The following is a 144,179-nucleotide window of genomic DNA, read 5'->3' on the forward strand; positions in this document are numbered from 1 at the left end:
GTCCTACGACTAGGAAATTTCTCAATATGATAAGGTGGTTAGACATACTCATGTTGTGATACCCTTGATTCATATATTTCCCTAGCACCACTCAACATTATTGACTATTATTGACAAAGATGGAGAAAATATTCTGACATAACATTGCCATAACATTATATGGGAAGAGAAAGATGCAACACAGGCTTGTCATTTTTCTAGGAAAGCCTAGTTTTGAGTGTCAGATGTTGTTCTGCATTGGAGATTATAGGAAACTTCCCTTGTCTGTCTAGATCAGTATCGTATCATGTGCAGTGACAAGCAGGAACTCTCATGGTTTCAGAGTCTTTCCCAGCCTTGTCTGCAGATGTCAGGAACTAGGCCTATTAGCTTTTGTATGCAAAGTAGCTGCTCCTATCACTAACCTGGAACACTGAATAAGTTTGTTTTGAGAATGCTAAAACTTTCTATTCTATGCAGCCATAGTTCTGTATTATTTTGTTATGAAGATTTGCCTGATGTGCAATCAATTTTGTGCATTGAGTTGACCTTTCACCTCTCAAAGCAAACACCAAGGCTTTACTTGTCCTTCCTGAAACTAAGTTGACAATTTGCCCTTTAGCATATATGATCTCCAACTACTAGCCTCATTAATGGTAGATGCAGATATTCTGCTTTTTAGAAGTTATAATTAGAATGAGTGAAACAGAGACTTAAATAGCATGCCATTCAATGCAAATGTTTCAAAGGAAAAGAGCTAAACTCCTGCTGAGATATGTGAATGCATTAACCATCAGAAGATGCTTTATTTACTGCCTCCTCTAACTCTAATGACAAGAGATCAGTGGTGTAATTGAATTATCGTTGGCATGGAGCACATTTGGTCAACACAAAATGAGGTGAAAAAGAAAAGCGTTAGAAAAAATAGCAGCCTACTTCTCACGTCTGCTGAACATAATCAATAAGAGTCAAATTTAGCCAGACAGGTGAAAGCACAAATTAATTTTTATTCAGTGCCTGCTTTTCAGATTTACACTTTTTCCAATTATTTCACCATATGATATTGGAAGGATTATTTGTAGCCACGACAAAAAAAAAAAACCCCAGTGTGAGTGTATAGAAAGAGCCTTTACTCCACAGTAAAGGCTAACTGAATCTAAAAAAACAAAAGCGGGCCAAAGATTCATAATTTTTAAAAAGAAAAGGTACTTTGATAATATAATTTTATATGACAAAAAGACTGATAATTGTGCATATTTTCCTTTTATTTAAATGACACACACCTGTGAATGTCAACTGTAACAAAGCTGTTATTTATTGTGACATTAATTTTGGCTTGAAGGTGTTATTGGCCCCACCATTAAGCCAGTGGCAGTTGTCACTTAATGCAAATGATATGGTGGAGATCAAAGAAAGAGCTAACAAAGGACCTCTTCACATGGCCTTTTCAGACTGTCATTTTGCCATCAGTTGCTGGCAAAAGGAAGGTGCAAAGGGTAGCTCGTGGTGCCCCCTGTGTCCTCTCTCCTGCCCCCATCATACTGTGGGGACGAGACAGAGTGCATTGGCACCCTGTCCCCATCAAATGGGAGAAAGGTTGGTAACATGTGGCAACACACATTGCCCTGCCACCCTTTCCCCCATCATATGAGGAAAAGGGGAAGAAATTACAAGTTGCTCCACAGGAGCTACCCAAAGCAAGCTTTCCTCCCTGTAGTGATGGAGGGCATGCTTTTCAGTGCTTCTCCTCCATGTTGGGAGGAATATGCGCAGTACCTGCCATGTGTCATATGATGCCATATGATAAGCCCCATCCAAGCCATAACACAAAGCAGCAAAATCTGGCTAAAATGTCCATTGTGAAGAGGTCCTCTATTAACCTTGCAAACCACCATCCTCTCTTGCAACACTCTAAGGTCACTTTGCAAATCTGATATACAAATAAATATAATTCCAGGATGCATTTCAACAGCATCTCCACAGAAAAGAATAATGTGCAATATTTAGATTTTAATTCAGATATTCCAGAGAAAATAAACACCAGTTTAGGGAAGCACTTCTGAATTCATGTTAACATTTCACCTGGTCAGTTGACATCTAGACTTTAAATTATCACTCATAATTTCATAAAAAATAAGCATAAAGAAATTCACAAATGAGCACTCAATATAAAGCAACACAAACCCCTAGACGCCAATATTTTTGTGATGAATATTATTGGAATGCTTACATCCCATTGAACAGGATCATTACTGCAGAATGATCCTTGAAAAACCTGACTATATTTAAAAAATAAGAAACCTTATTGTGAGACTATATGGTGTTCCCATATAGTTGAAATCTCAACTCCTCTTTTTGCAATACAGAACTTCTCAAACTTTCCCTCCTCATTCACACATGCATATATTTTTGGATTGATTTGTTAATGAAGGTCTTTGATTTTTCTATCCTTCCTAGCAACCATAACAGGCAATTCTTATATGTAGAGAGAGATAGAATGACAAAAGCAGTGCTCAGAGAATGAATCCCACAAATAGTAATAATAATAGTAATGGTAACTTGCCCGCTTCTCCTTCCTCCTTCCCCAGCCACAATAATTTGTTGTTAGGCAATTAGGTGGTCACTTCAGGCAGAAAGGTAATTCCTTTGATGTGATTTCATTTTTCATGTCAGTGATGGGGAGTGGTACTTGTGAGATTATCAGTCTCATGTGCCAAAATAACCTTTGGCTAAGTTTCACCATAATGAATTTTGATGAATGATTGCTGCTGTTTTGAGTAATCTCATCTGACTGGTCTAAAAGTAGGCATTCCATATGTATTTGTATAGATGATCTAGTTATATACATCAATTAATTGGTCTACAGGAGTTGCGAAGGTAATACAAATTATTCCTATCTGTCAAGTGTTTGTGTCACCAGCTTTAGACCTTAGTTTTGTGAGTTTTTCATGAACATAATGCTCCAAATTACTGATTATAAGGAGACAATTATTGGTTCAAAAACATACTCAGTCTTCTTGAATTGTCATGACTAGTGCTGACAACAAGGATATGGGTGAAGGATTTCTTCTCCCAGCATTCAAGCTGGGCTCAAATACAGAGCAGCAGCATATGCAATCAAGACGCTTCCACACAGCCATATAACCCAGGGCCCTTCCACACAGCCCTATATCCCAGAATATCAAGGCAGAAAACCCCACATTATCTGAGTGTGGGCTTAGATAATCCAGTTCCAAGCAGATATTGTGGGATTTTCTGCCTTGATATTCTGAGATATAGGGCTGTGTGGAAGGGCCCCCAGAACATGAAGGCAGAAAATCCCACAATATCTGCTTTGAACTGGGTTATCTGAGTCCACACTGCCAGATATTTCAGTTCAAAGTAGAAAATATGGGAATTTTTTCAGTTGTGTGGAAAGGTTCTCAGATAGCAAATAGCCCATCAGTTCAGAACAGGAGCAATAGCAACCCCAAATGGACAATGAAAGACATGTCATTCCATTGGGCAAAAACAAAATCAGGGCATTGAGATAGAAAACCAGTAAGTATTCCAGACCTGCTACAATTAAGAATAGATAGTATTCAAGTGCATAGATCAAATCATTTGGCCAACAAGTGGAATCACCTGAGAGATTTGCATAAATAGCTGAAGCTTGGAATAGCTAGATTCTGGTAGCAACGTTGATGTTGGGAGCTGTAGCCTGAAGTTCAGTGTGTTGATTCTTGGTTCTTGAGAAATGGACTGTATCTTGGATTTTGATTCATGGATTGTGGTCTTTACTTAGAAACTGTGTAGGTGAAATATCCTGGCTTCAGAATATTGGAATGGACATTCGGTTGACCCTCTTGCTTCTTTGCATGGCTGACTGATGAATGTGTTGGCCTAGGACTGCCTCTGTAATACATTCCTGTACTTGGCTGCTTTACAAAAGACACTTTGGGCAGGACTTTGACATGAATAAACTACAAGGTACAGATCATACACTGCAAGGTACAGAATGATTGTGGTGTGGCTTTTGTTGACCAATTAAAATGTAAAAAGTATTTTTTTGTAAAAAAATTACTGAAATTCCACATGTTTACTCACATGGAAATAAATTGATGTTTTAAATGTTTGAATGGAAGAGTAAGTCAGAGATTTTGTGCTTCAAACTCCATCCAATCCATTCAAAGAATTCCAATAAAAACATATTTTATTTATTTCTAAGTATATTTCAACTTGGTCCAGCCCCAAAACACAAATGTACATATTATTATGTCGCGTTTCTATACCTACCCTGATACCATTTCTCATCCAAAGTTTCTACATCACCCCACTCTCAGAAATGTAGTATATAGTCTTTAAGGGTTCTTGGGGGGGCTGCAACTTCAGAGGCATTTTGACTCATATCTTGAGCAAATTCAAGATGTGGCTGCTTAAAAAAACAATTTACAGGAATACTTTTTATATGTGTGTCTGACTTCTGTCGGCTTCTGAGAATGACTGTTGCTTTTATACCATGTTTGCAAACTTGCTTTAGGCAACTGTTGCTGGAAACACAGTGATAGCCCAGAAGGATCCTATATTGCAACCACTATAGTTATCTATTTTAATATAGACCAAGACATCTTGCTGAAATGAAGTAGCTGTTATGACAAATAAGAGAAAGCATAATATTTTAGTTAACACTGCATTTTCAACTGTGTCTAACGTTTTAAATTACACTGCTGGGCCCTCTAATTCAACACATGCTTTATCTGCAGAAAACATGAAACTCATTGTCTGGCATCTCCAGATGTCAAGTATAAAAGATGTACATCTTAGACAATGAAAAGCTGCAGTTCACCAGATTAGATATGACAAAGTGAGATATAACAATGGTCTTTTCCAGTAAATGGCAGATACATACATAACAAAAATCAGTTGGTAGTGATTGTGGTTAAATATATGTGTACTCTCACAAAGTAAGAACATCAGCTGGCAAACAACACTTTTCAGTAAATTTTCTGCAAATAGAAAGCATTGCCTGGATAAGCCCTCAGGAAATCAATCCCCAAGTGACTGTGCAATCCCCAGTGTCCCGTTTCAGCATTCTTTTTGTCATGAATTGTGTTGACAGCTGGTAGTTCTAACTTTAAAACAATTGATCTCAGTGACGCATATTTAGCAAGATGCACCTTGTTATAGAGGTGCCCTTACACCCAAAAGGAAGTGATGGATAACTGCATAAGCCCCAGAGGCCTGCCAGATGGTTTATTTGTCTATATTCTTCCTTTACAGCAGTTGGTTCTATGAAACATGCAAACCCAGATGAATATGTTTTGATTGAAAATAAAATCTGAGCTTAATTAAAAAGATAAGGGTGGGAGATTTGGGCTTGATCTAACTGTAAATGCAAGACTTCATACATATATTAAGAAAAGGTGGTAAATTATCTAAAATTATCTAAAACTATGGACGTGTTTATATTACACATTAAAAATGTACCAAACTATTATGTGATATCATATCTGTCATGGCTAAGTTCTGTGAAATTCTCGGATTTGTAACTTGATGAGACAGTTTGAATTCTCTGCTTGCAAATTTCAGTTCTTTGGTTCAGGGAGAGATGCATTAGTGCTTGCTAGCAGAAAATTCTAAATACCTTACTAGACTGCCAACATGAGGATGGAGCCATGACCCTTAAAGTGATATCAAACTGCTATAGCCATGATACATCCAAAGTATCTCTATATTAGATCTGGAATTGCTCCAAATAAGCAATCAATTCCTGCATCTTCCTGGGGATAACAGTGGTGAAGAGATATAAACAGGAGACAAGAGCAAGAGATGCTGCAAGTCAATGAAGCGGCCAACCAAACCAAGAACCTCAGCAAGAATGGAGAAAGGTGCTTGTTGTAGGGGAATTCTTTATTTACAAGGATTGTGATAAATGAGAAAACTGAGTTGAGATTAGTAAAATAAAGACAAATGCAAAATTCTATGCTCAGGCCACAAAAACCAAATACACCAGTATAAGTTAGTTGGTGCAGTATAATATGTGAAAAAGGCCATGGGGTTGTTCTTGAGTATAAATTGAACATGAGCCAGCATTGTGATGCTGCAATAAAAAGTTGAATGCTATTTCTGCCTGCATTAATTGAAACAAAGCTTCCAAGTCAAAGGAAATAACCCTTATATGCTGCACTGGTCAGACCATCTCTGAAGTACTGTGTTTAGTTCTAGGCATATCATTTTTAAAGAGGGATATAGAAAAGTTGGAGTGAGTTTAGGGAAGGGTTGATAAGAGGTCTGGAAAGTGCTTGCTCTCTCTCTCTCTTTGTATGTATGTATGTATATACACACATTTATATACAGTGATACCTTGAATTAAGAATTTAATTCATTTTTGTCCATGTTCTTAAGTCAAAACACTCTTAGCTCAAAGCAATTTTTCTTATTGCAATGCATTGAAATGCTGTTAATCCATTCCAGCCCCCCAAAAAACCACCACAATTTTAATGTGTTTTTAAATAACAAAAGTATACTTTAACAAATAATGTATTAAATGTTCAGAGATAGGTAGTGCTTGGTTCCACCCCGCCACCATGGCAAGGAATCACATTTGAGGCAACAAAATATGTATTGGCCAGTGTAACAGTAAAGGCCAAACAGAATCATTTTCTTCATATTGTAATTACAGCTTCCTCCCCCCCCCCCCCCCCCCCCCTTTGAAGTGAAACATACAGTACTCTCTGTTTAGGCTGAGGTTCTGCTGCACCAGGGTGGACTACAATCTCTGGGATGGAATCTCCAGATTGGACTCCTCCCTGAACGTGCAGGGGAAGCAATCGCATGGAACTGGATTTTCTGCATTGTAGGAAGATCTAGAGCTGCTCTGGCTAGGAATCCAGTCTAGGTTTTGTTTTTTCTCCGCCTTGCTGTTAGAACTGGTTTAGGGAGCAAAGAGGCCTCTTTTGCACTGTTCATAGGTCAAAACAGTGTTCAGATGTCAAAACATCACTTGAGGATTTGTAAGTTAAAACATACTTATGTTGGGACAGTCTTATGTAGAGATTCTACTGTATGAGGAAAGTTTGAAGAAATTCAGCAGTGTTCTTCTTGGTGAAAAGAAGATTGAGGAGTGACAGAGTCACACTCTAAATATCTCAAAGACTGTCACAGAGAAGAGTGAACAGACAAATTCTGTGCTGCCCCAGATGGCAGAATCAGGTCTAATGGTTTTAAGTTACTGAACCTCTTGACAGTGAAAACAGTTTGGCAATGGAACAATTGCCTAGAAAGGTTATTAAAACTTCATGGGGGCTGTAGATTGTGATCCAGGGGCTGCCAAATACTGCTGATGCCTCACCAAACTACAGATCTCAGCATTGTATAGCATCACAGGATTTCAAGCCATTTCCCATTATTTGTCAGAGCCAATGGTCTGGGAAATTCGCTGATTTTATATCTGCATTTTTATTTTAGCACCAACAAATGAGATCTCAGACAGTTTGCTCTGATGCAGTCGCAGCAGTTCAAAAATGTCTTGCCTGTTGTTAATATGCTTTTGATATAACTTAGCTGAAATAGCCATTCAGAAATTACATAATGAATTTTATCCACTGCAAATTATACAATGACTTTGCTGACTAGCAATTTGCTGGCACACTGGCCTCAATCTATTTTGGGTTTAAGACTAGATGATCTTTTTTATGTATGAACCTCACAAAGCCATATGTGGGCTTTCCCCATTACTTTCGTTAAATATGCCTGTATTTCATTTCTGTGCTTTCCATCATTTACAGTTTTTCTCTGTATCAGATAGCTACTCTCTGCTTCTAGGTTCAGCTGTTATTCTGATATTAAAACCTTGTCCACTTAGTACTGCCCCCATTGACACTGGGATAAGCTTCTTTTATAACTGTTTCTACAGGTTCCAGCTTTTTCTCTATTACTGAATAGGAGACCATTCCGCTTGATTCTATCTCAAAATTATTTTTAATTGAATTCCAATCACTAAAACATATTTTATAATCCCAAGGATTCTATTACTCTGTTCCACCTATGTCTGTGTCAGGAAAAAATGGACAAGGTTATATGGACACCATTTAAAACTATGCAGCAGGATCCCAAGGAAATCTGAACCTGAAGCCATCTAAATATTTGCAGCAGTTATTGACCCCAGTGGTTGAAAGTGCTGTTAACTTGATTTTGTCTCAGGTGTTGATCTGACAGGTACTAAAATGGTGAGTTAATTTGGAGGATATAAACACTGGCAAGTAGTTTGAACCATGGGAAAGGTGTAGGCTTGTACCTTCCAGTCTTCAAAGAGTTTCTTCAGGCAAAGAATACTCAGAAGTGGTTTTGCTAGTTTCTTCTTCTGGCATTCTGGTCTCCCATTCAGCTACAATCCAGAGCTGAACCTACTTAGTTGACAAGATCAGATGTGTTCTCATGCTTTCAGGATATTTAGGTATTCTATGCTAAAATATAGTTTAGCCCTGGTGATGAAAAAGTCCTCTCTAGCATTTTTAAAGAAGTGTTGATACCATGCAACTATCTTGCCTAAGAAACTGCAACCAATGGTAACCTTCACACAATGTAAGCTTCAAATGTGGGATAGAGGTATCTTGCCATTTCTAAAGTGTGGGCTTTCCTAATGATTTCTAACCCAGTTGGCAAGTGACTTATTCTTCAATTCCCTACATAGAGACATGTAAAAATGCTCAATTTAAAATGCGATGAGAATTCCCCCTCACTTGTTTGTAAACATAATGATGGCATCACTATGGCAGAAGGAGCTGATATGGGCAGTATTGATTCCTTTCTTCCACCATTACTATTTTGTGATTGAGGAGGTATCACAAACATTCAAAGATATTCAAAACATTCAGGAGAAAAACATAGCAAAGCATGCAAATTCTATGCTTATCTCTGAGCTCCCTCTTTCAACATTCCCTCTTCATCCTGTGGTATTTCCCTTCTCATAAAAGTCCTTTTGAACTCTTACCTACTATTATCTCAATTGCCTCTCTGACACTCCTGCTATGTTGTCAGGGTTTTGTTTTGCCTATCAAAAGGCTAGCAGAGAGAGAGATCTCCCCCCCACCCCCATTCTCAATTCTGCAATGTAAAAATAATCCCATTATATATGTTGTTATGAGTTTTACAGGATGTAAGTTGAACTCCTGAGACTACCAAGACTTACTTAAAAAAAAAAAGAAAACAGGGAGGGACAGTGGAACAGGAAACAAGTCTTTACCATGTGATGGTAAATCAAACAGATAAATCCTAAAAAACCAGAGGAGAAGGGTATGATGAGAACTCGCCCGCTTAATTTCCAAATGGGGCTTTGTGAAGTTTAAGGGAAAACCAACTATGCCAAACACTTTACATATTTCATGTGATGAAGTCATATGAAAACAGCATCTACAATACATTAGATGACTTCTAGGCATGTAAATCCAGCTTCACATATTTATTGACTATTGTCTTTCATTAGAAACACTTTTCATATACATAATTGTCCCTAGAAAAGCATTGTTTTTCTTTTCATGACCCCAATATTTTTAATGGAATTATCACTGCTCACAATAGTAGTGGTATTTGTGTATGCATTCCACCCTAAACCTAAGAAAGAGACATAGGGTTAGAATAGTTGAACACATTTTAATTGTGACTGGCCATGTCTCTTTCTCTAAACAAAACTGTGACAGTCAAAGTTTAGGTCTTGGTGGAAGAGGAATTACACCTTTTCCCCTGCACCAGTGTCCTATTGAATATCTTACCCCAATTTTTCCCCATTTTAAGAGCAGCCAAAGGCATTCAAAAATCAAAAGAAACAAATCCTTTAACACCATTTAGCAAGGGTATCTAAAGTGTTGCCCATGTTGCATGAAAGTTACCTTGCATGCTCTCCAGTCCCATGGTACAAGGGTAGCATGTGTGAAGAAAGATCTGAAGTGCTGCTAAGAGAACACAAATACTTCCTGTGCCTGTACTGTTACACCTGAGAGAGAATTTGTTTTCTGGCTAATCCTGTAATGTATGTATTTTAAAGATAAGGTTGTTTTGAAGTAGGTACTGCAGTAACATGACAAAGCTGACTAGCATTTTCACACCTGCAACAAATTGCTCAAGCGAAGACGGACTATCCTTAGGAAACAAGGAATGGAAATATACTAACATTTATTCCTTAAGAAGTATACTGTATTTACAAAGGATCAGGCCAGATTAAGTAATCCTCTACAGAGTACACATTTACCATTAGATATGTGAATTTATAGTGGGTTTAACTCATAAATAAGCTTCCACTGCTGAAAAATTGGACTAACTTTAAAAACAGCATTTAATAACAGTGCACCTTTTAGTCTTATAGTGGTAAAAATATAATGAGGCCTCAAGATACATCTATGGAATCCTGGGCCAAGAAAAGCTAAATACCTTGTAAAATTGTAAAACTCCCAGGATTACACAGCATTGAGCCATGGCAGTTGAAGATCCATCTATACCATCATATAATGCAATTTGAAATTGCATGATATACTCAGTATAGATTCATATAATGTAGTTCAACTGCATTGAAGTGAATTATGTGATTCTACACTGACAAAGCTGCATTGAATGGCAGTAAATAATAATAATAATAATAATAATAATAATAATAATAATAATCTTTATTTTACCCCGCCACCATCTCCCAAGGGGACTCGGGGCAGCTAACATGAGGCCAAGCCCAACAATTACAATCAATCAAAATAAAATACAAACAAGCAAATAATAACATCAAAGTAAAATGCCAACAATAAAAATATACAATAAAACAAATGCAAAATCAAATGGTAGAAGAATTAAAAAGACAGTGGGCAGGCCAAATGAAAAGGGTAAAATTTATAAAACCCTGGGAGAGATGGATAAATGGAGTAATGTGTCTGAGGGGAGACTCAGAAGGGGTGAACAATGGGGTTAAACCTTCACTAAGGGACAAGAGAAAGTGCATCAAGAGGGACTGAAGTGATGTCAAATTGCATTAGTTCAGCAGTGTAGATGAACTCTTAGTGCATTATGCTATGGAAATAAACTGTCTTTCCTTTTTTTAAAAAAAAAGAAGAAATATTGTGCTGAAAGTTCAACAAGGCTTTTCTCTAAATTTAGCAATCACATGACATTTCTTATGCTATGGTTATTTCCTATTACAGGCTCTCCTATAATGGAGCAGAGGAATGAGGATCCTGCTCTTTACCCATCACCAGATATTGTCAATAGTTGCAGCTGCCACATCCACTCGCAGTTCAAAATTGGCATGAAGGAGGAAATGGAAATTGGGGTGTTTGTAGTGGCAAGAGCAATTTGACAATTGTTTATTAAGCTTCCTTGGGATGCTTCTGCTACTAGTTCTCTCCCCCACTGTAGCACCAAGAAAGGGAAATGGCCAAGAAACCCAATATAAACTATGACTTGGCCTGGATTTTTTTTTTAAAAAAAAAAAGAGGGTGCCCTTCTTAATAGAGTAACTGAATCTTACTAATTTTGTGATGCATTACTTATAATATAAATTAATGAAATGGAAAAAACTTCATGGTATACTTTTATCTTTGTAAAACTAATTTCAAACCAGCACAATTGTACAGAGAGTAAGAGGTGTATTTTTGTGAGATGTTTACCCTTCTCGGCCTGAGAGCTCTGGTGCCACAACAAACTGCAAATCCCAGAATCCCATAGGCCAAAGTCATGGCAGTTAAAGTGGTGTCAAACTGTTATAATTCTGCGGTATGGATTGTTTCAGAGAAAGAAGGGAGAAAAGAGTAACAATCAATGTTTCCAACAACCTACAAACCAGTATGCCTTCAATTGTGTTTTCTGGTTTTTAAAATTTTGCGAATTCATTGTTGTTTCTAATCTAGTTTCTCTCCGATGTTCTGGCAGAATCGTTTTCATGCCAGAGTTGGGGAAAAGCAGATTAACACTACTTTATGTGAAAGTATATAATGTGATTACTAAGGAAGGAAGGCAGTTGTGATAAGGAAATAATTTCTTGTGGATTTGTGGTCTATAGGTACAATATATCACATCTCAGATTTTTTTAACAAACAGCAGCTGCTGAGATTTTTTTTTTAATGTATCAAAATAATTCTAATAATATAACCACCATCTCTACTTAAGTAGGCATATGGTGTGTGTATATTTAATTTGTAGTATAAGTGGATACAGAGACGAAATACAATAGCTTCAGTAAAGGACTTAATCAGGAAGGGTGACTGTTGTTCTTCATTTCAGTATTTATAACTTTAGTTCTCAATTTTGTTTTAATCAATCAGAATATATATCAGTTTTAGATTATTTGCTGACAAAATATTTTTAAATAGTCAAAATACATGGTCTTTTGAGTGTCAAAAAATCCTGATGAAAAGAATCCTGGACTGAGAAGAATATTCACCATTTGAAACTTTTTTTGCACAAAATGCTAGATTGTTATTGTTTGTTTTGCTTTCTGATGACTAGTTTAAGAGATGTGGGGAAATAAGTATCAAAGAAGAGCCAGATACAAGATGATAAATACTGAGGTGACCTTGTAGCTAGGTTGCTGATTTTCATATTTTATAGACTTAACCAACATTTGTTCTTTGGGGAAAGAAATAATAGCTGTAATTAAGGATGTAACAGGGCATGATCTCATTTACAAGCCAGTGATTATCTTATTGGCTTACTTCAAAATTTCTGCAATGTAGGAAACTAGAGAATGAGTGATTAAAATGATAATTATAGAATAAATTGAAAGCTTGCTAGTGGAAAACAGAAAGTTGTCTGCTGAAGATTGGTTGTTGCAAACTTGGAAAAGGTTGCATACAGTAAAATGCATGGATTCATAAAATTTGAGGGGATGGAAGGAAGCAAGAAATTTATTTCTTCCATTTTGGAATTAAAAATAGAGTGAAAATAGTTTAAAATATTTAAGTGATACTACCTCTTAATATCTAATGAAGAAAAGAATATTCCTCCAAATTATGTTGGGGACTTAAGTGAGAACACATCTATACTACCATTTAATGCAGTTTCAAACGGTATTGAAAAAAGTGTTTTCATTATTCAAATAATAACATAGGAAATTCCTGAACCAATTTGAGACCCAGAGGGTGATTACCATATCTGAGTTCACACTGCCATATATTCCAGTTCAAAGGCATTGAATTTTTGCTGGATTTGTAAGCCGCCTTGAGTCCCCTCTCAGGTCAAAAAAGGCAGGGTAGAATTGAAGTAAATAAATAATAAATAAATATACAAACCACAGAGCATGGTGCATATTAAAGGCTTTCTTTCACATACTTTTGTGGGAGCTTGTTATTTGGCTGTTGCATTAACTGGTCAGTATAGATAAGGCCTAAGTGGACTGAATCAAAGAGTTAGAGCTTACAAGGGCCATGAGTACTAGGTCCAATGTGCATCTGTCCACAAATTGAGGACACGAATTGAGGAATGCTAATGAATATTAAGACATTTTACTGTTGTCCCGTTATGAAGCTTTACAATTATTTGGCAGAGTTCTTAGCAAATCTACTACATAATATATGTAAAGTTACATAATACACATTATGTCCATAAAAATAAAAACTTCCTTAAAATTAAGAATATAATTTATTATGTGCTCATTTCAATGTTGTGCCAAACATTTCTATTACATTTATGCAGCCAGTTGCATTCACTTTGATTTGGGGGAGAAAAATAGTAGGAGGACTGAAGCCTGACATTTGAAATTTGTTGAAATTTGTAATTGTGAGGTCTTTTCATTTACCTAAAGCCCCTTCCACACAGCTGAATAAAATCACACATTTTCTGCTTTGAACTATATGGAATATATGGACTCAGATAACCCAGTTCAAAACAGATATTGTGGGATTTTCTGCCTTGATATTCTGGGTTATATAGCTATGTGAAAGGGCCCTTATTCGTATGAGACTCAGGGCCCTTCCACACAGCCATATAACCCAGAATATCAAGGCAGAAAATTCAACAATATCTGCTTTAAACAGGAATATCTGAGCTCACACTGCCATATATTCCAGTTCAAAGCAGAAAATGTGTGGAAGGGCCCTCACTCCTCTTGAACTGCAGTTAAAACCTGGAAAAAAAAAGCATATTGATATAAATTATGGGTCTTTTCAAATGAGGAATCAATGACAGCCGTGAAAGCTGCAGAGATATGTAACTGAAGGATGGAAAACATACAACACCAGGAGCTACCTCATAACCATAGAGTAGACCCAAAAACACCACTAAAGGAAATGTCAAGCCAAATGCTACATGGCAGGAAAAGAAACTCAATTCCAAGTAAGCCCACACCATGAACAATAAAAATAAAAACTCATAGAACTCATAAAACTAAGAAACACTGGAAAGGAAAATACCATAGCATGCAGTTTCTCGCAGCATGCCTGCTTAATACAAACAAATTGTTGCAAACAATTAGCAAGAACAAAGAGCTACAGTAAAGTCAATAAGGAGTACCATGTTAATCTTGCCTGCAAGTTCCAAACAATTATATTGTACAAAAATGGTTCACCGAGAGGTCCGGCACATTCATTGATCAACATGGAAGGCCAGATGTCAGGGACTCCTGGGTGTTGTTCTTAGATGCTGTTGTAATTTGTTTTCAAATTACTTCTCTGAGACCTGGTTTATTCATCTGTGAAATTTGCTCAGTATGGATATTTACTGCAGAGGTGTGCAAAGATGTTTGATATTATGAAGCACTCAGCCTTCCTGTACATTAAAGCTACAAATGGTTCCTATTAAGCCAAATCTCAAAATCCTGATTCAATCATGGGGCTACAACATATTGTAGTTTGAATCATTTCTCTACCACATGCTCTTAATATATGGAAAAGTAAAATGTTTTTCAATCAGACACACGAAAATGTATCTTGAGGAGTATTTGGAAAAGCGTCATTCAAACTGGTTCATAAATATCTCAGTAAACCTACCAAATTGATCCATATCACTGGTTCATACTCTTTCGACTATCGAGAGAGTGGATTGACTCAGGCCTCTTTTTTCATGAGTAATGATTCACTTCTGTATCATACTGTATAGGGCCCTTCCAGAAAGCCATATAACTCAGATTATCAAGGCAGAAAATCCCACAGTATCTGCTTTGAACTGGGCTATCTGAGTCCACACTGCCATATATTCCAGTTCAAATCAGAAAATGTGGGATTTTATTCAGCTGTGTGGAAAGGGCCACAGTTACAAGGAGATAATAGCTCTTGATAATAGCTCCAGGATTTCCTATGTAATCATCTGCACAGTGTAATTCTTTTCTTCTGTACTGGCTTGAAACTGCAATATGTGGTCAATGTACATAGGGCCCTTGGTCCAGACTATCTTTAAGATCATATCTCTCCATAAGACTCTGCCAGAACTCTAAGATCAACAAAGAAAGACTTTCTCTCAGGCTGCTTCTACACAGGGATTTAATCCAGATCACAATGTGGATTAAAGAGATCTATTTCTGCTCCTGAGAGTCTCCACAGGCACCCCAGGAACTGTGAAGAAGCTCCCATGGCATCCACAAAGCTCCTCTTATGTCTAATCAATCCAACATACAGATTTTTTTTCTTACCTTGTTGGGAGAAGTATGCTGAACAGAAGCAGTCCATTGGATGAGAATCAGTGAGATTATCACTGAGAATCAGGGAATCATGGCAGGGGAAGAATAAAAACAGCAAAGCAATTCCTTCTTATGGTAAAGGTATTTGTTTATTTTCCAAAGAGTGTCATATCCAGTTCATGCATCAGGATATTCCAGTGATGGTCCTGTTTCCAGAAGCGCAGCACACTTTTCTCCTGAATTCCTACTCTGCAGCAACCATACACTGGTCAGGTATAGCCCATTTTATCACCGATTTTGGACTTTCCTGTAAGTTTTGCTAATGCACTGTATTGAGCTAAATATTGGGTATGCATTTTCTGGAACACCCCCACCCTTTTTTATTCCACCTTTTTCCTGGATTTTCGGGCCTCTTGATGAGGCCTCAATCCCACTACCACCACAAGCTTCTTTATTAAGAACTGTAGAGAGAACGGCATTCTTAGTGTATACACCTACCCTCAGAAACTCCCTTCCATAGGAGGCTAGGCTGTCCCCTTCTTGTTTTCCTTTTGCTGGCAGGCAAAGACCTTTTTATGTAAGCAGGCCTTTAATGTGTAAGCTAGAAAGCTTCTTATTGGAATTTTTTTTATCTTTTCAAACTTTAGTATGTTTTAAAATGATTTTATACTGTTTTTGCAGTTATTTTAATTGTTTTTAGATTTTATTGTGATTTTTTTTAACTGAATCTCTGGGAACCGCCTTGGATTCCACTCTGGAGGAGAGGCAATATATAGATGAAACAAATTACAAAAAAAAAAAAAAACCAAACAGATTTACCTCTTTAATGATACTATAATTATAAATGTAAGGATCCAGTCAAGTGTTCTGAGTCCTGAACTGTCCTTATTAATCAGATTTTCTGTTGATTTAAGGCAGTGGTTCTCAACCTTCCTAATGTCATGACCCCTTAATAGAGTTCCTCATGTTGTGGTGACCCCCAACCATAAAATTATTTTTATATTTTCATTCACTGGACCAAATTTGGCACAAATACCTGATACGTCCAAATTTAAGTTTTGGTAGGATGTGGGGTGGGGATTTATTTTGTCATTTGGGAGTTTTAGTTGCTGGAATTTATAGTTCATCTACAATCAAAGAGCATTCTGAACCAGATAGAATTGGGCCAAACATCCCACACAGAACCCCCATGACCAACAGAAAATACTGTATTTTCTGGTGGTCTTTGGTGACCCCTCTGACCCCTCATAATCTCTCCCCCCCCCCCCGGGACCCCAACCCACAGGTTGAGAAATGCCGATTTAAGGGATATCTACCACAATGAGTTGATTTTAGGGCAGCAATAGATGCCTGATGCTCTGACTGGAAAAGGAAATTGCCCAATCTAGATTGCAAAGACTCAGACAGACACTGGCACCTTCAGCATCATTTACTGTTGTTTTCCTAAAGAGTAAAAAAAAAACCCATCCTTATCCAGACTAGAAATCTGTCAGAATCACGATTCCAGAGTTGTCTTGAACAGCATCAACCCCCAACCCCCCCCCCCCACACACACACATTCATATTTTTCCCAAGAATCCTGAAGCTCTTTCAGCTTGTGCCAGATTCACCTAAGTTAAAACACTGATAAGAACTTACTAATTAAATCACTTAAAATATTCAATTTAGTTACAAATGTTCTAACAACTTGATTTATTTAATTTAATTGAATAACATATGTTGAAATTTCAGCAACAAGTTAATTGCAGAATTAAGTTATTAAGTTATTTGTTAATTAAATGAGAGATTGTATTAAAGACCCAATGGATTTTACATTTTTTTTGTTGGATCTTTACGAAGGCCTAATTCTCTTGAGTTTCTGAAACTGTTCCCTGCTATTTATTAGCTCCCCAGAAAGTACTGTGTTTATATCATAAGGTTCAAACTACTTACAGAAGAGTAGTTCTGGTGGGATAATTGTGCTGAGTGCTTTTATGGTTGTTAACTTCAGTGATTAATTTTCCAAAATCATATCCTACTTCTAAACATAGCAAAGGAGCCACATTATTGAAAGTAAATATTTCTTTTATCTGTAAAATCAGAAAGACTAAAGAAAGTTGTAGATACATTTTTAAGTTCATGTAAAGTAAATAGGGAGAAAATGTTGTGAAGAAGGGATTATCAAGATACAAAAATTACATGGGGTTTTACCTTCTTGTTTTGTATGTAAAGAATCGAAGGAGATCTACCATAGCTGTAAAACAAATTCGAGTGCAAGTTGGTGTTTAATTGTCAAATTTCTTCTGGTAATTCCAGAATATTCAGTGTTTGTTTAAAGTGTTTGCATTAAATTAAAATATATATCTGCTCAATGTCTTCTTCATTTATCAGCAAAATGCACCAATGCTATTCTTCTGACTCAGGTTTAGATGTTGAAGGTTTATTGAGATTGTGTAGGAAAAGGTAATTTGCATGCTAAAAAAAGAAATGTTTAAGATGTTAATTATCTGTTGTAATAATAATAAACGGCAATGGCATAATTGGATAAAATCTCTCCTGGGTGATTTTCTTAAGGAAAAAAATGAACTAGCTTTTTCCCCCGAAAAGTATATCTGATGTCCAGTTGTCCCTGAACATGTGCCATCTTCCCTAAATTGACATCAAGTTTTCTTTCTTTAAAAGTAATTTAACCATGCATGTCTATACATGCCTAATGGTCAGTAATTACAATGGACCCTAGTACAGCTTGCTTCTGGGTAAGTGGCTTTATAATGGATTGCAGCCTGAAAGGGAAAGCGACTCTGAAATGAGACCTTTATTCACACCCAATTATCTCTCTCACACACATTAATTTCTCCCTCCCTGTTCCTAAAGCGATCAAACATACAAAAAAACCTGTTCATTTAAAGAGGAAAGGAAGCAAGCATTTACTCCTGTACTTAATGCGAGCTTCACCTATTCCAACATTGATCACTGAGTGTCACTTTAACCCTATAATAACAATGGCAATTTAGCATGGCTGAGTATAGCATATGTGAGCCAATACAACAGTGAAGAGATCAATGATTCACTCTACAATTTTAAATCTTTAAAGCTACAAATGTGATGTTAATCACAGTTTTAACTTCCCTCATTAGCTAAATGCAAATGAAAACTAGCAGCAAGCTGATTTCTGGAAAAACAGTTGGGAAGAATAGTGCCTGAAGGAAGAATAACAACTGTAAATTGCCCGACATCTTTGTAGAACATCTCTGATTTGTAATAAAACCTGGCAAATCCAGGGGTAGCCAATGGCATAAACTGAAAGAAGGTCGCACAGGTATGTCATATAAAACTTATCCAAGTGGGCAGTGTGGCAACTGTACTTTTTACCATTATTCTTTCTCACTTGTTTTGTCTCCCCCCACCCCCAGGCCTGTAGCGAGGGGGGGGGGATAGGGGTTCAACCCCCCCCCGAAATTTTTCAGGTTAAAAAAAATAAACCTGGTTTATTCATGAATTTTAACTGGTTAACTAAATCCCCATGCTAAGTCTATGAGACGCAAAAAATTAAGAGTCCCTCCAGAACTGCAAGCACTATTTCAAGCAAATATTGACCATTTATTCACACTGTCATTACTTGCAGCAATAGCCAATGTAGCGAAGCAACCAAGTTGGGAGGGGGGTTGAATGCTCTCATTAAGGAGGCCAGATTTGGTGGAGGTGGTTGACAGAGGCAGAGCTGCAGGCTATTGAAGGCTGCTCTGCCCCCTGTTGTGCTCTTTGCTTCAGCATGAGCTAAGAGGCAGGTTTCAACTCCCCCCACCCCCCTAAATTTTCAAACCTCCCTGATTTTTTTTCTGGCTACGGCCCTGCCCACCACTGTCCCACATCTCATTTTAACTGCTCCTTGACATATCCCACAGTAGGAATTCTCATTCATTCATTCTCAGGCTCTTTAATTTCAAGCACAGCAAGGTTCATCAGAAAATTGTGGGCCCTTCTACACAGGCACTAAAATACAACTTGAAACCAGTTTGAGGTCAGGGTATCTGCTACAAGCATTTAACCAGAAATAGTGTGGCTTTTTAAAAAAAAACTCACCAGAAATTCCAGATCAATCCATACAATCTGCTGAAGCTGATGAGTATCTCATGCAGAGCAGGAATCTGGAAGCAGCATGCAGAGTGCTTATGTGGACAGGGATAACACTGAAGCATTTGAAGAAAGAACTCAGCTCACAGCTACACATAAGGTAAACAAACACCTCCTCCCAGACAGAAAACCACAATGTTTCCATAGGAATGCTCTCTTTCCCTTCCTAGGCTGCTGCTTTTCAGCACATCTCACTGAAGGAGGCAGGAAAAAATAAATATTCCTTGGATCAGATCAATCCACACCCAGCAGACCTTTGTGGTCACTGTCCTAGCTTCCAGTTGGTTTGTTGGTTGCCTGTGTGGGAACACTTTGCAGAGAACTGGTTCTCGTTAATCCACATCCTGATCCGGATTACAGAAAGATAATTTAAATAGATTGGTTCTTCAATGTATAACTCAAAATCGGATTTTTGACTCAAACACCACTCCCTTCTTTGACAGGGATATACATCTTGCTTACTTGGTTCTCATGGGTAAGAACAAATAATGTCATCCTTTTTATCATTGCTGTGAGAAAGTCCTTAAAACCCCACTTGTCCAAGGACTGTTCACAGACGAGGTCCTTTTCATTGCCGTGTGTGTGTGAGTCTTTTTGGGGGAGAGAAAATGGCCTGGGGGGGGGGGGGGGCACAAAATTTTGGAACATAGAATAATCTCATATGTGTTTTTCACTGCAGATGTATCCTAGTTTTCATATATTCTTATCCTAATATTCTCCTTGTCGGGGGGGTTTCACACTCAAGGAACCCATTTTTCATCTGTCATTTTAATATTTTCAAGTATTTCTGTCATCCATGTTCTTAAAGAACCTTCTTACTCATTAGAGGCCCAGTGTCTGGCACTTAGTGATTAAATATGATTCTTCAAACTACAGACAGATTTTAATTACTTTTAATTAAAATAACCCAGAGATGCTTATTCCCATTAGTATGCATGCCGGGTTTTTGTGTCTATGTTTCACATTCTTGGAACTGTGACACAGATACATACACAAAAAGACACACACATCAACGTACTTCTTTGTTTTTATAGATGACCTAAACAATAATAAATTGCTTCCAGAAACATGTATGTCATTATGGCTTAACCCTAGCCTGTGTGTTTCCTCGTGAGATTGTACTTCTATTTGAGGATTTTTCTGATGCTAATAGTTACTCATGTATAATCAAATTTCAATGTTAATTGTTATACTCAAGTGTTTCCTCTATGTTTTTGTCATTGTTAAAGTCAGAGGAAATCTTGCAGATGTTCCTAGAAAACATTGAATTTTTTTGCGGACTATTTTTGAAATATCACCAACTGGTGAAAACAGAATAAAAGAAATTTGTATTTGATCCAGTGTGAATACTGCTGAAATTGAAACAGCCAGGTTCCATTCATAGTGAAATATATGTGATCAGCTTCTGTCTACATCTATACCCTGAAACGCTTGCTGACACAAGTTAAAGGGAACTCTATTGCAGAAACAGTGTAGTTTCTGCTGAGCGACACAAATGGCTATGTAACTTACAAAGTAGCCCTTTTTGCAAAAAAGATCAGAAAGACAGAGTTAGATAAAATTGCTATCAACTGCCGAGGAGACTCTAAGAGTTAACTGGATCCTCTTCCAAAATATACTTTAATTATTATTAATTTGCATTGTTTTTGCTGTGGGAGCAGATTATGGTTTCTGTTTAGCATCTTTGGTGCCTGTTACTCCAAGGGTACTATTGTGTGCATGTGGTGTTTTTTGTCATGGCCTTGGACCCATACAATAAACTATTTTGATTGATTAAAAATGCATCCATATTCTAAAATGAAGCGCTAATCTTGTCAGTCACACTATACAAATCCCAATGCCTAGTCAGAGCACCTAAATTGAATATTCTGTCAAATGAAACACAAAGATTATATATAAGAAGCTAAACTATTTTGATACCTTTTGACAACTGTACTTTTCCCTCCATAATATATTTTATTAATTGAGAAATGATTAGAAAAATAAAATCATAATTGGCCAGTGCGACTCTACCTCCCTGCCTTCCATGTCTTGCTGCTGGGAGGTAGACTTGCAGTGGCCTATTGTGGTGGCCGAAGCTGAATAAAGTTAACCCTCTAAGTCTCATCAAACTAATAGAGGGCAATACAAGGAACAGAATTAGTATAGTTCCCCTTTCTTGCCATTATGTGATGCTAATCTTGGTGAGATGGTCTGGATACTCAAACTTTATTCTTTTACTCCACCCTCTTCTGTATTGAAACTCTCAGTATGTCTCCTTCTCTGCCATCCATTTTATTAAAGCTGTAGCTGATAATATTCAGAACAAATAAAAAACCATATGCTTTTTTAAAGGATGTATTAAAATGAGAACATACTTTTAAGGACATATTAAAATGCATTCTAATATTTGCCTTCTGTGATGCCAAGGAGTCAATTCAATTTTTCCAAGCCTATCTCCCAATTATTATTTTTCATATATGAGTTTGTGTCTAAAAATTGCACTGTACACCTAATTCAACATATGCTTGTCCATCTGCTTGATTGATGTTATATGCAAGTGATCATCTTTACCTAATCATTTATGTAGGCAACAACAATACTCATGACCTGAGGGCTTTTCATCACCAGTCATCTTTCCCTTAACTTCTAGTTTGAATAATCCCCTTTAAACCTCATTAATTTTCTGTTCCAGCTGTCTGGATGCACTTCACTTAAGGTGTGAGCCTAATCTTTCAGTGTATGTTATTGCTTCCTTACTATACTGTCCAGTCCCTTTGACACCACAGACAGTCAACCAGATTTTCATTTTATTTTGATCTAACTGAATAAAGCTCTATTTGGGAGCTTGCTAAATCCTTTTATTTATTAATTTGTTTGCAGGTTTATGTGATAAAGTGAACAGCTTGTTTATTTATTTTATTTACTTTATTTTTATCCCACCTTTTCTTTTTTATGTTTTTAAGTAGTTTTTTTAGTTTTAGTTTTAGATGTTGAACATTTTAAATAATTTAAATACTAAAAATCTTGACTTTTTCAATGCAAGAGTACCCATAGCATGTTAACTATCTCTGTGAATCTCTGCACATTTTTCATGTCCTGAGCAAAAAGAGAGTATAAAGGTAAAGAACATAAAGGTAAAAGAATATATATGTAACCTGACAGTTTTGTTGTTGTTGTTGTTGTTGTTGTTGTTGTTACCCCACTTTATCTCCCCCGAAGGGCACTCAAAGTGGCTTGACATAAATACATTAGCACAGCATTTAAAATATACAAATATTAAAACAGAATTAAATATAAAAAGTATTAAAATATTATTTATTTACTTTATTTATATACCGCTTTTCTCAGCCCTCAGGCGACTCAAAGTGGTGAACAACATCGATACAAAACATCACAAGACAAGTATAGGGCAATTAAAAACAATTGTAACATAAATCATTAAACATCAGTATAACAATAATTAGCGCCTCAACGGTAAAATCAGAATCCAGTCTCATCATCTATTATATTTATTTATTTACTTTATTTATTTACTTACTTACTTACTTTATTTGTTCACAGTTATAAAAGTAAATCTCCCTCTAAGTAATTAGTTCTTACTTAAAATAAGTTAAACATAGCACAATCAAGCAAGCACTTCCAATTCTTGATTTTAGATTTTTTAATCTTTATTTTAGCTCTTGCGTTCTGTTTCCTGGCAAAGCATTAATGCTTTTCCAGGAATCAGAATCCAACAGTGGGTTGTTGTAGGGTTTTCATGCTGTATGGCAATGTTTTAGAAGCATTCTCTCAACCTCACAACCTATGAGGATTCCTACCACAGATGCAGGCGAAACATCAGGAGAGAATGCTTCTAGAACATGGCCATACAGTCGAAAAAAACCTACAACAACCCAGTGATTCTGGCCATGAAAGCCTTCAACAATACATAGAATCCAACAGTGCCTACCTTGGTATAGGACTTTGTTCTTCATTTCAATTACCATATTTGTTAAACTTACTCTACGTGTAAAACATGACATGTAACCTTTGATGTTTTCTTTAGGGATACCATTAGACAAATATGGATAATTCTATTATTAATGGAAAACACAAACTGATCTATCATTCCCTAGAAATGCTAAAACAAAGAATGCCATATCTGATTTTTCTCATAATGTCTCAGACATTACTTCTTAACATTCATCTCAATTTTAGAACCTTAATTTCTATTTTCTCTGAGAAGTACAGAAATACACATTTAATGGAAAAGAAAGTCACACCAGATAATTCCAAAAGATTCATCACGTCTTTCTTCAAGAGAAATTGAACAATATGTTGAAATTTTAAATTATATAATAGTCAAACTTCCAAATTTAAACATAAAAGCCATGTTGAAATAGTTTTCCTTCTAGAAACTTTTTGAAGAGTTCCCAGTCCTTCCCAAACTCCAAAGTGTCTTTTGAGAATGTCCATCTCAGCCACCTCTGCCACTTTCACAATCCATTCCTCCACTTCTGGTGTTTTCCCCAATTTCCAAGTCTGTGCATAAATGATTCTCACAGCAGTTGTAATCATGTTGAAGAGTTTGTCATGTGTCTTCAAAAGTGCTCTGTCTGTTTTTGCTAGTAGGAATGCCTCTGGTTTCATAAGTACTTTATATTTTTAATAGTTTTATGGATCTCAATCCAAACTTTTTTTGCCTTCTTGCAGGACATGTGGAAAAATGATCCTGTTGCTTGTTTGCAATTCCAACATGTATTTTTCAATTGTGGCTGCATTTTGGCAATTTTGACAGGTGTCATATAGGATTGATAAAACATTTTGTAGAAATTTTCCAGAAGTGAATAGTTTCTGAATATTTTGTTTTTACTCTCCAGAGGCACTCTCACTCATATTATTGGCCCATTTTATCATACTTTCCTTGACATATTCATCTTCTGTGTGCAATTTTAGCAGGAGATTGTAGAACGTAGATATTTGTTTATTTCTTAATTGCAAAAGCTTGTCAAGATCAATCTTTTCTTCTTCCAATCTGGTCTGTACATCCTTTAGGCATTGATGAAGTATTTGTGTATAATCAGACCAGTTCAGGTTGTAGACATGTTTGTTTAATTTCATTACAGGTTTTTTCATAGTTATTTTTATGTAGATCCTTGTTTTTCATTGTTATGTTTACTCCTAAATATTTTGCCTGTAGGGTTATTTTGGTTTCTTCCTAATTTTGTTGCTAATATTTTTGTTTTGTGTAGATTGCTCAAAAGTCCCATTAACCAGGTTTATTATTTTTAAAAATTCCTTCAGTGAATCTTCTGGCATGGAGAGCCAGAGTTGACAGAGGGAGCTCATCTATGCTCTCCCCAGATTTGAACCTGCGACCTGTCAGTCTTCAGTCCTGCCAGCACAGGAGTTTAACCCACTGTGCCACCAGGGGCTCCAGATCTTTTGGCATTAAGATTATGTCATCCACAAATAACTTTATTTTATATTTTTGCCTTTTACTTTTATTCCTGTTAGGTCTTCATTTTGGCATGATTTCATTGCTAAGATTTCTATTGCAAGTATAAGTAAGAGGGGTGAAAGGAGACGTCCCTGTCTCATACCTCTCTGTATTGGAATAGTTTCAGTCATATCTCAATTCATTTTAATTTTAGCTCTTTGTTCTGTGTATATGGCTTGTATTTCATTAATATTTTTTGCCATATCTTAACTTCTTTAGTACTTCTATAATGAAATTCCAGTTTAGTCTTTCAAGGCCTTTTCAGCATTTAATAGTAAAAATGCCCCCTTTTCAACTTTTGCATTTTGGATGTGTTTAATTATATTTAGTATCCTTGTATTATCTTTAATTTTCCTTCCAGGTAGAAAGCCTGCTTGATCAGATTTGATCCAATTGCTTAGTGTTGTTTTTAGTTTAATTGTCTATATTTATGTGAATATTTTATAATCTATATTTATTAATGAAATAGGTTGGTAATTTGGAACCAATTTTTCATCTTGATTTTCTTTGGGGACCAGGGTAATGCTGGCCATTTCCGTGTCTCTGGTATTTGATTTGTTTCCAGTACAGAATTCATTATTTTTCATAGTATCAGTGTTATTTCCTCTTGTACTATGATGCCGTGTAGCCATCTGGGCCTGAGGATTTATCTGTCTTTACGTTCTGAATTGTATCATTAATTTCCTGTATCGTTATTCATCCATTCAGACATTCCTGGTCTTCTTCAGAGAGGGTTGGTAGCTTTTGAGTTTTTATGTATTCTACTACTGCTTCTGTTGGGCCTTCTTCCTGTTTATACAGATCCTAGTTTTAAAAAAAGATAAAGTTAAGTACTTTTAGAGCAGATTTAAGCAGACACAATATAGTTCTTGGGAAACTGAACCATGACTCTTGTACTATGGATACAAGCATGTTGTATTACTCGAAGAACAAGTGAAAGAGGAATAATTACAAGACAGCCTTTGTTCTGGAGAGAAATTTGCTCACCCTTTCCTCAGTATAACTGTGTCATCAAATCTAGTTGTCCTTCTTGGTCATCCACAGTTCAAGATGGCCCATAATGTTCTGTGCTACTATTCCTTTATTTCAGATTTTATATGCAGTTTCTCTTCATAAAATAAATTTAAAATGTGTTTCTAAAAATCTATAAAATACATGAAAATGATCAAATATGATCAAATATGATCAAGATAAATATGATGAAATGCATACAAATTAAACAATTAACACTCATAAAAATATAAATGTCCAAGTAACCCATGTAAATTTTTGAAGAAAAAAAGCCAACAAAGATGTCTAGAGATGCAATTATAGAGTCCGGGTTGCCACAGTTGTAGGAATGGGTAAGATCGTACCTTTGTATCCTCATGTGGCCCTTTAAATTGGCCTTCCTTTCAAATTGAAATCAAGGCAGATTATTTTTCACTAAGGGAATCAAAAGTCATTTTACTTGACAGTTGGTGTGTTTTATCACTGCATTTGATGTAAGTCACTTAAACCCTTTGAAGTCTGATAATGAATAAAAAGCATAATTATTAATAGTCAGCTTTGTTACTATGCCTGTATCTGATATGCATAAGAAACAGACTGACAAAGGGAGACCATATATTTCCATTAACACAAAATCAAAATCTGGGCAATTTCCCTGGGGCGAAGTTGCCCCTACTGTATGCAAGGCAAATAGCCCACAGAAAAAAGCTTCCTTTTCTGTATTCAGTGAAGGAAAACCAAGTCAGTCATAACCATGACTGACAGTTGGCCATCTGTATTTTTCATTAGTAATTCTATCCTTTGCTTACTCACTGCTGCATGTAATCAAGCAAATCCTTTTCAAGCTTGAAAAGTATTCTAGCAGCATCTATCATAGTCAAAAATAGTGTCTGTGTCTGTGCTTTCTACAATTTAAATGTGACAATCAAAATGCAGGTAAATTAATAGTGCAGGTTTGTTCATTCCTTGAGGATGATTAATTTATGACAGTCCAAAAAGGTATTCAAGGCTAGCATGTTGTTTGTGCCAAATGAGTTTCAGCTTTTCTGAAACATCAGTAACGAATTCTGATACAGAGTCTGATTTCTACAATACTTAAACAAGCCTTTTTCAACAATGTACTCTCCAGGTGTGGATGGCTACAATCCTCATCAGCCACTTCTATTGGCCATGTTGTAAGAAGTCAATAGGTGTTGTACAGGTTATCACATTGAGAAATACTGATCTAAACAAAGTTGACATGTAAAGAGAGAACTGTATGTAATCAGGTCTCCATAGCCACAAATTCTGCATCCATTAATCAACACAGTTCGGAAATATATTTAAAAATTCAAAAATCAAACATCATTATGTCATGTGCTGATATAAAGGCATACTCTGTGGTAGTTTCTCTCTATTTCATAGATCCCAAGGCTCTTTCTGGCAGTTTGTGTAGGGGGCATCATATTACTATACTATTGTATATAATGTGACATAGGCATCCATGGATTTTGGTATCCATTGGGGTGAAGGAGTCCTGGAACCAAAACAGTGGATACCAAGGGTCTTCTGTACTAGGCAGGTGGTTAACAATATTTTTGTATATTAGAGAACAACATACAAAGGTAGCTAAATGACATATATGGGGATGAATTCAATTTTAGTGAAAATTGAAGTAGAACCAATAAAATTCATCTAATATGGAGAATTAACACCCATTATCAATGAGTTTACAATAGGAAGTAAAGTTAGATATAGCTCCCAGAATCAAAGTTGATATGCCCCTGTACCAAATGAAAGAAAATGGCGAGAAAGTACATGAGAAGATAATAAGGGTTGCTGACCTGAAATTCAATCCTGATAATGTCAAAACACATAGGAAATTGCTGGATCCAGTTAATAACTATGTATTTTGATGTTTACCACTTAACTATCTTCTCTACTCCACTATTTTTATGTCTTATCCTTTTCTCTGTACGCAGTCTATACCATCTATTATAAGTGAAGGCATCTTACAGCCTATGAGAGGCATGTGGCCCTTGGGAATCCTATAAAAACCCTGGATATAGGCATGTAGCCGGGGGGGGGGGCTTGGAGGCTTCAGCCCCTCCCCCCGAAATTCTCATGGTGGTCTGCGAGTAGGCCTTACTGGTACATTATTTAAACTGTTATGTTTATTCATATCATGATCTGAGCACCATGCTCAATATATCCCATATGCATGGGGGTATTGGGGTAATGATACAAAAGGTTTGCTAGGCTAGACCCTCTTTCACTCAGACTCAGCCCCCCCCCCCCCCGAACCAAACTCAGCCCCCCCCCCCCCCCAAAACAAAATCCTGGCTACGGGCCTGCCTGTATAGCATTCTCCTCCAAATAATAATTCAGCTGAAAAATAAATTTGGGAACCCTGTTTTATTGTATAATGATCTTACATCTCTTCCCTATGCCCAAAGAGTGAAAATGCTTCTGAAATTAATTAGAAATCTATGGAAGTGATTGGAACTTTACTTATGATTCTAAGGAATGTTGGAACTCAACCACATCCTGGAAAAGTGTATAGTCCTCAACAAGGAGATAGGCAGCTGAGTTAGCTGGCAGAGAAAGTCATTCCCCCATTGCCTTCTTTGCCTGTCTCTCTATTTTCCCCCTTTTTGAAATTACCCCAATAAGAGGGTGGTGGTGGAGAAACCCAACAAGACATTGGTGGAGATTAAATCAGCTCTCCATAGCCACATGCAGTCAATCCTGCAAATAGACAGGGGACCTGATTGCTGCTTCTTTCTCCTCTGATAGCCTCAGCAAGCCAAAGATGCAGTCCTTTATTTTAATCCATGTTTTACTTACAACACTCTACAAAAATTGCCATTCTGCATCATGCTAATCTTTCAGTTCCTCTTGTTTTCATTCAGGCCAGGATGCTGTGAAGTAACAAGTGCATACTTAGCAGTAGGAAATGAACAAAAACCTAACGCCACTAATTATATTAAAGCTAGGTGTTGCCTAGCTAAAATAAACCCTTTCTCCTTAGCACCAGGAATTTTAATGCAGAAACAGGAGGCTGAATAATCTGTAACCATGTTTCAGCTTGCCTAGCCCAAAGCATTTATTAATGGTCATAAAATTATTCAGCCCCTTTTAAAAACCTTGCCAGAGAATTACTGCAGTGACCTCTTTCTGCAGTAAATTACACAGGTTGGCTTTTTGTGCTTGGTGAAGAAATATTTCCTTTATTCTGGTAATAAATTAACTGCTACTCTATTTCATGGCATGACCCTTTGCGCTCCTGTTTATATGTGATGGTACAAAGGAGGAGGTGAGCATTTTTCATATTCCCTTTCATAAATTTGGATATCATTGCAGTGCACAAAAAGGAGCTTCTAAAATAAGGAATGAACAAAGAGTATTGGGAATTTGAGTTCCTTTAGGAGGCAAATGAACATGTAACTGGCTTGTTCTCATGTATCCTCAGAATCTAGTTTATAGCAGTTACTGATAAGTTCCTTTACAACTTGTTATCAATCTAAGGTCCCAAAAGTAGTAAATAACCATAAAAGTCCAATTTTAAAGGGGGGAAATTGGTCATTTTTTAACCATATCTCAAAAGTAATAAATATATTATTCAGTTTATTTTTATAAATCATGGCTGGTATTCTGTATTGCAGTTGTGAATTTGTAACCCAGTGTGTACTTACACTGTAGTATGAATGTAGTTTGACATCATTTAATTGCCATGGTTTAACACTATGAAATCCTGAGTGTTGTAGTTACTCTGACATTGTAAAACTACAGCTGTCTTGATTCCACATCACTGAGCAATTAAATAATATTAAACTGCACTACTTTTACAGTGTAGATGCATCCCTAGAGTTACAGAACTCTAACTGTTGCATATTCGCTAACAGTACACAGTTACAATAATGACACTATTGCAAAGGTCTCCCAACATACCATACCAGGCAAGAGATTGAAGTTTTCTGAATTGTCCATTGGTGTACAGGAGATAAAATTTCCACCCTGTCCAGCAAGCAAAGCTGTAACCAGGAATTGTGAGAGAGGTCCTGATTCTTGTATCCAATTCTTGCAGTCTTGTTCACTGGTGGGAGTGCGATAGAAACATCACTTGGTGCTCCTTAATCACTATATCAATAGATCTCCATCTCTTAGGGCCCTTCTAAACAGGCCCTAAAAAGCAAAGAGACCAGGGATAAAGGGGGATGGCTAAAAGAAGTTTGCTGAAAATGCATGCTGGATCTCATTAATGGCTGAAAAACATGGACACAGAGGTGGCTAAATGGAAGCACAATTGAAAAAGAATTCCTATAAGAACTCTATGCAACCATTCCATTGGTTTTTTTTTTTTTTTGGTTTTTTGTTTGTCAGAAGTGACTCAAGAAACTGCAAGTCGCTTCTCGTGTAAGAGAATTGGCCATCTACAAGGACGTTGCTCATGAGACGCTGGGATATTTAATGTTTTACCATCCTTGTGGGAGGCTTCTCTCATGTCCACACATGGGAAGCTGGAGCTAACAGAGGGAGCTCAACCCATTCTCCCAGGATTCAAACCGCTGACCTGTCAGTAGTCCTGACAGCACAAGGGTTTAACCCATTGTGCCACCAAGGGCTTCCTTTGTTCTGATATTTATGTATTAAACAGAGTTTGAATTTACACAGTGGGCACCATCATGGTAATCAAGTGACCCCAAAGGTAAGCAGAGTTCAAGAAGGAAAAAAGCAAAGGCAGTAGGAGGGTGAGGAGAGATAATGACACAAAATCTGCATGTGTGCACATTCAGATATCCACATCAGTGCTTATGAGGTTCAGTAAATCTTGAAGAGTCAATTAAAATATTTTAAAAGTAAACCACTGTTAGTTGTCCTCTGTCCATCATGTGGATTTCTATATTCCGCTAGAGACAAAGGTGTCAGGACATCGGGGGAGCATTTATTGGAACTGATAGCTCCATGTTTGGACTCCCTGTCGGGTCCCATGATTTTTTGCCCCACTTCTTCTATCCGGATTATGATGCTATCTAGAGGCCGCTCCTGAAAATATAGGTTGGAAGGGGAAAAAAAAAAAACATTGCTTATCTATCCATTTATAACTATGTCTGTGATATATAATCTGCTTTTTTGATTATGAAAAACAAACTTTAAATTTTTGACACTAATCTGAATTCAATCCCACCTCATGCCAGGCCTCACAGGCTCAGCATGAAGTTGCTTAAATGCTTATTGCTCTTGTATAAAATTGACAACCCCAAAAAGGAGAGCAGGTAATCACATCATGCCACTTAGCAAAAAAAACAAAAAAAAAAACTGAATGGAGTGCCGGCACTATGAGTCATAAAACTTCATGTGGCACAGTTCTAGATCCTCTAACATTTTACAGATTGAAAGTGAGGCATATATGGTCAAAAACATCCCAGCATAGTCAAGATGGAAAAACTATTCATGAGGGGAAACACATAAGCTAAGGGAGGGTGTAGCAGCTTGCTTTTGTTTATATACTGGGAAAAGAAAAAAATAATTTTAGCCATGGTCAAAAGATTTTCTTCATTATTATCAACACTCGTGACTACAAGCTCTTCAGGCAGAGGAGGTCGGACAAATTGGATAGACAGTGTGGATACTGAGTTTGAGGAAACAATTATGTCAATTTACCAAGATGGAGCAATACATTCAATTACGATGGTGCATGCTCATTCAAAATGTTTTCTCTACCAGTTTAATTTTATAGTCAGCTTTCCATGTTTGCTAGGATTAGAGGCACAGGATCCCATGACAGGGGAAACCCACAAATATGGAAATACTAGTTTTGTACTTGAGTGAACCCTGTTTTGGAATTTCTTGGTCTGCCAGCACAAGTTTATGATCAACTTCCACTGGTGGATAAATATAGAATCATATTGGATAGCCTAGAGATTTCGAGAGAGGTGCTCTCTCTAGAAACCCCAAGGTCCCTCAGCATGATTGGAATATGCTTCTGGAACATGGCCATACAGCCCAGAAAATTCACAGCAACCCAGTGATTCCAACTGTGAAAGCCTTTGACAACACAGTGATTGGAATAAGTTGATCACAGAGTCACACTGGAAAGGAATGAGAGCTTCCCATACAGAACATTTATAATCAAGTCCATGAATAATCAAATCACAAAAGTCAAAAATGTAAATGTGGATGGACAACTGTCTATCCTTGTTCAAGATTCTGAAAACATGCTTGTAGAATGCATGTGTATTTGTTTGGCAAAGAAAAGAGAGGGAGGAGAAATCCAGAGATTGGGATATTCTTAATGGTTAAGTACACCTAACAGTGCCAAAATATAATGCACATATGACTAACCATAAGCCTGAATGTTTTCAGTTATATACAAACCATTGTTTTTACACACAGGAGATTCTCCATTATTTCAACCATGCATGGAAAGCAAGAGATATGAGAAATACAATCACAAGCTGAACCAACTGGGGGAAGATCTCTGTTTTTTAATTATACTTCTTATTTACTAGATATAGATTTAACTGTAATGGGCTGCTGAGGGATATATAGATAAATGTAAACTTTAAATTATTTTGAAGTATTTCTTATCTATGTGTGTATATTTACTTTCTTACCTTTTGTTTATGATTAACTTTTGTCTCACATATATCTCACAAACCATATGGTTTCATTTCCTTAGAAAGGATTTATCAACTTGGGAGGACAGCCAAATAATATGAACTGTAGAGTCTCCCTCATTTTCTCCTTACTCATTGGATTGACAAAGACTGCACATTTCCCAGAAGGACTGAAAAAAGAGACATCCATAGCAAGCAGCCAGCTAAGCGAAACCTGTCAACTTTTTTTTTAGAAGAAAATCAGCTGTCTCCAGCTGCTATTGTAGCAGTTGCCGCCCTCGATACCAAAGCAGGTACAAAATTACTTGCAAATATGTCTTGTTAGAGCATATTAAAATGAACAATAACACACATACAAGACGTGACTTATTATTAGTTAAGGCAAGTGCAATAAATCTTTATATACAAACTCAAATGACTTAGGCAATCTAACACGTTGTGTACTCATTGTAAATGAAATTGCTATGAGATGGTATCCAAAGTCATGGTTGATACAGTAGCATTTTTAAAAATGAGACATCACTAAAGAGCTTATTTATGCACACAAATGTTTGCTTCTTCCAAAGATTGTTATCTGAAGGATATTATGTTGCTTTTGTTCATATGGTCACTTGCTGTAGTTAGAGGAGAGAAGAACCAGTTGGTCTTCACAACCACCATTGCCATCTTTTAGGAATTGTTTACCTCACCTTTTTCAAATTTCCAATTCACAAGTAGTAAATAAATCAGACTGGAGAAACCCAAGAGTTATAGATTCAGGAAGGTTGAGGCATTTTGTTCTGAATCCAGATCAAAAGAAAGAAGCTAAATACATTAAATGTTCCAAAATTGTCTAGTGTTTCATAGAATCATATAAACGTAGAGTTGGTAGAGACTTCTTGTGCCATCCAGTCCAACCCCCTGCCAAGAAGCAGGAAAATCGCATTTAAAGCACCCCGACAAATGACCATCCAGCCTCTGCTTAAAAGAAGGGACCTCCACCATACTATGGGGCAGGGAGTTCCACTGCTGAACAGTTCTCACAGTCAGAAAGTTCTTCCTAATGTTCAGGTGGAATCTCCTTTCCTGTAGTTTGAAGCCATAATTCTGCATCCTTGTCTCCAGGTCAGCAGAAAACAAAGCTTGCGCCTTCCTCCCTATGACTTCCCCTCGCATATTTATACATGGCCATCATGTCTCCTCTCAGTCTTATCTTCTGAATGCTAAACATACCCAGTTCTTTAAGCCACTCCTCAAAGGGCTTGTTCTCCAGACCCTTGATCATTTTAGTCACCCTCCTCTGGACACATTTCAGCTTGTCATCATCTCTTTTCAATTGTGGTGCCCAGAATTGGATTCCAGGTGTTGTCTGACCAAGGCAAATAGAGGGTTTGTTTAGAGAAGAACAGATCTTAAGAAACTATTGAGTGACTGTTGGACCCTTCTACAGGAATCCTTTTACTTTTGATGTGGAGTTCATTGTTCAAACTGTATAGTACAAAGTTCTAATATGTAAATGTTGGAAGCAAAGGGGAACCATTTTTGTAAAGTGATTAGTGACTCTAGAGAGCATGCCTGCCCTTTCTCTCATCTCAGTTTCTTTATTTGAGCTGTATACTCCAGCTTTTTAGCTTCCTTTCTGCCTGTAGAAGTTACTTTCTATCACCTTCTTTTCCAAAGAAAGTTAATTAGACCTCTATCTTCCTTTGTCAGGAGAATCCATGAAGCTGCAGCCTCATAACAGATTGCACCTGCCTTCAGAGCCTGTTGTATAGAAATATGGGCAGACTTCTTTGCCTATCTCCTTTGCTATCCCAAGGTGGATTTTCTGCAACAACAAATGTAAGCTTCTTCTTTTTTTAGCTTACAAGATCATCCTGAGTAATTTCTCCTGTTTCTACCACAAGCTGTACCAGCTCCATTGCACTCTGCTAGTTAGATACCACATATTCTTGGAATAAAAATGTAGTTTAACAAACATTCTGAAATGGGCATATCAGCACAAATCTTGGGATTTGATAGTGAAGTCGACAATTTATAACTGATGCCAATAGCTACATTGTGAACATAATGTGTAATAATATGAAATAACAACGTGAATTAATGTAATATGAATGTAAAATGTTTCCACGGTAAAATATACTTACATTGAACTTGTTTTTCTGCCACTAAATCTTCAATAGGAATGGGAAAAGATATTTTAAAATACTCAGGAAATGCTTGAGAAACTTTTTTGATATTGAGAAATTGTTACAATAAAATTCATTTTGTGCAAATCTTCACAGTTCTGCACAAAATTCACACATATTTGTGCAAAAGAGTTTTTTTCTATGTGGAAAAACCACCAAATTAATTTAAATAATTTAATGCAATATAAGAACACAACTATGAAAGGTATTTATTTTGTAAAATTACATGACACCTGGGAACAAAACAAAACCATAAACAAAACCATTCCAAGAAGTACATAGATTAAAAGGTATGACTGAACATGGCACTGAAATGGAACCAATGTTGTTGCCAACCTTTGAATATGCAGTGTTTTTTTTAAAAGAAAAGACTTACATTTCAAAATAGGAATAGTGTGACATATGAAGAATGACCGTCTTCTAATTAGCACATCAGTCCTTGATGTGTGAATTAGATATTCTCATATCAAAAAGATCAAACCACACAGTCATTTCTGCAAGGAATTTCCCAGGTAAGCTTGCATAGGATTTCAAGTTATACTAATCAGACATTTCACTTGCTGATACTATTCCATTATATGATTGGGGTGATTTTGTGGTGAGGATTTCTAAGGTGTCCTGGAGCTATGAAAGACAGTATGTACAATTTAAAATCAACCAATTAAAGCCAAAATCACCTTTTCAGATTCTGTTTTGAAACCAACTGCTGCTGGCACATTTACACAACTTCCTCACTGGGTGTTCCAGAATCAGCTGTGCCCTAGTTGGTTAGAATATAAAATTACAGATTTTGTTTATATTAATAAATAGTTATAGATATATTGTGTTAGAAGTAAGCATCATATTTACTGTCACTTTATACCCAGCATGTAGAACCTGATGCCCTTGAGCAGTTTATTCTCAGTTTTATTCAGTATAATTGGAAATATAAATGAAGACATAATAACTTGCATAGCCTTCTCCATAACCTAATAATTGGAATGAAGTCATCCTATCCTTATTGTCAGAGACATGTAAAACAAGAAAATTACAATGTAAAAAATATAAAGAGAACTTTGGATACCATTGCCATAACAGGAGATATTCCTGTCCACATAAATACTGTAGAGCCCCAAGGACTAAAATGAAGACTAAAAGTAAATAGAGAACGAATTACATAGATTTAAATGTAAGAAATGTTTGTCCTTATCATTGTACTCTACAAAAAATAAGGATTTCCAAGCAAATGTTGAAAATATTTTATCATTTATATTGCAAGTCATCATATAATCTTAGAAAAATAGTAAAAAAAAATGTAGTATTAAAGATGCTCCCTGCAAGACTGTGGCTTGCTTATACAAATAATATTAGGAAAATATTTATCTTCAGTGAATTCACAATGAACAGCCAGACTAGCTGTTAGCGTCAACCCTGTTTCCCATCACATATAGCCTTCCAGACAACTGTTAATCATGGACATGTCTTCAAAAGTTACCTTCCCTGAGCCACAAGCTGTAATATAAGATTATTAAAGAAACTTCACTTGATCCTAGCTTCTGGTCTTTTGGGGAAAGGAAGAAGCAGTGGATCAAAGAAAGATGTTAAAGTCTTAATAGAGTCTGGCAGAAAGATCTATACCAAAGCGCAGAGGAGCTCTACCAGGTGCTTTGCTGTTGATACTGCATCCAATTATTCCAATAATCTATTGCGGATGAATTCCATTAAAATAATGGATTGCTGTGCTCTGCAAAATTAAATTAGCTTCCCAAATCATAGCTAGTCTCCGAAGGGGTGTATTATAATAAGAAAAAAGTATGCCTTGATTTTAGTGCATTGAGATAGGTAACAGTACCATGAATGCCACACACAGTCTTTCAGGCACATATCTACACTGCTGAAATTATTATGATCCCTAAAACTATGTGCACAACTCTTGCATGTAAATGAAATCATACAGTTGCTTGACAGTGCCATACTTTTAGGTTTAGACACAATTAATGATCTAAAAACATATCATTCCACAGTGGTACATCCACACTTCTATTCCATTTTAAAGAATTTCAATTATGTTCTGTTTTGAAAAGAATTAATCCAAATTCCCAACTTTCTCCATGTTCAAAAAGTATGCACATTTTCTTTGTATTCAAAAAGAGTTCTTAAAATTTGTTTTATAATGGAATATGAGAGAATTCAATAGAAATAGATTTGTCCACCTAAACCAAGATTTGTTAGTGTTTTAACTTTCAAAAGATCTGAGTTGGAATCCATCTGTATTAAGTCATGGCAGCATTCAAATAGAGCTGACAGCTTTTTGATTTGATTTTTAGAGGTCATTATCTTTCACACCTATGTACCAGGCTTTTCCGAAAAGAAACAATCCAAAGCTGGCAGTTGCATCCTTCTATTGTTACTGCTGCTAACTTTGACATCTTTTCACTGAGGTCAAAGTGCCCATTGCCTTTTGCATCTTGTTTCCATTCTTCTGCTTTCTTTTTTTCCACAGGTGATGTAACTTCTTCAGAAAAGCCAATATGATTCCAACACAAATTTCTACATGTACAAATGAAAGAAGAACCACACAGTTTGTTAGAAGTCTCTTTAAAACCTTCTTGTACTAGTTCTTATTGTAGCCTTTGAGTTATTAATCAATTTGCCTACCTAGCAATATGAGCAACTATAACACAACTTTGAATACCATTTTCTTCAACAAAATTTTCCCATTCTTACACATGGTTTTCTAGGAATTTTGCTAAAAGATATATAGAACATTCACACATAAATATTATAATGCCACTACTGGGATACCCTAAAGTTTTAAGGTAGTCTAATTTAATTAATCATGCTATTCTACACACAATTATTTAAGATGAAGTATTATTAAATGCCATATGGCTACTTCTAAGTGGACACATCTAGGGTTGCACTTTTAATCGTAGGGGAAAAAACACAAGAGAGCTGGTGCAATATCAATATCCATGATAAGCAGTTTTAATAAGTCCAGGAAGTTTAAGTCCAACTCTTCGGCTCATTAAAGAACTGTAGTTTTCATAGTCAAAGAAAAATCTAAAGATTCAGCATCCTTTTTACTCCTTAATTTTGAATGGCTATTTTCCCCATGCATTGGCAATCATCAAGGACAAAGTCTCAACAAATTCCAGTATCTTCAAACCCACAAACTTCCACAGAAAGGGCTCAAAAATATGCTTCCATTTCCTATTAATAGAACATTAAACAGTTGATCTTTGGTGGGATGCCTCATACTTTTTACATGAGCTTCAGACAGTCTACAGTAGAACAATGAAAGATGAAACAGAATATTGAGTCTATTACAGAAGCATTGCATTAAACCCATAAATGTTTCACCTGCCTTCTATATGAGAATATAGCCACTTAGTTTCCATTAGAGCCACTCAAAAGTCAGGCACACAACATGGTTCTATTCTTTCTTATATCGTCAAAATATCATGCATTTTCTAATATGAGTGCTCGGAGACCTATTTGCAGGCTTGCATCTTTTTTATTAAGGTCACATACATAAAATATGCATCTCAAATACTTACAGGTTGTGAAAAGACTAGCCTGTCTAGAGCTTAATTAGTTTTAGCCTTATTTCATAGAGAATCTGTATATTACTCACTGTGCACTACAGCTAAAGCAAATGAACCCAATGACACTTTTCTAGGGCTCAGAGGAGCTCACTTCACATTGTTATCTGCCCTGAAAGTCAAAATTATATCATTTTCTTTTTTAGTCAGGAAACAAAAAAAAAAAGAAAACAAGGGAAGAAAAGAAACAAACCTTGATGAACAACAAGCATCTTGTGGGTTTGATTGCTCTGTACCAAAGAGGTTTTGTGGAAGAAATAGGTCTTGTGTTTTCTATTCTTAGGGCATTTCTAGACAGAGCTAAACCCCACACAGAAATTGGTAAAATAATTCCCACCCCCAACTCAAACCCTGGCCTTTCCCCAGGGTGGGGGTGACTACATGCCATTGTGAGTCAAATTGGGATGGCATGAAGCCACCCAGAAGTCCCCAATTTCACCCCTAAAACTTACCCAAGAGGGGTTTGCAGCCACAGATCCTGTCTGTAGTGTCTTCTGGTCTGGAGGAAATGGTAACTCACAAGGGAAATCCCCCCCCCCCCCCCCCCCGCTGCCTCATGAGTTGCATTTCCTCCAGTCAGGAGGACACTACAGAAAGGCTCTGTAGCCACCAGTCCCTTTTGGATAAGTTTTATGGGCAAAATTGGGGACTGGGGTAGGGAGAGCCTCTCACACCTTTGGGCTCCAGAAGCCCAAAATTGTGAGGTGGCTGTAGAGACTGATCCCCAGTATCATGGAACACATTACCGGAAGTCAATCCCCATGGGCCCAATACCTCATCAGACCCAGATCTTTCATTAAGGTCCAGATCTGATGAAGTATTTAATTAATGTGGAATAAATGGGGAAACCCCGGTTTACTCCACATTAATTTACTTTTACCAAAGGTGTTGTTTGGAACCCTCCGGTAAAACTGAGACAGGTCTCAAATTAAAGGCGTCTGGAAGGCCCCTCAGGTTTCTCCATTTTGTTTAACTTTACTGTTTTGAGACACAGAACAACAAAGATCATATGACAGGGTTTTAATTCTTATGTGAGCATGAGCAGCTGCCTTATCTTCAGACCATTGGCCCATCTATATCATTGTCAATGCAGACATTCTAGCTTGTATTTGCTCTACCTCTAACTTCTCATAAATCATTCTAATTACTAAAACTTTCTTCATTCTTGTTCCTTATGTTGTGTGATAAAGTAAAAGCTTTCAACCAATTAAAGAAGACTCTTAATCAATTAACTGTCTGGTTTTTAAGTAGTTTTAAACCATTTTAAAAGGTTAATTGCTTACATTAATCAATTAAGTTCAAACAAATGTACCCATCACAATGCTTTAGAGAATATGCTTTCTTCTGAGATTCTGTAGAAAAATTAAGAGAAAAGGTCAGTTTTTTACCAGTGTGACATACTGTAACATTCAAAATTTCCTGATAGCATAAGCTACAAATGGCATTAGAAAAAGAGTCCTGTTTACATTTCTATTCCTTTAAAAGTTTGCACTTGACATAATAATATCACTTCACAGTTTGAGATGAAATAATATTTGAAAATATTTGAAAAATTGAAAAACTGACACACAAAATGCATTTTCTGTGTAGGAACCACCCTTTCTCACAGAAATATTAAACGTCCTGCAGAAATTTAATATACAAAAACCTTACCATAGAGCCAAATTCTCAATGGTATCAAAGAAAGGAAGTCCATCCCCCCACCCACACACACACTATTTCTGAAGAGCTCATTTCTCTGATGCCTTACTTGCTGGATGGCTGCTGTGCCTTTCAGTCCTGGTATCACTGCCTATCTTAGTGGGCCTATAGCAACAGGATTACTAACTTGACTTCTAATTAATGATAAATATGGCTTGCCCAAGGTTCTTTTTATTATTTTTATGAAGGGAAACAGAACTGACATACTTGTTAGCTGACATAACAGTGGTGATTATAACATTTCTGTTCCAGTGAAATGTGAGGAAGAAATTTAACTTAAAGCTTTTGTTTATTAATTGAAACTTTTAAATATTTTTGGTCAAGTCAGTTTTAATTCATACATTGCTATAATACTTTTATAAAATCTATCTAGAAATGTTGCTGATTCTGGAAATAAAGCTCTTGTATCAAATTCTGAAAAATAAAGGTATCAGATTTCATGCTTTTCCTACAACAAAGATAACCTCAAACCACACTGATGACCCCTTGACCAAGATGACAAAAAGTTATCTTTTAATGACACCAGTGCATCCTGATCATAGACCATCTACTGGATTCTGGTTTTGATAGAAATAGTGGTCATCCATAGTTGTAACTTCTGTCCAAAGTATTTCTGTGAACAAACCAATAGACCCATCAGGATAGTTTCTTGAACATAACACTGAAGTTCAGTGACCTGGAGATCATGCAATGTTACCAAATATTTTCTTGTAAAATACACAAACATTGTCATAATTGACTCCACAAAGTATTTCAGAGTTAATTTGCCAAGGACCTGGGCACACATTAAATAGGCAATTAAGAGTACATTTAGCATAAAAATGCAATTAAGAACATGTTTGGCATAAATATGCAATTAAGAGCATAATTGGGGACACTGGACAATTGTAACATAAATGGCACTTCTTTTTCTGCACTGCAAAAATACAAGAGTCCCATGTGTGTATTCAATATTATAAGTAAAGCTAAAGTTACTTTATAAAACACAAAATTATTGTAGAATGTCATACTAGAGACCTGTTTCTCTAATGAAGGACCTGCTTAATTTGGAGCAGAAATCTATAGGGATTTATTACTATTTTTTCTTACCTTAGTTCACAAGGAGGATAATCCTACTTCACACTGATTAAATAGAAGCAAAGAAAGTTTTTTTTAGGCTTACTGCCTTATCTGGTCTTGGTGAGACATTTACAAAGCAAGGAGATCTGTTGTGAACAACATTCTCCAGCAATAACAAGTTGAAATCTGAGAGATTCCCATTGTGGTCCCATTCTTGGGGACATGCAAAATAAACAAAATTATGCACCTTCCATCATCCACATTTTATTTGAAATAGACTTGAGGTGTCTGATGAGTGTCAGTGGACCTATTCTTAAGGTCCTTAAAGTATAGAGTTGTAGATCTCAGAATCATGCCTGGTTCCCCAGTTTTATAGATCATCTACAGAAGGGAAAGATGGATGAGAATTCTCAATTTCTGATGGAGTAATCCCTGGGTAAGATAAAAGGACTGTGTACACTTCCATGACTCACCTAGTAAAGGAGCAATTTGCTACAATTTTCAAATATTTGTTTCTGCAACTTGTAAAAGCTCTCCTGGAGTCTACCTATTTACTAAGCTAGCTTTTTATTTCCTTCACAGTTGCACTCTACTCAACTCTGCATCTACCTTCTGGCTGGAAGCAAGTAGACTAGACTAAATGTACCTTACATCTGTTGTTTCTAAGGACCTCATCACATGGGGCAGCATGCTGCTTCACCTCCTTACCATGGTTGGTATGAGATGCCATCCCATGGCATTTCCCTGCTATCCCTGCTATCCCTGCTATCCCTCCTGTGATTCGTCTATGAGGAGTCAGCTAGTCACCAAACTCCTCACAGCTCCATGTCTCTACACTGCCAACATGGAGTCCAAAAGAGCCCCACCAGAAGTAGCCCTGCATCATTAATGGGCTCTGGAGGACTCCATGCCAGCAACACACAGGGAAGATCTGTGTGCTATCCATGTGATGAGGTCATAAGTAGATCAGAAGAATCATTCCTCTTATTTCATCTTGGGAACAGGCACTTTTGTTAAGATTTCTGTCTTAATTTTGAAATGGAAAGTTTGTTCTGTATATGTGTATGTGTTTGTGTATGGTGGGGGAAGAGCACAAGGTTTTGAATAACAAACAATGAGCAGCTATGGTTGATACTAATGTATAACAGTTAATGACAACACCAGGGACCATCTGTAGATATCAGGTTTTGGCCTAAAAGTTTCAAGTCCTGAAATGATTCTGAATTGGCAACCCTAATACAGACTTAGGTTCAGAGCCTACCCATTCCAAAACTAGTCTTAGGTTCAAGAGCTCCTCAGCAGCAGGAATTGTGTTGTGATAAAGGGGTAAAGTGAGGGGAGGAATTAGAAAATAGGATATTTAAAAAGCAGCTGAAGTGAAGTGACAGAAGACGGTGTCTATCAAATCAGGGTAGTTTGGAGGGTATTTTCCACATCACAGCTTGCACACCATCTCAAGTAAGTCTCTAAAAGTGTGTTCTGGAAATTTGGAGCTTGGATTGAATTTGTGTTTTATGTCTATAAGGATTTTTGTTCTAGAGCGAGTTAACAAAATCCTTGAATAATTTAATATAAATAAGTTCTAGTCCTATAAAGACAAATAAGTGGCCTTGTATGTTTCTTCCTCCTGCAAATTGCATTGTATTGAGCCACATTTGTCATCCAGTCCCATGCCAAACAGTGCTCCATTAGCCTAAACTAATCAGTGGAAGGCAGATGGCAAGTTGACAAGAAGAGAGACAGTGAGCAGACAGCTTTCCCTCAAAACACAGGGCACATACTGTGTTTCAAGCTACAAGCTACCTCGACATTTAATTCTAAAAGTAACACAGTAAAAACAAGAAAACAAAATAAAGTTTAAAAAACAGATGTCTGTACAAAATCAATTTAGCATTTTAAAACCTGAAATCCTAGTGCCCAGAAGGCAAATTTCTTTGGCTTTTGTAAAAAGAGTTCAGTTTTGTTGCTATGGTGAATATTGATGGCATTAAAAATGCATAGTGAATAGTCTAAGGCCATTGGACTTTCCTCCAGAGAGAAATATACAATAATAGTTTAATAAGCAACATGAATACACAACTCTAGCTGCTATAATTAGCAAGCAATAATGCCAACATTTCCCCCAGTAGGATTATGTGCAATCACTGGGTCTAGAGATACACATAGCTGAGTCACCAATGAAAGCAAGATGAAGTGTCAGAAAGTGAAAGCTTTATAATACAAGGGCATGATGTAAACCTCCATAGGTTTGAGTTCCTTCTTTGCGGCATAGTAAAAAAAAAACCCTAAGTATTCAGGCTAGCCACATACTTAAAATATTGCCCATAGAAGAAATATTTCTCTATCACCACTTTATAGCTTTGGAACTGTCTTTACCCTGCCAGATGTTAATTCGTTTCTTATCTGAGTGAAGTCAGAAGCTTGTTTATCATGACCCATATCCCCCACCTCATCTGTTCCTGAGTTGCCTATCTCTTTGCAAATAACAAGAATGAGCAGCTGCCCCTGTGTTCCTCCAATATATTGTGCCTCTGATGCTTGAGGTGCTGATACTTATTTGCCTCCATCCTGAACAAGATTGTTTTGTGCTGCCTCTTAAGGTATAGGAAGGTAATACCAGTACTCTATGGTCATTTGCCTTGGCTCATTTGTTCTGATTGGTCCAATAGGCAGGGCTCACAGGGAAACCCCATGTGAGCAGCATGCAGCAGCCTCTCCATTTGCCACTTGGTGCTGAATAGGGGAGGAGAAGCCATGACCGGCTGCCATGTGGCTCGTTCTGGATGGAAAAAATGTAGCAGCTGAACCCTTACCATTATGGCCACTTGAATAAGTCAAACAAGCTGGATTGGCCGAAGGAAACTGACCATACCAAATCTGTACACAAGGGTACTAGATAACTAGAGATTTTTTTTTCTAAATCCATTTCAATTGGACTGATTGATTTTGGTATTTATGTTTCAGCCCAATACCTTGCATGACTATATTTTAAAATATCTATGGTGTTTAGCACATAACTTCTATAGAATCATAGAATCATAGAATCAAAGAGTTGGAAGAGACCTCATGGGCCATCCAGTCCAACCCCCTGCCAAGAAGCAGGAATATTGCATTCAAATCACCCCTGACAAATGGCCATCCAGCCTCTGCTTAAAAGCTTCCAAAAAAGGAGCCTCCACCACACACCGGGGCAGAGAGTTCCACTGCTGAACAGCTCTCACAGTCAGGAAGTTCTTCCTAATGTTCAGATGGAATCTCCTCTCTTGTAGTTTGAAGCCATTGTTCCGCGTCCTAGTCTCCAAGGAAGCAGAAAACAAGCTTACTCCCTCCTCCCTGTGGCTTCCTCTCACATATTTATACATGGCTATCATATCTCCTCTCAGCCTTCTCTTCTTCAGGCTAAACATGCCCAGCTCCCCAAGCCGCTCCTCATAGGGCTTGTTCTCCAGACCCTTGATCATTTTAGTCGCCCTCCTCTGGACACATTTCAGCTTGTCAATATCTCTCTTGAATTGTGGTGCCCAGAATTGGACACAATATTCCAGATGTGGTCTATACTTTCCTAACTCAATTATTAGTGGTTATCAATTATTTATTTTATTGTTATCGTTTGACATTATGGAGTATGCCATTTGGGTTTTCTGCTTCAGGCATCAAAATAAGTTACTTTTTCTTTGCCTGCAATAGTCTGCCACATTGTGTGTGTGTGTGTGTGTAATGTACATTCCAAAATCAACATGTATACATACACAATAGCAGAGGAAACAAGGTACAATACAAGGACATGTTCAACTCTGCCTTTAGGCAATAGTCATAATGTCTGATTTATGCACTTCTGTTCCCTACTCATTTTCTGTTGTATGTAGCAAAAGAGACAAGACTGCTTTGCCTTTCATCAAACTAAGAAAAATGTCCTAAGCAGTAACATCCTATTTTCTCCATTCTCAGACATTCTCATTTAACAGAAGTACATAGTATCTCACATAAGCACTAAGAGAGGAGGGTCAAATGCTGTTGGCAAAGACACCAAATTAGCAAAAAAGCACCAAAAAACAAAACACCTTCTCAGGAAATACTCTCCAGAGCAATAGGGAAAATAATTTAGACCCCTCTTTCTATGACTCAGTATGTAAAAAGGAACTATCTTGTATCCCTTAGCTGTTTAAAATTCATTTTTGGCCACTTTAAGGAAGATAAGGTATCATTAAAAAGAGTTTGCTGTAATGAATGAGCATTTCATAATCATTCACGCATGAGAAAGTCTTCAAGCTTATATAAATTACTTCAGGAGTGGGAGCAAAATGTAGACATACAGATGATGTAGGACTGCAGGTCACATTAGCTTGCCTAGTCATCATATATAATGTGGTCTTCTAGATGGTTTTGAACTAGCAACTGCAATTTAAAAACATCTGGAAAACCACACTTAGCCTGTTCAGTGTAAATTGCTTTTATACTTCTAGAAAGTTTAACCCATTTTTACTTTGGGTAAGATCAAAAATCAATTGGATTTATTTCCTGCTAAATGTATAGGTTTGCAGATATAGATGGTTTAAGACACAATCCTATACTCACTTACTTGAGGGTAGGTGATCTGAGCTGGACTTGTCTAAAATGCCATTCTCCGAAAGACCCTATTTGGTAGCCAAAACTGACACACATCACCACATCATAGTGAAATCATATAGCAGAGTGTATTTTTACAGCAGAAATGTATTTTGGGTCCTTTAGCTAGTGAGGTCCAACATCCCCTTAAAGTGAGTGATAGAACTGGACTGAATGGGAAATAATTATACCATACTACCTAAGGATTGACGCCCAATTTCCCTTTTCCTAACTAATATTGCCCTTGAGATAGAGGCATTCTACCCAGGGCAAATCCAAAGAAAAATGGGCTCCTAAGTTTTGCAGTGTAGAAGGCAAACAATGGAAATTGAAGAGTGCAGTCATGACATATCACCTACAGGCAGCCCCCAAGTTACAAACAAGATATGTTCTATAGGTTTGTTCTTAAGTTGAATGTAAGCCAGAACAGCTACATTTTTAAATGTAATTACAGCCAATTACATTGGCTGTAATAGATGTGTGTGTGTTTTGGATAGCATAGGGAAGAAGTAAATCCCATGTGGTTTTTGTTTGGCTGTCTATGTTCCTGTTCAGAAGATTTCACCTCATTTTCTGTCCCTGTGATAATTGGATTTTGAAAAAAAAAAAGACTTATTGTAGAATCAAGGATCGGTGAGAAAACTTTAATTCAGATCCATTTTCCCCATGAAAACTCTTTGAGGAACGAATTTCCCTTCCAAGGGGTAGATTTATCTCATTTCCCATTGTCTCATCCCCATATGTAACTATGAGTAATTTGTAAGTCGGATGTTTGTAAGTGGACTGCCTGCATTAAGCTTTAAGAACTTGTTAAATTGGAGGTTTAAAGGAACATTAGGTGTCCATTCCCAATCTACTTTCATTCCTGAACAACCAGACTAAAGTGAAACTACAACCAGCTTATCTAGCAAGCCCTACTAAAAGAAACCTAATAATAATAAACTTTATTATCTTCATTAACAGCTGTAACATTTGGTCTTAATGGTATCAGGGATTCTAAAACCCATCTGCCTGGTGAATGAGGTGTTGCTTATTACAGTACATTCAAGTGAACATACTATCCTAAATTCAGTTGTTCGTCCCAACTAGAGTTGATCCAATTCTTGAATGATAGGTCAAATCAATTACTTCTCCAGGTCCTAATAAACTTCACATGAGCATGGGCTTTCTTCATTAACTGAAATAATCCATTGCATACAATCAGTAAAAGAAGGCAAAATCTTTTGTAGGAAAGCAAGCCTCCAGAATGTCTTTCTAATCAATAGGGTTCATTTCAAGTCTTTACAAGTAACCTTCAGCATTTTTTCTTATAAGAGAAGGATGATGAATCCCACTAAATCATGTTCTGAGGGGGACAGTCCTACTATTAGGCCAAGTAAGATGGGCTTCTGCAAGTAGTAGAAACTAAGGGGTAGGAGAAGTGGAACAACATTTTATAATGTTCTTTTCAATCATCAAAATTCATATTTATTTTCTCTTTGGGGGAAAACCAAATAGTATCTAAGAACTGCTAATATATACTGTTGAAGGAGTTGTATCTTTCCTAAATGAACATTTATTCATTTTATTCCCTATCAACACAAGTGCTTCACTAGATGGCAGCAATGAGTAGAAGCCTAATCAGTAAAACTGAAGAAAGGTAAAACAGGACATATGATATTTTACTATTTAGAAAACTTACATTTTGGATGACAGCTCCAAGAATCCATGAATCATGAACCCACTCTCAGTTGGGTGTTTCAGATACTGAAGGAGAGTTAAGAATCCTTACTAGGGAGACTAAAATCTTTCTGTTTCATCTTCTATAGCACTTGTATTCTTGCAAACACAAGTTCCTCTGTTCCATTTACATAACAGTTTAATAAATAATAATAAACAATACAATTAATATAACTCACAAGTAGACAATAACACACAAGAATTTAAAAACCTATGGCTGGGTTTATGAATGTATTCTAAAATCCCCCAAGAGTTGTTTAGACAATTTCATGTACACAAAGGTTCATTTACTAGATCTCACAATCTAGGCATCCCATAATCATGTTACTACTTTCACACGCTAATTTGGGGAGGGGGGTTGAAATTGAGGTCTGGGACATGGACTTTCAATAGTCTACACCAGGGATTCTTACCAGGTGCTCATAGATACTTTGTGGTCCATGGAAATATTTCAGGTGGTGTGTGAGCTTGAAAAGAAAAAAAATCAATGTATTATCTTTACTTTCTCTGATCTCTAACTGAAATCCAGCATTTCATTCGCCAATGAATGTCTGCAATAAATGATGATGATGATGATGATGATAACAACTTGTGCCGCAAATACCATCTACCTGTGACAAAGAACTGGTGGGATCACAAGCTGGAAAAAGTTACAGAGAATGAACATGTCAAGCTACTCTGGGACTTCTGAATTCAGAGAGACAGAGTTTTGAGCACAATACTCCTGACCTCATGATCATGTTAAAAAACAAAGTATGGATAGTTGATGTTGCAATCACAGGTGACAGCAGGATTGAAGAGAAACAACTGGAAAAGCTGACACGATATGAGGATTTAAAGATCGAACTGCAAAGACTCTGACACAAGCCAGTCAAGGTGGTCCCAGTGGTGATCAGCACAATGGGTGCAGTGCCTAAAGACCTTGGCCTGCACTTAAACACAATCAGCACTGACAAAATTACCATCTGCCGGCTGCAAAAGGCCACCTCCGATGTGTGATCCAATACAACAGCCAGCAGAGTGTCTGCTGTGGACTCATCTTGTTGTGTTTCAAATAACAACAACAACAACAACAACAACAACAATTTTATTTTATACCCTGCCTTTATCTCCTCAAAGGGACTTGAGGTGGTCAATATTGTAATATTCATTTCATATCACATTACAGTTGTTGAATATTGCAAAATATCACTTATGCTCATCCAAACTTTAAAATTATCATAGTTTAGACCCAACACTAGATCACACATTATCATAGACCTGTTGTGTACAAACTGTTGCGTGGCATGCCATTGTTGAGTCTCATAAAACTATCTGCCACTACATTCTGAAAAGGACTCTATATCTTCAGCTGGCTGGAAAAGTGGCCTGTGGAGTAAAAAAGTTAAGAACTCCTTGTCTACATAGATATCTGCTACACGCAATGGCAAGCTTCCCAGAACTCATTTGGCACATGAATGTCCATATAGGTTCCTATAATTGGATTTAAGCACAGTTATGGATCACAAGGAGGAGGATCTCACCTTATCAGAGTTGATATTCATGGGAAATTGATAAGCAGATGCATTAACAAATCAGTACACAGATTTGCACTCAACATGCTGAGGTGCTGTGTGAAACATGCTGACACCTTGAATCCAGATTTCATTGAACAACCACATCCCTACTCCCAGTTCAGTCCTATACACCGACAGGATAATGCATAAATGGGGCTGAAGGTGCATGAGTGCAATTTACACGTGATGTATTTCACTACAGTGAAGAAGACTAATTTGGTGACCTGTGTACCTGATATCCAGATCTGCTAAGAACTTATAAGCAAAACGATGACCCCTTTTTTCCTTCTATGGTTCTCCTCTTTTCATCTAGGACCTTTCACACCTTACAGCTATGAGTCCACTTTAATTGCCAAAATTACTTCATATTGTGTTCTGGGAATTGCAATATAGAGAGACGCAGTTAGAATATTCAGCAAAGAAGTTCTTAGTGCCTCACCAAAGTACAAACCTTGGGATTCCACAGGATGCAATCATGGCAGCTAAATTATAAAACTAATTGCTGGAATATATTCATGCTAGATAATCACAGTAATTTCATAGCTATGTAGTGAATCCAGGACCTCAATTTCCATTTACTGCTCAGCAGCCATTGCAATTATTTATTATTTAGTTAGTTATTTATTTGTGATATTTATATACCACCCTTCTCAACCCTGAAGGGGACTCAGTATAAAACATTAAAATTGAATTAGAGATGAAACTGATTATCTAGATCAGTGGTTCTCAACCTGGGGTCCCCAGATGTTTTTGGACTTCAACTCCCACAAATCCTAACAGCTGGTAAACTGGCTGGGATTCCTGGGAGTTGTAGGCTAAAGCACCTGGGAACCACTGATCTAGATCCATTTCAGTCTAGTTTCAGGCCTGGCTATAGAACACATGGAGCCCCCAGTGGCGCAGTGGGTTAAAGCACTGAGCTGCTGAGCTTGTTGATCGAAAGGTCACAGGTTCGATTCCAGGGAGCAGCGTGAGCTTCCGCTGTCAGCCTTAGCTTCTGCCAACCTAGCAGTTCGAAAACTGGCAAAATGTGAGTAGATCAATAGGCACCGCTCCAGTGGGAAGGTAAAGGCGCTCCACGCAGTCATGCCGGCCACATGATCTTGGAGGTGTCTACGGACAACGCCGGCTCTCCGGCTTAGAAATGGAGATGAGCACCACACCCCAGAGTCAGACATGACTGGACTTAATGTCAGGGGACTACCTTTACCTTTTATAGAACACAGACAGCTTTGGTCACCTTGGTGAATGACCTATTCCCACTTGCCTCACACAAGTATGACAAACAAAAACAGGATCCTTGTCACAATATCCATGCACAGTAGAGACTGGAGATGTAGATGGAGGCATTACATGTGCAACAGGAAAACAGTCTATTGCAGCAGCTGCTAAGTGGAGGCTGGGGGATATTCTACCCCTATGTAGCCCCTAAATGGAGGAATGCATAAGAATAATGAATGCAAAGCGGTCACAGGTGTTTAAGGGCCCCTAGCTGTCTCCTGAAGAGCCCATCAAGCAGATGAATTTTAAGCGGGGTACCGTAATCTGTAATGTATAATACACTACTACTCTGTAAATTACAGAATCTGTTCTTGCTTTACTGCTTTGAAGAAACAGAATTTTTGCATAAGAACCAACCTAAACAAGAGAAATGACCCTTATAATATACTTCTTTAATTTTGTAATAAAATGCATTAGAAGTTAAATGTAAAACCAAGCTGGCAGTGGAAGTTAGTTAAGCAAAAAATGTATGAAAATAACCCTTTTTATTCAAGAAACGCTGTTCCTTAGTTCAACTGGAATATAATTATACTGTTGCAAGTTTCTCATCCATAGCATTTTTCAAAACATGTTAACAGCAGGAATTTTTATTTAGTTTAAGAATGAAAAAGGACTGTGTCCTTTAAAGGTGGCAGAAAATAAGTAGTTCTGCAGCCTTCCTGTGGTTTGAATGCAATATTTCCTCAGGTTTCTAATACTTAACTTTTTTCGGTTAGGAGAGGGATATAGGGTGAGACTATTCTAGTACACATTTCAAATTCATGGGTGTTAAAAAAAAAGATCAGCTGCTCTTAAAATAAAAGAAAAATGTGTCTTTTCTACTTCATATCTCAGCACGAGTTTATTGGAAAAACTCTAATGTATTTAACTGTAAATGTTGTGCTTCCGAAAGAAGGCTCTTTCATTTCTGGGTCTGCAAAACTTAAAAAGATGTTTCCAATTCATTGACTTAGTGGATGGCGCAGTACACTGTTTTGTATAAAATGATCTCGAAGACTAACATAAGGCTTCCCTGGCAGTTTCTGGCTTGTAATGTTCTCAGATTTTGGCAGTGTGTCATGGCGCATCACTGATGAATATCTATCTTGCCTTGGAAGGTTGCTTACTGGAGCATCCTCACCTCAAAATAGACTTTTATCACACTGGGGTGTTAGATATGATTCAATCAAATTTTTAATGGAGGGATGCTACAGCAAAGGAAGTGTGTGGATTGTAAACTTGATTAAGCCCTCATGTCTCCTATACTTTGAGCATGAGAGAAGGTCATGGAGATTTTTCTGTGCAATAATTAAACTTCCATAAAGGACAATAAGGCTGTAGGTTGCTATGTGTTGCATGCTATCTCAAAGGGAAATCATATTGGTTTCTTTTGAACTTAGTTATGTATTTATTTACTGTATTTGTATACCGCCTTTCTCAGCCAATCAATAACTCAAGGTGGTTCCCAACAAAACAATATACATAATATCATAAAACAAGTTAAAACATTAAAACAGTATAAAACAACAACAATAATAACAACAACATTAGCGTCTCCTTATTATAAGCATTGTCCAGTTCCATCGTCAGGTCATTCAGTTTCCTATGTCATTTACTCTGCATTTGTGAAAGCTTGCTCAAACAACCATGTTTTAATTTGCCTCTGAAATGTTAGTAGGGAGGGAGCCAATCTGATCACCCTAGGGAGGGTGTTCTATAGCCGAGGGGCCACCACTGAGAAGGCCCTGTCTCTCATCCCCACCAGACGTACTTGTGTCGAAGGTGGGACCAAGAGCAGGGCCTCCCCGGGTGATCTCAGGGTCCTTGATGGTTTGTAAGAGGAGATATGTTTCGACAGGTAGGTTGGGCCAGACCCATTTAGGGCTTTAAAGGCCAAAGCCAGCACTTTGAATTGGGCCCGGTAGCTAACCGGCAGCCATTGGAGCTGGCACAAAAGGGGGTTGTATGCTCCTTGAGGGGCGCTCCTGTTAGCAACCTGGCTGCCATTCGTTGGACTAGTTGAAGCTTCCGGACCATCTTCAGAGGCAACCCCACATAGAATATGTTGCAGTTGTCTATACGGGATGTAACTTACTTTATAAGAAAATATTGTGCAGTGTTGCAGTTCTATATTTCAAATTCAAGGTTTTGTGTGCAATCAAGGTGGTGTAAGGGTGTTTAGGGAATAAATGTCAAACCACTCCTACTGTCAAGACATTCCTTCTAATGTTCAGTTGAAATCTACCACGCTATAACTTTAAGCCATTAGTCTTACTGTCTGGGTGGATGGTGAAAACGGAGGAATGGCCTGCCTCAGGGGAGTGTGCTTGTTCCATCAGTGTTTAACATTTACACAAATGATCAGCCACTGCCAGAAGGGACAGAGAGTTTCATCTATGCTGACTATTGTGCCATCACCGCTCAAGAAGGAAGCTTTGAAATGGTTGAACAGAATCTCTCCAAAGCTTTAGGTGCTTTTACTGCCAATTACAGGGAAAACCAGCTGATTCCTAATCCATCTAAAATGCAGGCATGTGCTTTTCATTTTAAGAACAGACAGGTATTTCGAGCTCTGAGGATTACCTGGGAAGGAATCACACTGAAGCATTGCAGCACACCACAATACCTGGGAGTCACTCTGGACCATTCTCTGATTTATAAGAAGTACTGCTTGAATATCAAGCAAAAAGTGGACACTAGAAATAATATCATATGAAAGCTGACTGGCACAACCTCACCATGTTAAAACACTGGATATGGCTGTTAATGAGACATGCTGCATTATCACAACATGTCTACATCCCACACCACTGGATAAATTTCACTGTTTAACTAGTATCACACCACCTGACATCTGCTGGGAAGTAGCAGCCAGCAATGAAAGGACCAAGGCATTGACATCTTAAGCCCACCCTATGTTTGGATATAAGCTAGCATGCCAGTGCCTTAAATCAAGAAACAGCTTCCTAAGATCTACAGAGATACGCACAGGAACATGTCAGTGAGTGAGAGTCCAAAAGCGGCAGGTTATAGCAACTCAATCAGTGGCTGAGACCTGATGAGAAACTCTCTCCTGGACACACAGAAGAGTGGACGACCTGGAAGGCATTGAATAGGCTGCACTCTGGCATCACAAGATGCAAAGTTAACCTTAAGAGTGGATGACATGAGAGTGCAGAGAAGAGAAAACCACAGACCACCTACTACAATGCAACCTGAACCCTGCCATATGCACAACGAAGGATCTTCTCACAGTAACACTAGAAGCACTCCAAGTGGCCAAATTCTGGTCAAAGGACATTTAGCATGATGTCAAGTTCTTTTAAAAAAAACTTTGTGTTTTAAAATGCATTCTAACAGTACCCTCAACTTGCTTCTGACACGATAAATAAATAAATACAAGAGGGGAAAAAAACCTGCACCCTCTTCTCTATGACATTTAGACATTTACAGAGTACAATCATATAACTCTTTGGTCTTCTCTTTACCAGACTGAACATGCTCAGTTCCTGAAACCTTTCCTCATATGTTTTGGTCCCACAGTGCAACAGTGGGAGGGGAATCATTTCCATATTAACTCAATTGGGAATAGTTCCATAAGCCAATGTACACCTCTGGAGCTGGGTCAGTCACTTTTGATAAAGCATTTTTTTTATGTGTTTGATTTTTATACCACTCAGGGCAGTTCCCTTTAACACAAGATAGAACTGCATAATAAAAGACACACAATAAAAGCAGCACCAAGTGTTCATAATTTTGTCACAAGTTCTTCATAATAGAAGGAGGAGGTTACTTTTGTTTTCTTTCTTGCTGATAAACAATAATGGAAATTTCATTTCACTTTATAGAGAAGCCTTGCAATTGGGAGTATGCTATATCCTATATCTCCAGTGCTGGTCCCACTAAATCCTGGAGCAATGCATCCTGAATGTTTTAAATACCACTGTTCCTTAGGAGTGCAATGGCTTCTGCCTTATCTAATGTTCTACCATCTCTTATCGCTACTTCTCTTTACATTTCAATCTTGCCCCAGGACACATATTAATTTATGAATTACTAAAATGGTGTGAACTCGGTAATCCCTTTGTCCTTAAAAGTAAAGGCAAAAATGAATTTTTCAGTCCTCAGTTTGGGTTAACCATCAGCCTATGCCTGCCATCTTTGAGGAATTTTGACACACAACTTACTTTTTTTTCCATGAGTTGTTTTATTTAAAAGAAATAAATGCTTAGTGTGGTGTCAGTTTTTGTTGTTGTTTTATGAAAAGCATAATAGACAGAATTCATAGATAAAGCTATTTGAGGCCATTATATTTACAGCAATTAAAATGCCCACTCCCTCTGGCATTTTTATCAAGATAGAAACAATAGCCATAATCACTAATTCCTGCTTTCATCTGGAGTCTGTGGAGTTGATTGGCTGCACGTGTAGCCCCAGCATTTATAAGCTGAAAAATGGAAACAGAAAGAGCTGCACAAATTTGTCCTCCAGCTGAGTGAAACTGTTTTCTGTTTTCTTTTATTTTTGAAGATCCAGCACTTTCCTGAAGAACAGCTCAAAATATAGTATAAAACTCCGTTTCAGCTCAATAAATTGTTCTGCAATTGTGCTGTACAACCAAGGAATGAAAGAAATTTCATTGGTCTCAATAGTGTTGATGAAAGCAGCACATTTATGCCTTCCAAGAGTTGTCATGAGAAAATTGCTGCCTAACCTCAAGCATTCATTGATTTGTGTGTCTTATAGTGTTATTTTAAACACACACACACACACACAAATTGATATTGCAAATGTACATGGTTGACACCTTAGTTAATGAGAAAACATTTGAAACAGGTAAAGTGTATCAATATTTATATAAATTACGGGGAAAATGCCTGGATCATAATTACCCAATAGTATATTTTCCCCATTGCCCATCACTGCAAAGATATGTGCAACCAATTTGTTTGATGCTGGAAAACATCCCAAAATGAGTAAATGGCAGAAGAAGAGCAAAGGTATGCTGTCAGAATACTCTGTATTTCTGCACTGGGAGCACAGAGGTGACATCCTCCTCTTAGAAACAAGAGATCTGATAGTAGAGGGACGTGGTTTTAAAAAGGGAATTTTCAGAGCTGTTCCCAATGCCTATATATCCTGATTTACTGCCATATTGGCCTATTTCTGCAGTAGGCCTATGTTTACTGAAAATGCTGATTGTTTGAGAAATCAGTGCTTCAAAGAAGAAGTTACTATTTAAGGATAACAGTATATCCGGACAAAACCAGCTAGCTGATGGCTAGTTAGAACCCCCAGGTTTTCCAGTCGCTCTGAAGCCATGTTTGCAACAGACTAACAGATAAGATACAGTCATGGTCAGAGAATAATGGACTGTAGTTATGTTATAGTTGTGCCATTGTTAGGATCCCACGTGTGCTATAATGTCAATCAAAATCATAAACAACAAATGAACAACTGTATAGCTAGCTTAGACCAATGAAATGATTTGTGTTTGAGAGCCTATGAAAATGTATATACCATTTACTATAAAAGCTCTGCAGTCCTATTGGGGGTTGCGACAAACCCTTTGATTGCATCCCTGTGTGCTTGTTTGTCATTATTGCTATGGCCATGCAATAAATAGTTTTTTTGCAGTTTAAAAGATTCAACTATCGTGGTGTCCATCCTTGCCCTCCCCATTAAAAAGGAGGCTTCTGCCTTTTTTGGGAAATATTTTGGTTTCTTTGCCCCTACATTTTCTGGAGGTTCCACTGAGAACATTTCTGAGGGCAATTTTGGACATCTCTGCCTTCCCCCAAACACTGATTGGCCATGGGGATGTTCCCTGGCAATGAGCAGGTCTGCTGCACAACAGGGAGCTGTTAAACAAGTAGAACCAACAACCTTATACGCATATATACAAGCATTCCCCAAGTTACGAACAAAATAGGTTCTGTAGTTTTGTTTTTAAGTTGAATTTGTATGTAAGTCAAAACAGGTACTTTTTAAAGTGTTACTCTAACCACACACACACACACACACACATATATATACTCTGTTAATTTTGAGTGACATCATAACTCAATAACCGCTGGACTAATTGCCACCAAATTTGGCCACAAGACACCTACTAACCCAAGGTGTAACCATCGCTTAAAATTTCTTTTTCATTAAGTAGTTGTAGTTGTTGGGATTTAAAGTTATCTACAATCAAAGAGCATTCTAAACTCCACCAATAATGCAATTGAACCAAACTCGGCTCACAGGACTCCCATGAGCAACAGAAAACACTAGAAGGGTTTGAGTTTTGGAGTTGTAGTTCACCTATACACAGACAGCACTGTGGACTCAAACAACGAAGGATCTAGACCAAACTTGGCATGAATACTCCTTATGCCCAAATATGAACACAGATGGAGTTTGGGGAAAATAGACCTTAACATTTGGGAGTTGTGGTTACTGGGATTTATAGTTCACCTACAATCAAAGAGCATTCTAAACCCCATCTACAATAGAATTGGGCCAATCTTTCCACAAAGAACCGCCATGACCAACAGAAAAGACTATGTTTTCTGGTGGTCTTTGGTGACTCTTCTGACACCCCCTCATGACCCCCCCAGGGGCCCTGACCCCAAAGTTGAGAAATGCTGCCTTAAGGCCATCCAGTTCAACTCCCTTCACCAGGGCAAGAAAACATAATTGAAGCCCTCCTGACAAAGAGCCAACCAGCCATAGGTATAGGCAGATATATGTGATTCATACACACACACACACATGTATGTATGTATATGACAGACATAGTATCAGAAATTTGAAATTTAGGCAAAACATAATAAGGTTTGATTGTGAGAGTGTGCAGTGAACATCCCAAAGGCTGTTATATACAAAGGAAGTTGACAATATGTTCTATTGACCATAATGAGACATACTGTCAGATAGATCTGGACAGGGTATCCCTATGCCAGGTGTGGGGATCAGGTAGCTTTCCAGTTGTGTTGGTCTGCAATTTTTAGCACCATAGTCAGTATTCATAAATATAAGGAATGTGGGAGTTTCAGTCTAACACCATCTGAAGGCACACATGGTGTTTCCCAACATAATTTGTGTTTCGTATATTGTGTATTCTGAACACATTTTTTGTTACTACAATACTGAATCTATTTGTGTTCGGGACAGTAAGCATTGAATTAATAATATGGTCAAGAACCATAAGTTACATGGCTCAATCAGACAATAGCATTCACCTCATGAAGAAAGTGTGAATAATCTGTCAATTTAGAATTGTTTACATTCAAAGTTAAAATGCTTACTCTTTAAGAGGCTTTAGAAATGTTTTTATTCCAGCAGGGCTCCGTAACTTCTGCATAATCTTCTCGGCACGTAATGTTACGCTATAAAATGTCCACTGCATATATGTGAGATATGCATGCATTGGCAAAACTGTGTATACGCTCTAGTCAATATGTAATCTAAATCTTCCTGTTATTTCTGACTGGAGTAGAATATACTGGCATTGCCAATTCCTTCACTCACCATTATTATTTATTTAAAGCATTTATATTCCGCTCTTCTCATCCCGAAGGGGACTCAGGGCGGAGCACAACATATAAACGGCAAACATTCAATGCTAGGACATAAATACCTATACACATACATAAATACTAAAATTATGTATCTACATTAAAATCCACTGTTTAAACCATCTCTATCATCTGCATCTAATCTGATTGGCATAATAAAATTTCCTATTGCTGCCTTATTGCATTGCTCTAAAGGCTTGGTTCCACAGCCAAATTTTTACCATCCTTCTGAAGGACAGGAGGGAGGGGGCTGATCTAATATCACTAGGAAGAGAGTTCCATAGACATGGAACCACCACTGAGAAGGCCCTCTCTCTTGTCCCCACCATTTGCACCTGTGACGGTGATGAGACCGAGAGCAGGGCCCCCCCGGAAGATCTTAATCTCTGCAATTCCCCAGAGAATATGCATAGAACAAGATTGTATTCCTCTGCTAGTGTAATTACATTGACACCACAGGAGAAGGAGGTAGAAGCAAGGAGATAATATTCCCAGTGAGGAAAACAAGAAACAGCTGGTGGCATCAGTGACAGGAGAAAGATCTAAACTGCCATTTTAAAAAAAATGTTTATTTCTTGACTAAAGGAAGGGACATCTTTTGAGCCCAGATGCTTAAAAGGGTGGCTTGGCAATCACCTATGTCACATGATTGCCTTTATTCTGAAGACCTTTCCAACTCATACAACTAATCACTCCATGCTGTTTTCTCTACAAGCAGGCGAAATGTCAAACACTAACCATAATGGATTAACGATAAAAAGTCTGTTTCTAGGTATTTCACTCTATGCATCTGATGAAGTAGACTTAAGTCTAGGGACCTCATCACATTGAGGTATTGAAGCCAGAGAACAGTGGGGTCATAATTGGTCAGCAGGACAAATCTGGCAGGCAGTGTGAGAACCCATTGCTCTGCACTCTGCATCACTCCCTTCCCCATCCAATGGGGGGAGTGTGTTGCCACCCCCCCCCCCCCAATACACACACACATGTTTTCCCCATTCTACCCTAAGAAAGTACAGGAAGCCTCACATGTAACTTCCAGCACAGTTAATAGATGAAACCCCACTGGAAATAGCTGTGCATCATGTCATGGGGTCCAGCAGACTCCAACCAGGACCTGTGCTGGAAGTGTCATATGACAGGTCTATTTGCCCATATCATAAAGTCATAAGACAGCTTATACTACCAAATTCTTTTAATGTTAGTCTAAAAGACAGGATAAGCTGTCTTCACATACTGATCTGGAATAAAAAGCTTGTGCCTTCGAATTTCACCACCATGAGAAGCACCAAATTCAGCTGGAGAGAGCAGAATTTCATCAGCATGTATAGCAGGGGTCCTCAAACTAACGCCCGGGGGCCGGATACAGCCCTCCAAGGTCATTTACCTGGCCCTCGCTCAGGGTCAACCTAAGTCTGAAACGACTTGAAAGCACACAACAACAACAATCCTATCTCATCAGCCAAAAGCAGGCCCACACTTTCTGTATAAGTTTATATTTGTTAAAATTGTTATTTGTTTTAATTATTTGTTTTAAAGTGTTTTTGCACTACAAATAAGATATGTGCAGTTTTCATAGAAATTCATTCATGTTTTTTTCGAATTATAATACGGCCCTCCAACAGTTTGAGGGACTGTGGCCTGGCCCTCTGTTTAAAACGTTTGAGGACCCCTGATGTATAGGATACTTGCCCAGGTACAAGCAGACTTCATTTTTCTCAACAAGTGCAAGCAACTGGCTATCATTTCAAAAGGCCTGCAGGTGAAGAATCAACTGTGAACTATATGCTGCAAAGACTACAGTGATAAACTATGTAGCGTTCTCTCCAGGAAGCTACTAAAATACCTCATTAGCATTCTGTAATGCAAACAAGAAAAGGCCAATAGAGAAATAATGAACATAACTTCCCCAACAACAGGAAAAGCATCTACAAGACACATTTCTCTTCTTTGATGAAAAGGAAACTTTTCTTACTACTAAATGAGTCCATAGCCCAAAAAATGAGTAGTACTTTGAGTCAGACAACAATATTATAAATCTATCAAGTCATATCTTGAGTCTGTTATGTCATGGGACTTATTGTTCTGCCCTTCCAAAAACATACATGTGATATATTTCTGTAGTTATCTAGAGACCTTCTTCTGCCACCTACAGCTCAATGAATACATCAAGGACTGTGACACTAGTGGGGAAAACAAATCATAAACACCACCCCTGTCTCCACAGCACAGCAAAAGTCACCACACCAGTATCCAACATAATAACTCTGAGTCAAAAAAGAAGAATTTTATATGGACTCTTCCTGATTTTTGGTACACAGAATTTGACATCTATATAGTATGCTTTTGCCACCATGTCGAGACAGAAATAATCAGAAATATAATTTACCAAGGAACACATATACTATAAACAGTTTCAGGAACAATTATAATATTGTCATCAAAGAATATGACAAAGGAGAAGCTGTAATCATCATGGACAAATATTACATAAAAGAGACTGAGAGGCAACTGTCGGATTCTGTCATTTTACATATATATATATATATAGAGAGAGAGAGAGAGAGAGAGAGAGAGATTAGCCAGCTGGCCTTATCAAATCAGACAGTGCAAACACAACATATAATTACTTACTTTACTTAGGCGATCCCTTGTTGGACGAGTAAGATGGTCTTCCTTGATGACTATTTTTGTGGGTTTGTAGGTGGCTATGGAGCCCTATTCTTGACCCACATCTTCTCCCACAGTGAAGGCATTGGTTTCCAGGTGGAAGGCGGTCCCGGTCAGGGTTGGCTTGATGCGCCTTCCTCCTGGCACATTTCTCTCTTTCACCCTCCACTCGTGCCTCCTCGAATTCTGCAGCACTGCTGGTCACAGCTGACCTCCAGCTGGAGCGGTCAAGGGCCAGGGCTTCCCAGTTCTCAGTGTCTATGCCAGAGTTTTTAAGGTTGGCTTTGAGGCCATCTTTAAATCTTTTCCTGTCCACCAACATTCCATTCTTAAGTTCAGAGTAGAGCAATTGCTTTGGGAGACGGTGGTCAGGCATCCGGACAACGTGGCCGGTCCAGTTTTATGATTAAACTCTTAGTGATAAAGTGTACACTGTAACAAACATAATGAATCTAGATTTTTTATCTCCAGATATTAGTGGTATTGAAAACATTTTTAAACTACAATTTCTCAAAAGATAATAAAACATCTCACAACTTCCGATATGTTTTTTAAAATCACATTTCTTTCTCCTTCTCTTATAAGAGCATCCATGTAGAGATAAGTAAAGAGGCCAAAATGGAGTACCTTTGCAGTGGAGTGAAGTGGAGAGAAAAATAATGACAATCATGACAGCAGGCAACAGAGCAAAATTGGTAATAAGAGAAGAAATTGAATGAAAAGAGAAGAGTGAGGTTATTAGACTGTTGCCAGCTTTGTTAGTTCACTGCCTCCACTTGTCAGATTTACCAAATGCACAAGAACAAAAAGAAAAATCATTAGACTGTTCTGTTTTACTAAAAAAAAAAAGTAACTGTACAGTTAACAGAACTTTGGTTGAATGTTGGATTACTGCAATAATCCGCTTCATGGCTGAAATCTTGTTGCTGCCTACTGACAAGTAGCAGCATTCAAGATCTGTCAGGAATGGAGATGGGGGAAGAATGGATTGATGCAACATATTAAAAAGGAAAATAGCAACAAAGAAATGTGTGCATAACTCTAAACCTTGAATGTACTAGAAAGTATCACAAAGCAGCAAGAGAACAATGCATTACCCATTTTATAATCTGTTGCAGTGTCAAATAATAATCAATTACAGGCAGTGCTACGAACAAGGTAAGTTCTGCAGTTTTGTTCTTAAGTTCAATTTGTTTTTAAGTCAGAACATGAACTTTTAAAAGTGTAACTCTAGCCATATGTGTGTGTGTGTGTGTGTGTGTTTGTGTTTGTTTGTGTGTGTGATAACTGGGTTTTGAAAAAAATGACTTGCTGGAAATGAGGATAGGTGATAAAGCTTCAGTTGAAACATCTTTTTCTATGATAACTCTTTCAGGAGTGAATTTCATTTCCTAGGGGTAGATTTCCTATTGTCTCACCCCCATTTGTAACTATGAGTCATTTGTAAATCAGATGTTTGTAACTTGGGGACTGCCTGTATAAGCAAACATGTGGGTGTATCCAATATCTTAATATCACTCAACTGCAGGCCTCCCCTCTGTATGGATTGGGTTTTTGTTTTTTGGTTTTGGTTTTGGGTTTTTTGGGAAGTGGGGTTGGTATGGGTGTATCCAATTTGTCCCTCTTGTTGAATCCAGATTAACATATACTCTTCCACTAGAAATCTTTTTACAAAAAAAGGACAAGATATCTGACAATGCAGCAGTCCCAGTGCAGTGGAAACCTCCATGAATGAAAGATGGTAAGATAATTTCCCCAGTTTCTTTTGTGACTTTGGTCATCTTTCATACTATTCAAGAAACACAGCAGTCAGTCCTGGGAATGTTCAAGCAGATTTTAGAAGTTTAGAGATCTACAAGAAAAAAGATGAATCAGCAAAAATTACTTGCCCATTTCCATTAATGACATCCAAGAATCTCCTAGGCAATATTTTATGGATTACTGGGTGGCTCCACCACATCATTTGAAAGGTTTCATAAATGTATAGCTTTTTGAACTTTAAAAGAAGTCAATGTGAGACTTTCTTCCTCTTGGGGTCACTATCTGGACATTGGAGGATCATCCCAAATATGTAGATCTGTACCAGAGAACTGAAGCAGATATTATACAGCAAATGTGTAGCTGAATCTCATCTTTTTTCATTTTTTTTTAAAAAATGGACTTTCAATATTTTAAGTACAAAGAGCCAGGAAGTTTTTAATCATTTTTCTTCATGTAAGCTAAAATCTTGCAGTGCAGAGACATGGTGTAATAGTTTCATAGGTGCCTCATGTCTTGTCTCCTTTCTCTGTGATCCCATCTTTTGCATACTTCCTGTGCCCAACAGATGGGCCATGATGGTGAAGGTATTCTCCAGAACCTCATAGGGAACCTCATGGTTCCCAACCTGTGGTCCGTGGATCACCAGTGGTCCACCAGAACAAAACTATGCTGTCGCCTCGAAACCATGAGGCAACGAAAGAGACTGATCTTGCAAAACCCTCTTATAATGCTGAGGCAACAAGGATGTTGGGAAGGGAGAGGCTGATTACCCATAAAGGATTACTGCTACCACATCAGCTCTAGATTAATAAATATGGTTTTCTGTGGGTGGGCAGATGATGACTACTGGATGGCCAATGTTCTCTTTCAGAAACTAGAGCTGATGTGGTCCATCCAATGCAATTTTCTGAATCAGCACCCCAAATAACCAAACTGAATCTAAAGTTGATTAAAAAAAACAGATTTGTAACCCTTTTGATACTAATGTGGAGAGTGGTCACTGGTCAGACGGTCCCTGTTCAAGTGATCTCTGGTCAAGTGGTTCCTGTTCAATTGGTCCCTGGTCAAAAAAAAAAGATTGGGAACTACTGTCCTAGAGGATGATGTCAACAATGTGTGTCTAGCTAGAGAGTGGAATGCTCAACCTATAAATATATGTCAGAAGTCAATATCAGGCAAATTTAGATATAAAGTATAAAGGATCTCGAGTTAGTTCTTTCCCCCCAGCTATGAAGAAGTGATTCCTATTCCCTGCCTACCCACTCCATGCAATGAAAGATGATAAAGGAAAGATGCAATAATGTTCTCTCTTTAAAGTTGATTAAGTACTGCAAGAATCGTTGATAATACCGAGAAAGGAAACTCTGGCTGCTTGCTCCACAGCATCACTCCTCACAGAGAACACCAAGCACTTCTGAGAAAAGGAATGATTAAGACCATGATGGATGAGCCCCTCAATTTATTTAAAAAAAAACAGTTTCTTCTTTTGCAGCTCAAACCACATGAATCACTCAAATGCAGATGAATAGATGAAATCTTTGCTGAAAAGATAATATGAGTAATTATATTGTTAAGCCCCTCAAATAGTGACAAAATTATTTTAAAACGTTCTTTTCATTCAGACGTTACAGGCATGCTGAGCGATTGCTTGAAAATTGGGAGAATATGAAGTGGGTTTGGGTGACAAATTCTGCTAGAAAAAAAGGGTTTGGAAAAATAGACACCAGCTGGAATCTTTTCGGTTAGTTCCAACTAGCGTAGGAGTCCATTGTTGAATGGTGAGACAATACATAGGTAAATCCAGCTGATTCAATGGCTTTACACTACTTGGAACTAATTTTTTTCTTGGTGTATTGGATTTCATGCCAGTTCCTGGGGTTATTTGGGGCAGTGATTCAGAAAATTGCATTGGACAGACCGCATCAGCTCTACTTTCTTGGATATTATTATCATGCTTTCTTACAAGAGAGCAGAAGAATATATGACATATATTTTGAATCTCAAAACCTAGAGCATATAGGGGGAAACTGTTTCTGTTTTCGGAATCATACCCAGAACACTCTGACATTCTTTTCTTCTAGGCCCACCTCTCAACTCCTCCCAGTTCCTGCTCTTGTCCCTCCCAGTAGCCGCACTGAGTATGTCCAAGGTTCTTTAGACTGAGCCCTATTGTTTATTCAAAGTTTGCAGCTGTCTGATCTGTATCCGTTATCTTTATCTGTTACTTCCCAAGCCGAATTTCGCCTTGACTTGATGAGCCATCAGCTTTACAAACAAATGTCCCTTTGTTTGTAAAGCTGATGGCTCACTCTTAACTTTTCTCTCCTCCCTTCTCTGTTCTGTTGCCTGAACCAATAGCAATCTATTTCTCTAACAACTAATAAGTTATATTTCAGCCAGGGGAGCATCTTCAGTTCAAGTAGGGCTTTTGTTCTTCCCAGCAAGAGAAGTCCTGGGCTCACTGAGCTACATGTCCCAGAACTCTGCAAGTTTTAAAGTGGGATGAGGTAAGTTCTATCTGATCTTGTAAACTAAACAAGTTCAGTGCTAATTAATATTTGAAAGGGGGGCCCTTGATGAATACCAGTTGGGGTAAGTTATATTTCAGGCAAAATGAAAAAAATCACCTTGTGGGGCCCCATTCAGCAACAGCTGCTGCCTCTCTTCTCCATCTCTCCCTCCCTCCCTCCTGCCCTCTGAACCAGGTTTCTTCCCTGCCTCCCAGGGTCCTTCCACACAGCCCTATATCCCATTTTCTGTCTTGATATTCTGGGGTATAGGGCTGTGTGGAAGGGCCCCCAGTCTTTAATTGGCTTCAGAAGCAGTCTAACCTTGGGAAAAGGAGGCAGAAAATCTTTTAAACACAAGTGGCTTCCTTCCTTTGAGTCTTATCTCCTCTTTCCCAATGGTGCTTCTGAAGGAACTTCCCCTTTTACTTTACCTCAGCACTTAGATATCCATAATAGTGAATAAGTAAGTAAAATTTTATTTATATCTTTCCCCATCTACCCATGGGGACTCAGGATGGCTTACAACATAAAAGGCAAACAATCAATGGCTCACAAATACAAAAATAAATTAAACAATAAAAATAAATAATATAAAACAGTCAATTGTCTAAACAAATCACATAAAAAGCAATAAAATACATTACACAATATCAATAAAATTGGGATTAAAAGCCTTGTTTTATAAGGCCAGATAATCAATACTAATGCACATCCTAAGTTTGGACAAGTATTTTAGCAAAAAAAAAAAAAACCAACCCTGTGCATTAGAGTCAAGAAAATATGGTATGCTAACTTTAAGCTGTAATTGGAGTAGATATTGGTAGAAAAATCCACCAAAATATAACTTATAGAAAAGTACAAGTGGGCGCAAATAGTATTTTGAGGTTCCCCACCCTGTTTCTGGGGGAAGAATTGGATGAGAGGGTTTGTAGAATTTCCCAGATTATGGCGTAATTATACAACAGATATTTTCACCACAACAACTGGATTCAACATAAGCAGTGGTGGTAGGACAGGTGGTTTTCATCTTTCCTATACCTTTTTTGTAGCTTGTTGCAGGGGGCTTCAAATAACAGAAGCAGATATTGAGACCAGGATACTTGTGCAGTGAACTGTTTTAACAATGGTTTATCATTTTCACTGTTTGCTCATTGGGGCATTCTTTATCACCTTGTGCAAGTAGAAATCATATTTTTCCCCACTGGCAATTACCATACATGCAATGAGAAGCAAAAAAAAAAAAAAAAAAAAAGATCACACGTAACTATGCGGCTTTTCATCTTACAGGTTTTCAAGAAGATCTCTTATGAACTGACAAACAGGCCACTGATTTGAATTTTCTACAGTGCCTGGCCTAGCACTAGGTTATGGGGATAATTGTCGGAACCCAGATGCCTTAAAGAGCCAGACTCAGGAGTATGTCCAAAAGTCAAGTTTATTAATACAAAGCAAAAGGGACTCAGGGACACTTACTTCAGTGTCCCTGGTCAAACTTAAAAGTAGCAGCAAGTTCCAGTTCAAAAAACAAAGTAAAGCTATAATTTGGATTATCCGGAGAAAAGATCCGGATTAAACTAAACTGCTTCAAAAGTCACGCAAAGTAACACAGCAAGTAAAGGGTGAACAAACAAAGAGCTGCAAAGCAGGAAATGTAGTCAAACAAAGTCTGAGGTCAAAGTAAGCCAAGTCCGAAGTTGCGTGGTTCTGAAGTCCACGTAGGCAGCGTCGTAGTCAAAAGCCAGTCCGGAGTCAAAGAAGGGGAAATCCGCACTCACGAGAATCCAAGCCAAGTTGTAACACGAATGGAAGCAGCAACCTGCAGATCCAGAACCCAACACAAAAGCAGCAGCGACAAAACCCAAGGCACGAAACCAACACTTTGCCTTCTGCAAAGATTCTCCATTTCAGTGCCTACTTTTATCTTACACCTCATCATCCGATGATGAGCTGACCCCTGCCCCGCTGCCATCCCTTACAGCTGTCCTTGCCTCCACACCTGAATGCCAACGCCCATCCCTCCAACTCTTCCACCTTTTGTTAAGACTTAGATCTCCCCAAGACTCAGCAGTATCTCCCGATTGTCAATCCCCACCACCAGAAAACCCCACAAACGTGTCACTAGACATTGGCTGAGTACATACATCTCGAACCTCTTGAACCTTGGTCCAATCCAGTGTGTCATCCCCGTCCCCATCACTCCCAGACCCATCACTCCCAGAGAAACTCATGAAAGACTCTTCATCTGTGGAAGCAGTAAGTATTTCACGGATCTTCTTCCTTTGTCGCTTCTCATCCGATTCCTGCTCCCGAGTAACCCTCTTAGTTCCCCTATTCACATCCACTGTATCTCCTTCCTCCTCACTCACTCATTGACCCTTCACTCTCAGAAAACCCTTCGAAGGAGTGTTCGTCGGTAGGTGACATAAGTATATCCTGGATCCTTTTCCTTTGTTGTTCCTCATCTAGCTCTTGCTCACGAGCACTCCTTTCCCCCCTTCTGACACCCATACTACCACTTGCAGTGTTACTAACAGGCTCTACTACAACAATAATAGTCTCCACATACATGCATACATGTGTAACATTCTATAAAATGCTCTTTTTAGCACAATAGGAAAACAAATTGCAGTTCAACTATAGATAAGTTGGGGTGGAGGGCGGGATGTGGAGAACCTGTTGCTCCATGCCCCACATTGTGCAACTTACCTGGGACCCCATCACATAGGGAGAAACATCACAGCCCTGCTTCACCCATTGTCCTGAAGGCAACATGGGAAGCCTCCTGTATAGCCACAGCTATGGCTTATGCCACTCGCCAGAAGTACATGTGTGCTATGTAATAGGCTCCATTGGGAAAGTGGGGGAGCAAGTGGTGTATGATGGGGAAATGAGTCCTTGTGATGAGGTAGCAAACATTAGGAAGAGCTTCCTGATAATAATTGCTGTTTGATCATATAATATTTTTCTTTGGAGTGTGATAGAGCTTTCATCTCCTGAGATTTTAAAACAGAGGCTGGGTAGCCAGCTGTTGTGAGGGCTTTGATTGTATATTTCTGCATAGCAGGGAGTTGGACTACATGATCCTTGTGGTCTCTTCCAACTCTACAATTCTGTGATTCAAAAACCCATTAAAATGGGGTGGAGCATTTGGTTGCCCAGGATGCTTTGGGGAAGTTGTATGTGGCCTACAGGTTTCCCACTCCTGTTACAGAACAAAACCAAGCCAAGTGCTTCTATAACAAAGACAGCTATCTTGATGGTGGTGATATCAATAAAATATATAAATAGATTCAAAAATTATACAGTCATAATACTGAAATAGCCAAAAACCCTAGGGATATGCTTTGTGGGGAAACTGTGCATAATCAGTGTCAGAATATACAGAAATCATAACATTGCTCACGAAAAGGGTACCAATAATGAGTAATAAGGAAGGAGCACATTTTGGGCAATGGCAACCAAAGAGAGCAGGTGATCAAAGAAATAAAAAATAACGTCAGGAACACCAATTTGAAATGAGTGAAGAAGATGCACCTTCTTGAGACCAGTTAGAACTATGAGGTAGATGAAAGGTGATCAAGATAAAAGCAAACATGATTGGAAAGGTTAGAAGTGTTTAGGAGAGTATTAAAAATAAGTGTATTAGTCATGTCAGTGTTCTTGTAGGTGTCAGCATAGTGACTTGGATTAATCATTTTAATTAATACTGAGGCTTCTGAGGCTTTCTGTTATCCTTTTTTCAGAGAACAAAAAGAAATGCAAATGAAAAGGCAGCAAGACGAGAAGATGATAATATCGTAGAAGTTCCTCATAACTTACCAAGATACTCTAGAGTGGCATTCAAGACTTAGTATTGATTTAGTGCAAGGTCTACCCGGATAATTAACTAAAACAGTGCCAGAAACAGTTGGGATGAGGTGAGGAATCCACAATGCATTTCCCATAAATAAGAAGGAATGTGCTGTAGCTATTTTTTATATGATTGAAAGAAATCAGCCGACATTCTACATGAGTTACTAAATCTGTTATGATTATGACAAAATTTCTACAGTCATAACCCCACAATCTACTGAAGGATCTGAGGTAGCAGGTCTGGCAAAGGTCTCTCCCTATTTGATGGCTTCTGGAGTACCAGGGCCATAGCCAGGATTTTGTTTCGGGGGGGGGGGGGGCTGAATTTGTTTCGGGGGGGGGCTGAGTCTGAGTGAAAGAGGGTCTGCCCTAGCAAACCTTTTGTATCGTTACCCCAATACCCCCATGCATATGGGATATATTAAGCATGGTGATCAGATCATGATATGAATAAACATAACAGTTTACATAATGTACCAATAAGGCCTTCTCGCGGACCACCATGAGAATTTGAGGGGGGGGGGCTTCAGCCCCCCCCCCCCCCCCCCCCCCCGGCTATATGCCTGTGGAGTACAGTACTATAATGGCTGACCAGTGCGTGGTTCACTATCAGAAAGTTTTTAGCATTCATTAAAACTGTGAATTTGTTTGTTAATTTGCTAATTTAATAGCCTTCCTTCATGAGATTGGCTGAGACTCTTCATCTGAACACGAATAACATGATGCATTAGGCCACACCATTCCCACTTCCAGGAGGTAGTTTTCAAACTCTGCGGGCTCTACCACAAACCAAATAGACCTTGAAACTCCAAGATAGGAACTTTTTTTAAACTGTTGTTGCACAGGGAATAATATCTGGGCACCTCACTCCAGTCAATGAAAGGTCATGGCACTGCCCAGAGCTTGACCACCACCTTGGGGTATGTTTGCATGAGGCACCAATGACTATGAGTTTGCATGTTATTACCTTATTTAATAGGATTTACACAATGTGTTTATCATTTTTTACCAGGATACTTCCTGTGCTTATTTTATCTTTTTCTCATTTTAACAGAGGAGTCAACTTTAATTGCATTCAGCCTCTGGCAATTAAAACCAGAGCTGTGTGTACACAACACCTTCAGAAATTCCACATGATATAAAGTCAGGATGAAAATATATCATTCCCCTCAGAAACAACCCTAATATGTTCAACTATCTTTAAAGAGGAATTAGACACAATGATGGGGATCAGTCCACCAACAGCTACTAATATTTAAATGCAGCTTTGGGAGTAATTTCTGTGAGATCCAAACTACATATTACTTTAAAGACTCAGAATCAATGCATTTGTGACAAGATAACTATGCCACTATAGGCAATGGTGCAGCAGGGGGCAGTTATAAGTGCTGCACACATGAAGGTAGGAAAATATTGGAGTAATGTGTTGCTCTGCTGGTGCATTTTGTCTTCATCCCTTGCCATTGTTATGCAACTGCAGAACCCCAGACACTGCTATTCTCCCTCCTCCCAAAAAAAGGTTTGCACCAAAAGTCAACTAAGATAATAACTTATTCTGAATTACAACTCTGACAGGAAAAATGAAAATAACTTTTTTCCAACTTTCATCAGGAATGTGGGGTGGGGGCAGGAGTGTCATCGCACTGCTGTGATGCATCTATAATTGTTGTTGGGTCCTCAAACTATTTCTGACATGTGGCAATCCTAAGGCAAACCTATCACAGAGTTTCTAGGTCTGATTGTGTGACTTGCCCAAGATCACTGAGTGGGTTTCCATAGCAGAACAGGGAATCAGAAGCTGGTCTCTGGGATCATTATCCAGTGCTCAAACCATTACACTATACTGGCTCTCAATTTGTTATCAAGCCATGGTAACCCCCCCCCCCAAAAAAAATTATAGTTCACTAAGAGATCACAAATAAATATGATTTGACCAAAAGGTTTTTCCTTTTATTAAAAACCTTTTCCAGAGGTCCAGAGTTTTAAAACCTTAGAGGATCAGGAGCAGCAACCCTTCAGGGTTTTGCAAGACCAGCTGCTCTTGTTGCAACAGTGTAGTAACGGTGAGGCCAGAGACCACATTTCAGTTCTTGGGGACCACTGGTGGTCCACGAACCACAGGTTGAGAACCACTACTCTAACTATTTCCCAAATAACAATCAGAATCATTGTGTGAATGTAAAGATAGATTATTTTCTTTACCAGCCAGATAAGCTCAGGATGATTGTCCACGTAACCAGAGGCTGAGTTTGCTTGTGCACACATTAATTTTCTATGCTGACAGCCAAGTCTTGATTGCATAAAACCAACACCTTTGCCTTTTGAACTCTGTTTTGCATGGAACTAGACTTCTGAGGTAATCAAAAACTCACCAGCATATCAATACTCTTGTTTCCCTTTTGGTTGCATCCTTCCAGGGGGCGTCCCTAAAGCTGATTGGCTTTTCACACAGACTAATCCCCAGCCGCTATCTTTCATGCCCTGGGAATCCTTGCCTGTAAGCTGTGATGTTAGGGAATCCCCAGCTAATACCGGTGCAGATCCTGGCCAGCCTCTTTCTCAGCCAATCAGAGGAGGAAGCAGGAACTCTGAATAGCTATCAGAACTGTATACGCTATCTTGCATGTCTCTGTATGTTTATGCTTGTACCCTTTAAACCACATTGCTCGTACTTGCATCCTTTTGGCCAAATCATATTAAACCTCTGAGGCTTGTCTTCAACATGATGAGTTTGTTTCTCTGTCCTGACCTATCTGATTTAGCTTACTCTCACTGGGCACAGATCCTCTTAACCACAGTCCTAGCTAAAATCATGACACATTTACCCTGGCAAAATGGAGCTATTTCTTTAAATGCTTCAAGATAAATTGTAGGCAGACACCCCCCATACTGTCATGAACAACTTTGAGTGTTTTTGGTTTTGGGGCTTTTTTAAAAAAACCATTTCTTTCCCTGGCAAAAACTTCTTTGTTTACATGAAGATTTTTCTTCTAAGTCCCAATCTGACTTTGAAGCTGCCTTTAAAATGTATGACTAAAGTTCAGTTTATTAACCATTATGTCTTTATACATTTTACAAATAACACCACAAAATACCAAAAATAACACAGATAATAATAATAATAATAATAATAATAATAATAATAATTATTATTATTATTATTATTTTATCTATACCCCACTACCATCTCCCCAAGGGACTCGGTATGGCTTACATGAGGCCGAGCCCATAATACAACAATAAAAGCAATAACAACAACAGTACAAGCAATTAAAATTAAACAAAAACAATAAAACAATTGCATAAGCATTAACAGTGGGACAACATACTTTAAAATCTATGGGTAGGCCAAATGTAATTAAAATTTAAAAAATAATGCTGGACATGGGCAAAAAATTGATGGGGCATTTGTGGAAACATACAAGCAGACCAAAAACAATATAAAGTGCTTTGGAGGACAAAGTGCTATGGGACCATTATTCTGGGAAGGCACACTGGAACAACCACGTCTTCAAGCTCCTCCTAAAGACTGCCAGAGTTGGGGCAAGCCTGATGTCCTTAGGAAGTGAGTTCCTGAGTCAAGGGGCCACCACCGAAAAGGCCCTCTCTCTTGTCCCCACCAATCGTGCTTGTGATACAGGTGGGAGTGCGAGCAGGGCCTCTCCAGATGATCCAAGAATTCGTGTGGGTTCGTATACAGAAATGTGGTCACGCAGGTAGGCGGGTCCCAAACTGTTCAGGGCTTTGTAGGTGAGAACCTGCACCTTGAATTGGGTCTGGAAAATGAATGGCAGCCAGTGGAGCTCCTTAAACAGGAGGGTTAACCTCTCCCTGTAAGGAGCCCCGATTAATAACCTCGCTGCTGCCCATTGGACCATCTGGAATTTCCGAGTCATTTTCAAGGGCAGCCCCACATAGAGTGCATTACAGTAATCCTGTCTAGAGGTGACTAAGGCATGGACCACCCTGGCCAGATCCGCCTTCACGAGGTACGGTCGCAGTTGGCACATGAGTCTTAATTGTGCAAAGGCCCTCCCGGCCACCGTCAACACATAGATATAATGCAGAAAAGAAACATAGCCAAAGATGTCTGCATCGACAAACAGTCACTGTAACAATATGATTAAACAAAATCAAATCTTTTTTTAGTTGCATTATCCAATCTTTACAAATTGGAGAATGCCTCAAGATACATGTTTTAATGTATCTCTTTAGTGAGGAGGAGGAGGAGGAACAGGCAGAAAAGGAGGAAAACCAAATTGAGAGCCACCTCTTGACAACATTTAATAGGCTCAATAGTTAATTTTTAATGGGGAGAAAACTGTGTCAGCTCTATATGTTAGGATTAAGCATAAAGCTCTTCCTCTAATATATATTTTTCCCTAGCAGAATCTTCTGCTAATTTATCTCAGAGATTGGCTAACAGAGCAGAATGGGTCTACTAAAATATTCCAGCAAAATGATCAAAACATACACCAAAAAAGTACAGGGTGAATTGAACAGATGTTACACTTATTTTTACCTCTCCCAGCCCATGGACATATTATATATATATATTAGGACTTTCTTGTGCTTTGCTCAATTTTAGTTTGTCACAAGTAAAATAATGTGTGGGGTACAGTTGCACATGTGCATGTGAATTCTCAGCAATCTGCCACTGTTAAAATTAGTTGTAATATTTAAGGTGTGCACATCTTCTTTCTCAGTTTTGCCATTCAACACAAGGCAGGCATGGCACAATTAATATGTGACTTTGCATGCCAAAAGATATGCTACAGAACTTCAATTTGGGCATCTTCCACACAGATATATAAAATCCACATTGAGCTGGATTATATGGCAGTGTGGTCTCAGATAATCCATTTCAAAGCAGATATTGTGAAATATCTGGCTTGATATTCTGGGTTATATGGATGTGTGGAAGGGCCCTTAGAGAATGAATCTTCTAAAAAGTATAAACAACGAACTTCAATAATACATGTAACTTGAAATGTTTTCAAGATTTATCAACATAAGTCACAGTCAGTGAGATCCAGCATATTGTACTATCTTAAATATTGAAAAAGGACTCTGGGGGCCCTACCACACAGCCCTATAACCCAGGATATCAAGGCAGAAAATCCTACATTATCTGAGTGTAGACTCAGATAACCCAGTTCAAAGCAGATATCGTGGGATTTTCTGCCTTGATATTCTGGGATATAGGGCTGTGTGGAAGGGCCCTAAGAAACTAGAATTTCAATACCCGCTTAGCTGTAGAAACTTGAGGAAGAAACCATGACTAGTCTCCTCTGAAGGCCCTTCCAGACAGGCCCTATATCCCAGAATCCGATCCCAGGTTTTCTGTTCATCTCAGATTATCTGGCAGTGTGGACTCATATAATCCAGTTTAAAGAAGAAAACATAGGATCAGATCCTGGGATATGGGGCCTATCTGGAAGGGCCCTGAATAATTCTTGCCAGGTAAAAATTAGGAATTGGTTTGAAGGTATGTAAGAACAATACAGCCACACACACCCCTAATCAAAATTAAAAGAAGTGCATAGTGCAAAGCGTTACATTTCTTCTGTTCTGAATTTTCTTTTTTTAAAAAATGTGACTCCATCTTTAAAGTAACATGCAGTTTGATCTTTCAAGAAAAGAAGTTTGAACGCATCTCTTAGGTCAGTCCCAATGAGAATTGATGAATTTATAAATGGACAAGGGCTTGTTGAATAGTCTTTGAATCCCCGGAGAGCAGCTTTGTTGTAAATCTCAACATGGTATTGATTTTCTCTCTCCTAGAATGAAGCTCCTACTTGATTCTATAGTTTCCTACTCACAATATGCCCAAAAGTAGATGATTGTAATTTTCTCACTTAAGCAGTGTTCTATAAATATAAGACAGCTTTCTTTCTTTCTTTTTTTCTGAGGGGAAATGTGACAAAAAGTTATATTTGTACTTGAGCTCTGCTGCTATGAATAGGTCTTGCAGGGAAAATAGCATCAGCAAAATGTTGTCAGAAATAAGTGAGAAGGAATATGGATTGTCCAGATGTAACAAACTAATTTGTGACTGAAGAACTGAGTACAATTGCTCACTAGTAACAATTTAATAGTATGATACTGTCTGAATATTTTAGTCACTTAATTAATGACTAATCTCTGGTCTTTTCAGGTTTGGTATATGCCAATTCCTTACAGTCCTTACATACTTATGATTTAAGAAGAGCCAATATACATATTCTGTAAATGAGGTGGAGAACAGGAAGCTTTTAAGATATATATATGATGGTGTGCATAAAATTATGTGTGGTATAGAAAAATGGTTATGGAAACCTCGATAGCTTAATGTTAATGATAAAGCTGAAGGGTAGATGTTTTCGGATAGGCAAAGTCCATACAACATATAGTGACTAAGGAACTTCCTAAAGCAGAATATGATTTAATGTTATTATTTATGATATTTATTTCTATTTCATCTTTTCCCCAAACTCAAACTCAAAGTTGCTTACAAAAGTTAAAAGAATTCATTAAAAATCCACAGGATAAGGATACAAAAATTAAAACTGTAATAAATGCTCCAAAATCCATAATGGTCCCCACAGATGGGTGAGATAGTGACTCCTTTGCTTTCTGGTGGTCCGGTGTATGCAGACTTTCTTTCATGCACAAAATTATTTAAAAATACTGTGTTTAAAGTTACTTTCAGGTTACATGTACAGGTTTAGTTTAGTATGCCTTTATTACAGCCAACAAACCATAAGGGAAAGTAAAACTTATATACATCTTAAACACATATAAAAGAGGTGTGCTTACACTATAGGTAAAGGTTAAAGGTTTTCCCTTGACATGAAGTCCAGTCGTGTCCGAATCTGGGGTGTGGTGCTCATCTCCATTTATAAGCCGAAGAGCTGGCATTGTCCATAGACAACTCCAAGGTCACGTGGCCGGCATGACTGCATGGAGCACTGTTATCTTCCTGCCAGAGCAGTACCTATTGATCTACTCACATTTGCATGTTTTTGAACTGCTAGGTTGGCAGAAGCTGGGGTTGACAGCGGAAGCTCACGTCGCTCCCCGGATTTGAACCTGTGACCTTGTGGTCAACAAGCCCAGCAGCTCAGCACTTTAACCCACTGACCACCGGGGGCTCACACTATATTGGGAAACAAAACAGGACATGTTGGGATGGAATAAAGGATATAATGAAAAGCACGGAAATACATTGTAGGAATGGTTTAATAAAGTATGTTTAAAACTGAGTACAAAACAGATGCTATTATGTAAGTTGTATATGAAACATAAATGGATTTCATGTTTAGACTTGGGTCCCATTGCCAAGATATCTCATTAGTCACTATGTATACAAAAGTATTCCAGAAGTCAAAAAAATCAAAATTCCAAAAACTTCTGATCCAAAGCATTTTCAATAAGGGATAAGCAACCTCCGCTTTACATTTGGAGTAGTCCCATTAAGTGAAATGAGGGTCATACTTTATGTAGATGAGCATTCATATGTTACCTTTCGGTAACATATGCATTGCACCACCTGACATCTGCTGGGAAGTAGCAGCTAATAATGAAAGGACCAAGGCAGTGACATCTCCAGCCCACCTTCTGTTCAGATATCAGCCAGCACACCAACACCTTAAATCAAGAAACAGCTTCCTAAGATCTACAAAGATACTTGCAGGAACACCTCAATAAGTGAGAGTCTAAAAGTGGCAGGAATCTCAAGCCATGGCTGGTACCAACTGAGAGACTTCCTGCTAAGCACACAGAAGACTGAGGGACTTGGAAGCTGGTAAACAGACTGCGCTTTGGCACCATGAGATGCAGAGTCAACCTTAAGAAATAGGGCCACAAAGTGGAATCCACAACATGTGAGTATGGAGAAGAGCAAACCACAGACCACCTATTACAATGCAGCCTGAGCCCTGCTACATGCACAATGGAGCATCACCTTTTAACAACATCAGATGCTCTCCAAGTGACCAGCTATTGGTCAAAGGACATTTAGTGTAATGCCAAGTATTTTAAACTTTGTTTTTTTTAAAATATATTACAACTGTACTCTCAGTTTGCTTCTGATATGGTATATAAAATACATTTTTTTCAGCCTGAGTAAAATTGTATATTGATGATATGTACTGTACCATATAGTTATGAACAGGTTTTTAAATTAGTTGTAATTACAGAACAATGAAAGGAAATAAAGGCATATTTACATAACATAAATAGAGTATGATATATTTCTTTAACTGCCATGGAATCCTGGGAGTAGTAGTTCACAGAGATAATAGAGTTCCTCAACTTAAAATTCTAAATTGTCCTTCCTAAACTGCAAATCCCAGGACTCCACAAGACCATGGAATTAAAATAGAACAAAGTGCTAAAATTTTGTAGAATGAACGAGGGCCAATGTCATCCTTATTTGCCACTCTCCAGAAAATAAATTTGTCTTTAACAAGTTTGCAATTTGCCAAGAGAGTAAAGTTTCCATTAACACCAGGGTGTATCTACTCTGTGAAATGAATGCAGTTTGACACAGCTTTAACTGCTAGGGTTCAATGCTATAGAATCATGGGAGTTGTTTTACAAGGTCTTTAGCATTTTCTACCAAGAAGTGCTGAGGCTTCCAAGAACTACAAATCCTTAAATTTCATGCCATTAAATCATGGCAGTTAAAGGGGTGCATTTTCATTTTCAATGCCTTTTACAGTGCAAATGCACCCCAAAAGGAATCTTGTTTCCAGGATGAACTGCAGCAACAAGGGTGCCATTTTAGTTGGAAGCACAACGAAGGAGAAAAGGGTTTACCCAATCCAGATCAGGAGGTTCTGTACTGCCAATTTTGTTTAAACCTCCACTTATATTAAACGCTATAACTCTTTTAATGTAATACGTAGTTGGCCCTCTGTTTCGCCGGAGAATCATCTCATCCTATTATGAGTAGAATGCCTTGATTAAAAAAAATAGTCTGTGGGTGTAACAAAAAATTGCCGGAGATTACATTTGATGATACAAAATGAGAATCCAATTGTATGAGAAAAGAAACCAGCTGCTTTCAAAAGAGGTACAGAAAGTGAAAAGCACTAAATTCCTATAACTTGCAGCTTGAGTTCTAACATATTTCAAAAGAGAAGCTACAGTTGGAAACTTGTGCTTTAATTCCATTCAAAATTGACTCCAAGCCTAAGTGAGAAAAGGGAAAGCCTTAATTAATCAACTACTGATTATAAAGCTCCTGGTGAAGATGTTTTACCTGCTGGGGTACTTAAGGATAATATACAGATTGCTTGGCTAATTCTTGCTAAATGATTTACATGTATTAACGATGCAGTAAAAATCCCCAAATGGTTAGACTATAGTTATCATTCTGTCTATAAATGAGAAAGATAAAGAATTGAGGTTTGCACTGGGACAAAGAACAGACAATCATTATGAAAACCCTATTATACACCACATAAATAAAAAATGAGCTCTTCTAGAGTAGTCTAAAGACATGTATCTTGTCATGATATAGATCCTTGAGATTTCAGTGTCTGATTCACGGGAGGAGAATGAAACCACCCCACTCTTTTCCACATCACTTTATTGGAGTTGGATCATCTTTGGCCTCATCTACACTGCCCTTATAATGAAGATTGAACTGCATCATATAACTGCATTGAACTCGATTATATGACCATACAATCCAGGTCAATCTGCATTGTAATGACAGATGGAGCCTCAGTTCCTTCTTTGCTTTGGATTTCTTACAGATGGATAGTTGCTGATAGTTATGGTTCTGATTTTGTTACAACTTGATTTAGTACACAGTTAGTGGTCTTCTTAAGGGACCACAAGACCAATCAAGGACTGTGAACCTGCTTCTTTCACAGGTATCTTTAGTAATGTGAAGTCCTCACCTAACACTCTCCCTCTAGTAGCCAGACTAATGAGGTAGGTTTCCCTTTATCATCAGGCACTGAATGTCTAGATCTTTGTCCCATGCAAAATCAAGAGTAGTAATACATGATTTTTTTTAATTCCAGCAAACTCTTAGTCCAATGGACTCACTGTTTCCCAACTCACTGCTAAAATATCAATGCATGTACACTATATAAATATGATTCCTTTTTCATCACCCATATGGGCATCTACACTGATCCATTATCCCGAAGTGGAGGATGCAAATCAATTCCATTTGGCTAAATGATTCACGGAGCTGATTCAGGTTAATGTGACCTTGAATTGCATTTACCAAAGTCTGAGAATCCAGACCAAACCAGAACTTTGGGCCCATAAAAGAATTGGGCTAGCATTGTAACTGTTCAGGCAGCCCAAGTGATATGGGGTTGCATGTATTGTCCCACTTCCATTCTCATCATCAGAGCAGTCAGCACAGAATGGTAGTGTCAGTCACTCATTGTCTGTAGTGATGCTAACCAGAGCTATGAGGTGATCAGAGAAGGGGGGAAAGAAGGGGGTGATTCCTCTTTTCTTCCTTGCACACCCCACATCACTTTAGCAACCCAACTGCAACAAGAAGTGGAGGGAGATGGAGAGGACTTCTTAGCTATGCAGCAACCAGGGGGCTTCCAATTAACACCATCCCAAAGCTGACTGATCCAGTATTCATCACTCCAAATTTACCATGGGAATAAACGTTCAATATAGAACCACACTCAGTATCTGTTCATCTTGGAGAGATGGCTTGATTATCTATACTGCCTATTGCTAAATATTTCCACTTCAAAGGGTTGGCAACCAGGTCATACTGCTTTATTATAACAATATAATTAGCAAATTATATGATCATAAAAGATAACAAATGACATTTATGATGAAAATCCAGTGTGCCACTTTCATATGCTAGGCTTCCATACATTTTGAGTTGGAAGGGTTTTTTATTCATCTGGTCAGTAACATTATATATTGAAATGACTTTCTTTTTAGCAAAGGTTATGCTGTTGTTGGCCAACAAAGCAATTGATTGGTGTCTTTTAAAATTTAATAATGACTGTTTCCACAGTCCAGAGTTATAGCAGTTTGACACCACATTGGCTGCCATGGTTCAAAGCTATGGAGTACTGGGATTTGGAGTTTTGTGAGATATTTATCCATTTCTGCCAGAGAGCTCTGTTGACAGCAAACTCCAGATTCCAGAAATACACCAGATGAAGCACTTAAACTGGTATCAAATTACTATACATATAATTCTGCAGTGTAGATGGTATTAGAGTTTCCTTGCCATCTGGAGTAATTTGTGGCCCAAGCAATGCTGTGCTGATGAGGTGCCAGAGTTGTAGAGTCAGTGCTTATTCGACAGTCCTTTTGGTTCTGTGGTAGAAGTTGCTAGTTGCTCTGCCTACCTTGGCCTTCATCACACCTTTCTTCCAGTGCAGGGATCCCAAAACTAAGGCCCATGGGCTGGATGCAGCCCTCCAAGGTCATTTATCTGCCCCCCACCCTAAAGAGTTGCCTTGAAATAGCTTGAAGACACACAACAGCAACAATCCGAATTAACTTGACAATCTCACCAGCCAAAAGCAGGCCCATGCTTGTCATTGAAATATTGGTAAGTTTATGTTGGTTAAAATAATTCTTCATTTTAAATATTGTATTGTTCTTTCGTGGTTTTTTGCACTACAAATAAGTTATGTGCAATTTGAATAGTAATTTTTCACACTATAGTCTGGGCTCCACAACAGTCTGAGGGACCATGAACCAGCCCTCTGTTTTGAAAGTTTGAGGACCCCTGCTCCAGTGGCCCTGGACACTTGTCTCCTTTGATACCAATCCTAGAGGCAAGATTATAGATCTCAGCATGGAAGCATAGAGATGTATTTTGTCTCACAGAACAGAAGTTAGCAGGAATGGAAATATCTAGGTTCTACAACAAGATTCCAGAGATTCATTATTTAGAATTGATTTGTCTTTGAAGCTCCAAGATTATGATACCACTGTTTTAACTTAGTGCCTTCCAGCCAAAATACATTTTCCCTTAAGCATGCATTTTCTCACTTTTATGCCATCACAAATATACACCAAAAACCAAACCATGCTACAAAAGGAAATGATGGATGCATCTACTTTTCATATATTATTATTCTACGCCTCCACATTTCTGTTGAGCTGAGTATAGTAAACATAAGTTGAGAAGATATTTCATGTCTGGAGAAATGTATAGATCTTTGTGTTCTGGGAAAAGTAGGAGGATCTGTTTTTGCAACTAATATTTTTCCTCCTAGTACACTTTCTATTTTATGGGATATTATTCTCAAGGCTTCAACTTATGTGTAAGCAGAAGAAAAATACTTATAATATCCATGAGAAATATAACTTGTTTAGACCTGATTGTTACCCTGGACTTTTAAAATCATTCCTTGTGATTATTTTTTAAGTCTTTAATCACATGTGAAAATAACACATGGTTCAGTACATATGGCTTAGATTTGACAAGTACAGAGTCTTTCAATCATATGTTGATTAATTCAGTGAATGTATCCCGATTGGTACTAATAGTAGGATTTAGGACATGAAAAATGTAGGATTTTTGAGCTTTATGAAATATGCAGTCTTGGTTGCTATTAAAAATAAGATTAGCAAAGAAGCCATACAGTTACCAAAAATCACAAAGCAAGCCACTGATTCAATCAACATATGATTGAAGGGTCTGCATCTAGGATTGAGGGAACTTTGCTTTCTTGTGGTTTTTGAATATCAAGTTCTTTTTGAATTTCAAGAAATTTGAAAAATTCTTATCAAAAACAAACTGACGTTCTCCTTATGAAGCTTATGAACTGAGCCTGTATACAAAAGATTATCTCTCTGGGAATGATAATCTTGGAGTTCATCCATAATATACAATTGTAGCACTGTGATTCTACTTTAACTGCCATGTTTCCATCTTCTAAAATAGTTTGGTGAGTCACTCAAATGCTCTGGTTTAGAATTCTAAAAGACCTTTCCTAAACTATCAATTCCAGGATTCCATAGGATGGAAACATGGCAGTTGAAGTGGAATCTGTAGTGTTAGTGGCCTTTGGAAATGAAGTAAGGTTGATCCAAGAGAGACCTAAGCATGTATAATTGAGTCTGTGAGGAATGCTGAGCAGGTGCTGTACACAGTGGATATGTTAACATATACAAAATGAGCTTTAAGGAGTTGTAACATCAAGTGAATAAATGTGGTTCAGTTCTAACTTTCATACAATGCACACATCACTGGAGCATTGCTGTGCAAAGCACGTTTGATTACACTTTAAATACAACTGCAGATCTTTGAGATGAAATGGGAGAGCAGTCAACTGCAAGGTGCACAATATAAATGTTCATCAAACATGCAGGACATATCCCTACCTTTCAGGATGTATTGGCATTCACATTGTACTTGGGAACTTTTAGAATCCTGACTCTTTTGTGTCTTAAATAAGAATTTACATATTCAATTAGATCCAAGGATGGGGCATGTCAACCTGCAGCCTCCATGTGGCTAGCAGAATACTGATTGCATTTGTTTCTAAGGATGAGCCAAACATGGCCTAATCAGTATGCAAGTGCCACTCAAGAGATAGATTGGAGAGTCAATGGAATCAAAAAGGCTTAATCCTCCAGCACCGACCAACATTAGTGAGCACTATTGGGATTAGAGAGAGGGCACAGAAAATGAATGGAACAGAAGTGAAGCAATAGGCTGTAATTGCTCTGAGATACACTGCAGGAAGAGTATGCTCTTTCAAACAGTAAAATCTTCTTGACAATGTAGTGACAGAAACTGGGCATTTCTGCTTTGTCACTTTCCAAGAAAAATTGGATTTGAACTGCAAACAGATGTTTCACTTGCAGTAGACCAGGCAGTTGTTCTGCATTAAATAAATAGCTGGCCAAATTCTTTTAGTTTGGATTCACATTATAAGGATTATCAAAAAGCTTCACTACACTTTGGAAGCTCAAGGTCCCCACTCTCCTGCAATTTCTGAATGCAGATGAATAGATGGATACTTTTTGCCCACCAATCAATGAAATAATGAGACCAAACAACTGTGTTGGGATAAATATGGGTAACTTTTATTAAAAATTTAAACCTATTTAAACTTTCTTCATGAACTGCAACCAGCTAAAAGTGGGGGGTTGAACTTGGGTTGAGTAAGCAAAGCAGTGGCCATTCCAGTAATGAAAACATGCCTACATATGTCTCCTCCTATTGTGTTAATCTGTGGAGGTTCCCAATTAACCCATGGGGGGGGGGGATTAGTTTTTAGCTGGTCCACCAAAACCAGAATAATTAGGCCAGCTTCGGGTCTGCCATGGGTTTTGTGGGCTAAGAGTAGCAGAATAGCTTACCAGCGCCTGTGGTTCAGACAGGCCTTGCTGTTGATACCCTCCCATCTGGGCACCTAGGGTTGGCTAATATAGACAATATTGAGTAGTGCGGTCCCCCTTGCAGGTGCCAAAACTGTGGTTGACATGGCCTGTATCTCTTGTTCTTCAACTGGCAGCACTGCCACCGGTTGGCTGAACTGACATCAATACTCTTATTACAATCAGCTTCTAGAGCAGACAAATGGTTAGACAGATGCCCAGGCCAGCACAAAGGCACATAAAATGGGCACTCAATCCTCAGGTGCCTGCTCCCTTTATTTTTATTTTTATTTATTTCCGTCACTTTTACCCCGCCCTTCTCACCCCCAAGGGGGGACTCAGGGCGGCTTACAGAGGAAGGCACAATTCGATGCCTTTATCACATATACATACATATATAAAAGCAATTAAAACAGTTACAAATTAAAAAACTCTACTTACAGTTCACACATAGCACTTGGGAGCCTCCCAGCCCCTCCATATAAAGGAAAGAAAAGGATCCTCCAGGGAAGATCACTTGGAAGATCCCAGCCCTGCCAGGCCACCCCTTGTCTTCTGTCCCCAAGAAAGAGGAAACCCTTCCAGAAAGCCCAGCCAAAAGGGAGAAGGTAAGCCCCATGGAGAAGAAACCCTCCCCAACCTCATTTCTCTGGGGATCCTTCCACACAGCCATATAACCTAGAATGTCAATGCAGAAAATTTCAGAATATCTGCTTTGAATTGGGTTATTTGAGTCCACACAGCCATATATTCCAATTCAAAGCAGATAACGTGGGATTTAATTCATCTGTGTGGAAGGGGCCTAGAAGAGCAGAGGGAGGGAAAAAGGGAGCCTGATGGAGGAAAGGCCAGCTCATGGAGCAGCCCAAATCCCATCAAGGGCCCAAACGAATGGACTCCTGTGAGGGCACTAGACACCATCATCGCTGCCTTCTCCTCTCCCTCCACCACTCGCTACTTACAATCCGGTGGAAGGGAGAAGGAGAGAGCTGATCCTAGATCAGTGACTTCAGGGCAACAACAACCTCTCCTGCCAATGTTTGCTGCTCCAATGCTGGAGCTTAGTGGGGTGGATGCCTTAAATTTTGTGCTCCACCCTAAAAATTAGTTCTGGTTGGAACTATTTTAAACTTGTCTCCATTCATTGTGGTGGACAAATAATCCTCCCCATCACAGCACATACAGGAAAAGATCAAAATGAGTAGTCAACATCACTGACTTATGGTATACAACTCTGATTAAAATAAAAATTCATTATTTTTGGAAATGTTCAAGTCTGAATTCTTCAGTGAACTTTAAATTCAAGAAAATCCCAAATCTAAGGAAATGGTCAGGGTTCTGAATGACTAAGTACCTGTATCCACCATTGGTACTGCAATGCTAATCCAATATTTATGTGGAGTAAAATACAGTATGACTCCTGTGGGGCGGGGGGGGGGGGGGGTGTGATATGTCCCTGGACTTGATACATGAAACTGTGGATAACTGAGAACACTACTGAAGTTAAGGACTTCTGAACCTGGAATACTATAACATCACACAGGACAGAAGGACCTATAAAATGCCTAGAGATGGCACATGGATAAATGAAATCACGGGTACCAGTTCCACGGATAGGAGGGTTCTACAAGTGTTCCTGCATGGCAGTATGGACTATATGGCACTTCTGGTCTCTTCCAACTCTATGGAAGACATCTTAACAATGGTTTCAAACTACAGGAAAGGAGATTCCACCTGAACATTAGAAAGAACTTCCTGACTGTGAGAACTGTTCGGTGGTGAAACTCTCTGCCCCATTGTGTTGTGGAGACTCCTTCTTTGGAGGCTTTTAAGCAGAAGCTGGATGGCCATCTTTCATGGGTGCTTTGAATACAATTTTCCTGCTTCTTGGCAGGGGGTTGGATTGGATGGCCCACAAGGTCTATGATTCTACAGTTCTGTGATCATCAAGGAAACATGTGGATGAAGTCATTCAATGAGACAAATAAGAGGATCAGAGCTATTTGGCACTATATTCTTCAAACCGGATCTTGGGAATGCCTTTAACTTTTGGAATACCCCAGTGAGCCATAAAAAATGCTTTGATTCAAAATTCACAGCTATATCTAGAAATTTGTAGAAAAGCAGCACAAACTATTGCAATAATTTAAGTGCTACCACATTTCTTCTTATATATATTTTTTATATTCAAAGTGACGTGCCATCCTGTTAACTATGTTTAGTGTGATCTCAAGCATCATAAAACAAATGTTTTATAAAGTGAAGTCCAAAAAAACATGTTGACCCAAGTAAACGCTTAAGGTACATCATGATGTTGTGCTGAGTACAAAAGCCAATAAAGGGCTTATTAATGTAATATAAAGGGGAGAGTGACCAACAGTAATTTTCCACTATGTAAAACACATCATCAGCTTAACTGAGCTCTTCAATAAAGATGTAAAATCAGTGGTACGTTGTTGTTGGGGTGTTTTTTTTTTCTAAAATGAACTATGAGTAAGCCTTATCTGGAACAATTTAATTATGTTTATGAAAGTTTCCTGTGTATTTACTTACAGATAACTACAGGAAATACATGATTGTGTCAGAGGCTTGAAAGCAACAAAGAAATAAACAAAATTATGAGTTTCTGTTCAAAAGAAACAAAATAGAAATGCAAAATGTGTCTCAAGGGACAGGAAGGACTGAGTCATTTGAGTCCTGAGGAGGCAGATCTGCTTAATGATGGATGTTTAGTAAAGTGCTGCACATACTGTGATCAGCTGCCCATGACGGCAGTCTCAGACAATTCAAGCAATATGAACTATAGATATATATTTTTAAAAACCCAGCACGGAACAAAACTTGGAACAAGCTTCCATATGCTCAGTGGAAAGCAAATGTTCATCTGTAAATAACAAAATCAACAACAGAGACAGCATCTTTGGTTGTGTGTGTGTGTCTCAAACACATATATACATAAATGCACATCACAAAAGTTAACAGGAAAAGGAAAATATAATACAGCTTCACAGAGAAGTGAATGCCCTGTCCACATATAGGACTCATTTGTTGTGTGTGTGTGTGTGTGTGTGTGTGTGTGTGTGTGTGTGCGTGTGTCCATCCCAAGGTACACTACATAATCATCTATTATGATAGTAATAAATGATTATGTAGGAAATTCAGGAAACATGGATGGTTTCTTGGAATATGCAAATCAAAACTTACCCTACCAAAAAAACTCATAAAGCAAAACAATAAACATTAAAGCAATAACAATAAAAAAATTAAAACAATAGCACCATGACGCATTTAAAACTAAAGGCCGGGCCAAATGTAATGAATAAAATTTAAAAGTGCTGGACATGACAGGTGAAATGTAAAGGATTTTAGCGGTAGGTGCGATGTGCAGACAATCTTAAATCTCTAATAAAGTGCATTTGGGACATGATGCTAGGAATTTCCTATTCTGAAAAGGCACACTGGAACAGCCAGGTCTTCAAGCTCTTCCTAAAGACTGCCAACATTGGGGCTTGTCTGATGTCTGATGTCCTTGGGGAGAGAGTTCCACAGAGAAGGCCCTATCCCTCATCCCCACCAAATGCGCTCTATTGTGGGAGCTGAGGATTTGCAAGGTCATTAGCCTTCTCTGCAAAAGACTGCTGGTAGCTCACCAAACTATAAATTCCAGGAGTCCTTAGCCTTGAACTATAGCATTTAAAGTGGTCTTCAAACTGTATTGATTCCACAATGTAGATGAACTCATGGACAGCCTGGCTTATTAGTTCTTTAGCAGTTGAAAACAATACTGGATGGAAGAGCACATTATATTGTATAAAACCTCATCATGCTGGACTATATAATTTTAATTAACGCACATATCTCTGCTATCCCTGCCAAATTGTTTCTTAGCCATTGCTAACCTCCATAGGGGAAATGCATATGAGGAATATTTTACATGGAGTATTAGGTGATGCATCTATTTTTCTGTCATGCTATTTTATCAAAAAGCCCAATGAAGAATTGACTTTAGCTAACAGTAGCTAATATAATCAGGGCTTTTATTTACTGTATCTTTAGTGTAAGGAGGATATCCTGACCTTGAAGGAAAGTGAGGTATCAGCCTAGATAACATCAAAAGTTGCTGTTTAAAATATCTAGTGTTATTTACTTTGCTAGATTTTATATTATCCCCATGGATCAAGGTGAGAAACAACAACAGATTAAAGTACAACACATAACATCAATTAAAAACACACACACTAGTTAAAACACATAATATAATATAACACACAAAGTAGTTAAAACACATAATATCAGTTTAAAAGAACACATAAGACCTATACATGTTGAAACAAGATTCCATAGTTTAAAATTTAATGTTGGTAATTTGAAAATCCTCTGGATAGATCTCCTAGAAGAGACTTGTCTTTAATGTTTCTTTAAATTCAGACAGTGCATTCAGCTGACAAATCTCTTCCAGAAGGTCACCCCACAGTCTAAGGGCAGCAAAAGAAAATGTCATCTGAGTGATCATCACCGGCCTTCTCCTGGCTGACCAGAGTAAATGTCCCTTGGTGCAGCTGTGAGTAATTGGAGATACACATTCAAGTACAAGTGTAGCAGATCAAAAGGGCTTTGGCCTATATAAAGCCCTAGTGATTTGACCTGTAGAGCTCAGTGCATTCCAGAGGGCAGCAAGGTTTTGAAGACTGGCCAGGATCCATTGCTTCTCTAGGACTTCTACTAACTGGAAATATGAATGTACCTTGTGGGGTTTATACACTTTATATATGTGATGCACCTTTATAACATCAATTTATTTTTATTTAGTGAATTTATGTCCCATATTTATCTTAAAGTAAGAGCCAACATCTAGAATATGTTAGAACAACATTTCTAATGTCTAGAGATCATGCCTACTAAGTTAATAGAGCTGTTAAATTCTCTGCCACAGGCATGTTCATTGTCCATATCTAAAAGAAGTGTTTTTCTCTGTCAAAAACATCTTCAAATTGTGCTGAATGTTTTTACTATATCATGCCTGTACAATTGCTGGATCTAAAAGACATTCAGGACAGCTCGTTCATACGCTCTGATCACTTACAGTGATTACACTATTAGGTTCTCAACCAATCATGGTCATTAACTGGTCCATTGCTCTATAATCATCCTAATTATGTTTGCTAGCCTTGCAATAAAGATTAAGTGACAAAGAAATTAATGAAGAGATGCTAAGTCAGCAGGATAGTATTTAAAAAGGAAGTTAAAAATTATTTGGTTAATGCAAATGCTGATTATTACATTAGGCAGCACTTGTTCCATCATGGAAAGGACTTCTTCTTTTGTTCACCACCCAAGCAGAAAGAAAGGAACAGGGAACCAAGTGAATGATATATTTTTAACTGAGCTTTGAAATGCTTTATAATGATGATGGCCCAATAAAAGCAAATGCCACATTTTCAAGGTCATTCCTCACATTGTTACATCCCACAAGTTCATTCCATTTGTTACACAACACAAACATAAGTTTCACAAAAAATGGTGCAAGAAGTGATAATAAAATATAACTTGGAATCTTCATCTGCTAGATCTATTACAGAGTGAATCTGTATATTTCAAACTACATGTGGAAGTCCACCTGGCTAAAGGCTCCTCCATTTAAAATAATCCCCTGCACTTCGAACAAAATGTCTCTAGCTTAAGAAAAAAAATCAACCAGTTCTTCAATTGGCAAATTAAAGTGATGTGTACCATTTGATTTGAACATATGAGCATATGAATAGAGACTACTTGAGGGATTCATTGCTCTCTTCCTACAAATTGCCCTGTGATAGAGAGAGAAATACCAAAGTCAGAATCATCTTGTATTTCCAATTTTTATGTTTGCTTGTGGAAACCAAAAAGTGAAGAAAGCTGACAGGAAGATAATTTAACTCATCTGAAATGTGGTGCTAGAAAAGGATTCTATGGAAACTGCTAAAACACAATGATTGAGTCTTTGAACAATCAAGCCTGAAATCTCACTAGAAGAGAGGCCAACTAAACTGAGGCTGCCATACATTTGATATATTATGAAACAACAAGACTCACTGGCAAAAATTATAATGGTTCATAAAGTGGAAGGCAGCAGAAAAAAAGGAGGTCACACTACAGGGAGATTGTTTCAATCAAGGAAGCTATAGGCTGAATTTGAAGAGCCAAGGAAAGCAATTCATGTCAGGGGGTCTTTGCAATCTCTCATTCCTAGTGTTGTCATAAGTTGAAGTAGAAATGATGGGAAATAACGGCCTCAGGGTGGTTTACACAGCTGACTTCATCACCACCAGCTGCTGAGGAAGTGGGAGAGAGTCAACTGCCCAAGACACGGAATCCACTCTGTGCCACCACCAGACAGTCACCCATACTACCCTGCAGCAAATTCCAGGCAAGACACGGGTCTTGCTGGTCACTCATTACACCTGCTGGAGCACCAGAGCGATGAGGGAGGGGAGGGAGGAAAATTGCCTTCTCCGCTCACCTTGTTGCTCCAGCTGACATTGCTCCAGGCAATGAATTATTGGTACCCATGTTCTTCCCATAGACCCCTGAGATAAGAAGAACAGAAGGGAATAGTGAGTGCCATCCAATGTCCCTGAGCTACCTAAGCCTGGTGAGCACAAGATGGCCATGTAACCAGTTGCTGCTGGTTGTGTCTTGGAACTTGCCCAGTTGGTTACATGAGCCCAAGGTTGCAGGTTGCCCTGAGTCAGGGGTAAATCCAGTCACCTGTATGCTTCTCAGAATTCCTTTAAGAAAGGGTTAGAATATAGCAGTGAAAAATACGTGATGTATACTTGAAAAATGTTGCCTCTCTTCCTATCAACAAAAGCTTGGAATTTTTTTAGCATTACAGCAGCTACAACAAAACCATTATGACAGATGAAAAATAATAAGACCATCTATGCTTCTAATGTATTGAGTTAAAATATATTTCCTGTCTCCAGAAAATAAACAAAACAAAGTAAACCTGTCAGTTGAAAAATGAGTCAGAACTAAATTATGTCCAAATTGAAAAAGAAAAAGAAAAAAAGAGTTGGGAGTCCAAAGAAACAGCCGAACCCATATGGACAGCAGCTTGCTTTAATGAGAGAATTAACTATTAACCATTAAAATGGAAAAGATTTACCTCCTAGGAGCAATGCAAAGTTTAATTATTAATGTTTATAAAGCATTTTGATATCCAAGAGATGAAAGCTGCTGTGTGCTATAAATATTAAGTATGATTATCCTCACATTCTTATTACAGTTAATTTAACTTGGAAATACAAACTTTGAGCTACCAATACTAGCGTTATTTGAAAGAGGGTTTCATTGTCATTGACATCAGATATAGTTTCTTCAAAGGGAGAAACAAGAACATTAAAGGGCTTTAATGTTCTGTTTTGAAAGGAAGAAGGGTAAGTAGTGTGAAATGCAACTTACTTATGACAATACACCCCAATTTCACAAAGGATAGTTGAGACATGGATCCCAATCCATCCAGGCAGAAGTGCTGCAGAATTCACTCATGTAAACAGACATGGGACTGCATCCACATTCTACTGAAACCAATAGAATAAGATAAAGTCTTTAGATGAACCCGGTTTATTGAGAACAGCCACACTGGATTAGCTCTCATCAAAGCAGCCTGCCATAAATGCTCCTAGCTATTTGTAAAAAGGCTTAACATTTTTTGGAGAAAAAATATGTGTATTTGTATGTGTTTTACCAAAAAAAAAAAACCATAATTTTGGTACACAGGCAGCTTGAATATATATATATATATATATATATATATATATATATATATAAACCCTATGCAGAAATATTTGCCTGCAGCAGCAAGAAAAAAAACCTATCATTTATCTGCATGGAAGGACAAAATAGTTGAGGATTTACCTAACTAAGCTATACTAGGTTTATAGAATGGCAAGTCAGCTATTAATACTCCATAAACCTAATTCAATGAGACCAGTGTGATTGGGACAAATATCTGGATTGAACACGCAATTCAAACATTACAGACTAGGACTATGAATTTTGGCTATGACCCCAGGACTTGACGAAGCGGATTTTTAGTATAAGTATATGTTATGTGTGTATTGTCTGGTTTGTATTGTCTTGTTTTATTGTACACTGTCCTTTTTTGTTGTTGTTCACCGCCCCGAGTCGCCCTCGGGCTGAGAGGGGCGGTCAATAAATGCAATAAATAAATAAATAAATAAATACAGATCATTTCCATGTTGAAAACTGACATTTATCTGTGCAAGGTGTGAGTAATATATTGGTCACTGAAAACCTTGGGGTGGGGGCAATGTTAAGCACTTCAAATCACGAAAATAAGCACTTGATACTCCAGTTCTTTTCTGGAGACATGAGACAAGAGGACAAGAAAAAAATGAATTCTTGCTGTCTCCCTGCCTGTGTGTGTGTGGGTGTGTGTTATAGACTGTAATCTGTACTGCTGACTCTGGGATATTACATGCTTTGCAAACTTTATAGGTCTCTTTATTCATAAGCGATATAAGCTTTCTCTAAAAAGACTATAAAATGATCTCATTTTCAGAGGTACAAGTCATAGGTTTTTTAACTGCATGTAGCAATTGATTACGATAAAAAAGACCTCAAGCTACACCAATAAAAGAGAAGCAGGAAAGCTAGCATCTTCGGCAAAAGGGTATGTGCTGTAGTTTCCAATAAAGGAACCGTTGACTGGTTGATTGCCGTCCTGTAATGTCATGACACATTACCTTTTACAAGCATTAACTGTACTAGTCTGTCCAAGAGATTATCACAGCATCTCACAGCTGAATGGGAAAATAATCTAAAGAGCATATTGCAATGAGGGGAAAGTCATTTTCACAAAAATAAGATAACCTTATGATATTGAAACGATCAGATATACCAATGAACTTTTAAGTCTCACAAGTCCCTTGTTTAATCACTTCATCTTCCCCTTTGCTCCTGGGAATTTTGCTATTTGGAGCATGTCTTCCTCTCTCTCTCTCTCTCTCTCTCTATATATATATATATATATATCCCATTTTGGTCTGTATCCAAGTTTTATACTTTTCACAGCCACAACTGGCTGCACTTAAAAGAAATCAAACAAAGGTGCACAGCTTTGGCCTAGACACACATGCAATTTTTCATTATTCATTCATTTGAACATCAGAATTGACTTCAATAGACATAGTAAATGTGTCTGCTTTTCTTTTCTTCTGTCTAGTACTTGGACACTATCACCATCACTGTCCCCTCTATACCAACTGCTTCATTATACTAACTTCAAAGAAATGTAAGTTGGGAAGTTATCAAAGCATGGATTGATGTAGCTATGGAGATTTGTATTTGTTCATCACCCCAAGGACCCTTCACACAGCTGTATAAAATCCACATTGAGCTGGATTATATGGCAGTGTGGACTCAAATAATCCAGTTCAAAGCAGATATTGTAAACTGTCTCGAGTCCCTTCAGGGAGCTGGTGGCAGAATACAAAAATAAAGATATTATAATATTATTATTGATATTCTGGGTTATATGGCTGTGTGGAAGGGCCCACAGTAGGGGAGATAATGGATAAACTTTAAATAATAATAAATAAATTACTCCAATCACATGATTGGATGGAGAAACTTCTGGGGAAAAGTGACATTCTGGAAACAAGTGGGAACATGGAAACATGGGACAAGAGGACAAGAAAGAAATGAATGAAATGAGAACAGAAGACCAAAGATTGGAAAGAATTCCCTGCCTGATGCCTATATTTTTGCCTGATGCATTATATATCAGCTTCATGAGTGATCAATAGCAACATAAACTTTTCTTTAATTTTGCAGGGATTCATCAGCTTTTCATTTATCTCTTACTCTCACTCCAGACCTAGGTTTCCATTTGAAAGTGGAGTGTTCTGCCTTACACCTCACACTTTTTTGTTTGGTTTCAAAAATTGCCCCTAAAAATTATCCAAATTTTGTTACCATTGGGCTACTTGTGTGCGTTTTTAAAAATCACAAGAGTTTGCATTGTATTACATTGTATTGCTCTATTTGTACCCTTCTTTGCCTTAATTTTGGGACTCTATGTGACACAAAATTAAAAGTAAAACACATGTCTTTTTTGAAAAAATAAATCTTTCTCAACTCCCTCTATGTCCATTTCAACCAGTGGTTCTGGTTCCTCTGATCATGCGTCCCAAGTACGCACTTGAGTATTAAGTTGCTGTTCTGCAGTCTTCACACCATCTCTCAGAGTGTAAATAGGGTAATACATGCATTTGGTGTTAACTGATGTATGCAGGACAAAAACAAACCAAGCATAAAACCTCAGTGTTTGTTGGTATTGATAGACCAAATTTGGCCCTATGTGCCAAGATGAGAGAAATGCAATGGATCATTCAGAATTGTAATCCAGTCTTTCTCTACATGTTTACGGATGCAGTGTAACATGGAGATTTGTTTATTCTAGTCACAATCTCTTCCCTCAGAGAAGCTACAATTTGTTAAAATGTCATGTTCAAGGAAAAGGTGGAGCTGTTGCCTGCATTGCACAGCAGAATGACTGTTCTCTCCCTTTTCTTTTGCATGTACAGATTTATGAACTGCATACACTTTTCCTTAGGAGATCCTTGACCTCTTGTAGACTGCAAATTTATTTCCCTTCATAGAGAAAACATTGAAGTATTACTAAGGGGAGTTGATGATGTTCATGTATTATGAATTAGCTAGGATTGTTTCAAACAGTGTGCCTTGGCAATATTTGTACATCAATGTGTAGAACCGTTTGCTTATTTTATTTTTATATTCTGCTGAGCAAGGAAAGCTCAGGTTGCAAATAATATAGAAGTAGAAGAAGAGAACCAATCTCAAAGTCAATTGGGGGGGGGGGGGCAAGGGAGAATGATGTCTGCATGCATTTGCATCCCTAAATTCAAGGTCTATCTAACATTGGGTCAACTTCCTTTGGGGTGTATGTTCTTTTCTGTATAATCAGCCATTTGATTATATTATGAATTTCTAAATTAGATTTGAGAGCCAGTGTGGTGTAATGGTTTGAGCACTGGATTACAACTCTGAAGGTTAGGGATTTAATCTGTACTTATCCCACCCTCTCTGAACAAATCTTGCCAGGAAAATCTCATGACAGCTTTACTTTAGTGACACCATAAGTCAGAAAAGACTTGAAGGTAAACAACTACTACACACTAGATTTGGTGTCGTGGTGATATAAATGCAAATGAAAATAACACTGTGGAAGTAAACTGGACCGCCAAAAGATTAATTTAAAAATTGAAACATCCACCCCACCCCCACAAGTCCCCAGTCTTTGGGAATTCTGGAGGGAAATAGTTAAGAAAAGTAATTTGTCATTCTTGATATGTATAATAGGTAACATTTAGCTAACTGTTCAAAAGACTTCATTGTCTTTGAAATAATGTACCTTCTTTCTTTACCTAAGCATGCAAGAACATGGGCACAAATATGCCTATATGAGACAAATTCTAGCTGAGCCACTTTTTAAAATTGAGGCAGAAGGGCAAGGAAAATGAACAAGCAACATCTAAACCTGCTGATCTTTGTCATCTACAACACAGTGTGACCTGGGTCTCTGAGAACTTCAAAGGGAGAAAGAAAAAGGCATACAGGTGGGAAGCACAATTTTGCTGTGTCTGATGAACAGAAAATACTTAATCCATTCATGAAGTCACAGTGATTTTCCCTCTTTAGTACAATAATCTTTGCAGGACCCAACAGTACCCAATGAGAGCCTTTAAATATTTTATTCTAGCACATCTAAGTGCACAGAAACCATATTGTGTATGCAGTTTGAAAGAATGTCAAATTTTATTTTGATGATTTCCTTTGGTCTTCCTCTTTCTTTTGGTTCCCTGATACGATTCATGACTTGTGAATATGGACAACATCATTGTTAACTACCATCAATTTCAACTTATGATGACCCTCTGAATAAAAGATCTTCAAAGTTCCTTGTCATCAACTGCCTTAGGACTTTGAAAACTCAAGGATGTATTGAATCCATTCACTTATAGTGTGGCCCTCCTCTTTCCCCACTACCTTCTACTTTAACGAGCATTATTGTCTTTTCTATTAAGTTTTATCTCATGATATGTCCAACCAACAACATTCTCAATTTAGTCTTTGCTTCCAAGGAAAGTACCAGCTAGATTTCCTCTTGGACTATTTGTCTTTTTGGGAGTCCATGATATCCATAACACTCTTCTCCAGAATCACATTTCAAATGAGTTGATTCTCTTCTTAGAAGCTTTCTTCACTGCCCAGCTTTCACAATAATTAATAGAAATTGGAAATACAGATTGAGCATTCCTAGAATTATGGAGTTGGAATAGACCATAAGGGTCAACCAACCCAACCCCCTGCCATTCAAGAACACAGAATTAAAGCCCACTTGACAGATGTTCATCCAGCCTCTGCTTAAACACCTCCAGAGAAGAAAACTCCACCACACTCCAAGGCAGAATGTTCCATTGCCGAACAGCTCTTACTTTCAGGAAGGTTTTCCTTTAAAAAATATTTTTATTTATTTTATCATAAATTAATACATTTGATATAAGTCGTCTGTTTTACAGCAGATACATACTATACATACTATTCAATACAATCTACCATAAATTTGGAATCTACTACCATACATACTTTTGGAATCTACTATTATTTTTTATGCTAATACATACTTTATTTTCTACCCTTCACCACCATGCTCCCCTACATTTTTTCCTCATATTTAGGTGTGGAATCCCCTTTCCTGAAATTTGAATCCAATTCCTTATTGGAAAAAATTAATCTGAAGACTTCCAAAATCCAAAACTTTTTTGCTACCAGGTGCACATTTCTGCTTTCAAGACTCCTAATAAATCTCCAGTAAAGTATAAGTAATGTGGGAATGGGAGTTCAGTCTCTCAGATCTACAGCCTCTTTCCTGCTTTGTGTATCACACACAACACAAGTAGTTAATTAATGAGATATGATGCTGAGAAAGAGGCAATAGCTAATCAGAGTGTAAGTATACTGTTTTAATCTTTATTTATTAATCTTCATGTTTAATTGTTATATTTGTTATTCTGTATTTTATGATGTGGCATTGAATGATTGCCAATTGTAAGCCGCCCTGAGTCCCTCCAGGAGTTGAGAAAGGCGGGATAAAAATGTTTGAAATAAAATAAATAATAAGGGTCTGTGAAATGGCAAGAGGTATGGATTCATATTGAATGCTACACTTGCAACCTATTTACACTGTCCTTTCTGGCTGTGCCATTTGCCAGCAGTCACTGGCAAAAGGGAAGGAATGCAGGGTGGCTCATGCTACCCCATGTGCCCTCACTCCGTCTCCCATCATATGGTCCCTGTCCCCATCAGATGGGAGAAAGGGCAGCAACATGCTTCATCATACAGGGGAAAGAGGAAGAAAGTTCAGGTAGCTCCATCTGAACTACCCAAAATACACTTTCCTCCCTATAGTGGTGGAGGAAGTGCCTTTTGGTGCTTCCCCTCCACTTTGCATGGAATGTGGGTGTGGCTTGCCATGCATCATGTGATGGTGCACAGCAGGCCCTGTCCAAGCCATGAAACAAAGCAGCAAAAAGGGGCAAAAATGCCCTGTGTGAAGAGGTCCTTGGATTAAAACTTTTTAACATATCTTCACCTTTTCTCCAGCTGCACTTCTCATTCATTCACTACTTGGAGAGAAACTGAGGATCATGAAATGGTGGTAATCCAAATGTAGTGCTCAGCATGAATGTATGACTCTCCAGGCTATTTCTCTTTCCAGCCTGACAAATGCAGTATGTACTACACTATTGTATTCCAAAACACCCCACCACCACCAAATACAAAACACATTTGGTCCCAAGTATGTTGGTGTGTAATGCTGACAAAGTCATATAAGCACATGAGACCAAGAATAATTTTAAAATACAATTCCCAATTAGCCATGTAAGAAGAGTTTAGAAAGGGAGAATATACATATTCTTGGAAGTAGTTATGAGCCAGTAAAGAGCACATGAAAAAATAGTTTGACTTTTTTTCCTAGTCCTAGCAATTTCCAACAAAGTTCTGAATTAACTGTAGGGCAATTCGCCCTCAGTAGTTCTGAGTTATAATTTAATCTCAGTCATATTATGGCCCTTTGCCAAACTCACCTTCATTTGTGAAAACAACACATGCTTCCCTGGCATCAAGAGCATTTAAATCCTTTAGTTTGTCAATGAGGTAGAACCAATTGCCCATTCCAGTTGATGTAACAAGCTGCCCCTTTTCTGTTTTGGCCACAGTTTCTGTATCCATCCAAATTTCAACAGAATCTAAAGATAAAATGGAGGGCTTTGCTGTATATGTGTCTCCCAGTATGTAACTTGCCACTCCATTCATCTCTTTGATGCTTTCCCGTTCACAATATATAAAGAAATAAATATCCAGAGGAATGCTCCATTTTAATCCTGCCAAGATGAGCCAAAAGGGGTTTGTTTTTTCCATCTTCTGCCAATCTGAATTTCTGGAAGTTAATTCTATCTTGCTCTCTGTAAAGTTACCCTTTACATATTGTACTTCCCACAACCAGAATTGTAGATTATGTTCTCAGAACTTTTGAAATAAGCCATTGGGGTGGACCTGGAAGTTTCACTTAAAAGCCCATTCTACACTGCCATATATAATCCAGATTATCTGCTTTGAACTGGATTATACAGCAGTGGAGACTCACATAATGTGAATTATCTGCTTGATAATCTGAAATATATGGCAATGTAGAAAGGGCCTTATGCACCTGGGGCCCCTTCTACACTATCCTATATCCCAGGATCTGATCTCAGATTATCTGGCAGTGCAGACTCATATAAACCAGTTCAAAGCAGATAATCTGGGATCAGATTCTGGGATATAGGACAGTGTAGAATTTATTTATCATATTTATATACCGCCTTTCTCAACCCGGAGACGACTCAAGGCAGTTTACAATCAGCATAATTCAATGCCCCCAACAACATAAAATATAGTTTAAAAACATTAACATATAATATAAACCATATAAAAACAATAGAAACAATACAAACAATAAAACACAAGTCATCAGCGTCTCATTACTAAAATCATTTTCCCAGTGGCATCGTCCAATCATTCCGTGGATCTAAATTAGCCTATTACACTGCATCTGCAAATGCTTGCTCAAAAAGTCAGGTGTTAACTCTTTTTTGAAATGTTAGGAGGGAGGGGGCCAATCTGATATCCCTAGGGAGGGTTTTCCATAGCCGAGGGGCCACCGCTGAAAAGGCCCTGTCTCTCGTTCCCGCCAATTGCATCTGCGAAGGAGGCAGGACCGAGAGCAGAGCCTCCCCAGACAATCTTAGAGACCTAAATGGTTCATAGGGAGAGATACTTTCAGACAGGTAAGTTGGGCCAGAACCATTTAGGGCTTTAAAGGCTAAAGCCAGCACCTTGAATTGTGCCCGGTAGCAAACTGGCAGCCAGTGGAGCTGGCGCAGCAGAGGGATTGTACGCTCCCTGAGCATCGCTCCTGTTAATAACCTGGCTGCCTCCTGTTGGAACATTTGAAGCTTCCGAACAGTCTTCAAAGACTGTTCCCCCCCAGGTAGAGTGCATTGCAATAGACTATACAGGGATGTAACCAGAGCGTGGACTACCGTGGAGCCTAGAATTGAAGAAACAGCCTTTCTCTTTGTCAAGAACTGCTACTGCTTCCTTTTCCCAATGTACACAATGGAAACTGGACATTTGGTGCAGGCTCACAATCCACTGGTAGCTGAGAGGAAGGGGTTGTGTCTGGGAGCCTTAACCACCCTTGTTGACCAGAGCAGACATGGGGAAAGAGCTCCCATTTGAGTTTACTGAAGGCCTTTGATACAGATATGACACAGAGATAGGAAGGTTATCCTTGGTGATACATTTGAAATTAAAGATAATTCTAAGTTTCTCTTTAGTAGATTATTCCTCAAAACATATCTGACCATATTAATGTTTTATTTTCAGACATATTTGAAGGAATGCAGTTGTTTTGTTAAACTCAGCCATAGGCAATGGATTTAATTATGTGTACTGGCTAGAAGGTTAGCACATGTATGTACAGCAATTTAGAGGAAAAGAGAGGTAAATGTCACGAATGTCACGAAGGAACATGAGGAAAATCTGACCTTCACAAAATGAGATTCCAGCTTTTAAAAATCAATCACTAAAATCTATGTCATACATTTTCCATACCAGATATCTCCTCTAAGCATGAGGTGTAGGTGTCAGATCAAGAGGGGATGTGTCAGGTATGGCAGGGAGAAAGGTTAAATAACTTTAGGTAGGTATTGGTAAGAATTCTGGATAGGTTTTACACATGCATAAGCACTGTAGTTATGCTTCATTTATCATGTATTGCATTAAAAACAAACAAATAAACAAAACACAAAGTTTGCAGACTTGGTATTCGATTAAATGTCCTTTGACCAGTAGCTGGCCACTTGGAGTACCTGCAAGAAGTTCCTCCATTGTGCATGTGGCAGGGCTCAGGTTGCATTGCAGTAGGTGGCCTGTGGTTTGCTTTTCTCCACACTTGCATGTCGTGGATTCTACTTTGTAGCTATGCTGCTATGCCATGAATCATGATCAAATCCTCAAGACACCAGTCCCTGCTTATCAGAAAGCAGCTGCTAGAGTCTATGGGGATCTAAGTTCCCCTGTCTCTCAGGCCCCTTCCACACAACTGAATCAAATTCCATATTATCTGCTTTGAAGTGCGAGATATGGCAGTGTCAACTCAGATATTCCAGTTCAAAGCAGATATTGTGGGTTATTCTGCCTTGATATTCTGGGTTATATAGCTGTGTGGAAGGGCCCTCAGAAAGCAGAGAGCTGATATTTTCATCCTTTCCCATGAGTGATCTCTAGTGTGACAAGCAAAATCAGGGTATTTATTGCAATTCCACTTCATGCCAGGAGTTTCTTGCAATGGATGGGTGGAACATCAGGCAACTGCTTCCTGATTGACAGGGGGAAACCCCTGTTGAGCTGCAGCCCAGTAAGTGGAGATTGGTGGACTTTCACAATTTCTATATAGCCCCTTACAAAGGATTATATTTGTTATAGAATACCTAGAATCCTCTATGACAGTTATGAATGTATAATCTAGAGTTGAATCCTCATGACTGTTACATATTCACAACCTCTACTTAGTTCAGGGGTGATAGCCTAGGGCTATGTAGAGATTGTGAATATGCAGTAGTCAGGAGAGCCTAACTGGTTTACATATTTATAATTGTCACAGAGGGTTCCAGATACAGTGCAACAAATATAATAGTAATGAGTGTAGATCAGGCATTGATAAACTCTGGCCTTCCAAGTGTTTTTGACTTCAACTCCCACAATTCCTAACAGCCGGTAGGCCAGTAGGCTGGTTGGGACTTCTGGGAGTTGAAGTTCAAAACACCTGGAGGAGGGGCAAAGTTTGCCCATGCCAGGTCTAGATGAACATACTTACCAGAGTCAAACTTACAACATGGTATGACAACTGGTATAGGAATTATAATTAGAAGCATTATTGTTCCCTGTATTGCTGTCTAAATTAAAGTAGTTGCAATCATTACAACTGGATGGGAACTTTTGACCTTCCAGATGTTTTATACTTTTAACTCAGATAAGTCTTGCTTGTTAAAAAGTCAACATGCCTGAGGATAAACAATTGTGGAAGTTGCAATCTAAACATTTGGAGATCCAAGAATTACTCACACTTCCTGCCTTACATTCATCCTGTGCATTAGTGCTATTATATTCACGTGACCACGAGTCTGAAATTCAGACCATGGGGATTGCCAAAATCTGTGCAGAGAATTTGTGATAAAGGTGAAGACTGAAATGCAGAAACTCAATATGCTGGTTTACAGTTCCAGTCTTTCAATGACTACAGTATGTTTAGTCTCAAAAGGGATATCTGCTTTACAGGAAATGTTCAAGATGATGAAAATCCCAGTAGTTGATTTAAACAAGGAGTAGCATGACTGCCAATTTAAAAGCCGGTGACTTTAGGTTGCAAACTGCCTCACGATTGTCAGTATTTGTTATTCCAAAAATTTCCTTGAATATGTTCACAACAATTCTCCTGTTTGTCATATTGGTGTTCTCATTTTGTGCTGTGGTGGCTGTGTGCATAGATATCACACAGCTAGTTATTTCTAAATGTTATCCTTCCCTCTTTCTTCCCTACACTTTCAATTATTAAAATAACTGCCACAATTCATCTCACTAAATAATGCATTGCTTGTCATTCAAAGTTCATGAAAGGTGTTATTTCAATGCAGTTTGTGCATTAAACATGAATATAATCCATTAAAGGATTCGTGTATTACTTACTGCTCATGTGTGGGTACCATTAATTCTGTTAGAGATTTTATTTCTGTCTCTTTCACACACACACACACACACACATACATTCACACTTCATTCTTGGGCAAATTGTTTAACCTATTTTTGCTTATATTTTTTGTCAGGGGAAGAGGATGATTACATCTTATCAGCACACTTAAAGGAAGGGGATTGAGTATTGCCACTACAGACTGGCCCTGAATTTTGAGAGGCATGCTGATGAGCCCTGAGACAATTTTTGATCACTGAAGATATTCAATTATCAAACTGCTCCCCATCTATCCCTTACCTGCAGTAGCCCCACTCTACTGTCATTTAGTGACTTATGAAGACATGGGGTGTCAAAGAAATGACTGACTAATTTTCCAATGCAAGAAATGGGAATTTGAGGCAGCTCTCTGGAGATTGTTTCTTCCAGTATTGATCTGGAATGGTGAATGTCGGATCAGACCTAGGATAGTTTTGATTGGCAGCCCCCCACCACTTTGAAGACAGGATGGAGTATTGACCATCTAGCAGCGTCAAATCTGGTTTCACATCACCAGGCAGGCACCCTAATCCTCCCTCCAGTTGTGGTTGCCAGTGAGTGTGACATGAGTAGTGTCAGTCACTTATTGCCTGGAGTGGTGTTAACCGGGGCTCCAGAGTAAGACAAGGGTGGGGAGAGGAGATGATGAATTTCCCTCCCCTTTGCCCCACTCCCTTCTCCTATTGTTTAGCCATGTTGCACCAACTGGCCACCATGATGAAAACAACCCGGGGATGGCAAGTGACATCCCATCCCCAGGCAACTTGAACCTGGAGAATATGGGAATCATTCTTGGCATGTGTAAAATAAACAAACCATCTCTGCACATTTAGCAGCTACAGACCTCATTCACACACACACCCCTTTTCAGGATAACAGGTCAGTGTAGATGTGACAAATCACATTACCTGCTAAGATCCCAGGAGGTTTCAGCAGAGGACATAACAATTCTGTTTGTGGCTATTTCCTTCTTCCACATTCTTTTGTATATGATACGCTGTTAGACAAGAGTGTTCAGAGATGCCTGTGTTCTGGGAAAGTTGCACTTTCCAACGTTTCTGACAAACAATTATTTGTTCTGTGGAAATTGCATTTCCCATGACACCTGCTCCTCTATCAGCATCTTATCTGCTAGGAAAGAATTGTGTTGACAAGGAGGGGGTATCAGTACAAAAGAGATGTTGGGAGATTGAAACCTTCATAATAACTCTTGGAGCTGTGGAGAGGAAAAGAAAAACAAGTAAGGGAAGGGAAATACTTTTTTTAAAAAAACTGAACTATCTGAGCTGCCATTAGTTACTAGGCAGTAGTAGTTGCAGTAGCCATGCAAGGTGCAAGCTTCCCTGGGTTGGGTAATAATGGGGAGGGGGTCCATGAAAAACCATTGGTGAGCCATTTATTATTTATTTTATTTACTTCATTTCTACGCCACCTTTCTCAACCTGAACGGAGACTCAAGGCAACTTACAAATCTGGCAAAAATTCAATGCCAAACAGGTAAACAATAAAACACATATCATAAAAATATAAGCAATCTACACATATTAGCAATTAAAACTCACAACAATATATCAAAACAGATTAAAAATCACATATAAAACTCCGGGTCAGGATCTCATATCCAAATCATTTTCAAAAATCAATACTCCATTATTCAAGCTGTTAAAGTCTCAATCCCTAGTTTCCTACTCACCAAATGCCTATGTAAAAAACCAGGTCCTAAGTTTCTTTCTAAAAACCAGGAGGGATGGGGCCTGCCTGATGTCACTGGGGAGGGGGTTCCACAGCTGAGGGGCCACGACTGAGAAGGCCCTGTCTCTCATCCCAATCAGTCACACTTGCGAAGAAGCTGGGACGAAAAGCAGGACCTCCGAGGCTAATCTTAAAGCTCTTGTAGGCTCATAGAGGGAGATAAGCTTGAGCCATCATCAATATATGATTATGTGAAATAAAAAAAACTCCACCACTCAAGGATATTTCACTGTTCCTCATAATTGCTGTGGGAAATTCAAATGGACATCCACAACCGCATGCAATAGGTAATAGCACACAACAGACTATTAGCAGTAGTAACCAGAAGCTGTTGTACATTGATGGAAACTCTTACTGAATTTGGCTTGTTCTTCCAGACATTTCTAGATCACCTGCCTTCCATTGTTTTCCATAACTTAATTCAAAGTGCAGATCATCTCCACAGACTTTCATGTTTAAAGGGTAAAAATATCATTTGATGCTTTCTCCACCTCCTCAAATGACACCACCAATGTTCAGATATCCATATCACGTACATTCAGAAACTATGGGAGACAAATACATAGCAGTACATATAATCTCTCTAGATTACTGATACCTCAGTGGGAGGGTAAATCATTCTACCAGGCTTTCCACATCTTGGAGATCATATTTTGAGATGGGAAAAATCAATACTCTTTTGACAAGAAAGAAATTACACTTTGCAGCAAAGTGGCAGGCAGTTTTTCTCTTAACAAGAAAATAGCATCAGGATCATGAATATTAGATCATTGTGAATGTATTTTACTTTGTTGGTCAGATTCCATGAAAGGATGCATAGGATTGGTAAAAAAGTTATCATCACATGAGCTAACTAATTTGAAAGCTGGAACTTGTATAGGTTTGAAGACAAATAAAAGAAGAAGCAATTATTTGTTGAGCGAGCATTCCAGTGTTGGATCAGGATTCCAAGAGACCACTCTTCTCTTCTCCACTGGGTAACTTTAGGCAAGATATATTATCTCAGCCTAAAAGGAAGGCAATGACAAACTTCCTCTAAAATAAATATTGCCAAAGAAATCCCTAGCACAGGGTCACCATAAGTCAGAATCAAGTCAAAGGAATATCAAAACACCATGTTTGTTTTATTCAAAATAGCTTTTATTAAGGTTGCAAATTACAAGTGCAATGTAAAGATTAATGAAATCTGTTTTGAATGCATTTTAGATGAAGAACTTCAGCACATTCTTCCTTTTAACTGTTGAATGACACTCTTTTAGAACGAAAGCTTTGTTGTGTCCTTGTGGCTGCTTAGCCACCTGGCGACCTAGGGACTGGGTATTTATAACTAGGGACTAGTCATTCTCAAATGCCACCTGAAACATCCATGTTTTCAGATCCCTGTGATTAGACAGCTTGCCTAATTTCCCTTGGGAGGGTATTCCAAAGTCAGGGGCCCTCTCCCTCATCCCCACCAGCTGTGCTTGTGACAGTGGGGGAAGCAAGATGAGTGCCTCCCTGGAGAATCTTAGAGCTTTGCCATCCCCATTCCCCATTGTCCTTGTTGTGGTGAGAAGAAACACAACACAGGTTATGACAGTCACCCATCACCTGGAGTGATATCAGCTAGAGTAACATCACCTAAAGTGGCATCTCCATATCACCCCAGCCTGCATCATTCCAGCCTGTATCACTCTAGGTAGTGAGTGAATAGAATGCACCACACCATGCTGGGTAACAGCTATCTTAAAACCAGCCCAATTGCTTATATGGGCCCAAAGTCAGGTCTGATCCATCTTCTGGGAGAGAATTCAAAGCAATGACTTTAGTGAATGCAATTCAAGGCCACATTAAGCACCTTTGGCCCATATTAACTCTGATCATCTCCATGTGTTATTTAGCTGCCACAGAGCTGATTTGCCCACACATTGCACTAAGTGACCAGTATAGATGTAACCCAGGACATTTAATGTGACACTCTGCAGAACGGCCACAGGCTATATCAAAATCCACAATTTTGGTCCCAAACCTTGCCTTCAACTTATACATGAGGCTAACTTAAGCATAAGTATGCATGGTAGTATTCCTGTTATCAACATGCTTCAGCACATAGCTTAACTGCTTCAACTCAAAAAAGAATTCTGAGAGCTGTGGTTCCAAACATTTCCCCTCTAATTACGAATGCATACATTTCTGCACCATTAACAGGAAAATCAGAGAATCATGCAGTTCTTCATTGCCAATCCAAAGTGGTGCCGAACACAGCAGAACAAATTTTATTGCAGTCTACTGTTTGCGTAGATCAGTTCTGAATGTGTGGGGCGGAGAATGGAAAGAAGCACAGCATATTATACTGTAATTATAATTACCAATTTGATCTTATTGAAAGCATTTTCACTCTCTTCAAGAGCATAGCTTGTAGAATCATGAGCAAAATTTTAATGAAAGGCATGTGCCATCCATCTGTTCAGGCTGGCAAGAGTGCTGCTCAAATATCACTTCTCAGTGGTTGCTGCAGAAAAGATTACAATCTCCCAGCATAGTAAGAGTTTCACCAAAGGGGGGAAAAAGAAAGAAGCTGAAAAATATCAATATTTCCTGAGACCCTTTTTTGCAAACTTGCACAGCTGTGACATTTCTCAGGTCACTGTAAAAAAAAAAAACAAGTTTTGGAGGTAGGATGCTGGTTTTGTGTTTGTTTGTTTGGGTTTTTTTTAATGATTCCCCCAAGGGAATGAATGGAAGGTCACAGCTTCATTGTTTTGATTCTATATTGTTTAACTGCATGTATGAGACTGTAAACTGAAAAGCAAGTATACCAAAACATGAACTGGCAGTGCACTCAATTATAATATTGATATAATTTTGTGAAAAGATTTAAATTTCTGGAGAAACATTTATTCATGCCATTGCTTCTGATAAAATCCAATAATGTTAACTTTAGTCAAACTGTATCCACCTTTAAAGCAGTTTTTTTTTCAAAAGTAAACTCAAACTGAAATTCCAGCATGAAATGTGCAGGTTGGGGAGGAGAGAGAGATTAACTCTGCAGCTTCATGCTTCTAATTTTTATCCAACCCTTATGCTAGGAATGTGCATTGCCAAAAATTTATCTATTTGCTGCAACAGTGAACATTTTAGAAATATAAATTCTGAGTGATCACATTCAGGAGCAAGACCTTACCTCATTCTTTAAAACAATGTGACATTTTAATCTCAGATCTACAGTTATACACTTCAATATTTCACAAATAAAATGTGGTTCACTTTTTGCTTTTTTCTGAACCAACTGGGAAAAGGCCAAAAGGTGTCTCCTGTTTTTTTTCAAGACACTTTTGCATTTTAAAATCAGCTTTCCTCAGTTGAGAACAAAGCCAAGTACAAAGGGACAAAATGGGAGATGAGAAAAGGTAGCACAGTTTTAAAGTAACTGAAAAAAATGGTCAAAAGAGAAATAATATGTATTGTTCCTGCCAAATGGGAGGTGGGGGGGGGGGGAGGAGGGAGAATGGGAAATAAGTACATCACATTTGGTGAGGACATGATAAAGGACTTTTTCAGTAGTTTCACCCAAACTGTAGAATTCATTTTCAAGAGAGAGTGTACTGTCTACCCAGAAACAAATAAAGGTCTTTTTTATTTATTAATTGCTAAAGACCTGGGAGGAAAAGGGAAGAGGGGCTGACAAAGGACAAGATGTTATCCTTGAAGTGACTGGCTTGACCTTGAAGGAGCTGACAGTGGCAATGGTCGACAGGGAGCTCTGGAGTGGGCTGGCCCATGAGGTCAAAAAAAGTCGGAAGTAACTGAATGAATAAACAACAAAAAAGGACTTCTCTTAGCAACGTTGGTTCAGAGAAGTCTTCAGCAATTAATTGCTAAAAATGGTTAACAAACTTAAACTTTTTAAAAAATGACTTGAAAAATATTTTACTTAACTTTGTTTTGATATAACTATTTTTGTTGTATTTTAATATTCATGTTTTTTTCTTTTACTTGTATTTTTTTTCATTTTTCTTTAAGATGCAAGACATCTTTGATGGTACTTCTGGGAGAACTGTGAGAAATAAATCAAATAAGTACATAAATAGGTTGAAAGACGAATTGATACATGGCAGAGTACAGTGGCTGAGTCAATGGGTATGGATGGAGATGGTCAAGTTCAAAGGCCATACATGTTAGAAAAGACAATATGATACTGCACCTTGTTGATAGGAAGCTACCCACTGGCATGGAAATCATCTATCAGACAGATGGCAAACTATTTAACCTCAGCAGACTGAAAGCCAAAAGCAAGGAAACAAGATCTGTTATAGAACTCCAATATGCTGATGATAATGTAGTCTGTGCTCATTCAAAACCCTACAAGCCACTCTAAACACCTTTGCAGATGCACATGAAAAGCTTGACCTCTCACTGAACATCAGGAAAACCAAAGTGCACTTTCATTAAGCACCAACCAATTCCTCTGCAATGCTTGAAATACAGCTTAATGGTGTAGTGTTAGAAAATGTTACCTTGGCAGCCACCTCTCCACATAAGTCAAAATCGACACTGAAATATAACACCTTCTGAGCTCTGTAAGTGTAGCATTTTTTTCAAAAAATGTTTGAGAATCAGGACATTCGTAGAAATACGAAGATGCTTGTTTATAAAGCTAGTGTCCTCTTAACCCTATTATACACCTGCAAAACATCAATCATCTACAGATGTCACATTCAACTTCAGGAATGTTTCCATCAGTGTTACTTCCAAAATAAATCCTGCAAATCTCTTGGGAAGACAGGTAGACAAATGTCAGCATGCTGGAAGAAGTAAAGAGCACCAGTACTGAAGTGTTTGTTAGACTGGCCACATTGTCCGAATACCCGATTATCATCTCCCAAAGCAGTTAGTATATTCCCAACTCAAGAATGGAAAACAGAATGTTGGTGGACAGGAAAAGAGATTTAAAAGGGACTTAAAACCAACCTTAAAAACTGTGGCATAAATACCAAGAACTGGGAAACTCCGGCCCTTGACTGGAGGTCAGCTGTGACCAACAGTGCTGTGGAATTCAGAGAGGCATGAGTGGAGGGGAAAGGGGAGAAACATTTCAAGAGGAAGGCACATCAAACTAACCCTGACCAGGACCTGGAAATCAATGTCTTCACAGATTGATATACTCCATCAAGATTGATAGACTCCAACAAGAAAGAGTTTGCAGGATCTGAGGAGGACTGTTACAGACACAGAACCTCATCAGATAGCCCTTTGTAAAGTGGGGAACAGTGGAGAAAATAGTGGGGCAGCATAGGGAATTGTTTCACTGTGTTCCCCCACTGTCAGAGTCCATGCCATCCTTTCCCATAACATTTCCCCAATGTCCCCCACTTCCTTTTTGGCTCATGGTGCTTTTCTCTATGAGGAGTCAGGTGTACACCCAACTCCTCTGGGCTCTGTTGCCACATACCTGCTGGCATGGAGCCCACAGAGCCCTACATCATATGATGGGCTCCGTGGGACTCCATGATGTCAACAAAGAGATGTGGGTAGAAGACGCTTCCCTCCCTGCATGTGATGAGGTGGAAAGTCACTTGGAGATCTCTTGCTCATAGAATCATCATAAGTTGAAGTCACTTTGATGGTAGTTGTCAACAAAACTAATCACATGAGCCACTTTGATCTTCCATGGCAAACCGTGCATCACTACCACTGACTTCCATGTGGTAGTGATGCAGAGACATGCCTTGTTTTTGAGTGGCACACAACCTCTTGTTTAATCTCCCCTTTACATTATGTTAGGCCCCAGTGCTGGCATGTGGTAGGTGCACTGTATATGAAAACATATCTTTTATCCTTTGCTTTGCCCCAGGCATGAGCTATTTTGAGCTTTCTCAAATGTTGCAAGATTTAGTTTTTATTGGATTTTGTGGTGCTGCTATAAAGCATGTCAGTTTCTGTGCCAATGAGAAGCAGTATTAAAATATTTCTAAGAACACAAAGAAATGGAGGAAGAAAAAGAAGGTGGGGGAAGAGAATATGAAGAAGAGGAAAAGCATGAAGAAGAATTAAAAAGGGGAAGAGGAAACGGAGGCCCCTTCCACACATCTGTATAAGATGCACATTAAACTGGATTATATGGCATTGTGGACTCAGATAATCCAGTTCAAAGCATATAATGTGGATTATCTGCCTTGATATTCTGAACTATATGGAAGCGTAGAAGTGCCCTGAGATGGACGAGGTATTTGTACCTGATTGCTTCTCCTCCCACGTTCAATTCCTTTTTTCTCTTTCCACATTTTGTTCCTCTTCCTCAGTAAGTAGCACCACTGGTTTATCCATAATTTCTCCTTCTGTGAGTCCTTCCACAGAGCTATATAACTCAGAATATCAAGGCAGCTAATCCACAATATCTGCTTTGAGTCTACACTGCCATATAAAACAGTTCAAAACAAATAATCTGGATTTTATACAGCTGTGTAGAAGGGGTCTTAGTAAGCAAAATCTATGTCAAGAAACTCCTTATTGTGAGGTGTTTTTACAGTACCTCTCTCTTTTCTTGCCTTCTGTCCAGCTAGAAGGTTGAACCATTGAAATTGGAAGGATGATGAAGGAGGGCTAGAGAAAGATAGACTTTCAGTGTTGGGTTGCAGCAGTGTGCCTGCAGTACAGTGGAATAACACTTGACTTGTGAAAGGATGGAATTTTGTTCTAGGTCAGTGTTTCCCACTGGTCTTCCAGGTGTTTTGGATTTCAGCTCCAAGAATCTTTGATCACTGGCCAAGTCAACTGAGGCTTCTGGTGTTGAAATCCAATCCATTTGGATGACTTAGTTTTGGGGAATCACTATTAAAGATGATCCTACTATGACTATGTGCGCTTACTTACAACAGGCAAGGTAAACAGCTCCCTCTAAAATCATTTACTGGGGATGTAGGATGAGCAAAACTGAAGGAGAAAGGGAACACAGATTCACTAGCTTCACCAGCTACTCTGACATGTTGAATAAGCTATTTGAGTTTTGCAACCAAAATGGACATCATTGGAAAAGTGGGCTGTTGAAAGAAAAACAATTATACCAGAAGGCATTTTAGGAATAAGCTTTTGAGGGTTCTTCCAAAATGTTCTTGGTCCACTTATTGCAAGGTATAAAGGAATTAAAGGGTCATCGAGGCAGGGTGGTCAGACAAATCCCACCTCTGCCCTTAGATAGAGCGGAGTTCAAAGGCTGACTCTATGTTGTAAATGCAAGTGACCGAAGTACTTGGTAGTAATAGCCGCCACCACCTCAGAATTGCTGGCCTGAGGAACCAAAAGGGTGTGAATGTATTTTAGGTAAAAGGATATTTGAGCTCTTGGACTTCTATGGCTGACTGGACTTTAGAAATGTATTGAGAGAATGAGTTCTGAGGGAAACAAATGGATTGAGGCAAACACCAGTTAAAAGTAAACTAATACAGAGTTTATTTTAACTTTGGAATAACAGCAACTCGTTGGAAATGAGTGGTACAGAATCTTGATGCAGTTGCAGTAACTTGGTTGCTTAATACAAACAGTTCCCCTGACAGAATAGCTTTTTCAGCTGTGAGTCTCTTTAACAAACTGTTCTACTTGAAGACACAGTTTCTCTTAGAGCACAGACTCCAGTCTGCCTCAGTCACTGGGCTATAAGGTATCTGTAAACCTCTCCTAAGTTTACTAAGACACAGCTCTCTTTTACTAGTCCTCTCAACGTAGTAAAACTCTAGCCTAATGTCTTCACCTTATTCCCAAACCTAGAGACTCTCTAAAAGCTCTTCTTCTCCTGTCAGTTCCCTGCTGTAACTCCCTATCTAAAAAAATCACAACCTTCTCTCTCAGATGTTAAAACTCTTCTCCCTTTCTGTCAAACAAGACAGCTGCTTTCCCTCTCTTAGCTGACTCCACCCCCGATTGCTACACCCAATCAGGAGTCAGCCTGACTCCTCCTCCTGCTCTCTTGAATACCAAGATGCCAGACACTGCTATGCAGGCTTCGGCCTAGCCGACTAAAAGGTAGATCTATCACACAAGGCTTAAAACTCACCTGATTGTTTCATTTCATGTATGAATGATGTTAGCTGTGAATAAAAAGCTTGGTGAAACACTGAATTGTTCTTCTGTTTATGATCTAAGAAACTATCCCTATTTTAAAATTTTATTTCTACCTCTGGTACCAATATCTACTTCATTAACTGAGATATATTCGTATTTACTCTTTAATGAAGGACTTGGTTTTGGAGACCTTGACTAAAAAACCAGAAGTAACTGCAAGGCTAAATTATGTTTAGCCAAAGTGCAGGGGGAATTGGGTTAACAGCTGAAAAGAACGTGTTAAAAAGGTGTGCTTAAAACTGTATTCCACCCCCCAAAATATGCACTTTCGCATGACTGTATATCCCTGCGGTCATGCAAAATGCATACTTCCCTTCCCTTCCCTTCCCACTGTGTGGACTGCTCCAGTGCACGTGTGTGTTTTAAAAGCTCAAAACAGCTGATCAGGCTATCAAAACATGGAACCATGGACACACAGGTGGCTCAAGGAAAGCACAAGTGGAAAGCAATTAGAACTTTCTGAAACTCTTTCTTTTAAACTTTATAATATTAAACAGGGCTTGAGTCAACAATTGGGTGAAGAGAAATCTTCTGGTGTTTACATTAAGAGACATTAAGATATTTGCATGTGTGCATATGAGGTCCATCACATAGCAGAGTGATTTTAAAAAACAAGTAAACAAACACTTCCACCAGATGTCCCCCCTGTCTGCCCTCCAGCTTGATCTGCTGCTAAGGAAAATGTGAAGATGATAAGGAAGCATTTCCCAGAACTGATAGATCTGTATATAGACCTGCTGTCAGGTCCTTGCCCCAGATTTAAAATGTGCATTTTGGTGCTGCCTGAAAGGAGTGGAATGTATGGACCAAACAACATTAATTACAAACACTGGCTAAATACTTTAACATAAAATGCTGTATTTTTTCAATGACAAAATTTGGCTGGGAGTCATGTGTTCTACTTTATAGAAAACATTCCTCTATTTGAAGTGCTTTCTAATCCAAGTCTGGCTTAAAGATAAAAAGCCATCAGAAAGGACAGCAGGGACCTTGAAATATCCATTTATTTATTTAGTGCATTTATAGTAAAAAAAATAGTGCTCAAAGCAGCTATCAACTTCACTAAAAATGACAGATTTCTTACAGAGCTCACTAAATACACTAAAACATTGTAAATCATTTTCAAAGACCAAAATAGGAATAAACACATCATTTTATTTGGCCACTTTTTTATCTGCACAGTGCAATCTGTTTCTAGATTTTGCCAAAGAAACTGGCTTTGCTAAAACCAATCAATAGCAAAATAACCAAACTTCTTTACCAGTCACCATGCTTTCTTTTTCCTGCATGAAATGCTTCCACTATGAGACCCATCAACACTGGAAGTTATTTATTTCAATAAGATCTATTATCCATGGTTCTGTCTTTCCATAGTAAGACCCCATCTACACTGGCATATAATGCAATTTCAAACTGCATTATATGATCAGTGTAGACTCATATGATGCAGTTTGATGCAGTTAAACTGCACTATATGAGTCAACACTGACCATATAATGCAGTTTCAAACTGCATTATATGGAAGTATTAATGGGGCTAGAGTTCAAGAATTTATCCCACACAGACACAGGGGTTGTATTATGCCTCAGATATTTGCCAGAATCTATCTGACCTAATTATATGTAATTAACCAGTTGATATCTTGATACTTCCAAGCAATGGTTATGGGAGACCTACGCTGTGAGAAATTACTTCAATATCATATGAAAGAATGAAGAACCCTGCTCTATATTCTGCATATTTTATTTGATTCCTAGAACTGAACACAGTGCTACTATGTGCATTTTACATAGCTTCCAAATCTGCAGAATAAGTATAGTGACAGAGGCTGAGAAACAACAGGAGTGATGTAGTATATTTTTCAGTCTCTAGAGTGATTTGGAGAGATAAAAATTTCTGTACACAAGCAATTGTTGTGGTTTAGAGTAGCTACAGTATATCTGAATGTGATCTATAAAATTGTGGGTAACAAATAAAAGTCTTGTTGCCTCCACAGTAAACAAACTACATCCAAAATAGAGTATCCTCCGTCGCTTCCAGATTCCTAATGCATCCTCCTGACAAGGTAGATGCACAAAATCTTGAAGTTGCCTTGGTTTCATTAATACTTCTTTGTGGGATTGAAGAATTTTTATGCTTTGCAGGTGAATCCTCAAATAAAACTTGTCAAATGTTCAGGCAGAACAGCATTATAACATTGGGTGGATGAGAGTAGAATATGCAGCTGTCAAAAACAACAAAAAAAACTTGTGGGCACAGTACATGGAATAAAATGTCTAAGGGAAGCAGTATCTTCAATAAAAGAATAATTTGCTCCTTGCCAAATGTAGAGTGAACTGAAAATCAAATTAGACTCAATAACATCAGTATCCTTAGAAGGTGTAGAAGGACATAATCAGTTTTTCAGACTGCTAGAGCAGAAGAATATTTCATCTTAGTGTCATAAAGTACCTTGATGCAATGAAAGAGCCCTTCAGAATGTACAAAGGCAAGAAAGAATAGAAAAAACAATTCCTGTGCCCTTTATGCAGACATATTAAACATAGGGCAAAATGCTTATTTTAGCTGTACAAATACATTGCTAAAGACATGCTCCTTATGTCAATTAAGCTCACATATGGCAAATTGTCTTTGAAAAAAGCTTGTAAAATCATTTGTATGGTAAGTAATGCAAAGCCAATTACTTCTTTAAAAAAAAACCTAAATGTAAAGATTTTACAATTATTTTAATTATATTGGGTTTGGTTTTTTTTTACAAAAACAAATTTTATCTGAAATGTAAATTTAAGGAAACATTGGGGAATCACTCACATGATGCAGAACATCTATGAAGGCAGATTTTTCCACCTGTTATTATTAAGTGGTGGGTATTTAACCTACTGGTAAGTCATTTTGTGGTTCCAACCATACCATATAGGAAATATATGATCTTCCCAAAATATACGATGGTAGGCATGTGCACACAACTTTGAATGAAGCCTGAAAACCAAGTTGATATTGGAGCACAGTCCCAGTCAACAGTCTGCCTCAAGGGTGGGAAAACTGAGGACCTCCAGATGTTCATAAAAGCAGTTAGAAAAAACCACAATGGTTATCCAGTTCAAATACATGTCAAGCAGAAATTCACAATCAAAATAATTTAAAGTTGTTGAATTGCAACTTCAAATTTTCCTTGCAAAAGGCAGTGATATGGTGCTACTGAGACTTGTAGTTTGAAAACACCTCATCCAAAGATAATTCCCATCCAGAATCTTGGCATTTTCTTAGAGCAGTTGCAGTCCTGGGTAATTCACAAAGGCTGACAAATGGATAATGAGTTGCAGTAGTCTAATCATGATTTTACTTCATGCCTTTGCCTCACTTGATAAAATAAGCACTCTGGGGGCCCTTCCACACAGCCCTATATCTCAGGATATCAAGGCATAAAATCCCATATTATCTCAGTGTGGACTCAGGTAACCCAGTTCAAAGCAGATATTGTGGGATTTTCTGCCTTGATAAGCTGAGATATAGGGCTGTGTGTAAGGGTACTAGGTAATACTGTTCTGACATTTTTGTCATTTGAGTTGCATTGGCACTTTTATGCTGTGTTGGGAGAATCAAGGGGTACCCAAGCAGGGGCACCATATCTGACCTCCTGGAAATATTTTGGCCTCTAACATTTTAAAGAATAGCAGTGATGAAGCCTGAGGGAACATGGCAGACTAGCAAGCTGTTTGTGCTAATACCATTGTTAGGATTTAGTGATATTCACTGCAAGCCCTAAGAATTGTCGACCATGTTAAGATATGTCACGGGAATGCTGATGTTAAGTTTGAGGCTGTAAATAAGTAATAATTGGCAAACTGCAGAAGTCAGGGGATGTATTATGGATGTTCTGTCTGAAGACAGAGTGAAATGTTTTATTTTTGTTCTTTGATTTATTCTCCTAACATTTATGCCTTGGGGTAGTTTTGCCCCTCCAACCTATTCTTATCAGTTTCCTGTCTCCATTAATTTCATCATCTTCCCAGTAAAGTCAAATAAATATTTAATTTTGTGCCTGTTTCTCATATAGAACAAATCCCATTAAACAAAAGTTCACATCCAAATAGTTTCTGTTTTTTAAGCAGATATCATATCAAACTGACTACGTTAACATGATGAACATAACTGGGACTCAAACAAAAAATGGATTATATATTCAGTTTATCTGCTCAATAAAACCCAACTGAAAATTGCTCCTGTCATTAGAAGCTAAATAATATCCAGTCAACACTACCACTGTGAACTGATGCTGTCACCAGGATCGAGTGAACATCAACCAATCCTAGTATACCAGGCTCGAAGTTGGCAGCGAACAGGCTGAAAGTTGAAATAGATAGTAGCCAGAAATAAATGTTTGCTAGTTATGCCTTCCATTCAAATATGAATACTTTTTGCACTCCCTGTTTCATGAATATGTGACAGTTTCTGCACAGCACTGAGCCACTATTGTCAATCTGGGACATTTTGGAGAAGAATTTTTTTATGAAGTAATACACTTGGTTTTGGAAAAAGTAGTTCTAACACAAAATAAGTATAATGTTCCTTGCACAAAAAGAGCATATTTATTTCTGCACAAATGAATTGGCTGCTCTTGCTTGAAACCCATATCCATTTTTAAAAAAACACTATATGTCATTCTAGAGGCTCACAAAGACAAACAATCAACAACTTCAGTACACAAATGAGATCTGCCTATAGTAGAGGAAGAGATTCGATAGCAAAATCAGCTGTCAGAATTTAAACCAAAACTGAAGATCCATTTCTTCTGGCAGGCCTACTCATTCAACTTTGAATTCAGCTTTGGATTTACATTCTATTGTCACTGTATTTTTATCTTTGTATCATGTGTTTGAGTGTATGTATTTTATAGTGATGTGTTATGATAAAGGTATTTTATGTTGATGTGATTGACCATGTTGTACCCCATCTAGCCATTAGGAGGCACAGGTAACAAATACATTTTTAATAATCATCATCACAATCCAAAGAATCTGTGTCTGACTTAAATTGGTGCCTGACTGTCATTAATAAAAACTGGATAAGAGCAAAACAATTGAAACTTAATCCAGACAAGACAGAGATACTCCTGATCAGTTAAAAGGCAGTTCAGTGAATAAGGATGGATGGATTCAAACTCCCTATGAAGACACGAGCTCACATCTTGGATGCGCTTCTGAATCAGCCCTCAGCCTAGAAGCGTAGGTTTTAGCCATAGTTAGGAGTGCATTTGCACACTTAAGGCCATCTGAAAAGAAAAGTAGGATATAAATCTATTAAATAAATAAATAAATATTGCACTAGCTGCATCCAGCCATTGAGACATCTGACTTGTATATAAACCCCTTTGTTACATTCAGTTGGGGTACTGTAACATGTTCTACATGGAGTTGCCTTTCAAAAGTATTACTTCAGCTGATCAAAGGAACAGCAGCCAGATAGATAACTACAGAAAACACACAACTCTTTTCTTACAACAAATACACAAGTACTGGTACATTTCTGGGAACAATTCAAAGTACTGGCCTTGGCCTATAATGCAGTGTACAACTCAATTCAAGGTTATTTGAAGGAACATATTCTCCCTTTTGAACCTATCCATACTGTCTGGGGATCTTCTCCCTATCCCACCACCCTCATACATACACCTGGTGGAAACATAAGAGAGAATGTTCTAGGTGGCTGACACCAGGTTCTAGAACTCCTTTCACAGAGTGGTTATATTGGCAATCTCTCTACTATCTTTCTGTAAACAATTAAAGAAGTTTCTATTTCAACAGGCATTTAAAAAACTGATTGTTTATTTTAATGTTTCCATTTTAAATGATTTTAATTGTTTTCATAGTTGGATCATTTGTTCACTTTTGTATTTTAGTAATTTTAACTATTTTTTTAAAAAAAAACTATGGAATTTATTTATTTATCTTATCAGAAGCAAATTGAGGATGCAGTTATAATGTATTTAAAAACACAAAGTTAAAAACTTGGTATTATACTAAATGTTCTTTGACCAGAAGCTGGCCACATGGAGTGCCTCTGGTGTCGTTGTAAGAAGGGTTTGCACATGTATAAAATAAGTAAAGCAGTAGCACCCTGTTTATTCATCTTTAAGCATCTGGTGCCAACTGAGATGTTCTTTTAGAGTAGACAATCTTATTATGCTGTATTTTTATGTGTTACATAGATTATAACTACATGACCTCACCTCTGAGGATGCTTGCCATAGATGCAGGCGAAACGTCAGGAGAAATGCCTCTAGAACATGGCCATATAGCCCGAAAAAACCCACAAGAACTGAGTGATTCCAGCCATGAAAGCCTTCGACAATACATTATTATTATTATTATTATTATTATTATTATTATTATTATTGACATACAATCTCTTCACATGGTTCTTTTAGGCCATGCCACTGCATTGGCAATCACTGGCAAAAGGGAAGGCATACAGGGTGGCTCATGGAGCCCTGCTCACCCTCCCTCTTCCTCTCATCACATAGAGAAGATGGGAGAGGATGCTTTGGCACCCTTTCCCTCCCCTCATCAGATGGCAGAAATGGCAGACCAAGCAGTGTGCTAGCAGCACACTGGCAGTTTTCCCCAAAAATCAATATCTCTATGGTCCATGAAGGCACCAAAGCATAAAGCCCCATAAAATCACGGGGCAAAGTATTTTTTTTTCCTTCTTGTGCTAAAGATAATAATAGGAAGGGAAGACTGCTTCTACAGCGTGCAATGGAGACAGCTAAAAGGAGGTTTGAAGATGGATCTGACCCCCCCCCCCCAATTTGTTTTATAGAATTGGTATTACATGGAATGTCCCTTTTAAAAGTCCTTATTACATAATATTTTTCTAAACACAGTTGCCTAAATAAGTAAATATTCAAAATATAGACCTCTATCTCCTTCTTTTCTACACTTCTTCTTTCTCCACTTTTCAAATCTCCAAACATTATTACTTGCTGATATTTAAAATAACCTTTGCAATGAAGATGACTGGTACAATCTGCCAAGAGCAACCAAAGAACTAGTACGTCTACATGACAATCATAACCACATGTATATTGGGAGAATACCTAAGTGAACAGAAAGTGTTTTGAGTTGTGTGTTCATTTTTTTTAAAAAACCCTCCAAAACTGAATGCAGTAAAAAGATTTTATGAATACAGTGCATTTTTTTATTAAGGAACAGTGTAAGGTTCAAAGCTGAATAAGCTTAACCTTCAAACAGTTTTAAAAGATTGCAGTTGAATATGGCATGCCTTTTGTGCTTCATCAAATTCTATGCTGTAGTAATTTTTCAAAGAGTCTATTGGGACATTTGTGTTAAAACTGATATGGACCAATAGATAAGAAAATCTGATTACAACTGAGGGACCCATTGTGTTCCAGATGTTATGGGGGCACAACAAAAGGCATCTTCATAAAACTAATACACATTTTGAATAATAAAAAAGAATATGTACAAATGACTGTCTGAAATCGATGCATATTGATTGCTTTATCTTATAGCACTTTTCCTCTTCTTTGGGAGTGATCTACCCTTGGGTGTAATAGAAAATACTCTTACACCAACACTTTGCGTATGATACAACTGGCAGTTTGACCCATTTGTCAACATGGGATGACCTTTGCCTCAGGATGAAAAATGACTTAAGCTGTTACTAAGATAGCATTAATTCCAGCAGCATTAGCACGCCAACTCAACAAATTCATCCTCAGTGTTTCCTTCTTACTCAAGCATACAGTTGGTTATGTTTTATGTCAAATTAACTAAAAAGTCAACTTTAAGCCAGTGAAGCTGAATGCCTGAAATTAACCAGATGAAATCCAAATATCTCATTTCAAGTGCTTTGAGTAGTGATCGACAAGAAGAGAAAAAAGTTTGGTGGGGTTTAATCAATCATTTGTACACCATGAAAAGTTGTTGACCAGGTTTTTTGCAAAATAATTTATGGCACACTGAAAATGAGATTTTTTTTTTAAAAAAAAAAAAACCCCACAGAATCAGTGTTGCTACTACTTCCAAATCCATCGTACTGGTTATCATGTTGTAAAAATGTTTTAAAGTGGAAGATCCTACCTAATTGTCTCATTTTTTGCTTGACTCTGCAGATCACATTTTATGAAGCTTAAAGAGCAATATTTCCCTGAAAGAGACTTTTCCTTTTATGCTCTCCCAGTTTCTAATATGTTGATTTAACTCATTCCTTAATACACATCTGCTTCCAGATTGCTAAAATTAGTTCTCCAAATGTCTATACCTGGTTACTTTCCATTCTGTAGTCTAGGGACCTCCTCACAGAGCCCTTTTGGGCCATGCCATTATACCGACAATCAGTGGTGAAATGGAAGCTGCGTGGGGCAGCTTGTGGTACCCCGTGTGCCCTAGCTCCTTCTCCCATCACAGGGGAGAATATGTTGGCACCCTGTCCCCATCAGATGGGAGAAAGGGTGGCAATAAACAGCAATGTTCGTTGTCCCACTGCCCTTTTCCCCATTTTATGGGGAAAGGGGGAGGAAAGTGTGGGTAGCTCCATTGGAGCTACTCAAACTACACTTTCCTCCCCATAGTGGTGGATGAAGCAACTTCCGGCACTTTTAACCAACTTTGGGAGGAATGTGGGCTGCGCCTACCATGCATCATGTGATGGTGAATGGCAGGCCCCAGTCTTGTCATGCAACAAAATGGCAAAACAGGGGGAAAGTGCCCCGTGTGAAAAGGTAATAAATGTACAACACTAACCTATTCTCTACCACTGAATTTTAATACATTTTTGTGAATATTCTGATGTATGTCTGGGTCTAACTATGGTATTCATTAAGCAGTGACCTTTTGTTTAGATTTTTTGGCTGACTTCAGTGTTAATAGGTTGAAGGATGAGGTGGCTCATGAATCCAGTGTGTAGAAATAATGATAGATTACTTATTTTGAATTCTACAAATGCAGCATGGTGGAGCTACCTAGGAGACTCTTGAAATGAACCACTCTTACAGCTGGAAATGTTATTGATTACACCAAGGGAACACATTTTAATCATTTTTACAACACTATACAGCCTGAAGTAGCAAAATCCATTAAATAAGTATTATAAACTTTGTTTTTAACTAGATCTTAAATTGTCTCTTGATGTGCAGCATTCTGGACAATCAATGACTGTTAGTAAAATATATTAAAATATATTAAAATCAACATGGAAATGACAACTGGAACGGAATGTAGACTACGAGATTGGTTATGATTCTATGTCAAGACGAAGCGGATTATTTTAGTGTAATTAGATGATAGTGTACTAGTGATAGGTTGTTTTGTTGTTGTAGTTTATTGTGAAATGTGTTTTTACATGTTGTACACCACCGCGAGTCGCCCTAGGGCTGAGAGCGGCGGTTAACAAATGCAGCAAATAAATAAATAAATAAATAAATAAATAAATAAATAAATAAACATGTTTGATTTTAATTGCTTATATTTCAGAACTGTCAGGGATTTTCTGCAACCTTAACAGAGTCCTGGAAGCTTTCCCTGCAGCACCAGATAGAGTCCAAGCTCCCCTCCTTATAGTTGTGGCAGGAACACCAGACTCCAGATGCTCATTCCAAACACAGGAAGGCTTTATATATTTAGCAATATATACAAGATATTGACAACTCACAGCTATCACCAAACTCTCCAACCAATCCTCCTAACTCCAAACTCACTCCTCGGCATATGGGAGGTGCTTCCCTTTTATATCCTCCTGCAGTGCAGCAGTGACCACCTGCTTGCTGCATGGGCAATCAGCACTTTACAGATGGTGGCTAGGTCTCAGGTTTTTGTACATTTACCATCCAAGATACTAGAGTATGACACAAACTCTACAGAACACTTGTTCATAAAGCCAAACTGCATTCTCAAAGAAAGGAGTTACATCCCACCCTCCGTTTAACTAACCCTCATTTCATTTGTCTGTCTTCTTTTTTGTTGTCATTCTTGTGCACAGTTCTTTTTCTCCTACAGTTTTCTTTCTGTGCTTTCAATCCTTATTAGTTAAATGTTCCCTTGGCAATAAATCAACTTTAATAAAGAAGGTGGGTCATTTGAAGCAGTTGGCTTAAATTTGCAGGCCCGAAGGCTTTAGGAAGGGGAGTATGCTATGTGTATAATAATGTTCACAGACACCTAATCATAGCATGAAAGCTTTTGGCAATGGCAATACAACCATTCACATCAAGTTTTCATATTAATTTCCAGGTCTTATAATTTTCACACCTAGGACTTTACATAAAGTATTTCCATAAAACTATGAAGTATCATTATTTTAATACTGAAGATAACTTTAGACATTTAAAATTACTCCCTATTAATGCACTGAGCAGTAAATTCATATGTTATAAAGTAAGAGGAATGCCCAGGACTCAATTCAAAGTGCAGGTTATCACCTATAAAGCCCTATACGGTTCGGGTCCAACCTATCTTCAAGACCGCATCTCCTTCTATGAACCGGCGCAGGCTCGAAGATCTGCCAGCGAGGCCCTCCTCTCGGTCCTGCCTCCGTCTCAAGTGTGGTTGGTAGGGACGAGAGACAGGGCCTTCTTGGTGATGGCCCCCTGGTTTTGGAATTCCCTCCCTAGAGAGATTAGATAAGTCCCCACTCTTCAAAAAATAAAACTGAACACATGACTCTTCAAACAGGCCTTTGACTTTGTTTAGGAATTTTTAATGATTCTACCCGTGGTGGTGCATAGTGGGACAGATGGTCACCCATGGGGGGCGGGGGTGAACACTGAGCTAAATCCTGTATCCAGTTCAGAGTCAATGAAAAAGAGTCTTGGAGAGAGTAACAGGATTTGCTAAAAGGGTGGACAGCTGGGAAAGTGCCTGCACTATTTCCACCATTATGCCATTAAACTGAAAATTCTCCTGTAGGCATACACCCAAGAAAGAAAATTGCTAGTTTCTTCATTCGTCTGCCACTTCCCACTGACTTTTGCCTGAAAACCTCCACACATCTGTGATTTATGTTCAGTTCCTCAGATATATTCTTTTTTCTTATTTGTTGTAAATCACAATTGTCATCATAAAGCTTGTCGATGTCAATCTCAATCTGGAGTACCACAGCAAAGAGCCTGTAAATCTGCCCATTTCACATCATTGTGAAATGAACACACTACCATTTGTTTTATAAATGTGATGTTTCCACATCACACTATTTCTCCAGGTATTTCAGTGTTCTCCCATTATATTTTCACTTTGCTCTCTTTTGTTGTCAGCTGTACATGCTATAAACTGTTATTTCACAAAATTTGATCTCTTCAGTTTTGGAGGCTTTCCATGTCACACTGAGTACAGTAGAGCAGTTTTAGTTTTTGATAAGCTGTCTTTTGTGTTCCAAAATTCATAGAGGCATGGTCAACAACAAAGAAGACACCCTGTAGCTGTAGAATATTGGTTACAACAGTATTATTTATCTCAGTATCTCTATTAATGACAATCAATCCATGATTCGTTGCCTCTAAAACAGAAAAGTAATGGATCATTAAAAGGAAGAAGTTTTATGTCTCTTGTTTATGGCATCATATCATCCCCCACTATCACCACCATTGGCAATATACATTAATTCTTGATGAATACTTATTTAAACCTACTTTCAGATATTCTTGAAATAAATCTCTGTGAAAGAAATATTTTTTATGCTATTGTCATTTTCCTGAAATATTTTAAACAGTGGAACACTACAACCTGGAAGAAAATTAGTGTGAGGCATTAAGAATGTGGAGCAGGTAAAATATGCTTGATTTTCTCATTCCTCCCTGGTCTCTAGCATGATATTTATCATGCTGAGGAAAATGGCAAGATAAATAGAAGGAAATAAACAGAAATATCATGCTAATTTCATGCTCCATTAGAACTATGGAGAAAAGTCTATGTTTATTAAATGAAAATGGATGGAAAAAGTCATTTTAAATATTAAAAACCTTGGTCTCTAAAGAAAAAATACAAATGGTAGAATTAACTGCCTGGATTATGCCTTTCGACATAATATTGTATTCCTAAAATGTCACTAGTAAAGGTAACAGTTACTTTAGGCCCACATTTCGATTTATGAATTGTTCAGTAAACAGAATTTATTTGATCTCTGTTCTTTCTTTTATTTTCTTTTTGTAAAAAAAAAATCCCTGTAAATTTCAAATAGCTGAAATTTGGTTAAATTTGTTACAACAATTCAGATTAGAAGGCCTCAAAATTAGATTTAAATATGGTTCTGAGTTGCTGAATGTTCTCGTCCCACTGTAGAAGGAAAATTGGTTTAGAAATTAATATATTAGAACAGTGGTTCTCAAACAGTCAGTCCCCACAACTCCCAGAAATCATAACAGCTGATAAAGTGACTTGGATTTCTGGGAGTTATAGGTCAAAATACCTGGGGACCCACAGGTTGAGAACCACTGTATTAGAGACAAGATTAGGCTTGAACACATCTATATGATCTTATGTGAGTTCTTCAGGGAAGCTCTTCATCCATTGACTTCCCAAACAAATTTGGTGGTTAGAAGACTGGAAGCTTTTTTGGTGGTTGTAGCCAAAGGCAGCAAGTGAAAACTTGCCTGTTCCTGCAAGTTTTCAGAAACTGACTGCCATTGACTTTTAAATGGTTGTATTGTTTTGTTATTTTGTGTAGTCTTATCTTTTAACCATTATACTGGCTATAATTGGAAAGACTCTTCCCAAGTCAGCTCATGTTTTAAGATCTGCAGGAAAGGGGTTTTCTTGGTTCCATTTCCTTCATAGACATGGACACAGGAAGCAGACTTCTTGGTGGTTGCTTTCAGGATGTTGGCCTCCCTTCCAAGGCAGGTCTAGTACTACTTACCCTCTCTGCTCTTTTTCTGTTGGTGGGAGAATGTATTTTTATTCAGCTAGACCTTTGACATTTAAATTATGTAACATAGCAGGTGTGAAGCTGTGTGCCTTAAGTTCATCCTTTTTATCAGTAATCATGTTGTAAATGTGCTACCTATCACTTTTTAACTATTTTTAACAATGATGTAACAATAGTTTTCAAATAATTCTTTTTTTCTTAATCTTCGTTTTAAATTGCTGTGAACGATCTTGGATCTTGGATCTTATTCCAGGAGAAAACTGAGGTATAAATTCAATTAATTAATAATTTGTTAAAGTTACACATTAATCTTTTAAAAAAACAATTATTTTTCTACTGTTTTGTATATGTTTAATCTGTTTGTTTTTTAAATATTCTATAAGATGTCTTGAGTCTCAATATTGTTGAAAAGACAGGCTTTACTGAATAAAATAAATAATTATGTATACCAAGTAGGCTTTCATGCACAGAAAGATCTGAAAATAATTGACTTCATGGGATTTTCAAACCATTGCTATGAGTAACCACTAGAGGTGTGTGTGTGTTGCAGATCTAATTGGAAGTCATATCTGATTCGTTAAATTTTTGCATACGAAGCTATTTCCGAAGCATGCAGGAAGGAAGGGGGGGGGGGGTAGAAATTGAATAACTTATCCATTTTTTCATAAATGTTCTGTAACATTTGGATGTCTCCCAAGGTCAGTCTAATTTTCACTATAACTATTAAGCAACTTTGGTAAAGCCAAGATAACATAAAGTGCTTTTTAAATCTAATTCCTTTGCCCACCCCCCACCCCCCATCTTCGCCAGCACCTCCATAAGATAGGGACCTGTTGGCGTGACTAATCACAGCCATCTTAATTGTAGTTTGGAAAGACCAGGCACCCAATGTTAGAGAATTGCAAAAGGCACTGCCATCAACTACATTTCCCAAAATGTTGCTTAGGACTCAAAAGAGGCTGAAGGACCCAAGTGAGAGCTGGCCTCATCAGTCACCATTTAGAGTTAGTCTAAATAAAATAAATATCTACACAAAGGACTGAAGTAAGTAAGTAATAGTATCTGTGCTAAGTTGAAGTTTTGTGGTTGTGTATCATAAAGACCGACGGACATTCAAGGGGATTGCTGTTGTCACCTTTTGGGAGGTATAAATTGTTTTGGTCTAAACTTCTTAAAATTCCCAAAAATCTGTAGATGTGTGAATCTTTCCAAAACTTCCAGAGATTTATGCCCTCATCATCTTGTGCACTATATATAAAATTCAAGTAGATAGCTCTTGTAGTTCTTTTTTAAAAATCTTGTTTATGAAACTTTTGAAAATTCGCCAAAATTCCATAGATAAGTTAAATGCTCTGAAATTTGGTGAGCTAACTGTGGTAAATGTGTTCTACCACTGTAGTGAGTTTCATCAGGATAGCTAAAAAGTCATGGCAAGAGAAGCCCCTCAAGTTTCCCTACTGACAGTGATGTTTTCCCTATTACGCAACTAACAAAGTACTTACGAAGATTTGTAAGTTTCATTAGAGTTCCAAAATGTTTACCCCCAAAATTTGGAAAGAACTTTAGAAATGAAGCGTCAGCACCCCCTAGTTCTGAACACAGTTTAGAACCATTTTTAATGGATCACACATGCCCAGTAACCTCCCCTTGCAGAAGTGACTTGTGCACTACAAAAATGAAGGTTATTTTTAAAGAAATACATAGATTATGAACATACAGAACTGATTACAAAGAACAAAGTTCCAAAAAATATATATTTTTAAACACTTAAAAAAATTTTGTTCTATTCACGACATCCAACATTTAAAGGTTTACTAAAAGCTGAGTCATTTTTAGCTCATTCAACTATTAAAATGTTTTCAGTGGAACCTGGAAGGAAGCCAGACTTTTTGGTAGTTGTTTCTATAACATAGTAACTGTGCTCTATATTTTCAAAAATAAGATCACATTGCTATTTTTTTCTGTCAAGTGAAATTCAAATGGAAAAAACTGAAGAATTTTCAAAGCACGTTATATATCTCCAGCCAAGAAATAAGCCCACTAACGCAGGGATTTGTAGATGAAACGCAGAATGCTATTTCAGTTAGAATGTCACAAGCTGTACTTTTCAGAAAAGCAGATTGTCAGCTACTAACGATCTGATCCAGCATGTAAATAAGGCAAACATCCCCCTCCCCAAAAATAATCCCCATACCACTTCAGTTTACAATTATTTGAGTCACAATCATTTCAACTGAAGGAACTGAATGGCCTTTCATTAGGGTTTCTGTGAGCTGTAAACTGGTCATTCTAATACTTGTCTAAAGGAAAACTCTTCCATAACAGATCAAAAGTTTTAAATTATTCTGGTTGGGCTTTTATCATGTGAGAATGGTTTGTACATTTCATGAAGAGAACATAGCAAATGTGGCTGAACAGTGTAGGCATCAGATAAAGAGGAGGTGGAAGAAAAGTATTTGCTGCTGTTTATTTTGCCTCCAAATCCAAGTAGATCAGATTCCACAGAACCCTTGAAATCTTGATTAAGAAACATTCTTACTCAAGCCATCTCCACTCATCTTCCATTGCTTGAGAGTTCTATTAATAGAGTAACTTCCGTCTCATTATGTCTCTTCAATGCTTTGACTTTGCTGGCAAGTATTGATCTGTAGAATGCTTTATCCAAGGGCAACAGCATCCTTAATTGCAAAGTGATCTGCAGAACAATTAGAGACCTCCAAGTTTGGTACAAACAGATGAATGGAACTGTCTACCTAAGCAGACATAGAGCCGATTGTTGATTAACTCAGCTGTGTCGATCACAATTGTCTGCCACATCTCTCTGTTTCCTCTCTTTTTTCCATCCTATACATGGCCATAGCAGGCTAGACAATTTTATGAGGCCTAAATACCCTGAAGCAATAAGATCCTGTTCAATCATTCAAGCTAAGCAGGGTAAGACATGGTTAGTACTAAGATAAGACATTGCTGATAAGGGAAGGCAATGGCAAATTATTTGTTTAAGAAAACAATGAAATTAGTGGGATCACTATAAGTCAACAGAGAACGTGAAGACACACACACACAAACACACACTTTAAATTCTTTCCTTGAATTCTCTGTACTCTTTGACCTATATAATGATGATGATGGTGGTGGTGGTGATGATGATGATGATGATGATGATGATACTTTTTATCTGACAGAGGTTTAGAACACAATTCTCCTGACCTCATGATCGTGGAAAAAAAACAAGGTATGGATAGTCTAATTTGCAATTCCAGGTAACAGCAACTAGAAAAGCTTACACAATATGAGGATTTAAAGACAGAACTGGCACAAGCCAGTAAAAGTGGTCTCAGTGATGATCTTAAAAACAATTGACATGGACAAAATTACCATTTGTCAGCTGCAAGCCACCCTACTCAGATCTGCACACATTATTCACCGATGCATCACACAGTCCTAGACACTTGGGAAGTGTCCGATATGTGATCGAATACAAAAGCCAGAATAGTGATTTTGTTGGCTGTGTATTACTCTTGTTGTGTATGAAATAATAATACTTTATTTATATTCTGCCCTCTCTCCTCTCCATGGAGATAACAATATCGTATTGTTAGTCCTATTTAGCAGACAATTCAGCAAACAGCACTTATTTGATGAATCTGGTATTTTTTATGTGAGTTCAGAGTTTTAAAAGGGTAAATTCTTTGAGAACAGTTGCAAAGAAACATTTCACATTTTCACTGATTTGAAGAAAAAAAAACAAGTAAAGGAAGGATATGAACTTTGATGACACAAGAGACTTGTGTAGTCCAGAGATAGACAGACAGACAGACGGATAGATATCTGTGTTAGAAAGAAGGCAGGCAGCATTAGCCTAATCAACTTGCAAAGCAATCCCGTGCATATTTATAGAAGAGCATAGCCTGCCAAACTCAATTTTATGTCTGTATATTTGGAGACCACAACTCTCCACCAGCATAAGTGCACAACTTGGGTGGGGGGGTTAACATACTTTTCTTTTGCACACACTTCCTTTCCAGTTGTGAAATAGCATTCATAGATGGCATGATTCTGGTTGTGTTTCTGCTTCCTAAGGTGCTGCTTGGCTGTAGAATGTATTGCCTTTGTAACTTGAGAAAAATGGAGCAGCCTCCATCCCCAGTATAAAGATGCTGTTGTTGCTGCTTCCTTGTGCAACAAGTGAGTGCATTCTTGCAACTGAACACTCCTGGCCATTGTTGAAGAACCAAAGCATGCCTTAGAGTACACTAACTAAACAGCAGTTATACCGGTGCATGTCAAGAACAAGATCTTACCTATATTGGGCTATTGCCAATGGGATTAAGGAGGAACCAAAACTAATAACTTTTGCAATAATGTGTTGATGAAGATCAGCACAGAAGAAAAGAAAAACACTGAAGAAAACTAGTGCAGAAGGTAAATGTGTTAAGTTCATGAGTAAGGGCTTGTCTACACATGTGTTAAAACCCAGTGTGGATCAGAAGTCATTCCTGGATATGCAAACAATGTGCAGGGGCTTCTTGTCCTTAACTGGGGTCAGGCCCGTAGCCAGGATTTCGATTCGGGGGGGGGGGGGCTGAGTTTGTTTTGGGAGGGGCTGAGTCTGAGTGAAAGAGAGTCTACCCTAGCAAACCTTTTGTATCGTTACCCCAATACTCCCATGCATATGGGATAGAGTATAGTGATCAGATCATGATATAAATAAACATAGCAGTTTAAATAATGCACCAGTAAGGTCTTTTCGTGAACCACCATGAGAATTTCAGGGGGGGGGGGCTGAAGCCCCTCAAGCCCCCCCCCCCCCTCGGCTACATGCTTGAATGGATTCAGCTGGTTTAAGACCATGTTAAGGTGTATAGAGAAGAATCCAGACCCATGCTGCTCTCTGTTATTATAGTGGACATCAACAAAAGTATCTACTCTACTAGAGAGAAGTTGGGGAGGATGGTGACAGAAATGAAAAGATGACAGTCTAGATGGACTGAACTTGTTTTGAAACTCCATCTCACCACTGCTTCACGAGAGACAAGTATGTGGCTGCCTCTGAGGTAAGGTTAGAGTATTGTTAGTTTGACCAACATCAGAGTATTTGGTAGGTATATATAAGTCCTAAGTCTCACATTGAAAAAGAGCATGACGACTTTGTCAGCAAAGAACAACTAGCCCAAAAATATATAGAGAGAAATCTTACCATTTCATTTTATTTGCGTTTCTTGTAATCACACCAGCATTTTCAAACCAAATTCTATATAGAGTTGTGAGACTTCATTTTTTTTCTGCATGAGAATATTAACTCCCTTCCAAGTCAGAGTTTATTTATATTTTTAAAATCTCGTTTAATGCAAATTTTCTTATATGCCCCTACCTAAAAGCAAGGACTTTGCACACAGTGCAGATGTTTTATTCTATAAAGCACCTTATTTTTCAGCAGTAGAGCTCTCATTCCTCTTTCTGTCTAAAAATAGTGTGTAATAATAGCACATTTCCAACCCAAATCCTTCTTTCAAGTTAATGGTGCCATTGACTTTATGACAAGGGTCAGGTGACGTGATAGGTTAGTAAACCAGCCATCCTCATTTGAAAACTTGACTTCAAAAACACTTTGCAGTCCATCTAAAAATGAGTTCAGTGCTTTCACCCTAATCCTCAATTATATAAGGAAACAACATAGCAGAATAATATTTTTTTTAAAAAAAATCTCTTGAAAAATAGCTAACACTTGGCTATTTCCCAATTTAATTTTCCTGCACGTATTCCATTGCCTTCCATTTGGCTAAAAACATGCTGTGATCTTAATGTAGGTCACAAGAAAGGCAACAAACAGTTTCCAGCAGTAGCATAAGCTGATGTCTGTGCAGTTGTACAGAAGTCCCTGGAGCTGTATCAATTGAGACTCCAGTCCTTGAAAAAGAAAAATTGACAGCTTTCCTCTCTGACCATCAAAACTGCTTTTACCCTTATCTTCTCTTTCATTTCCTATATAGTACGTGGATTCCGTTGATTAGATAATCTCATATATGCCCAGATACTTAAATGGCCATGAGGAAAATGCCAATAATTATTCTGCTCATTATTGCAACAGATAAAAGGAAGTACACAATGACATTGTTTATGAAGTATGTAACTCATAACTGATGGCTTCCAACTTAGATGCCTTCAAAACAGAAGGAGATTATCAATGGCTTCTCATAATGACAGCTACATACTATCCACAGAAGCAGAAGGAACGGGCTCCTGAATACCAATTTCTGGGAGAAGACAGTAGTCTTTATTTCCGGTATGAAGTTTTTCATAAATGTGATATAGAATCTAGATGCTGGATAAAATAATCTTCAGTTATGCCACTGTCTATAGAAAGAAGATTGAGATCCCACACACACACCCACACACACCAATTGTTCTTGTACTTCATCTTTAACATGAACCACTGCCACTATCAAAAACTTCTTTACTCTGCATTTGTTTGTTTACTATGGAACATGGCTCACTATCGGTACCAAAATATGTATGTGGGAACCCTTCATATGAGAGGAGGTGTTGCCCTTTCCCATACCAACCAAATGAGAAAATGGGAAGAATTATTAGCAAGTTTAATACACATAATTGCACAACTTTGTTTTGAAGTCATGGGCATCTAGTCTAGGTTTCAGTCTGAGGAAAATGTGGGGATAGATTTCTACATAGGATTGTGACAGCTCTTTTGTATTCACACATTACTAGTGATTCAGACATTTCTCAGTCTCTCAACTCCAACTTTTTAAACTTCAAATATGTTTTAATGGTTTTTAACTGTGAATTGTTTAATACTTTTATATTTAATTCTGTTTTAATGTTTGCATTTTTGCATTTTTGTATATTTTAAATTGTATGCTAATGATTTTATGTTAAGTTGCTTCGTGTCTCCTTCAGGAGAGATAAAGCGGGGTTTAAATAAATGTAACAACAACAACAACAACAACAACAACAACACAACAACTTATATTGCCTCTCAATCGTATTATCATTCTCCCCTCTCCAACAAATCATTGGAATTTCTTAAAATTTTATTTATGAATTTAATTTGTATGCCACCTCTCTCTTTATACAGGCTACAAGAAAATTTGTATTTAAAAAGTGTTGCCTTGATTTTGCAAAACCTGGGCACGTTTATTGATTATCAGGGATTTTCTTGGGAGGGAGGGGGGAGGGAACGACTCTCAATACCAGTGTCACCATAAATGGCAAACTATTGCTTTCAGCAATGTAATTCCCCCCCCCCCCCCACACACACACACATACATATCTTAGTGCAATGGTGTGTGGAGGGGGATCAATTTTCTGGCCTCTGTAGGTTGGGAATTTGGCATCACCCCTGTGTATCAAACAATTTAGGGGCTGGGGAAAAATTACTGTCCTTGGGGCTGGTCTCTGGGTCTTTGTCCTCTCCAGAAACCACATGGCTTTGGAGCTTATCCTCTGATCAACCTTGAGTTTCATAAATTTCTCTTGGGGGCTACAATGTTTTTGGCCTGGGGAGGCCGTGTGTGTGTGTGTGTGTGTGTTATGAGAGCTACTCTTCCAGCTGCTCCCCTTTTAGTTTTGCTAAACACAAAAAATAATTTAATTTATTAATAACAATTAATCAAGTTGTATTTATTTCATTCCATACCTTGTATCTGGTGTCATTATTTTTGGTATTTCAATAATTAAGCCTATGAATCTAGAGTGTGTTTATACGAGTATCAAAAAGACTGAAGCTCTGGTTCCCAGTCTCATATACAGGCTTGCTTTGCATTTCACCCAACACAAATATGGAAAGCTTTTCTCATCCAGAACAGCTGTTCTGAAAATCATTCCTCTTTGCTAGCCCAGACAGCAGGAAAGGTGTCCAATGAAGCCCCTTGCTTTCTGTATGTTCATAAGGTATTGTGGAAATTCTGTGACAGTTCAAAAATTGAAATTGTATTGAATTAAGCATGAAAATGAAGAATGCCTTTTGTGCTGTCATCAGTAAAAAGTGCATTTTATAGGAAAACCAATTTTAAAATCTTAACAAAATTTTCCTTGAACAGAAGAGTGTTGTATTGAAAGGTCTTATCAGAAGAGAAGCCAGAAAAAAAGAAATAATAATAATGATAAAAAGAGAAACCAGAAGTTTTTTACAGTTGGATTGGAAAATACTGAATCTTTTTGGCTCCAAGGTATCACAGTCAACAGTTATTACGATATACCATGGAAAGAGAAGAAAACAGTTGCTAATACTGCCCTAAAGAGTGCCATAATGTTCATTAATGGCCTTTAATGTGAATAAGTTTAATGCATCATTAAAGAGTATGATGCTAGTACTTTATATGAAGACAATTTAAATAGATTGCTAGAGACTTCAGTGACTTAATATGAGAAAACACTTTCCTATTGTAAAGCATTTTAAGGCTGCATTTCTAAAAATGTTTACATTAGACTCTCAATGGAATTTGAGCATCTGAACTCAGAATGTTTAAGGTTGAACTATATATCTTCAAAAGTGATGTCTGGTCTTTTCGTAACCCATATTCCACATGATATCTTGAGTTAAAAGTTTAATTTGTTCTGCGACTGAGCTCTTCAAACTGAGTTTTCCCATTGAAATGCTATTAATATGTTCCAGCCCCACAAAACCTCCCCCTCCCATTTTGTTATGTTTTTAAATAAGAAAATGTACTTTATAAATAATAAATAATGTATAAATGCACATTCACATGGAACAATAAAAATCAATTTTGAAATGGTAGAAGCACAAAGCTGTGGCAAGGAAGCACAAAGCACAAAGTGAAGAGGCAGAAGCATCATTTTCGTTATACTCTACTCAACCCAGCCTCCCTCCCTCTCTTGCTCTCTCTCTCCCCCTCTCTTTCTTCATTAAGCCAATCATTCCAGGAATAAAACCACACAAAATCAAGTAACACAAAGTTCCTCAAAGTGGAAAAGAGCAAAGTGGACAACAATCTCCCAAAGCAAACAAGAGCATGAGGCCCAGAGGCTGCTCCCTTGAAGCCCTAAAGCCCTGTAGTCTCATGCTAGTGTTCCCTCTGGCACTAGCTCTTAATTTTATTTATTTTTTCATATACTTGTACCCTGCCCTTCTTACCCCTGAGGGGGGACTCAGGGCAGCCTCACAGCAAACACCATTTGGTGCCATCATAATGATAAGAATAATCAGCAAATACATTAAAACAAAACATTAAACAGTTGTTAAAACACGCCAATTAAAATCTGGGTCCGGGTCAATTCAAACTCAAAATGCTGCTCTTATGTCAAAGCAAAACCTGTGTCATGTGATGGCTCTTAACTCAAAACATTTCTAAGTTTGGACGCTCTTAAGTCAAAGTTCTACTATATGCCCAAATTTTCTACATATACAGGCAGTCCTCAAGTTATGAACCAGATAGGTTCTGTACAAGTTTTGTTTCCATTAACTTGTAATTACAATGGTTAATTCATATTACATACACTGAGCATTCTTCAGATAATTTAAGAGAACCTGCAGAGGAATTTGTTTATTGTGCATGTGGAAATCCCTAATTGCACTAGGGCATCCTAGCATTTAAATCTGTCTTCTTCAAATACTTTCTCTAATTCACCTTAGGAACACATGGAGAAAGCAATCAGTTTCCACAGATACAATAACATGGATGGCAGTAGGTTAACTCAACAAGCCCATGAAAGTGTACCAATATGAAATGAAGCTTCTGAACATCATGCCAGCATGATCAGCACAGACAGTAAAAATATTGCTAAGAAGTGCATCTCCTATTAATCCTCTGAAAACATGTGAAGAATTTCTTGCTGAAAGTCATTGTTTTACATTATTCTTCCTTTCTCACACCCTCCTTCCTCCTGGCAGCAAGAAGGAAGGTGTGCAGTTCAATGGTAAAGAACATCATTTGTGTGCAGAAATCCCTGGGGTCACTATCTGGCAATTTTAGCTAAAATAATCATATAGCTGGTGATGGAATGACCCTTGGCTGAGATCCTGGATTGCACCTGGCAATTAAATTAGGCAAGGCAGGGCTAGATGTTCAGATATAGCCTGCTGTAGTGTAGTGTTTTCTATTTTCTAATGCAAGTATCCCACCCAAAGCATCAGTTGAGGAATATGAAGCTGCAGTGGAGAAACTGGTACTCTAACACTTTTTCCAGTGAAAAATTGTGCAGTTTTTTCACATTTGACAGGGGTTTTTTTTTGTTTGTTTGTTTGTTTTGCAAAAATCTGACGATGATGACAAAAAATTATTATCTGCCTTTCCTTGTGACTTGAGGTGAATTTTGAACTTGGCTGAACTATGTCAAAAACCTCAACTTCTCAAAAAATGACTGTGCTGTTTTTATGTCTAAACAACATTTATAGAGATGTTTCTTATTTTGGAGAACTTTTGTTTCTGGAATTACTGTTTCTCTGTGACTGCTCAGTTTTATCATTTCTCAGGGTGTAAACTGCTAGACATTGAGATATTTCAAAATTATTCTTGAGCAAAAGAAAAATAGTAAGTGGGACATGTATTTTCTTCACAGTAGGAGAGTTTCTGCTTCCGATCTTTCGTGACAATAACATATGGGACAATACCCTTGCAAAACAAGCAGTCCATCTAGCATAACATAATCTAACTTTATTAAAATACTGCATTATCATTTATTTCAAGGGATGACTGTCCTTAACTCCATCAAGTCTAAGTTGTATCCCAAGAGTCAAGGATTCAGCAACCTTGTTTGAAAGGGCATTCAACAAATACCCAGCACTAAACTCCCATGTTACAAACTACCCACCACTATGAACAGAGAAAAGACAGCAGTATTAATGAGAACAATTATGCAGTACGTTCCAGAAATTACAATTAATAATGTATAATCATTTGCTTAGCATTCTAAAATAGGCAAATTAAACTAAATCCAAGTGAATAATTACATTGATATAATATAAATGACTTAATTATGTTTCTACTATTATATTTCCCATCTAATAGAGTTTCTCTTGCATATATTGGTCCCTGATTGCTCTATTGTATGGAGGAGCTGGGGATATCAAATAAAAATATTAGCTTCCAGGTGAATGAAAATTTCCCAGTACCACACCTTTTCCCAACATTGTATGACAAAAAAACAAATTTAGGGTGGCCATTGGAATGACAGTTTGGCTTTATGCACCCATTATTCAGTTATATTTGTTCCTGAATAGGTCATAGTTTCCAATATTTCACAGATGTAAACTGGGACTGCCATCCTCTTTCCTCTGGTCTCAAAGCAACTACTGTGGCTGTTTCTCTTGGGAGCCATCTTTTGTCACTTCTACCTCCACCACTACCATCTCCTCCTTCCAGCACTGTTGGGATTTGTCCTTCAAAGCACTTCCAACAGATTGCCATCAAGTTTAAAAACCTCCAGACAAGGAGACTCTACCATAGTCTGAGACAGCAAGAACTAGCAGTTGTTCTTCCAAAATCCAATTGACGTACTGGGGCAGCGGTGTACACAGCAGCAGCAACTCAAGTGGCGTCATCTGAGATGTCATTGAGGCATTGCTACTTGGTGTGGTTTGTGAAGGCTTAGCTAGACTATGTGGTGGAAGTGGCAGCAGCAGTAAAAATGACAAATAGGATAGTGAGTCAACTTTTAGCAACACGTTGTTACTTAATGCACAACAGTGACTGTCACTGTGGAGGCCAAGCTTTCCTCCTTCACTGCCTCCTGTGGGCTATAAAGCTAGATCATAGTAGTTCAGGACCTGCTGTCTGTAATGTTGTTGCAGACTACACTGCCACAGCCCCCATCCACAGTGGAGGAAGCAGCCATGGAAGTAGCATGGTAAAATCATAGTAGGTAAAATCACAAAATCCATCAAGTCCAACCCCCTGACATGCATGAACATAAAATCAAAAGATTTCCAACAGATGACCATACAGCTTCTGTTGAAAAGCCTTCAGAGAGGAGACCCCATTACATTGTTCTCATTGTCAATTCTTATTGCCAGGAAGTGTTTCCTGATTTTTAGGTAGAATTTCTTTTCCTGCAGTTTAAATCAATTGTTCCATGTCTAAAGACTTCATCATATGTGTTTTCACAAGCATTCTAGGGCTCCTGCAGCACAGTTAATCCACAGAGCCCCACAGAGCCCATCACATGATGCACACCAATTTCTGGTAGGGCTCGATCGATCAACTGTGGTGCACGCATCCTATGACACTTCACCCAGAAAACCATAGGTTTCCCTTGTTCTTCAGGGAACAACGAGGCTAGTGCGGAGGGAGCCACAGGGCAATGCTTTCCCATGTGTGATTGGGAAGCATTGTTGCAGGCGAGGTAGGGTGCACAATGCCAGTATTGTCCCGATGCCCTGCAGATCCACCATAGAGGCTGGTGAACCACCCCACACACCCTCATAAGTGTGATGAAGTCCCTAGTCTCTAGAGAAGCAGAAAACAGGCTTGTTCCTCCTCAATGTGGCTATCATGTTCCTCCTCAATCTTTACCCAGCTTCTAAAGCTGTTCATCAGAGGTCTTGGCTTCCAAACCTTTCATCAGTTGGATACCCTCTACTCTGGTATCCAACATCACAGCCACTGCAGTCCATCGGCAATAACATGTTGCTACGGGCTCTTCTTCACCACTCCTCTTCTTTGTCTCTGCTACCTCCACCCAACCAAGCTGAGCCTTAATCCACCAGGCCAAAAGCAGTAACTCACCTTTGCCATAGGTGATGCTGTCTGAATTTGTGGTGCTGTTTCATGTTTTGCTCTCAGACTACATACCTTGCTAATCATCATCATCCTGGAATGGGGAGTGGGAGAATTTAGACAGGATAAAAACCTGGCTGATAAAGGAACATGGCTGTCCTGATTAAAGTGGGTCCGATATGAAGTCTGCTATGTAGAGGCATCTAGGAAATATGTCCCTCCCCAACTTCCTATGTCGACTGGGAGAGTATTCAAATAATCTGTTACCGCTTTCCAGTGAACATGGTTATAAAGCCCTACATGATTGAGATCTATGTCTTCTCAAAGCTGTCAGTGATATGGGATTTAATTCTACCAAAAATTGTTAAAACTTCTTTGAAGATTTCCCAGCATAGTATAGTACCTGCTATCCCTGCAGGTACATCTAGTGGGAAGACGGGGACATCTCAATGGCTCTGCCGAGCTTCTGAAACACCTTTCCTGAGGCCTTCCATAGTCTTTCTATTTGAATATGGAGGCTTTTATATTTCAACAAAATCAACTTTGGAAATTGAGTGCTCATGGGTAAAGGCTTTTAATAATGTGCAGTATCTATTGTATTATTTTTTTAATCAGTACAATTTTAAATTGTTTTTATTTCTATTGACAGTTTAATTATACCTATTTTAACTTGGCATGCTTCAAGTAATTCAAACATTTCACTTTATTTGTTTTGAATTTTTATAAATGGCCTTGAATAAAATATCATATTCTAATCATAAAGATGGAGCAAATATCCCTAACTCTTTCAGGGATACATAAAAGGAATCCCTGAACAGGCCTTCTGAATTGCCTTATTGCTGCTTCCCACGCTTTCCTGGAGATGCTAATTAATTATGCCAGCAATTATACTGGCAATGTCTAATCAATAGTTCAATCAAATTGACTTGACGGAGACTGAAATTATGTTCTTTTAATCTCACCCTCCCACAGTCCAGTGAACTCATTATAAAAGAAGGCAAGGTACCACTGGCAACACCATATTACATAAGTTTGGAATTTGGAAGGAATTTTTGACCCTTTAAGGCTAATAATGGCATAAGTTGGATGTACACCACCATATGCTGGTTCTCATTTTGCCTTGGTATAATTTTGCATGACAGTTTTCTCTTAGGCTTCATTATGTTAAACTTATTACTTATCTTATTATAAGAATATAAGACCTAGCTGCCTTTAATGACCCATTCTCAGTTTCCAGTAATTTCTTTTATTAAAATGTTATCTTACTTTTGTAAAGAAAATGTCCCCCAAACAGTAATTATATTCCAATACATCAGTCATGGTAGAAATACAGCTGATGTGACATTATAAATGAAAACACTAAAGTGATAGCGATTCTCTGCTGGAATCAGATCACAAGTCATATTGGCATATATCCACACAACATGGTTACAACAATTTGATCCCCTCTTGTGTTTCCTATGGCCACATTCCCCTTGTTGTTCCTCCAAAAGGTCAGACTAGGAAATTCTATATGGGTTCCAATGGTGAGGAGAAAAGTGGGATATCATTTTTATTCTTTTCTCATATTCTTCCAAGGTTTTCGTATTGGCATGTGTTTTTTGCCCCAATTATTTTATCTTTCAACATTCCTATGAAATAGATGAATTTGGGGAAAATGACTTGCCTAGTGACCAGCTATATGGCTATATCAAGAGCTTAAAGTAGTTCTCTATAGTCCTAGCCTGACACTTTAACATGAAATTAAGCTGGATTTCTCATACATAGTTGATGTTGTAATTGCTTATAGTGATTTGAAGATTGCTTCTGTACTTCTGTGTGTGATTATTTCTCTTTTTAATTTATTTAAACATCTATAAACTATGGTTGGCATTCTGTTGGTGATTTATGGTGGTGTACATCCAACTTACATAAGGAGCCCCCGGTGGCTCAGTGGGTTAAAGCACTGAGCTGCTGAGCTTGTTGATCGAAAGGACGCAGGTTCGATTCCGGGGAGCGGCGTGAGCTTCCGCTGTCAGCCCTAGCTTCTGCCAACCTAGCAGTTCGAAAACATGCAAATGTGAGTAGATCAATAGGTACCGCTCCAGCGGGAAGGTAACGGCGCTCCATGCAGTCATGCTGGCCACATGACCTTGGAGTGTCTACGGACAACGCTGGCTCTTCGGCTTAGAAATGGAGATGAGCACCGCACCCCAGAGTCAGACATGACTGGACTTAATGTCAGGGGACTACCTTTACCTTTACCTACATCCAACTTATGCCATTATTAGCCATATTTTGGTTATTGTGAGTGTTAGGATACAACACATGCCATCATCCCTCACTGCTTTATGTAGTTGTCCGTGCTCCCCCTCCCCTTCAAAGAAAACCCCTACTTTGGCTTTTGTATTTCCCCAATACAACAATCTACTAGCTGAGTGGGAGGTATACTGGTTGTATAGCTAAATACATGGGATCCCTTGAGGGTGATGTGGCCGCTCTGACTCCTACATATAGCTGGACATCTCTACATTGAGCTCAGATTGACAGTGGGGAGCCATACCCTGCTCCCCACTAACCCATAAATGACCGCATTTGGGGTCTACAGACATTAAATAGTAAATAGGTTTTATTGCCGGGCCGGGGGGGGGGGGGGGGGTTCACAGAGAAGACAGGATGTATTTTTACCATTGTAAAACTTTATGTTCTGTTTCCTAATACAGCATCTCAGCTTGATTTTCAACCTCAAAAAACCTTTAAATGACAGGCAAATGATCATAGCTTTTTAGAATGGGTGTGCTGACACAGACAATATTACAGGGATTATGAATAGCTATAATGAATATTTCAAACTGAAGCTCTGATTATTCTTTTACTGAAAACCACATTATGAATTTATCTGGCATTCAAAAAGATTGCATAAAGTGGCCAAAAATGTTTACTTCACCATTATCATATTGACAATGTTGCTTTTATCCCAACGGAAGTTAAATAATGAACAGATTCAAGCAAATGTGTGAAACATGTGCATATTTAGCATCTGTTATGTTCTTTTTTGGCAGCGTTGTTTCATGCAGGCAAATCAAGGCCAAGAGCTCGACCACCAGCTAAGAAGCAATTGCTGTGAATCAGACATTATTGACTATTGTGCATTTTAAACAACTCTGCTAATGCTCAGTGTTAAAAGATTTTTGTTTATTATAATTCTTGTTTGGCAAAGCCGCAAATCTTTAGATGTAGATATTAATATTTTTGCATTTATGCATACTTTTTTTTCATCACAGACAAATGCTCATGGTCTCTTCCAATGCACCCTTTCACTTCTTATGTAGGGATTCCAGTTCAAAGTTCTAATAACAACAGAAGGATACATAATTTCATTATAAATTGTATTAAGAACCTGCACACAACATATTGAATCTAAAAAGAAAGACAGAATCAGAAGGGAATTAGTAAGATGCTTCAACAACTTCATCAGCCTACTATGATCCTTGCTCCAGGAAAGCCAAACTCAACTAATACAACAGAAAAGGAAAATATATATCACTATAATTAAGCTGTTTAAGAGTTTCGGCATGTGGTACCAGCTGGGTTTGGTTTTCTTGAAGCAAGGATTATGATATTTTACAAAACTGGTGTGTGTGTGTGTGTGTGCGTGCGTGTGTGTATGTAAAACATAAGATGAGGGCAAACATAAGGCTTGGTTCTTTGGACCAAAGAGGCATGAATTCTTTGGGTTTTAATGGGTTTGGTTGCTGACTATCTTTTGAGGGCTTCAGAAATTTGTTGGATCTTACCATGGCCAGTTTTTTAAAGGAAAAAACTTGCTATGGTTTCTAAGGTATGATTTGAAGAGCATATTTGAACTTCTAAAAAATCTTAGAGTTGTAGTGCATTGGTGCCAGTTTACCAATACATTGATGAACTGTAGCCCTGTGATGATTAAAAAAGATTAAAAAGGAAAAAGAGGAAGAAAAAAATTAGATTAAAGAGGAAGCCACAAAAGGGTGAAAATAAAATGCTATCAAACCAGATTCATAAAGAAACCAAACAATAATAGTGGATTGAACTAAGGGCAACTTTATTAATTAATTGCCTATTTATGCTGTTTCTAGAAGATATAAGCCAAACTATTTGGGGGAGTGAAGGCTACTCAAGGGGTGTAAGCCCCCAAAGTCACTCTTGACTTCTAACTAGAGCAAACACCTCAAGTCAAGATATTAAACACATCCCCACTCCCCTGATTGCTTGACCCTCAAGGAGGGTTCAAAATTCCCATCCAACACCAAGTAGTGCCAGTAGGTGTGAACACTGAATGATAGCTCCACAAAATATCTGCCAGGAGAAACCTATTTATTTGATACCATCTGAAGCAAACTTTCCCAAACATCCATGATAGTGTAGGGTAGGCAGGAAAGAAAAACCATAAAGAGGGGGGAAAATTCCTATCTGATCCCAAAGACAACTTTGCTACACTGCAAAAGAAGGTGGGCAGATGGGCCAACTAATTGCAAAGAGGAAGATGATAGTGTGTGGCTGACTTAAGTCACCTACAGAGGCCACACACCCCTAACCCCATAGTTACAGAGCCATGCTTTTGGTCTCTCCTGGATGTCAGTAAATTGATCCACCCCACCTACATTGCTCTACAGTAGGGTGAATGTGCATGTGGCTGCTGGCCCTGGGAATTGCCAGAAAATAGCTTGGGGTGGGAAAGAGAACATTGTCGGGATATTTTGAAAATGCCAACCCCAGATATCACAAACTCCTGCCTCCTGCACCCTCTGGAAAACCCCATATACTCATCTCATCCAGCAATTCTAATACCCTGCATCATATTCCTAGATAAAAGCAACTCCAAGAAGCATTCACATTTTAACACACAGCTGTCTTTGTTGACCCCAGTACTCCTTTTTATTCCCCTCACAGATATATTTATTCCAAGCCATGGGCCCTTCTTAATAGAGCAAACGTTCAGTAGGTAAATTTTCAAGATTAAGGATCAATTTATTGGTAGTGTTGTGGTAAAGAAACTCACTCTAAAATGTTTTGACTATTTCGATTATCATATATTTTTGAAAAACTAGTGCAAACCAGCTGCTGTCTATACCTGTCTCTGTTTCTGCAAGTGTGCTTTCAGTGTGTGTGTCTGTGTGTACTTGAAAAAGACAGAAGCAGGCAAATATATATCAACAGCTGCCATGCATGATCCTTATATATGGAGGCTTTTGTCTGCAAAGAAAGAATCTTGGAGCTAGATACCTAGCAATCCAAAAACTAAAAAAAAAGTCCTAATGACAGTGCCTGGCAGCGTTACAGCTGATTGCAAGCTTAACTGATAGTGCCTCCTTTCTCCATGAGAGATTTAATTTTCTTTCAGATAGCTAGATGTGCCTGGTGTCAGGACATATAAAGTCGCTTGTCAGCACTTGGCTGCACAGAGTGATAGGAAAGCACTGAAGTATCCCATGGGAGGACAGAAAAACAATCCTGTTCACAGCAGACCCTACATCGTCTAAGCAGACCCTACATCCTCTAAGTACACCCTGTCATGCTGCCAGGTATTTGTGAGACTAAAATGGCCTTCATTTCCAGGCGTAGGATAAGGAAAGACACACATTTTAGAAAAAGGTCCCTGCCTTCCCTAAACAAGCTTTGGGCCATCTGAATGAACTCTTGTCAGATGGTCTCCAAAGATAAATTCTAGAAAGAGATCTGGCTCGGAAAAATGGTAGATCAATTAAATTCTGTTTCTTCTTCATGAAAAATGTCCGATAGTTAGATAATATCATAGTCCATAAGAACCTTTGGGTCACTACATAAAACAGAACCAGCAACTTGAAGTGTCTCTCTTACAATGCATCTAGCAGATCCAATTTAACATTTTGGTTTTGTAGAGCATGGTCATAGGCATGATATCCCAGTATTCCCATTGATTCACAGACATTTAAGAAACTAGGATTTGAAAACTTTCCTGTTGTTTAAAAACATTTGTTATTTTTGCCCCTGTGCACTTGGGATGAAAAAAAAGATTAAATATATCACCAGAGAAAAGGGAAAACTAGAGTTAAATAATTAACAGACATCTGTTGTGTGAAAGAGACACTTTCCGTCTACTTTAACAAATGAGACTCAAATGAGATGGAAAAATAGAGTTTGAGGCATTTCATACTTTTTCAGCTTTTAATGTAACACAAGATTCGAAACATTATACAACGGGAATCATGGTTGGCTTTTAGACAATGAGCCTAAGTAATTACTATTCATTATTCACTCCTGTCACCCCGCCCCATGCATCTTTGCTGGCAGTTCTGAATGTAGATGATTTATTTTGCTTACCTGTTGTAATCACTTTTAAATCAAGTCACCCAAGGGAAACCAGTACAAGAGAACAGAGTTGAGAAACTATGCAAACAGAAATTGTATACTTAGGACTTCATGAGTCGCCCGTAAGGGCTGAGAATGGCGGTCAATAAGTGCATCTAATAAATAAATAAATAAATTATACTGATATCGAGCTAGAATTTAGAGGCTCCCACTCAGGAGAGAGGAACCCTTAGATCCACCAAGGAGGATCCGGTATTCTGGCGAGCGAAAAGAAAAGAGCCAAGAATTTTCCCTGAATTTTTCCAAATAAATCTCACCAAAGTTGAAGAAAAGCCACCGAGTTGTATTTATTTCGTCCAGCTGGAACGGATGTCAAACAGCAATAGTTCGTCAGGAGAGACATACATGCAATACATTTTGGTACATTTTTATAGAAAAACAGAGCTGTCAAAGTTCAAATTGCCCACCCCCTGCCCCTCAGCCGGCATCTCCCTTTTGGGCTGTTGTCATCAGATGGAAGGGAGGCACTGCCAGTGAAGCCGTGCCTCAGCCAATCAAAGAACCAGTGCCGCTTCGGGCTCCCGACCAATGGGAGCGGAGGAGGAGGTCCTTGGGAAGAACAATGAAGTAAATGTCCAGATGATTGATTTAAAGTGACTTAATGTGTCCAAATGGCCAGCGATAAATCTATGAATAGATTCCTCAAGCTGGTCGGTTTTCTTGAAAGGTTGAGATATGCAGATAGGGCTGGCACGATCGCCCAGCCCTGGTATTTCCTGGTCACAGAGATGGGTTCAGATATGAGTTCATTGTGTTGTCTTATGTTTTCCTCAGTCCATGGAGAAATGACAAAAGAGAGGAAAGCTGGAACATCCTAGCTTCATTTGAAAGCAGGATGCCTCTTTGTTGGAAGATGACTAGTTTACCAGGTGGCTCCCCCCAAGCGGTCCTGCTCTGAGACTCAAGGGGGCCGGGTTATTGTCA

This window comes from Anolis sagrei, chromosome 5 (genome assembly GCF_037176765.1).
Source record: "Anolis sagrei isolate rAnoSag1 chromosome 5, rAnoSag1.mat, whole genome shotgun sequence".
NCBI classification, from domain to species: Eukaryota; Metazoa; Chordata; class Lepidosauria; order Squamata; family Dactyloidae; genus Anolis; species Anolis sagrei.